This window comes from Vulpes vulpes, chromosome 1, assembly GCF_048418805.1.
Source record: "Vulpes vulpes isolate BD-2025 chromosome 1, VulVul3, whole genome shotgun sequence".
In the NCBI taxonomy this organism is placed as follows: domain Eukaryota; kingdom Metazoa; phylum Chordata; class Mammalia; order Carnivora; family Canidae; genus Vulpes; species Vulpes vulpes.
The window spans coordinates 93,809,109-93,928,737 of NC_132780.1; the positions used below are offsets into that span (position 1 = coordinate 93,809,109).

Consider the following 119,629-nt stretch of genomic DNA (forward strand, 5'->3'; position numbering starts at 1 on the left):
TCCTGACACCTAGTCATAATAAAATAGTAAAGTCAAGTCAAGGTCAAGTTGAAGTGAGAAAAGTCAGGTAAGGAAAATGAAGTATCCATCTACAAAGTAAGGATAGAGATCCTAATTTACTATAATTAAAAAAAATGTAAGTCCCTGGGAATACTAGGTTATCCTGATCAATATATCAAATGATATTTTTATGTGACTATGTACTTATGGATCTGGTTTCTGTGGTAGGGAAGGGCTGATTGAAATAATTAGGAAAATGCAGCTTTTTAGAGCTGGACTTTGCAAACATTAAAAAAATAGAGGAACAGATTCTCATGTGAAATTGGACATAGTTAAAGTGCTGTGGGGCACTAGGGTGGCTCAGTTAAGTGTCTGCCTTCGCTTTGGATCATGATCCCAGGGTCCTGGGATGGAGCCCTACGTCATCGGGCTCCCTGCTCAGCAGTGAGCTTGCTTCTCCCTCTCCCTCTGCCTGCCACTCCTCCTGCTTGTGCTTTCTGTCAAATAAGTAAGATAAATAAAATCTTTTTAAACAATTAATTAATTAAAGTGCTCTATTAAAGTATTAAAGAATACACAGAGAACAATCTTCCTTTTCAGTTATAGGTTGTTGGACTTGGCCAATATTTCCTACAAGCAAAACCATTTTACAGTATATTCACAAATAACTAAAAGAAGACTCCGGGGCAAGAAAATGAGAAATGGTGGGAAGTTAGAACACTTTCTGCAACTGAAGTTAAGAGAAAGCTCTTCCTCCCCATTGGTATACAAAATTAGATACATTGTTTGAAGCATAGAAGAATTATATTCCCAGTTTCACACATACCATTTGAGAATGAGTTAGAACAATATACATAATTTCTATTTTAAAATAATGATAATGGCCAAAGTAAATGAAATCTCTTTTAAGATTTACTAATTTTTCAGGCAAGTTGACATTTCCTCTCCTTATACTCATGTAATAAAGTCTTAAAAACTTATTAGTAATAAAGTCTTAAAAACTTATTAGTCCCTGGTCACCGAGGCTGTGCATGCATGTTGGGGTTACCTTTACCTTTTCTATAAGTTGTACCAAAACATCTACTTCTTTCGTTTGTATCATTCCTTCAAATAAAGTAATTTGGTACCCCCCCAAAAAACAAAACAAAACAAAACAAAAACTTATTAGACAGTATTTTGCCTCGAACTTTAAAAAAAAGTTTCTTCTTTTCATCTGTGGCTAATGTTTTCCTATTATCAAGACTTTACATGCTTCTAACACTCACCCAGCCACATCACAGTATTATTATTATTATTATTATTATTATTATTATTATTATTTGGTTAAAATCTGAGTGACAAGTACCTTGATACAACTGAATCATCCTTCTGCAGGCATGTCCTTGTTACCAGATTGGTTTTCGAGTAGATTTATACATTTTAAAAGTGCATTCATTGAACTAGATTAGTCTTTGCAAGATATGACATTTATTCCAGCACTGGGTAATAGAATTTCATACTTCAGACCTGTAAAGCAAACTGGATAGTAAACTGACATATCGTTAAGTAGTTCCTTTCTTTCTGATTATCAGATTAAACCACCAAAATGAAGCTGAAAGGAGTGTTATCATGAAAGTTTATTGGATTAGGGCCGAGTTTCCACCCTCCTATGATGCCAGGATTTTCCAACAACCAAGCCAAGTTACATCTTGCCTTAATATAAAGAAGAATGCAGAAAAACCCGACAGCTGAGAGGGAAAGTAAAGAAGCAAGGAGAAGTTGATGTTTTCTTGGATTTCTACAGTAAGTCCAAAAAGCATTCCAACGAGAACTGTGTAAAATACAAGAAAAGTTAGAAGTTGCTTCCTATCCTGTAATATTAGGGAAGATGCCACATTGCTCTATAAAAAATCATCATATTAAATTATATTCTCTAATCATTATGCTCTATAAACATATATTAATAACATAATAAAGATCCAAAATGTTACTGTTTGGCCAAATGATAGAAACTTGAATTTAAAGAGTCTTTTTTGAAGGATATAAAGAGTTCATGGACTTTAAAAAAAATCTAAGAATGCCATTATACCACATAGTACGATTGTGTGAACAGTTCCAGACATGTTTTATTAGCTTTTTAGGAAGTAAAATGAAGTACGACTTCCCTCAAACAGCAAAGGATTTAGGTAGGGAGAATGAAATTATTTGACTTGGAATTTGACCAGGATGTCGGAATATTAGCATACCTTCTTCTTGAAGAAGTGTGTAATCTTAAATGAATACAAATGTACAAAAGGCTCAGCTATTATTTATTTTCCAGAAAAGAATTCCTTTTTGCTTGATGGAGAAATAATGTTTAAAAACAAAAGTCTAAATTCTGTAGGTCCTTTGGAAAGGTCTCTCCCTAACCTTTAGGCAGGCTAACCTCACACCTCCCTTTCCATCTATTGTTCCCAACTTCTCTTCTACTTGTTCCTCCTCTACCATAACTCATTAGCATAAATCACAGAAAAATATATGGCCAAAGATTTAACCTATGTCCTTTTCCGACCTAAATTGCAACAGTCTCAAAGTAAATCAGATGCCTGATTTACCTTTAGCACTGGGCATGTCTTAACAGTTGTTATCTACACCCTTCTATGGCACCACATCCATTTTCTGATTTGTTTCCTTTCTCTTCTTGTTACTCTGCCAACTTCTGGTTACCTTTTGGAGCAAGGCCTCAACCCTCACCTTGAAGGTCAATGTTATGCCTGGCTAAATGTGTTTATTCATCTTGTCTTTTATCATTCTATACTTCCTTTTCTGCATAATTCTCTATTTAGAAACCTATTAGTTTCCCAAGGCTGAACTTTTTTTCAATCTCTCTCTCTTTTTGCTGAAAATGTTTTCTTGCCTTTGCTTACTATTTAATTAAAAATAGAATCACAGACCAGAGATTCATGAGCTTTTGCCTTCGTGGATGTATCTTGCAAGAAGTTACTGTGGCCGAGTTCAAAAAGGGTGTTGCCTGTGTTCTCCTCTAGGATTTTGATGGAATCTTGTCTCACATTTAGATCTTTCATCCATTTTGAGTTTATCTTTGTGTATGGTGCAAGAGAGTGGTCTATTTTCATTCTTCTGCATGTGGATGTCCAATTTTCCCAGCACCATTTATTGAAGAGACTGTTTTTCTTCCAATGGATAGTCTTTCCTCCTTTATCGAGTATTAGTTGGCCATAAAGTTCAGGGTCCATTTCTGGGTTCTCTCTTCTGTTCCATTGATCTATGTGTCTGTTTTTGTGCCAGTACCACACTGTCTTGATGACCACAGCTTTGTAGTACAACATGAAATCTGGCAGGAATGGGTGACGGGCACTGAGGGGGGCACTTGACGGGATGAGCACTGGGTGTTATTCTGTATGTTGGTAAATTGAACACCAATAAAAAATAAATTTATTAAAAAAAAACTTTAAGTTGTTCTTATATTCAACTGAAACTTTAAATTGTGGGCAATACAAAATAAATTGATCTGTAACCTATAGGCAGTTCTCAACACAACAGCAGTCATATCTTTCTTTGGTCTCCTTTCTCTAGACCAAATAGCTCCAAGCCATTCAAAAAATATTTTCCAAAACATAGCATTCACCCTCTTACATTTAATCCCTGAGTCTCTTTCAGTCTTCATTGCCTCTGTCTATAATCATCTGATTTCCATGTTTCCCTTTCATCAACTTGCCAGAAAGCATTTATTTCAAAATTAATATTTATTTGGTTGTTTAACATGTTTTTTTTGTATTTGACTAATGTTCAAGTTTGTGCATATTGCCTATAAACAATTTTAGAACAGGGACTATGTTGTTTCTTACATTTCATTTGTATAGCATATATTAAGAGACAGATACGGTTCCTCAACATAATTTATATGTGAAAAGAAAGGAAAAGACAACACAGGCACCTCCCAACCTCAAAAACTAGGCTCCTTTATCCATAAATTAGACCCTTTTCAGGGCACAGTGGGAGTTTTTAGGCCTTGAGTTGCTCTTTCACATTCTCACACATACCAAAATGATAGAAGAGAAATATCAAGGAGATTTGCATGCAATAAATATCTGCTTAGGGAATACTGTATGAAGAAATACTAAAAGTACTCTCAGTGATGGACATTGTGACTGGAATCTAAATACTTTTGGGGAAGATTTTTAGATGTTGGTGGTCAGATTCTTGTAAAGCATTTTAAAGAACAACTTCCATTTTCTTTATAGCAAATATGAATATTAAAAGAAAGAAATTTGAAATTTGGCTTAGAAAAAAGTTAGCTTAAAATTTGAGGATATTTTCAATATCATTTTCCTCTCAAACTTTTTATTGCTCTTTCTTCTTCTTCACTGACTGTCAACAGGCTAGGAGTTACCTCTGCTTACCTAGACATTAAAGCAGATGTATGTACATGAATATTTTCTGAGCATGGGAACAACATTGTCTCACTTTCTGCCTGGTTTAAAACACCTGAAAGAGAACAAGTAACACTTAAGCATCTTACTGAATTGTCTTACTGACAATTTTGTGTTTATTGAATTTTATTAAGACTATCTTGCTGATGTGTTTGGTTGCAGGCTGCTGAATTTCTTGTCCTCTTTTTCATTCACTTATCAAAAAATGACTTAAGGAACAGTTACTTGTGATAAATCTGAGTCAGTTATCTGCACAAACAACATGTAATAACACTATAGTAATATTTTTTTAAATCATGAATGACCCACATTAGACATTTTGTCAAAAGTTTCTTTGTTGAGCTGTGGTTTTTTTTTTTTTAAAGTATAAACCTTTGAATAAAATATTTCTTAAAACTTTTCAGGCAATTACTGTTTTGGGTAACATGTGAAGGAGTGGAAATGACAGAATTTCATAACATACATTTTCCAGTTAAAAAATCGAGGCCTTGTTACACTAGCCTTCCTGAGTAATTTTAGTATGAATTATCAACAGAAGGGAATAAAAAGATCTTTTGTGATTATTCGTGGTATACCTAGGAGGCAGTTTTCAGAATTGTGACGTGACAAAAATAAAAGATATCTCACTTGAAGCAGACTTTCTAAACTTTTATTCTGTGTCATAGAGATGACCATAGTCAACAGTGTTCATCATTAATTTTATTTAACTACCATTAGCATTTCTAAAAAGGTTTATTTATTTATTTAGAAAGAGAGAGCTCACGCATGTGTGAGCCCTTGGTGGGGGGGGGGGATGAAGCAGAAGAGGGGGAGTCTCAAGCAGACTCCACACTGAGTGCAAACCCCTACAAAGGGCTTGATCTCATGCCCCTGAGATCACCATCTGAGCAGAAACCAACAGTCAGATGCTTTAACAACTATGCCACCCAGGTGCCCCAATACCATTAATATTTTTATAAATTAGGAGAGTCCACAGGCATGGAGTTTTTTTTTTTTAACTTGGAGATATTTATTGCTGTCTCTACCTGAAATATTTTTGGGTTGGTAATTAATTATTCTGGCTATCTATTGCTACATAACAAATCACTCCAGAACTCATTGGCTTAAACAAAGACATTTATTTTTGTTCATAAATCTGCAATGAGTGTAGGATTAGAGAGGACAGATTTTCTCTGTTTCATTCAGCATTAGCTGGAGTATTCGGAAATCTGGGAACTGGGATCATCTGAAGCCTCATGGTTGTGGATGCTGGCTGCCTTCTGGAATCTTAGCTAAGGCAAATGATGGAACATTTACACTTGACTTTTTCATATGGCTGTTTGACTTCTTTACAATATGGTGGCTGGGTTCCCTGGGTGAGCATGTCACGAGGATTATGTGGAAGACATATCACCTTTTATGGCTTAGCTTTGAAATCACATAATGTTGCTTCCACTGTAGTCACGGATCCATCAGTTTTAAGCAAGGAAATATAGACCCTCATCTTTCAATGCAGGAGTGCCAGCATCAGATTGTAAGTAAAGCAGGTTAGATGTGGAATACTGATGTGGACATCTTAGGGAAATATAACCTACCACAATGGTAATGGGAAATCATTAGGACTAATTGTTATTCAGTGTTCTACATGAAAAGAACTATAGCTTATTCTATTTACCTAAATGCAACCATGACTACAAGCCTTCTAACGATATCAATGTGATTGTGTATATCTCAACCAAAGTCAAAAGTAACTCTTGCTTATTTAAACCATATCTGAGAATCACAAGTCAGTATATAAGAAAAGTTTGAAAAAATGACTAATCACATTAAATGTCTTCCTTAGGAGCCAAGTCAAGTTACACAAACTTAATCAGTATCAAGGAGCCTCTCTCGGTGTGATTTTTTTTTCAGAACTGCTAACAGATTTTATGGGATTGTCTACAAAATTTGTGGTCCTAAATGCAGGCAACACTGTTGTGTGACTGCTCCATATCCTAATTTTCTTTTTTAAAAAAATATTTTATTTATTTATTCATGAAACACACAGAGAGAGGCAGAGATGTAGGCAGAGGGAGAAACAGGCTCCCCAGAGGAAGCCTGATGCGGAACTCGATCCCAGGACCCCGGGATCACTACCTGAGCCAAAGGCAGATGCTCAGCCACTGAACCTCACAGGCGTCCCTCCATATCCTAATTTTCTAAGATGACCACCACCTCCAGGCCTACATACATATTGAGATGAGGAAGAAAGAAAAGCTTCTCTTCAGTTTTACTCATTTTCCAACTTTCCCCTCTGAAGGAATTCTAAGAGAACTATTTCAAGTAGCTTAAATGGTTTTGATTTATATATTTTACTCTTCTCAAGTTTTCCCAGATTTAGGTTCTTAAACAATACATTGACACTATAGCCCCTCTACTGCCTTTTCAAAGAAAACATAGCATGACAAGACAAGGAAGGGAAATTCCTCAAACAAGTCTCTGTTCTCAATGACTTCTAATGAGAGCCTATTTTACTTTTTCAAACCCTACCTTTTATGTTTATGCTTTTTTATCCTTTAAATTTGATTTGCAAAGTTTCTTTGCTTTGAATTTTCCCTGGGCATTTAAAAATGCTTTGCCCTTTGATTTATTATTAATATTCCGTTGGTGCCTTGGAGCATTTCATATGGTGGATATATCTCTTTCTCATGGCTAAGGAGCTGTGTGTATCTCTATGTTAAATAAAAACAGGTAGCACTCAAGACGATACGCAGAAAGGGACAGTGTATAGATCCTAGGGGAAGTTGTGAGTACACTAACAATGTTGATCCAGCAAGCCTAGGATTCAAACCAGGATGTACAAATCCACATTTCACCTTTTCACTGAAATATCCCCACCCAACTTTCTTCAACCCTTCAATCCAAAAAAATACATTTACCTTGGTCTTGCTTTTTCCAACAACATAACAATCAATCCCCACTTTCCTCCCTTGGTCTTGCTTTTTCCAACAACATAACAATCAATCCCCACTTTCCTCCCTCCTCCTCTCTACTACCTCTGCATTGTTCCTGTGTAAGAAACTACACTTTTAAACTGCAGCTGCTGATTGCTTCTTGAAAGACAGAAATAAAATGGAGGAAGCTGCCATGCTTTTTCAGATTAGTTATCTGTGACTTTTAAAAAATATTTTATTTATTTATTTGAGAGAGTGCACTTGAGGAAGGGGAGAAGCAGACAGGGAGGGAGAGGGACAAGCAGATTCCTCACAGAGCTCAGAGTCTAGAGTAGGGCTCATTCTCATAATTCTGAGATCATGGACCTCAGCAGAATTCAAGACTCAGATCCTTAACAGATTGAGCCACGCAGGCACCACTCTGTGACTTTTTTTCTTAACCAAAGTAGATTCAGCGTGGTGGAGTCTGTACTTTTTTTAATTTGGGGGTACTTCTTTAAGAAAAGAAATATGAAATCATTACAAAATTATTTCACAAAGTATCATTTAGACTGAAAAAGAGAATTGCAAAAAATTATAAATTTATTTTAAAAGCTGACAAATATCACAAATGTAATTAAAATCCATAAAAATAACATAATACATTTAGGAATTAACTGTCTATTACACCTCTATGATACTTTTTCCCACATTTTTGCTTGCCTATAATTTGGTCTCTTCTATCCAGACAGTAATTTTGTAATATTTTCTGTAGAAGGAATAGAAAGATAATTGAATCAGCATAAATTGAAATTTCTTTCTTAGGTTTTTTTCATTGTTAAAGGTCTAGAAAAGTTTCTTTCAGTTTCACAATGCATAGTGGCAGTGTCACATAATGTTACGTGACACGGGTAATGTCACATAGAGTTTAGGACTGACTACAATTTGGGAAAATCTAACTCAAAGTTTTTTTCATGTATTGGCTAAAAGGTTTCAGTGCATTTTGTGACTTCTTGACTAATCTTCAATATCCTTTAACAGATGATGCAATTAATTACCTTGTTGTTGATGTCCTGTTCAGAAAGCAGGGGTGAATGTGAACGAAAGAAATATATTTCACTAAACTCAAGTTGAGCTATCCCCATTCAACTTTCCCTTAGCCAGAACCTAAAAATCCATGTGGCCACATCATTGACACCCAACATGAGAGGAATTATGTTGGAGGGAAAGCTGAAGTGGAAAGACGCTGAGGTCTTCATCATGCATGAATATACGCTTTAGTTTTGAAATTTTGCAGAACTCCATGACTGTGTGAATGAATTCATAGGGCCCCTCCCAAGGCCTCTAGGGGTAGTTCATGGAGGATGGGGCTTCTGAAGCTTCAACTTCTTAGTTTCAATGGTAAACCCACATCTGTTTCTCTTCTGACATTTGTAGATTTTTTTCAGTAAATGTTTTGGAAAGTCTGTTAGGTGCTCAGCATCGTGGAATACAAATATGAATTTATAGTTTGGGTGAGTTCAGATTTCTTAAAAACCTACTTTAAATTTTGATTTGTTGGCATTTTCAGCATGCTTCCAACATGTGTCTTTCAAATGCATTTATGCTTCATGGTAGAATTACACAAGTTTAATTAAAAGCATTCCCCTGTCATAAGGCAGTGAAATACATGTATTAACTATTGAATACAAGTACAAAATAATTTTGTATAAAATGTGTTTAAGTACTAAGTGAATGATCATTGTGGAATGAATTTATATAGGAAGAAAGCCTTGGAGTTGTTCTAAAGGAAGCTACAGGCATGGAATGAAGAAAAGGGTGAGAATGATGGAAAATAAAGAAACAAACAAGATACTACAGAGATAAATTTGTCAAGGCCTTTTACTATGCATTTAGGAAATTGAAGTTCTGGGACGCCTGGCTGGCTCAGTGGTTGAGCTTCAGCCTTCCGCGCAGGGTGTGACCCTGGGATCAAAAATCAAGTCCTGCATCGGGCTCCCTGCAAGGAGCCTGCTTCTCCCTCTGCCTCTCTCCGGGTTTCTCATGAATAAGTAAATTAAAAAAAAAAAAAAAGGAAATTAAAGTCCTGAGAAATCAAGTTACTTGCTCAAGAGCCTATCTACTAGAGAATGAACAACTTTCAGCAGTGTGTTACCATGTGTTTTTAAGTGTCTCTAATGTGGTTTATTAAATCTGAACACTAGCTAAACCAATGACATTGATTGTATAGAAAGCCAGTAGATAGAAGGCAGGTAAATGAGCTACTATTTTTGAAGTATAACTGATACAACATTACAGTTGACCCTTGAACAACATGGGGATTAGGAGTGCTGACACCCCATGCAGTTGAAAATCCATGTACAACTTTTGACTCCCCAAATAGCCTGTTGTTGACTGGAAGCCTTGCTAGTAACATAAACAGTTGATTAACACATCTGTATATTTATACATATTGTATACTGTATGCTTACCATAAAGTAAGCTAGAGAAAAGAAAATGTTATTAAGAAAATCATAAGAAAAATACATTTACAGTGCTGTACTGTATTTATTGAAAAAAAAAAATCCACATTTAAGTGGACCTGTGAAGGTCAAACTTGTGTTGTTTGAGGGTCAATTGTATATTATTTTCAGGTGTACAATATAATTCAAAATTTGTGCATATTGTGAAATGATCACCACAATAATCTAGCTAACATCTGTTACTACACATAGTTACAAAATTTTGTTCTTGTGATGGGAACTTTTAATATCTATTCTTTTAGCAACTTTCAAATATGCAATACGGTATTATTAACTATAGTCACCATGCTACACATTACATCCCCAGGACATTTATTTTATAACTGGAAGTTTGTACATTTGGACCACCTTTACTCATTCTACCCTTCTTTCACTCTACAACCAACAATCTGTTCTCTGTGTCTATGAGCTTGGTTGTTTTTTTATTTTTGTTTTTATTTTAATGATTCTTTTTCTAAGATTTTATTTATTTATTCATGAAAGACAGAGAGAGAGAGAGAGAGAGAGGCAGAGATACAGGCAGAGGGAGAAGCAGGCTCCATGCAGGGAGCTCGACGTGGGACTTGATCCTAGGTCTCCAGGATCATGCCCTGGGCTGAAGGTGGTGCTAAACCACTGAGCCACGGGGACTGCCCATATTTTAATGATTCTATACATAAGTGAGATCGCACAGTATTTAACTTTCTCTGACTTATTTCACTTAGCATAATGCCCTCAAGGTCCATTCATGTTGCCACAAATGGCAAGATTTCATTCTTTTTTGTGGCTGAATAATATTCCATTGTATAGATATACCATTCATTTATTTTATTTTTTTTAAAAGATTTTATTTATTTATTCATGAGAGACACAAAGAGAGAGGCAGAGACATAGGCAGAGGGAGAAGCAGGCTTCATGCAAGGAGCCTGATGTGGGACTTGATCTGGGGACTCCAGGATCACACCCTGGGCTGAAGGCAGATGCCCAACCGCTAAGCCACCCAGGCATCCCTGAACCATTCATTTATTGATGAACACTTAGGTTGCTTCCATGTCATGACTATTGTAAATAATGCTGCAATGAACATGGGACTGCATATATCTATTTGAGTTTGTATTTTCATTTCCTCTAGGTAAACCCCCAGAAGTGGAATTGCTAGTTCATATAGTAATTCCATCTTAAAGGTTTTGAAGAACCTTCATGCTGTTTTCCAATTTACCTTCTTGCCAACAGTGCAACATTTTCAACATTCTCAACAACACTTGTTATGTCTTGTCTTTTTGATAACATCCATTCTAACAGGCGCGAGGTGATACCTCATTGTGCTGTTGATTTGCATTTCCATGCTGATTAGTGGTGCTGAGTGGCTTTTCATGTACCACCTGTATGTTTTGTTTGGAAAAATGTCTATGCATAACCTCTGCCTATTTTTTTTTTATTTTTTTTGGCTATTGAGTTACATGAGTTCTTTATAAATTCTGGATATTATACTACTATCAGATACAGATACCTCCACTTTTTGGAAGTTCTTACTATACCACTTTTCTTACAAAAGACCTGCATTAGTACCTGTTTCATTAACTGAAAGGAATCAGAAGAGAATTTACGTTTTCATGAAAAAAGGTGTAAAGCAAAAATGGTGTTCAGCATTTGTTTTGCAGCAAGCCACTAGAGAGGCAGAGTACATCCCTTGCAGCCAGAGTGGCACCACCAAGCTGCTTCCCCAGGAACTACACTCAGCATCTTAGCACCAAGCTGCCATAGCTTTGAACTATGTGAACATCTGCACTTTATCTTAATTTATTTAGGGCATCCATTAGCAAGATGTGTTCTAAGGTATCAGCAAAGCCTAAGAGAGGTTTTTTGGGGTCTGAAATTTTTCAAAAGTTTTTCTGTGTTAATTAGTGCCATTTTGGCTTATGAAAGCTTTCATAGGAACACTCTCTATCATGGATAGCGGAGGAAAACGGGATATAATTTGCAAATATTTTCTCCAATTTGATAGGTTGCCTTTTAATTTTGTTGGTGGTTTGCTGTGCAGAAGGTTTTCAGTTTGATGTAGTCCCACTCTTAACATTTTTGCTTATGCCGCCTTTCCTTTTGGTGTCAAATCCAAAATCATCACTAAGGCTGATGTCAAGGAGCTTAAGACTATGTTTTCTTTTAGGTAAACAGTTCTTTTAGGCACATATTGCAATGCCTAAAATATGGCAGGTGCTAAATAAACGTTAAATTATTGATGTTTATTTATTGATTAAATAACATAATTATTGATTGAATTATTGAATTGATGTAAATTATTGATTAAAACAATAATTCTATCACATAACAAGAACACATTGAATTGGGAATATACTCTAGAATACTTCCAGCTTTCTTACTCTATGTTCTCATATGTTCTTTCAAGCTCCTCCCATACATAATCTAAATATTATTATAGTAATCTTCACAAAATTTTTCATATGACAAGTTTAGGAGAACAATGAATGTAACACAATTTAAAACCAGAAATCTATATTCAAAAAGGATTTTTCTCTACAACCTGTGTGGAAGCTGTTACATTCAAGATTTCCAGATGGATTGGATAAAGTCAGGAATATTGAGAGCTGTGCTTTGATATTTTAAGATAAGTGGAAGAGGCTGAAAGTCCCTCAAGAAAGCCTCCTAGACACTGTATGGAATCTAATGTTGAAGGTTGGTTAGGGGATGGCGCGGTGTTACCTTGACGGGCTGAGAGCTCTGATGAGGATGAATTTACTGAGTCTCACCTGCTGCAGCAGAGAGCTGAGAAAACACTTGAAAACCAGCTATGCCAAGGAGCCAGAAAGTGTGAAAAGTTCTGATGGACCAAGACCCCTGAAGTAAAGATGGGAAGGCCTTGCAGGGGCCTCACCAGTGGAGGCAATGGTCAAGTTCAGGAATGTCAGTGGTGGATGTCAGCACCAAGGCACAAAACCAGATCATCTCCATCTCCCAATTCCCTGGGGATCAAGATAGTATTCAAGGGCCAGATGGGTTCTGTCCCACTTCAGTGTTAGTTAGTGAGGCCCAAAGAGAATTGCTGGAGTGCTTTTATGTGCCAGAAACTGTTTTAGATGCTTCATGAATGGAGACCTTCAAATCTGTACTATTGTTTAAGGCAGTTCAGTTTTTATTCACCATTTTGCAGCATGGTAACTGAAGAGCCAGAAAATGAGCAATTGGCCCACGATTGCATAGTTAGTAAGTTGTAGAACAAGACTTTTTTTGCCCAGGTGGCTCGCAACATTATAGTAAGCTGCCACTGCCATAGGTATTTCTCCTTCTCTGCTGCGAAGGTGTAGAAACTTCTCACTCCGTGTCACAGGAGGATGAGTGAATATCTAAAATAGCATTTCACTAAAAGAGACCTTAAAATAACAGCCTTATTGATATACAATTAACTTATACAATTCACACAAATAAAGTATATAATTTAAAAAGCAGTTTTGGTATATTTTCAGTTATGTAACCACTACCACATAAATTTTAGAGCATTTCCATCACCCTCTGAAGAACTCCCCTGCCCATTAGCAGCTGCCCCTACTCTGCCTCTTGCTTCCTTAGCCCTAGGCAACCACTAATCTCCTTTCTGTCTCTATAGATTTGCCAAGCTGGCATGTCATAAATGGAATCATGCAACATATGTTTTTTTTTTTTTTGGTGACTGGCTTGTAATATTTTAATAATTTAATAATAATTTAATAATATTCAATGTAATATTTTCAAGATTCATCCATGTCATAGCATACTATCAGTATTCCCTTCCTTTTTATTGTCAAATAATGTTTCATTTTATGGATTTCATTTTATGGATATAGCACATTTGATATATTTATCAGGTAATGGACATTTCAGTTGGTCCTCTCTTTTGACTGTCGTGAATAATGCTGTCATGAACCTTTGTGTACAAATATTTGCGTGAACCTATGTTTCATTTCTTTGGGCTATATGAAAAAGATTCTTACAGTCGAGCAGTTTCTACTCATAGCTTCTCTTTCCATGTTACCCACTCTCTCTCATTCCTTGCAAACAATTTCTTCAGAATCCAGTTGATATTGAGGTCTACAAAGTCAAGAAATTCTTCTGCCTTACAAATATGTCTTACATGTTACAAATTTATTCAACAATCACTCAACAAAATATATTTTATTTATTCCAGCTTTGTACTAGCCACTATTTTGGATGCTGAAGATGCAAGATAAGCTAAAGAGTCCTGCTTTAAGGAATTTATATCTGCTTAGGGAGGTGGAGAAGGTTAGAAGCAAAGATAAACAATAAGAATACTATTAATATGTTTTATAGCTGAGACAAAGAGCACACAGTAGGGGTGCTTATTCTGTTAGAGCCAAGGAAGATGTCACAGAATGTGTGATGTTATCGAGGATTCCCTGAACAACATTCAAGGGGATGAAAACCTAAGGGTATTCTAGGCGGAGGAATAGAATATGTAAATGCCCTAGGGCAGGAAGAGCATGGCTGGACTTGAAACCCTAACAGTAGGAGCTGTGGTCCCGAGTACCTCAGGTAAGGTGGTGGAGTGGCGGCAGGTAGGTGGGAAACCAGGCAGCAGGGAAATCAGAATGGACTCCTATAGCTTTCTAAGGATCTGGGCCTATTTTCTAAATAAGATGGATCCATTGATTTTAAAGTCCAAGATTTTTGAACTGGAGGATTAATTATTACTAGAATATTTAAAACAAAATGAACTTTGGAAAAAGTGAATCTTATAAAGAACTCTGAACTGCATTTATTATTATATTTCATGATAAAGTGCTTGACAGCCAGACAGCTCAGAATTGGTGATTGAAAGAACCTACCTCTGGATAAGGTAGTTTTTCCCAGGTATTATTGTTTTGCTGGCATTCACCGTTTAGTAGTTTATATCAAAAAATAGAATTCTTTGATTTCTATTTTGTTCTTGTAGGGAATTATTCTGCCTTATGAAGTTCATGACCCCATCATTGCCTTTCCAAAGTTTTGATATGTTCTACACTAAGCTCTATAATACCACACAGAAATTGGTGGTACCAACTCTTCTTTGAAGATCTGTTTCAGCTTTTCTTAATACCTTCTTGTTTGCTTAGTTATGCTGTCAATGCTTCTGTCAAACATAGAATCCCTGGATGGCCTCAAGCCCTTTGGGGGCAAAGCTTTGTCCTGATGAAGTACCTGTTCACTGAATCTTGCCAGTTTTCACTCAACTAAATTTATGCCTCAAAAATAAAAGAAGAAAAAAGTGAAAAAAAGAAAAAATAATATGTGACAGAGGTCAAGGGAAATTCCATTAAGGAGGGTGAAAATACCATTGAGTCAGACAGAGGGTTCTAGAGCTAATTTAGAAAGTCAGGAGGAAAATTACATCATCTCTTTATAGATATTACAGATATTTGGTAAGAATAACCAAGATGAATAAATTTATGTTATTAGTGTATAATCACAATTATAGAACTGCAAAGGACCCCAAAGGAATCCTTCTAGATATCAATGTCATTTTATAGTTTGTAGTACAGGCATTTAACTAGAAAATTTTCCTAGGCATTTAACTAGAAAATTCCAGAACTCTTCATATATACTGTGTCTAATGTCACAGTTAACAACTATTCTGCCCCCCCTTTCCTTTCTTAATGATTGTGACCAATTCCCTCATTTCTTTTTAAGAATTATGGATCACAGGGGCACCTGGGTAGCTCCATCAGTTAGGCATCCCACTCTTTTTTTTTAAAAAAATATTTATTTATTTATGAGATATACAGAGAAAGGCAGAAATATAGGCAGAGGGAGAAGCAGGCTCCACACAGGGAGCCTGACGTGGGACTTGATCTCAGGACCCCGGGATCATGACCTGAGCTGAAGGCAGACACTCAACCACTGAGCCACCCACGTGCCCCTAAGTGTCCCACTCTTGATTTCAGCTGGGACAAGCCCTGAGACAGGCTCCATGTAAGATTCTCTCTCTCGCTCCTCCTACCTTCAAGCCCATGCACATTCTCTCTCTCTAAATAAGTAAACAAGTAGGGATCCCTGGGTGGCGCAGAGTTTTAGCGCCTACCTTTGGCCCAGGGCGTGATCCTGGAGACCCGGGATCGAATCCCACGTCGGGCTCCCGGTGCATGGAGCCTGCTTCTCCCTCTGCCTATGTCTCTGCCTCTCTCTCTGTGTGTGACTATCATAAATAAATAAAAATTAAAAAAATAAATAAGTAAACAAATAAAATCCTTTAAAAAAAGAATTATGGACTACAGAAGTCACCATAACTTATTTACCAAAACTCCTGAGAAGTTAAGTAGCTGCCAAGAGTAGTGCTGTTTCAGCAGCAACAAAAATTTTAATTAAAGTCCAAATGGATCAGTAATTGTCCAATTTAGAACAGAAAATGGGAAACAGAATACACTCCAGGAAATATTGATGTATCACTGAGTGAATTCTAACTCAGAAACATAAAAGTTCTTAGTTCTAATTCATATCCCTAAAACAGGACAACATGAGAGCATAAAGGAAACATTTGGAAACTATATTTTTTAATTCTGTATCAAAGGCAATCTTGAGGGGTGCCTGGTGGCTCAGTTGGTTGAGCTCCTGACTTGATTTCAGCTCAGGTCATGATCGCAGGGTCCTGAAATTGAGCTCTGAGTTGGGCTCTGTGCTCAGAGGGGAGTCTACTTGAGACTCTCTCCACCTCTGCCCCTCCCCCCACTCATGCTTGTTCTCTCTTAAATAAATAAATAAATCTTTAAAAAAGATAATCTTGGAAATTCCATGATTTTTCCTCCCATTTTTCTTTTTATTTATTTTTATTTAGGTATAGCTTATATATTACAAGTTGCATAAATCTTAAATATATAGCACAAAACATTTATATATGTATAAAACCTCTTTGCTGTTTTTCAATATTGTATAGTTTCCAACTAAATGGATATATCACAGTGGTATCCCACTGTTCATAAATATTTGGTTTATTTACATTTTCGGACTATTATTTTTTTCATTTTTGAACTATTTTGAGTATAATTACTACAAACATTCTTTTTTTTTTAAAGATTTTATTTATTTATTCATTCATGAGAGACACAGAGAGAGAGCGAGAGAGGCAGAGACACAGGCTGAGGGAGAAGCAGGCTCCATGCAAGAAGCCTGATGTGGGACTCCCTCCCGGGACTCCAGGACCACGCCCTGGGCCGAAGGCAGACACTAAACCTGCTGAGCCACTCAGGGATCCCTACTACAAACATTCTTATACACAAGCACTAATTTTTGTTGAGTCTATACTTAGGAGTAGCATATCTGGGCTCTAGGGCATATATATGTTTAGTTCTTAGTGATACTGTCAAAAGTTTTTCAAAGTGGTTGTACCAATTTGCACATGCACTAGTTACTTATGAGACTTCCAGTTGCTCCACATCCTTGCCAACCCTTACTATTAAGTTCAGTCATTTTGGTAGGTATATATCCATTATGATTTTATTTGCATTTATTTTTGATGATTAATGGTGTTGGAGACCTTTTCAAATGTTCAATGCCCATGTGGTTATTCTTTTTTGTAAAGTACCTATTTGGGAGTTTTACACATTTTTAATTTGGGGTTGGGGTAAATATTTTGAAGGGGGTGCATAGGTTTCTCTTTATGTTCTAAATATGAGTTCTTTGTGAGATACATGTGTTGTAAATATTTCCTCCTAGACTGCAATCTACCTTTTTACTTTCTTAATGTCTTTTGATGAACAGAAGTTCTTAATTTTAATAAAGTTGAATTTATGAGTAGGTTAGTGTTTCCTGCACCCTGACTAAAAATCTTTGTCCAGGAACGCCTGGGTGGCTCAGTGTCTGCCTTTGTTTCAGGGCATGATCCCAGGGTCCTGAGGTCCTGAGATAATAAAATCTTAAATAAAATCTTTAAAAAAATTTGTCCATGTCATGGTCATATAGATATTTTCCTCTTTTTTTCCCTCTAGGATTGTGATCAAACTGTTTATTGACAAGACCATTCTCTCTTGGGATCCTGGGTGGCGCAGCGGTTTAGCGCCTGCCTTTGGCCCAGGGCGCGTTCCTGGAGACCCGGGATGGAATCCCACGTCAGGCTCCCGGTGCATGGAGCCTGCTTCTCCCTCTGCCTGTGTCTCTGCCTCTCTCTCTCTCTCTCTCTGTGACTATCATAAATAAATAAAAATTAAAAAAAAAAAGACCATTCTCTCTCTCATCCTGAGCTACAGTGGTGCTTTAGTCGTAAATTGGATGATCACATGTGTGTGAACCTATTTCTGGACTGTCCATGGTGGTATATTTGCCTATCTTCGTACTATTATTACAGTATCTTCCTTACTATTACCATTAAAGCAAGTCTTAGTGATAGTATAAGTCCTTCACCTTGAGAAGGACATTTTTAAAAAAGATTTATTTATTTATTTATTTATTTATTTATTTATTTATTTATTCATGACACACACACACACACACACACACACACACACACACAGAGGCAGAGACACAGGCAGAAGGAGAAGCAGGCTCCATGCAGGGAGCCTGATGTGGGACTCTATCCCTGGTCTCCAGGATGACACCTTGGGCTGAAGGTGGCGCTAAACCGCTGAGCCACCTGGGCTGCCCACCTTTTTTTTTTTTTTTTTTTTTAATTTATTTTAGATTTAAAAAAAAATTTATTTAAAGATTTATTTATTTTAGAGAGACAGAGCATGAGTGGGAGGTGAAGAAGGAGGAGGAAAGAGAATCTCAAGAAGACTCCATGCTGAGCATGGAGCCCAACTCAGGGCAAGGGGCTTGATCTCATGATCTGATCAGGAACCCAGTCAGATGCTTACCTGATCAGATCATCCAGATGCCCCTAGAAGGACATTCTTTTTTGAGATTGTCTTGAAGATTCCAGAATCTTTGTAGCTCTGCTTAAATTACAGAAACTGATTGTCAATTTCCACCAAAGAACTGCTAGGTTCCAACCAGTGTAATATTGGATATAAATTCACTTGGGGGGATTTGACATCTCTCTCAGTTAACATGACATGGTATATTTCTCCATCTAATGTGATTTTCTTTATTATTCTGAGCAATGTTTTCTAGTTTCAGTTTAGGCTTTCTACATATTTCTTTGTACTTATCATAGGTATTTGATGATATTTTCTATGCTAATGTAATTTATTTTTAATTTTTATTTTTTACTTTGTTCCTATCATATACAAGTACACTTTTTGGAGTGTCTATGGCACTAATAAACTTACTAATTTGAAATAATGTAATTATGTACCTTTACCTTGAAAATTTAAAAATTATTATGTATAATAAAATAAAAATACGTGGAATAATTAGTATTAAATTATCAAAAGTTGTGTAAGACTAGTCACTACATGCTGGCAAGCATTATTTAGGGAAATTAAACATCTTATGTAAGTAGAGAGACATCTGATGTCATGTGTTGAAAGAGTATGTATTTGTAGTAATGTTAATAACAATTTTCCCCAAATTTATCTGTCGATTCAGTAAAATACCAGTCAAACTCTCAGCAGAAATGTTTGTAGTAACTGATTACCTCATTTAAAAACTCATATAGAGGGGACCTCTGGGTGGCTCAGCGGTTGGGCTCCTGTCTTTGACCCAGGGCGTGATCCTAGAGTCCTGGGATCGAGTTCTGGGATCGAGTCCCGCATCGGGCTCCCTGCATGGAGCCTGCTTCTCCCTCTGCCTGTGTCTCTGCCTTTCTCTCTGTCTCTCATGAATAAATAAATAAAATCTTAAAAAAATAAAAAAATAAAAACTCCTACAGAAATGCCAATGACCTAGACTAGTTAAGAAAACTTGGAAAAAGAAGAAGAAAGTTGGAGGATTAACATCACTTCATTGTAAGATTTTTGAAGATCCAATAATCATGACAACATGGTATTGGTGTCAAGCTAGATCAGTTGACTGTAGAATCTAGAAATAGATCACACATATATGGACTACTGACTTTTGACAAAGATGCAGGTGAAATTAAGTGTAAAAAGGACCTTCTTTTCAATAATTGTGCTGGAACAGTTGAATACCTATGTAAAAATGAACTTTGATTCAAACCTTACACCATAAATAAAAATCAGCTGAGAATGGATAAAAAATCTAAATGTAGAACCCCATACTGTTAAACTTTTTTAAAAATTAAGAAGAGATTTCTGTGACTTTGGTTTAGGCAAACATTTCTTGGATACATTATCCATATTTTAAAATAATCTATTATTTGAAAAAAATGAAGAATTGAATCAAACCTAAAAACTTCTGCTATTTAAAAGACACCATTAAGAGATTGAAAAGACCAGTTACACCCTGGGAGAAATATTCACGAATTACATCAGATAAAGTAATTGTATCCAGAATATACAAACAACTTTCTTAAGTAGAAAATGAGAAAACAAACACCTCATTAAAAATAGACAAAAAGAGGGATGCCTGGGTGGGTCAGTGGTTGAGCGTCTGCCTTGGGCTCAGAGTGTGATCCCGGAGTCCAGAGTCTCTAGATGGAGTCCCTCATCAGGCTCCCTGCAGGGAGCCTGCTTCTCCCTCTCCCTATGTCTCTGCCTCTATCTCTGTGTCTCATGAATAAATAAATAAAATCTTTAAAAATGGACAAAAAGATTCAAACAGGCACTTCACCAAAGAGAATATAGAAATGTCAAGCCCAACATCTTCAGACCACAACAAGTAATGGCTAGGATGTGGAGAAAATGGAGCTGCACAGATGGTGGGAACATATAATGTTACAACCACTTGAGAAAACAGTTTGGCAGTTTCTTAAAAAGCTAGAGATAACCCGTCATATCAGCCAGCCATTCTACTCCGAGGTATTTATCTAGGAGAAACCAGTTTTTGTCCATACAAAGAGTTGTACATGGATAATATTAGTAGCCCTATTCATAGTAGCCAAAATTGACAATGACCCAAATAGCTATCAGTAGGTGAGTGGAAAAACAAATTGTCTACCTAGACAATGGAATTCCCCTTTGCAATAAAAAGGACTGAACTATTGATTAAAGCACTTATCCTGATGAATCTCAATATTACTATGCTGAGTGACCTATAAAAGACCTATAAAAAAAGAATACATACTATGTGATCTCCTCTGTATAAAATGTTAGAAACTACAAACTAATAATGACATAGAGGTGATCTGTTGCTGCAGGACCAAGGTGAGGAGGCAGAGAGTGGCAGGGGAGAGGTTATAAAGGTATTGAGGAAACTTTTGGGAATCTGGACATGTTCATTATCTTGTTTGGATAATGGGTTTATTGGTAAATACATATGTCAAAATGTATCAAATTGTATACTTATGTGTAGTTTATTGTTTGTCAAGGATTCCTCAATAAAGGTGTTAAAAGCTTTTCAGTAATGTATTTATGCTACTTTCATTTATAACTTTTTTACGAGTTGATATAAAAATGAATTGTTTGTATAGTTATTTATGGCATTTGTTAAATATACCAAGAGATTGTATCATTTTTAAGAAATTATTTTGAGTGTAGTTGACATACTAGAATTGCATTAGTTTCAAGTGTACAACACAATGATTCAACTTGTATACATTATCCTGTGCTCCCAATAACTGTAGCTACCATTTGTCACCATACAATGCTATTACAATCTAACTATATTCCCTATGCTGTATCATTTATTTTTGTGACCTTTCCATCCATAATTGGAAGCCTGGATGTTCCATTCCGTTTCACCCACTTGCCCATCCTCCATTCCCCTCTGGCACCTATCAGATTGTTCTCCCTATTTACAGGTCTGATTCTGCTTTTTGTTTATTACATTTGCTTTGTTGTTTTTTTTAAGATTCCATATATGAGTGAAATCATGTGGGTATTTGTCTTTCTTAGAGTCTCTATTTTTTTAATTCATTAGTTCATTCAGCAAACATTCAAAGTGCTGCAGGAACAAAAAGCTTTCAAATTAGTTGGGTAGAGAACTAGCGTTTATTGAGTATTGAAGGAGTTCAGAGTCTTTCACCCCCAAAATATGCCACTTTGGCATACTGATTATTTTGAACTGAAGGAACTTCAGAAATAGCAGACCTATTCTTTTTTATCTAAAACAGGCCATAAAATTTCCCGTGAGAATTGATACTGTACAAACTTACTGAATTGACACTGAAATGGATCTGTACAAACTTACTGAAATAGCCTTTATCTTCCACTTGTTATATATCCCCTTGTCCCTACATTTCCTAGTTACTTCCCCACAATTTACTACCCATTGCTCATACCCCATTATCAATTCTTGACAAGTTGATTCTTTGCTTAAAAGGTATAAAAGCTTCCTGTTCTGGTCACATCTTCTGATCTTCATTCTCTTGGGAAAGCTCCCATGTATATGTAAAAATTTGAACTTGTACACTTATCTCCTGTTAATCTCTTTTATGCCAGCTTAACTCTTAGAGTTAGAGACCCAAAGAAGGTAGGGAATTTTTCTTTTCTTACAGAATTTATTACGTAACAACTACTGTTTTTACATCCCTCACTTCATTTATTTTTCACAAAACAGAAGACATATTTATATACCCATTTTACAGATAAATTGAGCCCAAAGAAGTTAACAGAAAGTGTCAGAACTGGCACTGAAATCCAGGTTTGTCTGACTCCAAAGTTATGGTGCTTTCCATCAAACCACAATATAAAAATCACAAGTAAAGTGTTCTGGGAGCAGAGAATAAAATCCCTAACTTTCTGAGAAAGTCAGTGAAGGCTCTGCTACTGAGATGCAGTCATGGCTCTAAAAAATATTTAGTATGTTAAAAAAGGTGTATTGTTGATGAACCAGAGGCAAATTCTGCCTCAGGCAGAAGCAGTATTTTCTTCTTCATTGCTTTGTAGTATCGTTTATGTGGTCAATTTATAACTCATCCACCTCATGCCTCAGTGAGTTACACTGAAGCTTGTATTTGACAATTACAGTGGGCTGGAAGCTGCCATTTGTAGTTTGATAATGCCTAATATTTTAAAGCATCCTCTTAAAAGGATAATTTATTATTTACCACTCTGCGAGTTAGATACTATTACTATCTCCGTTTTACAAAGAAACAGGCTACAACATAAAAATTATCTAAGAGTGTAAAATAAAGAAAACCGTTGAGCTATATAAAATTAGCAACTATTTTTGTGTGTAATTTTGTCTTGGAACTACATTAAACATCAGTAATAGTCAAGAACAATCAAATGTTCTTAGGCAGACACAGTCAAATGCATGTGTAAATTATATTTCAAGTCATTTACAAATATGAACTGCATTTGCATCATTATCTTTTTATTATGTATAACAAATTTGGGTAAGCTTTCAATTCATTTCTAGAATTTGATGTAAAGTATCACCATTTCGAAAACACAGGCTAAAACTGAAATGTAATTTGTTCAGTATAATAATGATGCTGGTTTTCAACATGGCATCATTCACTTCGTATTTTTTCCCCACTTGTGTTCTAAGAAATGAGGGTAGCTAAAGCCAGTACTATGTCTTAAAAAAAGCTGTATTTAATACTGTAAGCATGTTACGCATGCTCCGATGTTCCACGAATGAATGTTCAGTGAATACGCATAGAATTTTTTTTAAAAAAGATTTTATTTATTTGACATAGCGAGCACAAGCAGCAGGAATAGCAGAAGGAGAGGGAGCAGGGAGCCCAACGTGGGCTCCCCCCCAGGACACCAGGATTATAACCCGAGCCCAAGGCAGAGGCTTGACCGACCGGGCCGCTCGGGCGCCCCTTGGTGCTGCTGCTGCTGCTCGTCTGTATCCCCAGGGGCAGGAGCTGTTCGCTAGACCCGGCAACGCAGGACGGAGCAGAGACGTGAAAGCGCAGTGATCTTTTGCAGCCAGGTTCTCCGTTAACCATACATACCCGTGGAACGGGCTTTCCCGTCTCCCCCCAAATCTAGGACTAATTAACTCTTAAACCAAATCTGTGCACGTTTGTGAACGCCTGTTATGTGCCCGCCTCAAAGATGAAAGTTACAGAAGTTTCCTGCTTCTACGGAGCGCACAGGCCGCTTCACTGTCAGAAACCAGATTCTGGAAATAACCTGGGACGCTGACGTAGGCCAAGGGCTCCTGGCTCCAAGCCTTTGCTCTAAATCGACAAACAGGAGACGCTGGGATCCCGCCCCTTTTAACCTTCTGTCAATCAACCTATCTGCGGGCAGGCCCTCGTCCAAAGACGGTCTCCGTGCGCATGTGTGCGCATGTGTGCGCATGCGCCCCGGGGAGGCGAGCCCCGCCCCCAGGGAGCCGCCGTGCAGTGCGCAGAGAAGACGTCGCGCGTGCGCAGGCGCTCAGCGCAGAGGCCTGCCGGAAGCCAAGATGGCGCGCGTGTGTTGTCCGGGTCGCAGTCGGCGCGGTCTCCGTACTTAAGCCGTGTGTTTTGTGAGGAGCTGTGGCGAACGCCCTCTCCGCCGCCATGGCCCGGCATCGGAATGTCCGAGGCTATAACTACGATGAAGGTAAGTGGCAGGGTCATGCCGGGACGTCATTTTCGCGGTTCCAGCTGGGACTCCCGCCCGGTGGCTTGCGCTTGGATCTGTGAGTTTCTGGTGAGTGGTGCCAGGCTGGAGTTCAGAGGAGGCTCGGTTGGAGAAAACAACAGGACATCCGAGTGCCAGCGGATGGCACTGTTTTAAGTCGTGATTTCTGCCCTCTGGTATTGATTTTATTCATTTAGGGCGGGGAGGTACCTCGTCGTATGGGAAAGACATTTAGGAAGGTTGGGATCTCTTGGTATTTATGCACCTAAGCGTTATCATCTCCCCTCCTGTTGCCTCCTCCCAGGTCGGGTGGACAATTGCCTACTTGCAGGTAGTCTCTTCCCACCCCGCTTCCAAAAGTGCCCGTGAAACGATGCTTATTTGTAAAAGACGGATTGACTTCATGCTTACCTTCAGCTCTTGGCTGTAACTTAGACATACATGGTAAATCGTTTGTGTTTGTTCGCGCATACTTAGTGCAGAACCTGACCTGAGCTGAGAACTTATTTTCAGTGAATTTCAAGTTAAATTGGAGACTTAGGAGACGATAAGAAAGATAGGTATTAGAAAGGTCAAGTGAATAAGTGGATTAGCTGATCTTGAGGTGTATGTACTCAGTTCTTGGTTGATAATGCTCAATTAAAATGTATTTTGGAGTGGAGGGGAAAAAAAGCAGTACCAGAAGCAAGGGGGCTCCGGAACATCTTGATTTTTAAAAAATGAAGTAAAAAATGTACATATGAATGTTCTCTAGGAGTTAGAATTAGTTTAGGAGAAGTGCATCATCTCTATGCAATAGGTAATTGGCATCACCAAGTATCATGCAAACTAAAATTATAAACAACAAATGAAGGAGTGCAAAAAGGGAGTAAAGACCTATTGCTTTTTAAAGTGCAGATCGTGTAAGTGTGTTTAATATGTTGGTGGTTGTTATTGGCACTGCCAGACGATTATTCTAGAGCATCAGTATACCCCAACCTTGGCAGGGAGTGGCTAACAACCTGTGCTACATTTGGAGACTGTCATCTACTTGGCCTGGCACATTAGGTTCCTGTTGTTCACTTCACCTTGGTGGCCCTTTTAAGTGTTGCAGTGTGTGTAAGCATGTCTTGTGGATCACTGCTACCTGAGAGATGACTTTAGCCTGAAGGATATTTTTGAGGTTTTGATATAAAAAATATGAATAAGCCTAATTGCAACTTACTCATTTTTTTAAATCAGTACTTATAATTTCCTCAGCCTACATTAATTGGGGACTTAGAGTACTGCTCTAAGCTATGGGGACTGATACTGATAGTAAGATGTTTGAGGGAATCTAAAGGGAGAAATATACAAGTGACAGATGATTCCAGTATGACGTGCTACAGAAAGTACTCCCAAGGTGCAGTGGGAGTTATGTAAGTGAGCCTTATTCAGGGTGGGTTGGAGGAGTTTAGGCAGAATTTCTATGGGAAGGAAAGTCTTCCTAGAGGAGAGGTGCTTGGCCAGTGGGAGAGAGTGCTAAATATCTTACTGGGCAGCCCCAGTTCAGGTTGTCTTTTTTCATGTTTCTTTGGAACAATTGATGACATCATAAACGAGCTGTTCCTATAGCATGGGAGGTTCATTCCCATTTCCTGCTTATAGAAGTTCTGTTCATTTTAAGGATTCAGTTTCTTTTTTTTCTCAGTTGATATTTCCCCTTTCTATTATTTTCGAATAATAATTTGAAAATTCTCAAAAGTAATGTGATGTTATTAGAGAGATTATGTGCTTTAAACCTATTGGTTCCTCTTTTTAACTTTCACTTTGTTCTCTGTAATTTGGATAGTACTTTAGTACTTTACATGACTGTCTTTAGCTAATACTAAATTAGCTTCTAATTTAAAAGTATGACTTAGTCCATACTTCATTGTTATTTTTACTCTATTGTTCATTTCCTCCAGTAGCTGGTACAATGCTTTATGTGCAGTAAATACTATGGAATTTTGTTGAGGAAAAGAGCCTCTTTACAAAGATATTAGGAATGAATTCTCTTCATCTTTTTATACTGTAGTACTGTCAGGGTCAATTTCAGTTGAAAAGCTGACTTAGTAAAAATGTTTCTTGTCATATGAATATCTAAAAATAATATTTTGTAAATGGCTCCCCATTTATTTGCTAATATATTGTTTACTTGGGATTGTGATCCGATAATTTATTGATTCATACATTTTTTTTTTGTAAAAGATTTATTTATTTATGATCGAGAGAGAGAGAGAGAGAGGCAGAGACTCAGGAGGAGGGAGAAGCAGGCTCCATGCACCGGGAGCCCGACGTGGGATTCGATCCCGGGTCTCCAGGATCGCACCCCGGGCCAAAGGCAGGCGCCAAACCGCTGAGCCACCCAGGGATCCCCGATTCATACATGTTTTTATCCAGTAGTAAAATTTATCTAATTTCTCTTTGCCATAAATATTTGGTCTCAGCCCTTGCACATGCTGTTCCTGCTATATGAATACCCTCAGAAACTATCCTTTGGAATTTGTTTAACTACTATATTCCAGAGAATCTTTCCCTAGCCACCCCACTCCCTGTTCTATTTTTGATGTTCATATGTGTAATCCCAAATCACTGTTTCTCATGTCTCAAATACTTGTCATATAATTTTGTAATTGCTTGCATTCGTGTCTATGTTTCCTGTTAGATTTTAGATTCATAGAAATCTTGGAATGCACCTGTCATTCAGTGTTGTCCCTCAGATACATCTAGTAATCCCTGGCATAATCTATTTATCAAATGAATAGATACATTTATGTAAATATATTTATCTTTCTTGTGCATTTTCATTTTAAATGGTCTCATTAATTTATACTACAATGAGAACTAATTTGGTTCCAGTCATGGCTGGTAGTTGGCTAAGACAGAGCCTTTCCCTGAAGGACCTTATAGTCTCATGGAATGAAGCAGATATAGTGCTTCGAAGACAATCAATTGGAGAAGTGTGCTAGAGAGTAAAAGTGGCAGCGGGGCTTGTCTCTTTACCAGAGTGGTCAGGGAAGACGTATGCAAATAGATGACTTAGAGTTGGAACCTTAATGAGGAAAATAAAAACAGCCTTAGGAAAATATGGGCAAACTACATATTCCAGTCAGTAGGAAAAAAGTCCAGCTAGCATGATCAGAGAGCGTAAGAGAATTTAGGATAAGATGTTTTCTTTTCTTTTTTTTTAAATTTATTCATGGGGATCCCTGGGTGGCGCAGCGGTTTGGCTCCTGCCTTTGGCCCAGGGCGCGATCCTGGAGACCCGGGATCGAATCCCACGTCGGGCTCCCGGTGCGTGGAGCCTAATTCTCCCTCTGCCTATGTCTCTGCCTCTCTCTCTCTCTATTTCTCTCTCTCTCTCTCTCGTGTGACTATCATAAAAAAAAAAATTATTCATGAGAGACACAGAGGCAGAGACATAGGCAGAGAGAGAAGCAGGCTCCTTATGGGAGCCTGATTCAGGACTCCATCCCAGGACCTCAGGATCACGACCTGAGCAAAGACAGACGCTCATCCACTGAGCCACCCAGGTGCCCCGATAAGATGGTTTTTGTAGAAATTAACTAGTTCAACATGAAGAAAAACTTTTCATGATCTGATCGTATATCCTGTACTAGTCCGTTGTATGGGAAATAAATGCTTTGGTCACAGAAGGCACTTGATGAAAAAAATGAATGGAAGACATATTTCAGATTTTAATACTGGAGAGAGGATTCAAGTTTGTGGTCTTTGGACTATCCTTTTTTGATCACATGCAATAAAAACTTGGAACAATTTTAATAAAACCCAACTAGCTTAAAAACTGAAGAACTACATATGCCTTGATGAATATAGAAAGTCAGTAAGTACCTACTTTGTGGGTAAAGTTTTTAGAATTTTTTGGAAAAGTAGACATTCCAAGTTTCCTTTAATTTTGAGGTACAATTTAATTTAGTTTGGAGAGAAGTTAGATGCTTTCTTGTTAATAGCTAAGAATATAAAAAGAACTTGTGAAGAATTTATCTCTTGTGTTTTTATTTTAGATTTTGAAGATGATGATCTCTATGGCCAGTCTGTCGAGGATGATTATTGTATTTCGCCATCAACAGGTGACTTCTAAAAAATACTTTGATTTCCATTATTTGGATGTTAAAAAATGTTAAGTATTATTGTCATTCTAGGATTAGTTCCATATAGTCTTATGTGTTACATAAGACTATAATACTATGTAACACTTAAAAAGATATTGTTTTTAACTCTTAAAGGTATATAAAATCATTTCTTTATCCATGAATAGAATTATAAAGTTTTGATTTCATAATTTAGCTTAAAACAATTTGAAGAAATCTTTGAAAACTATGTTTTTTCCAATATTCTTTGTAATGTTTTTTCCAGTATTCTTTGTGACATGCAGTTAATCTAAATTGTACCGAAATGGTAATTTAGTCAATAACAAAATCTAGGACTTCTGAAGGCCAGTAGCAATTAATGTTATATACTCAGGAAATCTCTTGAATTTTGGAAACATTGAGATGTTATGCATAGACTTCCCTTCATACAGTACTTCAGTTTATCTACCATTAAACAGCTTGTTAAATGAATCAAATATGTGTGGTTCAGTTCTCTGGAGCCAGAGTGATTTTAGAGTTCACATTCCTATAGGATTCTGCACCAGAGCCGCATCTCCTGTCTTACCTGCAGAAAGAGTTCTTCTTTGCCACCATATAAAGAAAACATGAACATTCGTATCTTCTTTTCAGCATAGAGTGTTTGACCAGACCATTTCTATAATTTTCCTAATAATATATTTGTCTTCAAACTTCAGCCTACTCTAGAAATAGTTGCTTAAAATGCCCTGCTGGATTTTACTATGCCACGAAGGGGTAAAATTAAATTCAGTTAGGTATAATAGAAATATAATTCACAAAACTCATTTTCTCCAAGTTTACAGGCTTAATATAATTAACATTTGTATTGAAATCCACCTTGTCTTTAGTACTATATTGTTTATGGAGCTGTCCTATAGACCTGTGCCTGCTTTAATCTCACTTTTAGTCTCTGAAGACCAAATATGTCCCTTCTGACTTTACAGAATTCCCTTTAGTATATGTGCTCCCGAAGCGAGCACAAATTCCTTTTTCTTTATACAGCATAGGTGTTCCACAAGTTGTCTTAGCACCTCTTCTGTTCCTGCCATTGCTTATCCTGTGACTTGTTCCTCTGAAATGCATCTAGCTCTTCATTGGTAGTCTCATCATTTAGCCGTAGTAATCAAGGCCTTTCCTTTCTTGCTCTAGTGTTACACTGTTACCAGTCAGGATCCTGTTAGGAGATAGAAATTGCACCGGTTATCAAGGAGGTGGTAACTTCAGGAAGCATACCTAGTTCTAGAGGAGCATATGGGTGAGGTTAGACCCTTGGAGGACTGGGACTTAAACCTGTGATAAGACGGTTATGCTTTGCCTCTGAAGTTCAGAAGAGGGACCGGTGAATGGGGACTCAGACTTCTGAGGACGGGGACACTGCATGGCTGGTACTGGTATTGGTGAAAGGACCCCGTGAAGCTGGGATTCAGCCTTTTGAAGAGGGAATACTAGCTGATTGGCTGGTCATGGTGTCTGAAGGATGTGGCTAGGGACACATGGAAGCTGGTTCTGGGAGTTTTGGACAAGCTCCTCATTGGTACTAATTGCTGTTCTTGCAGCGTGCAGTATTGCAGGGTCAAAGGGGGCTACTCAAGAAGCAAATAGGAAAGGAGCATGTGCCTTCCTCTCCTGCCCTCCCCCCCCCAAGATTTTATGTATTTATTTGTGAGAAACATAGAGAGAGAGGCAGAGACATAGGAAGAGGAAGGAGAAGCAGGCTCTAGGTAGAGAGCCTGATGCAGGACCCTATCCAGGGACTCTGGGATCACACCCTGAGCCAAAGGCAGATGCTCAACCACTGAGACACCCAGGCGTCCCCCTCCCCTGGCCTTCTGGTCTCCTTTTAGCATCTCCCCATTGGCTGATCCTAAAAGGGAGCCAGCTGTCGAAGAAATGAATTTCCTAGAGACTACAACCCCAGCATCACAAGACAGAATAAAGAAGGCTGGGTTTGAACATGAGAGATGGCTTAATAAGCATTCCTTATGTAGGGGTTCAAGGCCACATTTTGTAGGGATGAAGAATAAAAGAAATTTCATTTTTTCTAAGGAACCTCCCAGACACTTGCCATTTGCAGTTGTTAAAACAAAAACAAACAACTTCGTGGGTTAACCCTTTTGGGCTCTTGTAATAATCCTGTCACAGTTGACTAGATGATAAAGTGATAGCTGGTAGCATTAACTTCATCACTCATATTGTAAGCTTCAGTAAAAAGCGTGGTATGTTCATGAAATTAGATAATGTGGGTGTGATAATTAGATTGGAGTTAAAAAAAAATCTCTTCTACATAGTAGAGACTGGATTGAAGGTGGTACACGAGTGAATATACATAGATTAGTTTGGAGATTATTATACTAATCTAGAGACGGGGATATTTGAGGACAGTGTTCTCAAAATGTGGCCCATATACCATTAACGTCCCTTCAGAATTTATTAGCAAAATAATTCTTGGCCCTGTTCCAGAGTTAGAAACTTGGAGTGGGGCACAGCTTCTGTTTTAACAAGCCCTCTATGGTATGTTGATGATTGCTTTGAGAATCATTTGTTTAGGACAAAGGTGGTAGCATTAGATTTGGAGATAGATTAGAGAGATAATTATAGGAGTTGAGGTCTACAGGATTTGGAAGTTGTTTGAATCTGGCTTGCACAAGGGTGGGAACCTTTTCAGAGGGAGAGACTACTGAAAGACATCTTAATCTTGCAGCTCAGCACATTGATTTATCTAGGCTTATCTGGATAAATCATGCTCATTAATCTTGGGTTAGGAATCGATGGTACACCAGGTCAGACATTCTATGGGTGATTTTCTGAGATTTACATTCATGGCCTCCCTTTCTTGAGCTCAGAGTTTATCCTTGTGTCTGTCATAGCTCTTCATGTGTGTCTTGTGGGTGGCTCATATTCAGTACAGTTTTATTCTTTGTACACTCCAAGAAATCGATGACATTATTGAAGTAGGAGATAAATGGTTAAATGGTTTTGAGTTTTTTCTGTGACAAACTGTATTTTTAACGAAAACACGTGGTTTTGGATTTTTAAGTTTTCAAAGCATGTATAAAATAGTGATATTAGATCAGAAATGTTTCCTCTTTAGTGGTATAGTTTCCAAGTGATTTTCAGTAAAAAATGAATAGTTTTAGAACAATCTTCTCTGTTCTTTTTTTTTTTTAAGATTTATTTTTATTTATTTATGAGAAAGAGAGAGAGAGGCAGAGACACAGGCAGAGGGAGAAACAGGCTCCATGCCGGGAGCCCGGGACTCCAGGATCGCGCCCTGGGCCAAAGGCAGGCGCGAAACCGCTGAGCCACCCAGGGATCCCCTCTCTCTGTTCTTAAAGAAACAGCCAAAGTCATTGAAAAGATCATATTCATGGTCCTAATGAATTCTGATAATTGAGTGATTTTATCAGTGTATTAATTTTTTCTAAAATTCATCAGCACATATATTTTTTTGAACTCTGCTAAGCACAGTTTTTGTGATGGAAAGGTGATTTCTAAATGTTACTTTTTTCCCTTTGGAAAAATTGACTTTGATATTGAATATTGAACATATGTCAAAGAATTGGGGATGGCAAAAAGAACACATATATTACTTTATTTGGACAGATACGGGTTTTGTTTTGCCTACTATAATTAGAAGTGTTGAAAGATAAATTGAGGCATATTAAAATTTTTAATTTATTTGAATTCAAATGTTAGTTTGAGTCAGGCGGCTCCAAACTGGAAGTGGTTAGGAGTGTTCCACTGGAATGGAGCTGGGGCAAGATGTTTTTTTTTTTTTTAATATTTTATTTATTCATGAGAGACACAGAGAAAGAGGCAGACACATAGGAGAAGCAGGCTCCTCTCAGGAGCCTGATGTGGGACTTAATGGGACTCTGGGACCATGCCCTGAGTCCAAGGCAGAAGCTCAACCACTGAGCCACCCAGGTGCCCCTGGGATAAGGTTTTTATAGAAACGACAGGAAACAGGACAGCCCCGGGGGCTCAGCGGCTTAGCGCTGCCTTTAGCTGGGGGCATGATCCTGGAGACCCGGGATCAAGTCCCACGTCAGGCTCCCTGCATGAAGCCTGCTTCTCCCTTTGCCTCTCTCTCTCTCTCTCTCTCTCTCTGTCTCTAATAAATAAATAAAATCTTAAAAAAAAGGAAATAAAGCAGAGAAGTTATTTGATTGGTTCTAGTTTAAGGGTTGCATTATTTAGGAAAGCCTAGTTGGCTTTTTTTGATTGTTCTTAATCCTGAGGCATTTACAGGAATTGACTCTGGCCTCATTTTCCTTTTTTTTTGGCCTCATTTTCCATTTGTTATCAAGGCATTGGAGGCACCTTGGTCAAAAGGCCTCCAATGATTACTTAAATGGTAGTGATCCTTATTCAGTTCATTCCAATTCAGAATTTTTATTGAGCATCAGTTAACGTGTAAGGAAAACCCTACTCTAATAAATTTATAAATTAGTATAAGGTAGCATGTTAAAAGTCCTCTTCAGATATGCCACAGCAGTATGGTGGGGGAATATATATATATTGAGTGGGGGAAGCCATAGTCCTGTATGAAGGAGTCTGGGAAGGTACTTTGGAAGAGGGGGGATTGGACTGGTAATCTGGGAGGAAGACTGGCATCCTGGACAGAGGAAGACAGTAGTGCTTGAGCAGTGGCCTTTATGTGAGGCTCATTTGAGAACACTCACACTATAATGCAGTTGCAGTAGGAATGAGGACTGGGAAAGGAAGGGGAAAGACTTGGGAGGTGGTTTTTAATTGTAGGTGTGTTTTTTCTGCTTGTTGGAGGAATGTGAGTCAAGGGGCAGTATTTTCCTAAGGAAGCTGATGACTGCACAGAGTGGACCACAGCAGGGACTTGGAGGGCAGTGTTTCTGGATCTTCACTGCTGATGTTGGTCAGCTGGGAGTCATTTAAAAATATAGATTCCCTGCCCCATTTCCAGTATCACTGAATCAGAACCTCCAGAGGAAGAAGCCCAGATAGCTGTGTCATTAATGAGTACCTCTTATGTGATTTTTATTTTAAGGTTTTTAGAAAACATTTGGGGCAGTTGTAGGACTTAGATTTTGAATTCTTTGAACTTTTATGTTTGTTAAAATGCCTTAAGTTTTAAAAGTCACCGTGGGTGTCCTGGTTTTTCAGAAAGCATTTCCATTAAAGTTTGTGAATTAATTTAGAAAAGAATAGCATTTTATATCTATCCTTTTTTCTTCGTTGCTTTTTTATTGCTCTTTTATTGTATTTGTTGCCTTTTTGGTTCTCATTTCACCTTCAAAGATTTGCACTGTTTTTCCCCCACTAGTAGTTACTTACCCTGGGGAATTTGTCTACCCTCCATCCTGACCCACTTCCCAGCAAATCCAGCCAACACTGCCTCTAAAATAGTGGCAGCAGTATAGGTTTCTGAGTTGGATTTGTGTGTGGATTGGTGGTAAGGAACCCCCATCCCCCCAGAAAAAAATAGCTCCTCTGAGGTTGAGCAGCAGCCTGAATAGTGACAACTTTCTTTTCCTTATCAATATATCCTAAGTGAAAATTGCTGAGAAATATTATCTGATTTTTTTTCCTCAAAAATTAATTTTTGATTTTTTCTTGGGGTTTTCCTCACAGGTGAAAGCTATGAGAGGAAGTTGAGGAAAGTATACTTGTTACTCTTAGGCTAAACTGAGTAGTTTATTTTAGCTAGGAAAAGAATTTGTAAATCAGGCACAAAGTGGCCCAGTTTACATTTTTTAGTACTATGTTTTAAGGTATCACAGAATGTAAGGGATATCGTTATTTTACGTACCACTTAAAGTAAATCTGTCAATCTAAGTATTACATAATGTTGAGGTGCCATTTGATTGTAAGACAAGTCCTCATTCTGGGATTTTAACATGAAAATAGTGGTAATCTTAGAGTCTATAAATAAGATGTCTCTTCTGTTTAGCCATGCTGACTTTATATAATAGTGTTATATTCTCCTTGAACTAGAGGGGGATATATAGGAAGATATATATACAATATAGTATGTGTATCCTTGAAAGACCTTATGGTCTTCAAAACTGTACACTGAAAATAACAACATCTGGGTAAAAAATAGGATCATGACAGATCACTCAACCTGTAAAGTATTAGCAAGAACAGTAATTATCTTAATAAAAATGCTTACACATTTAAGAAGATAGCTTAACTTCCTAATAAATATTCCAGTAAATATAGGACTTTAAAAAATATATTAAAAAGCTTAATGAGAAAGAGTTGAACTAACGAGTGATGTTGCAAAGGCAAAATGCTCACAGATATTGGAGTGGAAGGCACTAAGCATGCACAAAGCAAGACACACATCCTCCAACCTGAGCCAAGAGAGGAAGCATTGTGGATCTCTCGGGCAGTGCAGTACCATTATGGTAACAGTGTAATATTCTGTGGTGGGCGTTATTTTGTACCTGCTGCTATTAGGTGATGATGCCAAACATTGAAGTGTTGGGGGGAAAATATCATAAACCAAAGCAACTTGAATGTTGTTACACCCTCATTCTCTTTATCATTTAGTGTGAGTAGGTAAGTAAGCATGCCTGATAGCAGAATAGATTGAATTCTCTCGGCTGTTGTTGATCTCTCTTATTGGTTCTCCTTGCCAGAGATGTCTTCCGCTTCCTCAGGTTTTCTGATGCTTTTACCTCATCTTTTCATAACTGTGCCAATCTTCAGTGATTACTTAATCTGTGCTTCTGTGGCACTTGTACTACTTTTTTGGCTTTTATTTAAAAGAATTTATTTATTTATTTATTTATTTATTTATTTATTGTTTATTTATTTATTTGAGAAAGAGAGTGTGCGTGCACAAGCAGGGGGGAAGGGGAGAGGGAGAAGCAGGCTCCCTTCTCTCAGGCTCAATTCCAGGACCATGGGATCATGACCTGAGAGAAGGCAGATGCTTAACCAACTGAGCCACCCAGGCGCCCCTCATTTGGCTTTTAAAATACATCATTACATTTTTCTTCTTTGCCTTTCCTATGCATCTATCTCTAAGGCCATCATTGGTTTATTCTATGAATAGAGAAGCGCTTATGCTACAGCCTTCTGGGTGTTACATATAAACCATAGTATTATCTAATATCTGTATGTGCATTATTTATATGCAGTAGCTATAAACCTTGAATTGTAATTGGTTTCCCTTTCTTTCATAGATTATGCCTTAAAAACATGAACAGAAGTTAAATATGTGAACAGTAAACAGTAGACTTGAGTGCTATTCATGCTCTCTTCTAGAAAGCTACATAATATAAAATCCCTAGTAACAACTTGCCTGTAGAATACTGTAATAAAATTTCAATCTTTCTTGTTCTTTAATTTTCTTTCTCCACAGTTGAGCACAATCTCTAGGAATTGAGTGCATTTAGCGTCCAGCTGAGGTGAAAGAGTCACACTTTGGGCGTGGTGTCCATTTTCTCCTTTGCTTGCTTGTATTTTGTTTATGATATTCAGGCATATATTGGCACTTCAATATTTTGTCTGTCCTCCTTTTAATGAAATATACAATACCAGATATATATTGGGTGATGACACTCAGTGCTATAGATTGGCACAGACTGATCTCTGAAAGTCAAAGTTAGGTATGTGACACTAGCATACAGTGTAGACAGTGTTTAAAAGTAGGAGTTGTTCAAAAGTTAAGGCCTGTGATTTTGGTCAACTGTTGGGTTCAGATAAAATTAGCAGTTCTTGGAAAATGAAAATTAAATTGTTTTTAGTATTTTCTTAATTTATGCAAATAAGAATGTTTGGTTTGTGGTTTGAAATATTTGTTCCAAAGAAGAGAACATTTTGTGTGAAGATGGAGTAATAGGCAGGGATGAGGAGTTGGAAACACAATGTTTGAAAACTGGAGATTTTGAAGATAGGAAGAACGAAGGATGATGATAGCAAGAGGCCAGTTGAGCAGTTGCTAAGGACATCTGGGCAGGATTTAGGGTTTGGTATGTTTTGTCTTCGTTTGTTTTTGTTTTTATCCATTTATAGAATGTAGGTAAATAGCCATAGGTGGTAGGTCAGAATATTTAATTTTTATTTTAATTTTTATGGGGAAAAAAAGAAAACTTAATGGGAAGTGGCTGTGCTACAGCATTCTTCCATCATTTTCTCTTCTAGCTGCTCAGTTTATTTACTCTCAGCGCGACAAACCTTCCCTTGTTGAGCCTGTAGAAGAATACGATTACGAAGGCCTGAAAGAGTCCTCCAGTTCTCTTTTGAACCATCAGCTGAGTGGAATTGATCAAGGTATAGTAAAAAGTAGTTTATCTGTACTTCATGTCAGAAATGATTGATAATTAATATACTAGAATTTACCAGATTTATTGTAATTGTTCATAGTAGTGATTGTGGGTAGGAATGGTACAAATGTCTCTTGTATACTCAAGGGAAATTTACATTTTATTTTATTTCATTTATTTATTTTTAAAGATTTGTTTTTTCATGAGAGACAGGGAGAGAGAGAGAGAGAGAGAGAGAGAGAGAGGCAGAGGGAAAAGCAGGCTCCCTATGAGGAGTCTGATGTGGGACTTGATCCCAGGACTCCGGGACCATGCCCTGAGCCAAAGGCAGATGCTCAACCACTGAGCCACGCGGGCATCCCAGATATTTACATTTTATTAAGTATATTTTGTGTGTAGTGTATGGCTAATTGTATGGTTGAAAAATTGGTTGTGTGGCTATTATTTAGTAACTGGAATTTTTGACTGAGATCTTTATTTCATCTCCTTAGGAGAGAAACTTCAGTGATTTGTTTTCTCTCAGCAATATTCATTATTTCATGAGCTCTAATCGGGAAAGATAGGTATATTGTGGATAAAAATATCATTATAAATAATTTTTGCCAAGAAAAGAGGAAAGTTGAACATCCTAAATATAGTTTCAGATCTTTTGTTGTTGTTTTGAAGATTGAGGGTTCTTTCATGGCACTATTTAGTATGGCTTTTAATTATTTTCTGTTCTAGCTCGTCTTTATTCATGCCTTGATCACATGAGAGAGGTACTTGGAGATGCTGTGCCAGATGACACTTTGATTGATGCAGTTCTGAAGAACAAGTTTGATGTGCAGAAGGCTCTGGCAGTGGTTCTGGAACAAGAGACAATGCAGAATTGGAAGGTCAAGAGTGAGGGAGAAATATCTTCAGGGAAGATAGCAAAAGGTATGTTTTAGAACTTGTTCTCTTTTAGTTTTACAGTTAATGCTTTAAAAGAGGCTTTGATTTGATTTGGCTGTTTAGAAAAATGGGCAGAAAATTGTGCATGTTAAAATAATCCTGATTATCATCACTTGATTTTCCCATTTGTGAACTTTTAAGCTGAGTGCTGTGTTCTCTTCCTTTTGTGAAAGCTTGTTTTTTGATTATTTCTCTGCTCTTTTTGGTAACTTGCAGAATATAGGGGAAATAAAGTCAGATAAAAACAAGAGGACATTTATTGCTTCTTGTCAGTAGCTTAGGGAGCTTTTTGATTGTTGTTTTTTTTTGTTATTTTTTTACTCTAATGGGTTAGGAGATGGAAATTAATAGCCAGTTTATTACAAAAATGCCATTATATTTTCAGCATTTATAGTAAATGTATTAGTTTTATTTAAATATCATAAGTATCATAATTACACTACTTTTGCATTTCAAAGCCAAATCTTTAATTTTAAATTTATAGAATTTGGGGTTAAATTTCAAATTTAATTGACATAAGAAGGGAACTGAGGTATCTTTATAGTAATTGGTATGGTATCTGTCAGTAGGAGCATGGTTATTTATCAAATGGGTTATTTCCTGTAACCTGAGGACTGGATTTTTTTTACCACAACAAAGTTGTATGCAGTCTTTTACCATGAAATAAGGGTGGTGTTTTATTTTTCTATTTAAATTTTAAAAGTTTTGAAAAAAATATAAATAAGAGTTTTGGTGGGGAAGCACTTGTAACTGACCGTATGAAAATGAATCTATAATATTTTATCTTTACTAATAATAGTTTATCTCAGAAATTACAGAATATTATTTGTTTTTAATACATTAAAAATACAGGAGAAGATGAACTAGTTCTTTTTGTTGGTTTTTTAGACATTTTGAATTTGAGACAATCCTGACGATAATTTCAATATGTTAAAACCTTACATTATAAAATTTGTGAAAATTAGAATATTGACTGACTTGGTACTTATATTTGTATATATCAGTGAACAAAGTATGAAGGTCACTTTAAAAAAGCTAAGGTGGTAAAAGGAAGGTAAAATTCCTTTATTAATTGTTTTTTTTAGAGTGTTCACTTTTTATTAAGTAATGATCAAATATTTGATCACTTTATTCATGTTATAGTCAAAAGAAACATTTAGTAATTAAATGCCTCATTTCATGTTTCCTTTTGGTTGCTGTGACTGTCTTCTGCATATGTCAACCTATTCATCTGAAAATTAATGGCTTTTGTAAGGTAAGGAGTCTTATTATCTTCCTCTCAAGTCTCAGATGATCATGTTCAAAGCTCTTGTCCTCAATCCACAAACCACTTGGATTGTAGTAGCAAACCCTTTGATTTTTCTGGCTCATTGGCAAAATCTGGATTATATCATAATTCCTCAGTTGTACCAAGTCACTATTTACTCCATAAAAAAAAGAAACTTGACAGACCTAAAAGTGAAAAGAAACTAGAATCATGTAAGTTAACAAAAGAGCTGTCACTAGCTGACCTAATTGATGATATGCCAAGAGATTCTTGTAAAAGTCAACCATCAGTCAAATTATCGTCCACAGATGGCCTGGAAAGTCTATTTTCAAAGAATCTAGGTGCTAATATGTTAAGACCTCATGAATCTGAATATGTTTCCAAAGATGATTCTTCATTCAAAGAAATACCAGATTTAAAATCCTTATTGATAAAGAACATAACATCTAATAACTCTTTTTGTATTCAAAATAATTCCCTACCTGATTTGCAAAACATTCCAGTACAAAACAGCATAGGAAATTTAAATAATCCTTTGCTCTTAACTAGCTCATTGGAAAATATGGCTCATGATCATTTAAATGCTAGTGAAATGACTGAAGTTGGAAGTGTTTCTTCAGTTGAACAAAGTGCCAAAAATTACCTTTTAAAAAATGACAGTTTGCAGTTTTCCCAGTCTGAAAGTCCATCCCTAGCTGAACTGTTTCAGGAACACAAAGAAAATAATCCAAGCCAGTGCTTTACGTTATCTGATCTTTGTAGCCAGTCATCTGCTAGTTTTACAGATCTAAGTTTAGAATCCTTTCCCCTGTCGCAGCTAGGAAACCGATATCCATCATCAACTGGAATATCAGAATTAACAGGATCTCTGTCATCTCTGGCATTTTGTAAAGCTTCTCCTACAAGAGACCTTGAGGATTTGTCACTTTCTGATTTGATCGCAGAAACAATTGAAATAGACAACTCTCAGATTAAGAAGGATTCCTTTAATCTCACTTTATCTGAAATGAGGTCACCTGGAATAGATTCAAATATTGATCTTAGTGTCCTTATAAAAACCCCTAATTTTGGTCCAAAACATGCGGTAGACCAATCAGTTGCTCCAACATCAGGAACAAAAGTTTTAAGTTCAAAGTTAGGGAAAAATTTCAATTTTGCTAAGGATAACAAGAAAACCAATAAAGGCCCTTTGACTAGGAAACCACCTTTTTCTCTCTCTTGGACCAAGGCCCTTGCTGCTAGACCTTCAGCTTTTGCTTCAACACTGTGTCTTCGTTATCCAATGAAAAGCTGCAGACGACGCACCCTTGACCTATATAAGACTTTTCTTTATAGTAGACAAGTTCAAGACATAAAGGACAAAGAAATAGGTCCTCTTATAGCAATAACACCATTTGACTTCAAATCAGCATCTCCTGATGACATTGTAAAAGCTAGTCAAAAGAAAGCTTTCACTAGAGAATAGTAACAAAAGGAAAACTTGATCACTGTTGTAGAGCTTTTGTTTTAAATAATTTAAAATCTTTATAGGGTTACTTTATATTATGGGATTCAATTTGTGATTTTTATATTAAAATTGTCTTAAGTCAGTTGATAGCTTCAGTTGATATGTATTTTTGCACTGAATTTTTTTTTTTTACTGTATCTTTTAGTGATAATTGGCTTTATTTAAGTTGATAGCTTAAAATGGGTGTATGTTTACAGAGTGCGTATGGAAACTTGATATGAAATCAAACCTTTCAGATGTTTTTGTTTGAAGCATTCAACTTTATAAGTTTTTACAATGAGACATTTTCTTTTTAAAGTATTTTTGTGCTTTGCTCTTAAATGAAAATGCCACTTGGGATTATTATAGTTTAGTGATGAAGATTTCTCCTGTGATTTGTGGCATAGCATAGGTGAGATGTAATTCTATTTTAAAATATTAGTGATATCATTCCCATTCATTATTTTTCTGTAGGTGGGTACTTAAAAGTTTTCTAATAGAAAATTTTAAAATTCCTGACTTTTAAGAATACTGTGGAGATTGTTGAAATACACTTTTGATGATAATAAAATGAAACTCCTTTAGGGGGCCATGTACATACTGAAGTTGGATTAATACATAAATTATTTTTATACATTTTAAAAACCCTTTGTCCTAAATGCATACTTTAAAATAAATATATAGAAAGTCTTCTCAAGTATGGTTGCATGTTGTTTGAATAGATAGATTTATCGGATCTCTCACCCTTTTTTTTTACTGGAAATAATGAAATGTGGAGTTTTCCTCTTTGAAACTGATAGCTGTATGCGCTACATTGACAAAATTTCAGCAATGGTAGACCAAATAAGAGCTCTTCTGGTCATTTGAAACAAGTATGTAATTTATCCCTTAAAGCAGTGGTCCTCTACTAACAGAATCACTGGGGGAGTTTTTTCAAAACACAGATACTGTGGCTTCACTCTAGACATGATCAATCAGTCTCTGAGGGATGACATTTGGGATTGTGTATTTTTAAAATAGTCCCCAGGTGATTTTGGTGTGCTACTTTCACTTGAGAGCCACTGCTCTAGGGCAAGGAATGAGTAGAATGAGAGGAATTACTAATGCTAACAATGTGAATTTATACTTCATAGTTTCTAGTAATCAGGAATACTAAGGAAAACTGCCCATTAGGAATGATAGTCTTTTGCATAAGAGGATGCTGATACTGTATTATTAGTGTTCCTTTTTATTATTATTATTATTAGTATTTCTTGCAGGAAAAAAATAGTATCTAAAATGTTACTTCTTAATGAAATTCAAATAGCTGACCTTTTCCCAATAAGGTAGTATTTTTCTCTGACAGCTACTTCTCTATGCTTTTGATAATTTTTTTGTTTTGTTTTGTATTTCTCGTTTCAGTTTATTCTCAGAATGACATTCCAATATTTTTAGCTGTGTTTGATTTTTTTATATCCAGTGTTTTGGTGGGAACACTTAAGCTAGAATTAATGTCGTTGTTCTTGACCAAACGCTTTTTTTGTGATGTCTTCAGGTTTTGTTTTTAATTGCGTGCTTCAATGCACAGTGTACTGATGCTTAGGAGATCATACAAATCATGTTATATTTTATGGTCAGTTTTAGAATTTGAATTAGTATATGACTCTTCAACTGGATTTATTTATGGGCAGTCTCCAACTTAGAAGTGAATTGTATTCTATGAGTTTGTTTGGAACTGACAATAATTGCAGATAGATGAAATGTTACGCAAGTGATCTGCTTGCACATGAATCCACAAATACATATTTAACCCATACTGAAGTTGAACAGTGGTACTATTATTTTTTACCTTTTATAACAGATTTTCAAGTGGAAATAGAATACTTTTAAGCCATATAGTAGATCTTGTAGAGTGAACTAGGTCTCCTTTTGTTGACTTATTAGGATTATAACTACCACTTATAAGATTATTTCTTTAGGAGGAAAATCTGTATTGCAGAATGATAGGGAAGGCAATAATTTTTAAATAGGAAAGAGGGAACTCTTTCCCTTGTCATGGCTACTAGTCTGTCAGGTACATACATGATATGGCCTTGTTGACTAATGAAGTGTCACAGTCTCTTAGATTCAGAGAGTGGAACCAAGAAGGCTGCTTGCCCCTCCCACCTTTGGCCTTTGACCGTTGATAAAGAGACCAGTGCCTGTTATGGATATACTGCCAATGATGATTGTTTGCACTAAGTGCATATTCTGCATTGACTACTAGTTTTTGATTGACTTTTGTGTGTCTTGGTAGCTAAGGTATGCTAAGAGTTTTGGCTTATTTTCTAATTCCAGTATCAGTTTTGTGATGCAAGGCCATGTTTATTTGCATTATGATCAGGTACATTAATATTTTTCTTTAGGAATATAAATGATATTATAATAATATTCTAAGTGATACAAAGTACAAGACATTTAAAATTACTATTTTTGCTCACTTTTTTTTTGGTCTTTAAGTGATCTAATGTCCACGGATGTTTTGTCCTTTTGTATTCTAAAGTCTTTGGTTGTCTCCTTAGGTTATAGTTCTTCCTTCCATTAATTGCTCAGAACTAGGGTACATGACCCTTTGCTTAACTTTTCTTTCTTTTTTTGTTTTACCTTTTTCCTACTTCCAGTTTAATAACTAGCATTCTAACCTCTTTTCCTCCTTTTGGCTTTGAATCCTTCTTTCTTGAACTTTTCTTTGACCCTTTTTCCTTCTCATATAAGTAGTAATAAATATTCCCAGTGTGTTACATGTCATGGTTAGTATTCAATGGCAGGTCATGCAACTGATTGTCACACCAGAGGTAAAACTAGTACAGTGCTTTTCTTTGTATGTAAAAGGAAGCACGTTAAGATAAACACAGTTAAGAGAAAAGTAATGGGTTCTTACACAATTATTTACCTTTTAAGTTGACCCAAAATTTATATATGGACCAGTACAAATAAACAAGTACACAGTTATACACTGAGGAAGAACTATGTATCAGTAAGTGTTTTGTGTTCCTATAAGTATATATTTGGTTATAGAGTCATTCTTGTAGTAACCTAAAATTGTTTTTTGTTACCTATATAAACAAAGAGAATGTTGACCAGATAGGGAATAGTTGATAGTATTCCTTACAAGTTTTCTTGTAGGCTTAGTATATGCAGCTGTACATTGTATTTTTAATTTTTAGGATGTAAAATACTTGTCATTTTGAGTGTGTATATACATTTTTGTAAAAGCTACATTGAAATAAATTATAATTCTGAGATTCTCTTAAACCAAATAAGAAAACGTCACAGTTTATCCATAGGGATTTTTTTTTAGATAAACTTGATCCTTCAGGACCGAATTTTAATAATTTATACTGAAGGTACCTGTTTTTTATGTTTCTGTAAACAAATTAGAAAAAAAAAAAAGAACTATCTAGCTGTAAAGAATTTCTTCTAAGATATTTGTCACTCAGAATTCTGGCTTTCCAAAAGACAAAATTTTATATATGTTTACCATGGAGGACTTAACATACCCTGCTCATGGGGGGACCATTTTAAACAGCAAAATTAACAACTAAAATCAGCGTGAAAAATGTGACACTAACTAGATCATGAAAAGGGTAATTGTTTATGGTGTGAGAGCTGAAACACAAAGGCAGAATATCACCTTTTGACCTCAGGGCAGAATGCATGTTGGGGGACTCAAATTTTTTGCTTCTCTGCACTTGTCTGGGAATGATTGCAAATGCAATCATGCAAATTTACTACATGCAAATTGCAAATGTAAGGATTTTGGGGTTACTAATAAATTTTAATGAATAAGTGAATTTGCATATATGGAAACCATGAGTAATAAGGATGGATTATACATTTTTTGACCCACTGTTCTCCATCCTTCTTGATACTTTACCTCCTAAAGGCCATTAGTTTGGGGCCGAATTACTGGAACTTTACTTCTTGGTTTATTTCTCCCAAAACACTTTACACATTACAGCCAGAGTAACTTTTTCAAATTTAGCTCTAATTTTCTGTCGTCTGTAGAAACATTTTAAATTATTTTATAATTTAATTATAAATATTTATAGATAATATATATAAATATAAATAATATATTTATTCCTTTTAGGAACTGGTTTCTGTTCATGTGCAACCCTTCTCCCAATCCACCCAAGAACAAACCTACCTGAGTTGTTTCTGCTTCCTTTTGGCGCTTTGCCCCTACCACCACTCCCGTTTCTCCCCCTGCTGATCTTGTTTCAGATTGTAGTTTATATATCACTCCCAGTCCTGGGGTAGGGGAACCTTCATATGCATCCTAGTTCACTGTATTTCTTTTATTACCATTCCATGTAAAATTACAACCTCCCTCCTCGACACATACAGCCATTTCCCCCTGCAACGCTGTTTTATTGTTCTTCATAGCATTTAACATCATCTGACATTGTGTGTAACAGTTATTTTGTTGTTACCTGTCTCTCTACTGATCCCCAAGCCCCCCCCCCCCGCCCCCGTGCATTCTCCATGAGTGCAGGGATTTTATGTGTTTACTGCTGTCTCCTCAGAATATGTCTCGCTCATAAATGTAGGAAAGGGTTTAAAGTAGAAGATGAGTCTCACTCTTACTAGAGTCCCACATTCTTATTCTCTACAGGAAGCTGTAAATAAATATGTAAACAAATCGCTTTTGTATTATTCTTCTAGAAACTTTACTGGCCTGGCATATTACATATGTGAACCTACATGTATATCTTTAGACAAATGGGAAGATATATAACACTTCTATATTTGTGTCATTTACCAAGGCATTTTGCAGATCTTTCCTTACCATATACATAGAGATCAATCTCATTCTTTTCAAAGCTGTGTAGAATTCCATAATAGGATTGTACATTAAATAGCCCTTGTCGATAATCATTTTAAGTGTTTTCAGCTGCTGTTACTAATGACCCCAAAGTGAACATTCTACATTTTTACACGATGAATTTCTAAGCCAAAAAATAAGTACTTTAAATTTTTGATAGATACTACCTATTGTCTTTAACAGAGGTTGTACTTATTTTTTTCTTAAAAGTTTGTGTTTCTTTCCAGATTCTTATAGATATAGTTATTACTCATTTTTGGTATTACACCAACCTGATAATTAGAAATTTTTTTTTTCATTTATTTGTGTCTTTAATAGAGTGAAGCTAACTGCTTTCTCATATATTTAAATCTATTTGTATTTCTTTTTTTTTTTTTGGAGCTATCCATTCTCAATCTTTGCCCATTTTTCTGCTGGTTATCTTTCAAATACTTGTGATTCCCAACTTGTTTTTATAAGACAAAATTTAATTTTAATACATTCAAATGTAGCAATCTTTTAAAGGTTTTTGTTGGAAAGTTCTGTTTGGTTACAAGTTACAAAAAATTATTCATTTTTTTCTAATATTTGACAGATTTTTCTTTTTCTTTCTTTCTTTTTTTTTTTTTTTAAACACCTTTGAATCTTTGATCCAGCTGCCATTTCCAAGATGGAAATCCAGTTTCTTCCCCATCTTTTGTCTTTCCAACAGCTGGATTTGTAATGGTACCTTTTGTTGAATTACATATCCCTTTTCTTTTTTAACCTAATATGAACTGCTGTCTTTGACATGCACTAAGGTCTTCTCTATGTCTTAATTTTGGGACTCTGTATTGTTCCCTTTCTTTGTCTTGTTTTGTGCCAGTACCAAATTTTTAATTACTGTAGCAATTATTACACAATTTTAATTATGTTTGGTAGGATATCTTATTTTTTTCTTTCCTTTTTCATAATTTTTTGTGAGTTATCTCACTTGGAAACAGCTTGTCAAATTTTCTGAAAATCCAGTTATAATTTTAATTGAGATATTTAATGTTAGAATCTTTTTGGAGAAAATAGTCTGTCTTTATAGATGGCAAAAGACTTTAAACATTACATTATTAAACATTAAATTTTAATAGATTTTCTAGTACACTTGTAATATTGAAACCATCCTAGTTAGTCATGGTAGCTTGTTCTTTTAATATGATGGATTTTATTCACTAATATTTTATTCAGGATTATGCTTGCTAGTCATAAGTTTAACTTACAGTTGTGTGTATGTGTGTTCATTTGGGTTTTGGATTTCTTTTTATGATGGTTTTCTAGAGAATTTAGAGTTTTTCTTTATCCTTGAGTAATTTAAAGAGCATTGAAATTATTCCTTTCATCAGAGGATTTATCTTTCTCAATATTCTAGGGTCATTTTGAATGTTTTGTTTTTCTTAGAAAACCGTCTTCATTCAGACTGACAAATGTATTTGTTTAGCATTATAGCAAACATTGTCTTTTTTTAAAAAAAATTCTTTTATATGCAGTTACATCTCCATTCTTATTTATTTATTTTTGGTAGTTTTATTTATTTAAGTAGTCTCTACACCCCACATAGGGCCCAAATTTACGTCCTCAAGATTCAGTTGCATGCTTTTCCGACTGAGCCAGCCAGGTATCCCAATCTCTATTCTTATTCTTATTATAAATCTTGTTTTCTCCCTTCTATTTTCTTCTCCCCCTCTGCCAGTTTTTTTTTTCATGTGGTTTCTTTTAATTATCTTTGTTTTAGTCCCCAAAGATTGGCTCCTAGATTAAAAATTCACTCTATTAGTATGTTTTCATTGGTTTGCGAGTTTATCTCTTTATTACCTAATCTGTTTTCCATTCTTTTTCCTACCTTTGTGAATGAAACTTAAATGCATTTTTATTTCTTTACCTTAGAAGTTAATTTTAATTTATGAGATCGTGAACACAGAAAAATTCAGAAAATAATATAACAGTCACTCATGGATTCACAGATCTCTCTCTCTCTGTTTTAAGAAATACATTATTAGATAGGAGCCCTAGCTCCACCCTTTCCTCAGACCTCCCTACTACCTTGTAGTAGGTATGCATTGTTAACATTCTGTCTCTTTTTCTGTAGTTATTTTTTTCCTGTGGATACTGCATTTACTATGGCTCATAGGTTCTTTTAGAATTATTGTTACTTTCTGGGTTCTTTTAGAGTTACTGTTATTTTCTGGATAATTCATAGTTTTGATTTTGATTTCCTTTTTAAACCAAGAACCTGAAAGAATTTTAAAATCTCCAGGTTATTGTGGGAGTTTGTTATTTTTATTATGATTACTGGTTTCATTGTTACCAAAGAATGTGGTCTGTGCCCTTACTTACTGAAATTTATTGAGGTTTTTCTTTGAGTCTCAGTGTAGTTTTAGAATGGTTTCATAGGCACTTGTCAAGAGTATGAATTCTGTCTGAAGAATACAAAATGTGATATGTTTCTATTGGTTACTTTTTTGGGTTACATTTTATTTTATTTTTTTAAAAAATATTTATTTATTTGGGAGAGAGAGCAGGAATGGTGGGAAGGGGCAGAGGGAGATGTAAAGGGAGAACCAGATACCTCACCAAGCAGGGAGCCCTAGGAGAGGCTCCATCTCAGTATCCTGAGGTCAGGACCTGAGCCAAAGGCAGACACTTAACTAACTGAACCACCCAGGCGCCCCTTGTTGGTTACTTTTTAAATTGTTACGGGTTTGGTATTCTTACTTAAATTCTGTTTCCTTAATTGTTGGTTATAGGCTGAGAGAGGTAAGTTAAAATATAATAATAGTCTTGCATTTTATTTCATCTTACTACTTACAGGTTTTACCTTTTGTTTGGTAAAGATATATGATCTTTCTGTGGATTTATAGTTTTCTTTAAAGTTCCTCTATGGAAAAAAAAAAAAAAAGTTCCTCTATGATTTGTTTTATGCTTTTTGACTTAAATTCAATTAAATTCAATTTGCTCAATGCCATGCTTGCTGCTCTAAGTTTTATTTGTCCATCCTTTTGCTTTCATTGTTTTAAATCACTTTGGTTTACTTGTGCCTCCTGTAGATGTGTATAATTGTGTTTGTCAGCAGCTGTTTTAATAGATTAGTTTTTTTCATTTTTTGGGAATGATAGGATAGATAGAATGCCTTCTGTGATAGGCAGTGTATATTTTGACTTGGGATGTACTCTTTGATAACTTGAAGATTTGTCCTATCATTGTAACATAACACACTTTAACTTTTTAAAGTAAAATTTAATTTGCCAGCCCTAAAAGGTATGTGTTGATCTCATTATGAAAGTTAAGAAATTAATTTATATTTCACCTTCTATTCTCATAAATTTTGTTGATATTTAAAATTCTTATTTATACCTTTTATACTATCTTTAAATGTCTGTTAACTGTATTGTTAACTTTAAACAATTATTTAAGGAGTCCTGGATTTAAAAGTTCATCTCAGCAAAGTTACACTTTCTCATATTTGCCCCTTTTTCTCTTTCAGTTCTGTATTTTTAGTCATATTATATATTGCCAAGATTTATAGTATTTTTGTTTTATTCTATATTCAAAGCTTCCTTAGTTTCAAACCAACCATAATTATTTTAAAATAGATTTCTCATGATTAAGTTCCTATTTTTGTCTCCTATGACTTTGACATTGGGTTTAACAGCTCACCTTCCCTTCCTTGCAAAAATATATGTATGTGAAATATTTCCCAAATTTTTGAATATTTGAAAGTGATTCTGTGGCCTATATTTGCATGACAAATTGACAAATGATGGTTTTGGGTCCCTCTTTCTTTTGTGGAGGGCTTTTTAGACATTGCTGCACCATTTTCAAGTACTGTATGTTGCTAGCTAGTCTGATTCTGCTGCTTTTAGTTTGGCTTTTATTTCTCTAGTATTTTCCCTCCCTCTGTATTTCTGAGTTCTGCATGCTTGCTTTCCAACTTTTTCTCCTGTTGTTTTTATCATCTTCTCCCCATCCCGAAACATGTGTCTGGGTGGGGAGGTGGGGGTATGGGATATTTCAAAACTAGATATTTTTCCTTAGAGTACTTTATCAGATTAAACTACCCCTTTTTCAAATGTAAAGCTAGACTGATTTGATAGACTCATGAATAAGACAGACCTTGTACCAAAGATTTAAATGCTTAGGTGTAATGATTGCATTATCTGTATCACCCTGACTTGATCATGACAAAGCACTGATCAGCGTAGAGGGAAATCTGTTTCTTATTTAGAGAAATTTTCAATGTTTCTGTACTTTTAGAATTTTGGAACAAGAACTTAAACCTGTGTGAAAATTAGCCTTTTATTATGGTGTAATAAATTAGAACTTTGATGTCTAAAATAATGCATTAAATGTCGATGTGTCTCCTTAATTCAGATAACATTTTAGTTCATTTTATTAACATACATCATATAGAAAATCAATAGCAAATATAAATAAGCTTCAAATGAGTTATTGTCTAATTTTGTCATACATTCATGTGGGTAGACTGCGAAAAGAGCATATATTTAGGGAGTAAAATCTTGGGACAATTTTCTGGTTTTTGATAGGGTTTTCCTTGTTACCTTAGATCTACCAAGGGAGAAAACACTCTCCAAAACCGAGTAACAGACTCCTTTTTTTTTTTTAACAGAACGTCCAAATTGAAATACACATAGTATTGTTTGAAAGGAAAATTCATGGCAGAAAAATCTTATTTATCTTTAGAGTTGTATAATTAATCAACCTAACTTGGAAGAAAAATAGCTTTCTACACAATGGATATTTTTGTGAGAGGTGAGGTTTAACTGTTTGATGGCTAATGAGGCTTTTTCTAACATTGGGTTTATTTTGGTTCTTTTAGAAAAATAGTTGACCTAAAAAATGTAAACATTAAGAAAAATAATTGGTCTGCAAATCTGGTAAAGGAATTGTATGTAATTTAAATTTAACATTTATTTTATAGTTCCTAAGATGAATATTTCCATTGCCTTGCAAATAAAGTAGCCAATAATTATGCAAATTAATTAGATCATGAAAATAATTGTTTAAAAAGTGTTGGAGGCTTTGGAAAAATATATTTCAATAGTGTACTTTACAGTTGAGCTACTGTTTTTGATAAGGTTGGTCTTTAGTAATACTGGCTTGTCCATACTGTTTAGAATATTCATTTTCCTTTCCCTTTGAACTTCATCTTGTTTTCCCTTCATTTGGAAAATAAACCCTAGTTTTACATAGTGAGGTTGTATTATCTAGCTTCGCTTTGCTTTGCTAGTTTTGCAGTGTTAATACTCTATTAAAACAGTCTTTATAGAGTGTAGCTGTATTCTGTTGTTTGAATGCCTATAAAATATTATTTATACCCAGTGATTTTCATATTCTTGAGTGTTAATGGTAGGTTTTTCACTAGAGAGTGTGCAAGGAATTAAAAGATAAAATTAGGCTTGTAAATGTGCTTGCCACAGGATCATTTTTTTCTACTTCTTTATTGTGCTGTATTTGTCTCTTCAACATGACCTGACTAAATGGAAGAGAAAGGGACATAGATTTTTAGGAGATGTAGTTTCCTCTTTCTTCTCAGGTAGAGTATATTGTGAGATTTTTATTCTCGTCCTGAAAACAGATCCCAGTTTTAATTTGAAAAATCTGTATTACAAAGAAAACTTATTGATGTGAGATGTTATGAACACTTTTATATGAACTTTTAGTAATGTGCTTAAAATGCATTTTTCATTTTACTTTTTTGTAAGGAGTTTAAAATTGGCATATTTAATTTACAGTATTTCTGATGCTGCCTTTAAAATATCTTTTTCTTGAAAGATTGTTTTCATTAGTTTATCACTAAGTAATTTCATTTAAGCATGTACAGAAGAATTTTATACTTGTACAGAAAACTTCAGAATTAATTGACTTTCTGCTTTAAAAGTATGTGGGCTTTTGAAAGGAAGTGGTTTATTTCACTGAAGAAACTCATCTGGTTCAGAATGTTTTCAGATAGGTCTTAAGATTCTCTTTGAAAAAAAATTCTCTTTGTATGTACACCTACACTGGAAAAACTTAAACACTAATTGCTTAATTTAAAAATAATTTGCTTTAGACTCTCAAAACAGCTTATCTTCTTGATAGAGCCAGTACCATATAAGAATTGCATGGATGCTAAATACAGAGTTTTCTCTTAGGCCTAATTACCTTTTTTTTTTTTTTTTTTTTAAACCATAGAAATCATAATCCAATTCCAGGTATATATTTTCATGTTTCATTCCTAAGCAATTATAATTTTTTTAGTATATTTTTGAGTGCTTAATGTATGTATTTACTAAACATTGCTAAGTACTTCAGCAAGGAGTTGAATGGAAGCAAATGACAAAATTCTTTTTAGCTAGTATTTAATTTTCATGTCACTTTTTATCAGAAAAGCATGTGATAGCCACTGAAGACAAATCTAGGTCACAGATTCTCCCATGGAGCTTTATAGTAGCATGGGTATTCTGCTCATCAGGAGAATCTGTGAGTTAGGTAGAAAAAAACTGAGGCTCAAATAAAATAAATAATTTGACATAATTTCACATGGATATTGAGAGGCAAATTTTAACTCTGAGTTCTTTTGAACTCCAGTCCCTTTTTCGTGGTTACATGGTACTTGCAATAAACTTTTATATTGTAATAATTTAACCTTGTTTGGTGTTTGTTGATAATTATCTTAAGGATATAATTAAATCTCTTGTTAGGGAAACGAGTTTTACCATTAGTGAGATATTCCAAAATTACTTTTAAGAATTATTTTCTGCTAGTATGACTTAATTAAGAGACGTGACATTCATGTATAGAGAATTGGTATCAATTTCTAAATCCTTGCAAATGAGCAGTCCTAAGAAGTGAAGCCCTTTTCTCACGTATTTAATTTTAAATCACTTTGTGGTCTTCCATTTTTTTGAGCAATGATTCTGTTTGATTTAAAATCTTGAAAAAATTTTTTACAGTTGCTAGCTTGGTGCCATTTTAAGGTAAAAGCTTAAATAAATAACAGTGTTTATTGAGTAAAACTAAAACATTCAAATGACCCAATGAAAGAAAAAACATGTCCCTAATCCCATTTTCCAGAATTTAGAGTTATTAGCATTTAAAAAAAATTATTTATTTATTCATAGAGCCAGAGAGAGAGTGGCAAAGACATAGGCAGAAGGAGAAGCAGGCCCCCTGTGGGGAGCCCAATAAGAGATTCAATCCCAGGGTCCTTGAGCCAAAGGCAGGTGCTCAACTGCTGAGCTACCCAGGTGTCCCTAGAGTTATTAGCATTTTTATGCATTTAAGTGATAACAGTAGGCAATATTAATGAACACTTACAGGCAAATATTGTACTAAACTTTTTATCTCTTTTAATATTCACAATAATTATATAGAGCAGGGATTATTTTTATCCTAGTTTTATAGCTGAAGGTTCTAAAGCTAAAAAATGACTAAACGTCTTGCCCTAGGCCACCAAACTAATAGTACATGATGAAACCAACACTCAGAGTAAGATGCTGCTGATACAGATGTCCTGTTTTATATATTGGTTACTTCTTTCTAGATATAAAGAATATTAGTTTATTTTTAAATGGGATCACACATCACTTTTTAAATACATTTTAACTTAATCATGCACTATATACTTAAGTTTTAAAAAATCTGTTCAATTTTGTTTTTGTGGTAAAATATATATAACATATTAACTTTTTTATATGCAATTCCATATTTATTGCAGCATTATCCACAATAGCCAAGATGTGGCGGCAACTAAGTTAACCATTTTTTTTTAAAGATTTTATTTATTTATTCCTGACAGACAGAGAGAGAGAGGCAGAAACGCAGGCAGAGGGAGAGGGAGAGAAGCAGGCTCCATGCAGGGAGCCAGACGCAGGACTCGATCCTGGGTCTCCAGGATCACACCCCAGGCCAAAGGTGGCGCCAAAGCGCTGGGCCACCAGAGCTACCTAAGTTAACCATTTTCAAGTGTACAGTTCAGTAGTGCTAAGTATATTCACAGTGTTTTACAACCAATCTTCAGAACTTTTTCATTAGCTCTTCATTTTCCCCTCTGCCTGCCTCTAGCAACATAGTCAACAAATAAGTCTAGCAACATAGACTTATTTGTATGCCAGCATAATTTAGGTTTTCATAGTATTCTGTTACTTAATTACTTGCTCTAGAAACTTCAATTTTTCTATTTATTATTACAAAAACTTCTTCAGAGATATTTTGGACATTTGTTTTTTTGATAATGTTGTAAAAGATATTTATAGAGTAGCATTGGATAGAATAGCTGGTTAAAAAGATACGGGCATTTTTAATGCTTTTGCTATATATTGTGAAGTTTACCTTTCATAATGATTGTACTGATTTACTACTTGTATTTAGTTTTTAATCATAATAGCATAATGTTATTTTATAAAGGATAATTATTTTTCACTGATGGATTATATATTTGCATCAAAGTTTTCTTTCATTAATAGAGTGGATAAAAGTCAAAGGTGGTGACTTTTTAATGCCATTTCTGGGAGGCTTGCTCTGATGATGGCCACCTGTGTATGTGTGCCTGAAAATTTTGTCTGTGCTGCATTATGCATGCCGTTACATAGGTTGGCATTGTATAAAATACCACTTATTCTTGAGAAACAGTACCTAACTTAGAAGTTTCTATGAGGAGTAAAGTAACCCATGTGGTGCTGTTGGCACAGTGTGTGGCACGTGGGAAATGCTCAGGAAGTGATAATTGACTTAATTCAAAGAAATAAAGTGCTCTTTTACTAGCAACTAAGGAACAAGTGCAGTTAAAAGGTGATTATATTCAAGTCTAATGCATTGGGGTGCTTAAATAAATGACTTTTGCTGACATTTTTGGAAAAATCAGTTAATTAATGTATAGCATATTAGTTTCAGAAGTAGAGTTTAGGTAGGGATTCATCAGTTGCATGTAATACCCAGTGTTCATTACATCAAGTGCCCTCCAGCAACTGACTTTTTTAGGCAGGAATTTTTCATTAATGTTTTATTAAAATACTATAATTTCATTTTCCTTGTAATACATTGTCAATTAGAGTATTTCCAACTCTTTTTGGTGATTTTATAATATTCCATGATGTGTCTGTACTACAATTTATTAAAGATTTACCATATAAAAGGACATTCATTTTATTTCTACTATTTGTTTCTATGATCGACGCTGTTTGTAGAACATCTGCGAACTTATCTTTACAAAACAAGGCTTTTGATTTTATGAGATCTCCTATTAGTGGGATTGCTGTGTTGAAAGGTATATTGTTTGCTTTAAATAGGTATGGCCATTGCTTTACGAAAGTTATTATGGTTCATGCCTTTTCCAGCAATAGGTATTAGTTCTTTTCTTGATTTTTGGACAGCCTGACAAGTGAGAAGTTAATGTATCACTGTTACTTTAATTTGCATTTCTGTGATCATTAATGAAGTCAAGTATGTTCATATATTCATTTGCCATGTGAACTTGTTCTGTGGATTACTAATTGTATCTTTTGCCCATTTTTAATTAGGTTGTCCTTTTCTTATTTGAAGTCTTTATGTTATGGATACTAATTTTTAAAAAATTATTATTGAAGAATAGTTGACATACAATGTTGTATTAGTTTCAAGTGTATAACATAATGATTCAACTATACATTACTCCGGGCTCGCCACAGTAAGTGTAATCAACATCTGTCACCATATGACATTATTACTGACTTTATTCCCTGTGCTGTACTTTTCACCTCGATGGCTATGTATTTTATAACTGGAAGTTTGTATCTCTTAATCTCCTTCTTCTATCTTCCCCACCCACCTCTCCTCTGGCAGTCTGTATTTAAGAGGTTTTTTTGTTCATTTGTTTTTTTAGAGGTTTTTTTTCATTTGTTTTTTAGATTCCACATATAAGTGAAATCATGTGGTATTTGTCTTTTCTCTGACTTAGTTCACTTAGTATAACATTCTCTAGGTCTATCCATGTTGTTGCAGATAGCAAAATTTCATTTATTATGGTTAATATTCCATTGCGTGTGTATATGTGGTGGGTGTGTTTCACATCTTTAGCCATTCATCTATTGATGGATACTTGGGTTGTTTCCTTGTCTTGGCTATCATAAATAATGCTGCAATAAACATTGTGGTGCACAAATCTTTTCAAATTAATGTATTTATTTCCTTTGAGGAAATACCCAGTAGTAGAATTGCTGTATCATATGGTATTTCTACTTTTAACTTTTTGAGGAGCCTCCGTACTGTTTTCTGCAGTGATTGTACCAGTTTTTACATTCCCAACTGTGCACAAGGGTTCCCTTTTCTTCACATCCTTGCCAGCGGTTGTTATGTCTTGTCTTTTTTTTTTTTTTTTTTTTTTTTTAAAATTTTTTTTTTTTTTTAATTTTTATTTATTTACGATAGTCACAGAGAGATAGAGAGAGAGGCAGAGACATAGGCAGAGGGAGAAGCAGGCTCCATGCACCGGGAGCCCGACGTGGGATTCGATCCCGGGTCTCCAGGATCGCGCCCTGGGCCAAAGGCAGGCGCCAAACCGCTGCGCCACCCAGGGATCCCTGTCTTGTCTTTTAAATGCTAGCCATTCTGACAGGTGTGAGGTGATGCCTGGTTGTGTTTTTGATTTGCATTTCCCTGATCATGAGTGACATTGAGCATCTTTTCATGTGTCTGTTGGCTTTTTGTATGTCTTCTTTGGAAAAATGTCTATACACATCTTCTGCCTTTTTTAAAATCAGATTTTTTTTGGTGCTATGTGAGTTCTTTTTATATTTTGGATAGTAGCTCCTTATGGGTTATCATCATTTGTAAATACCTTCTCCCATTCAGTAAGTTGCCTTTTCATTTTGTTAATGGTTTCCTTCACTGTTACTTTGGTGTAGTCCCCACTGTTTTTGTTTCCCTTGCCTAAGTAGCCATTTCCAGAAATATGTGGCTAAGGCCAGTGTCGGAGAAAATTTTTTTTTTAGTGCTATGCATTGTAAGTAATTTTCTCAGTCTTTATTTTTATTTATTTTTATTTGTGATCTCTTTTTCTATAAAATTTTTTTAAAAAAATTTGAAAACTTTATGTCACTATATCTGTCTTTTTAACTTACTGGGTTCTAGTCTTGGATTTTAAAAAATACCTCCAAAAACCTCAATCTGTAGGTTATATTCTAAATTTTCTTTTGAGAGAATTATGTGAATGTTTTTGACTTTTTTTTATGTCTGACTTCTGATTCTTCTAAAGTTTATTTTTGTGCATATGTAAAGAAGGGTAAACTTTATTTTCTTCTAGATTTCCAGTACATCAGCTAAGACTTTCTTTAAAATGGCAATACTAATATTATCTACTTCAAATGTAGTTTGATTTATTTAACCTAGCTTCTACCATATAATCTCTTAAAACAGTGCTGGTTTCCCTTATCTTCTTCCCTTTATTAATTGCTTTAAAATTTATTGTATTTGCTATCAGGAAGTTATTTCTGTATATGGGTAATGTATGTTCCATTTGAATCACTTATTAGCTGTGTGCCTTCAGCAAATTACTTAATGTTGTGTGTCACAAGTTCCTCATTTGTAAAAGTAGGATAATAGTTCTTATTTTTTAGGATAGTTACAATGTTAAATGAAGTCCTGTATTAAACCATTATAGCATTTCTTGGCACATATTAGGAAACTCATTAAATTTAGTTATTCTACATTGTTGAAGAGGTGTTTCTCAAATATACATTCATGCCTAAATTTAAGACATGATGTATTAACAAGATTTGTTAGGGAGGGTCTTAAGGGTAGATAATCCCAGGAATAGGAATATAGATGAGATTTATCAGGGAGAGTTTAGAATAAATGAAACAGAAGGTCTAAGAAAGAAGGGTAAGAGACACTGATATATATGTTTTTTGAAATATATAATTTCATTTTATAAAAGAAAGAGGCTTTGTTCCTAAGTCTGGTCTAACAATTTTTTTTATCACAACAATATTAACAAAATGTAAATGGCTTTTTTGAAAGGAAAATTATTAGTAATGTAGTATTGTCTTTATTCCTTATCTCTTAAAGTAGCAAGAATTTTTGTTGCTGCGGAATGGTTAAAGTACTGTAATTTAAATTTGCTACATATATTAGATTTTAAATTTGTGGATACTGCTTGAAGGTATAATTTAATGTAATATACAGGTTGAAACCTGTTCATCTAAAGATTTTAATTTTTAAAGGCTGGCTCAGCAATATTTATATTAAAATCTGATCCCAGTGAATATTTTGGGGTAAAATGCTTTCTTCTGTGTGAAGCAGGTAGTGGTGCATGGTGGATTTGATGAGGCAAATTTTGCTATATGAAGGATGTTTTAAAGTGAAAAAATAATTCATACTGAATAAATCACAGTTAGTGCAGCTAAAATATTGAAGGAAGTGGTTTATTCTCTGTAACCTAGCTGGTGTACTTTTTGAATGTACATCTAGTAACTAGAATTTAAATATGTAGTCAGATTCACTGAAATGAAATCATTTATATTTGAAGTAGTTGTTTTTCACTGAAAGTTTAACAATGGTTTCTTTGAAATCTTGAAAATCTTATTTTTGTGTGTGAGTACCTGTATGTACTCTGGTGTATTTGAAACATTTTTAGGGACAATAATGATTGATGGCAAAAAGTATACTTACCTGGAACTCCCCCCTCCTTTTCTTTCTAAGCAATCTTAAATGCTTTTTAAACTCAAGATGTTTTAATCCAAATGACTTTATATTGTAAATTTGTCTTACCTTAAGGGTCTGTTATAAATTTATTTTTAATGTTTCTATCTTAACCTTATAAATACAAAGAATTATTTTCTCCTTTTGAAGTCTTTCAAATCACCTATTCATCTCCTATTTTCCTCAGTATCAAAATAATATATCCTTAATTTAGGAAAAGGAAAGAAGTCACTTATGATTTTCTTACCCAAAGACAATAGTTGTATGTTTGGCCACATTTAAAAAAAGTTTTTCCTATGCATATTTACCCTTTATTTTATTAAAGTTTTTAACACAATTATTATACATACAATTTTGTATTCTCTATATTCTTTCTTTACATTTTATATCTGTGCACACACATTTTTAAATGTAGAATCAATTTTTTTACATCCCAGTTTGATTCAGAGAATACTTGAAAAACATTGATTAAAAAATTATGAAAAGCATTTTTAATTTAAAACAAAAACTAGTGTTCTATGTTAGTATTTTTACATCTTTTAGGTAATATTCAGATTTGAAATTACTTAATACCATCAGGCAACCAAGCCTATGCTTTGAACATGTCCCTTGTAATATTTCTCATGTTTAGTTATGGATTTTACATGGAAAAAATCAAACATATCTTGCATGTTTTTATTGGATTTAAGAATATTATTTCCTAGATAGCAGTTTTCATTAACTAGTACCCTATTTGATGTACCTGATAGTATTAAAATGTTAAAAACTTTCACAGTTGGGGTTATTTAAAGATTAATGATACATATTTGGGGGAGAGATTCTCACTGAATAGGCTAGCTAGTTATTTTTAAAAATAGGATTATGAAAAAAAAATAAAAAAAAATAAAAATAGGATTATGAGGGCAGGAACCTTAAAAGGTCATCTGAACTAATTTCCTGACTTGAGGCAGATCTTCAAACATCTTTTTAGTTATGAACCTGAAACCAGTCAACAAGAGGTAGGTGGTTATAACTTGCAAAGAATGTCAGTCTGGATTGGTCAAATTGTATAACTTACATAAACTTCACTCCTTCATCTCTAAAATTATTTTTATATCAGATAAGTTATTCTGAGTTATTTTTCTATCTCAGGGCATCTGAGAGAAACAACACTTTGTCAGCATCAGTATCTTCCAGTGACAAAGATTTTCCATGGAAGAGGGGCGAGGATGGCCTTGTTCTTTCCATCCACCTCCTCTTCCCAGGCTGAGAATCACTGGCTTAGAGAATATATTAGTTTTTCCATATGCAAAATTATATAATCTTAAGCATTTAAGTGCCTAGTATGTATGTACCAGACATTGGACTGGATATTGTGGAAAACATCAAAAAGTATCCTTCTGGAGCTCATAGGTTAGTTGGAGAGGTAAGACACATACTTTATATTGATATTTTACAGTATAATCGGAAAATAATATATTCTATATGAGAATATTCAATAAGGATTTTTTAAAAAGATTTTATTTATTTATTCATGGGAGATACAGAGAGAAAGAGAGGCAGAGATACAGACAGAGGGAGAAGCAGGCTCCATGCAGGGAACCCGATGTGGGACTCGATCCCGGGTCTCCAGGGTCGCGTCCTGGGCCGAAGGCAGCACTAAACCATTGAGCCACCCAGGCTGCCCTACAATAAGGATTTTTGACTTCAAGTCATATCATTTTGGTCTGGAGTTATCATTGGTAAGAATTTGGGAATATCATGTGTGACCTAAAATTGATAGCCTTTAGCTTGGATATATGCTTTAGAGGCTAAATGTCACTTTCCCCTCCTAAAATCAGCATCAGCAAGAGGTTAAGGGGTTAGTATGTGTGTATTTGTTATTAGGGGAAGACTAGCCTATCCTTCCAGTTTCCCATTGAAAATTAAAATCATATCAAACAGAAACTTCTTTGGTAAGCAGAGAATGATTTGGCTACTAAGATTAACCAAACAGATTCTTGGGAGATTTTGAAACGCAAACATTAAAGGAAATCAGAATTACTGATTTTAACAACTGACCAGAAGCATCTGAGTAGATACTAATGATTAGCCTCACTAGAATCACAAAATCATCTTGACAAAGCATTAACAGTTCAGATAGAGACAGTTGACTAAGTAGTTTTTGTATACATTTACCTTCAAAATAAACCTAGTTCAATAACCTTGGGAGAATCACATGAAGTCTGGAGGAGGTGTAACCACAACCAAAGGGGGAAAAGAGAACCTGCCTTGGAAGCAGCCTGGAGAAAAGAAGCACAATTTCCACTAATTAGGCATGTGATCTTTAGAATAATCTACTTAAATTTTCATGTGTAAAAAAGAGGGACTGGACCACATGATTTCTAAGAATATAGCCCACAAAATTGCATGACTCCATGAATCTAAATTCCATGTAGGGATTCTACAAGGAATACAAATACTTTCTGCCTGCCCCTTTATTAGTCTGAGTTCCTCTATTGCCTGCCTTCTCAACCTTCCCTTTCTTTTCCCAGGTCATAAGTTGCTTCATGTTTTGTAATGGGGCTCTCCTTTCTTCTGCTCTGCAAACATGATTATCCAGGTTTCTATCCAATTTCTCTATGCCTTAAAAGAATCTCAGGCCTAGTGTGTTCTGTATTCTTAACTAATTTAGAGTCCTAGGGATTAAGACCTCAATTTTTTGTCTCCTTAACAATTCATCATCACAATGTACGAATGTATATTCCTCTCCTGCCTGTTTACTCTCACTTGTTCTGTATGCTATGGTACGTGCTCAGCTGTAATCATAGCATTTGTCTCTGCAAAATTCTCATCATTTCCTTGTCTGTATTTCAGTCCTGTCTGTCTGCATGTCCATCACATTTAGAATGAAAGCTAGTTGAAACAGAGAGACTGTTACTCATCTTTGTGTCCTCAGTGCCAAGAACATGTTACAATTTAACTTGCAAAACTCTAAAGACCTGAGATAGTATCTAAGCAGTGTTTTAAAAAAATAACTTGGTGGCAATCCCTGTCTATTTAGGAGGAGAAGCAGTCTCTGTGTGGACTGCTGTAATTTTGCACTTGATGAAAGAACCAATCAAGAGAAGCAAAACCCTGACTAGCAGATTTCTCCTAGTTCTCAAGAATGTGTTTTCTATTTGGTAATGACACAACCATCTGCTTTTTCTTCTTTGCTGGAAAATTTGGAAACTGTTATTTCTCTCACCTGCCTACATACATACAGGCATCAACTAGTCCTAATTTTACCCTATAACAGCTTGGATATCCCTTTCTTTGTCACCATCATCCTCATCTTACTCAGTGCATAGAATTTCTTACAACAGTCTTCTAACTGTTCTCCCTCCAGTCTTGTCTTAATACATTTTCTGTGCTGTGGTGAGAGTAAGTTTTAAAAGCTCTGATATTTTACTTCAGTGCTTTAATTCTGTGTGGATCTTATATTTCAAAAATTATGGCCTATATGTTATACATGGCCATAAGTGTGTTACCTCTTTTTCTGTTCTTATGTCTTACCCACTTAACCTCTTCCCCTATGTTCCAGCCATGCTGATCTACAGGTAGTCATATTGTTTCAGGCATTGTGTCTTGTGTCCCAGTCCTTTTTTCTTTATTTTGTCCTCCAAGATTCATTAGCAATATTTTAAAGGAAACCTCGCCTAATTCTTTTAGTGTGTGTGGGTTGGTACCTTTCCTATGCACTCACTGTGCCTGCGTTATCACAGTTCACGTGGCAATATGTGTGTTATCTCAAGTAGACTTCTGTTTCTTGAGGATAGGAATCATGTATTATTTCATCTGTTTATCCTAGTATCTAGCACAGTGTTACACTGTTGGCATTTTTCTCCTCCCCATCATGAATTAATATGTGATTGCCAGAGAGTAATTTGTGTCTGGATTCCGTGGTGTCAAATGAGGAAAAGGAAGTTGGTATTTTGGTGATAGCAGAGACTCACAGACTGCTGCTTTCTGACATTACTGTGAAGTACTGAGTACTTAATATATGTCAGGCGTTGTTCTAAGCCCTGTAAAGGGCTGTGTTGATGTGTTTAAATCTTATAACATCCCTATCAGGTAGATTCTCTTACTGTTATTTTATAGATGAGGAACCTAGGCACAGAAAGAAGTTAAATAACTATAACTCACCTGAAGTCACATAGTAGCAGAGCCTGGATTCCACCTGGGTTATCTTGCAGCAGAGTCCCATGTCTTACCTACTTTACCAAACTCTGAGTAGTAAATTGGAGGATTTTGACATGGAGTGGTTATGGGAGTTCTCCTGTGGGAACATGAGAGTGCACATGTATCTCTAGGTACTTTATTCTGTTGCCAGTTACACAGTGGAGAAGTGTTTGTACTTCATAGGCTCTCAATAAATCTTTGTAGTAAGAATCTAAGAGTCTTTGATCATACTGTGCTAAAGTTGGCCTCTGTGATTCATGCATTATCAAGAAGCCTTGGCTTCCTTGTATTGATAGTTTTCATGAAATTAATGGCATTTATATGAACATGAAAATAGCATGCTTTGGCCATGGATGTGAGAAAACGAGTTGTGTATGCCCAGAAAATTCCAGTCTGCTTATGGGAGTAGTAGGGAAGACTACTAAGTTAGTCTTATACAGTAAATCAGCCGTGAGATCCCAAGGGCCTGTTCTAAGTAGATAGGGAAGGAAAGAAAAGGACAAATTTGAGAATTAAAAAAAAAATTTTTTTTTTAAGATTTTATTTATTTATTCATGAGAGACACGCAGAGGGAGAAGCAGGCTCCTCATGGAGAGCTGATGGTGGGACTCCATCCTGGGACTCCAGGATCATGCCCTGAGCCAGAGGCAGACTCGACCACTGAGCCACCCAGGCGTCCTGAGAAATGTTTATGAGGAAAAAGTAAATAGAATTAGTATTAATTGGATATAGAGGTTTTGAGAAAAGAGGGAATCAGAAGTCAACAACTATGGGGTTTCAAGCTTGACTGGACAAGAAAAGGCAGTTGATCATTTTATGGGCAAGAGGATGAGTTAGGAGATGATCTATACATTTGAGGTGGTGATTATAGGGTATATATTTATATATATATAGAATATGTATTTAGTGCTTTATCTAATAACTATAAAGCAGTGCTTAACCGGAAGTGATTTGAGGCCACAAGGGGACACTTGTCTGTATCTATAGACACTTTGGGGATGCTGCTAAACATCCTGTGATGGGGAGGCCAGCTCCTGAAACAGAGAAAATCCTGTCCAAAATATTAGTAGTACCAAGGCTGAGAAATCCTGCTGTAGAGAATGTGAGGCCTGCAGGATAGATTTTACCATGACATTGTTCAAAGAAGTCACATTGATAATTCCCTTTTAGTTTTCACCCTTATTCCTTTAGAAATATGTCAGAGCATTGAAAGAGCTACCAGGAAATGATTTCTTTTGTTCAATTCAGCAATCAGCAAACATGTATAAATGATGTACAAAATATAGAATATTTACATTGCAGAAAATAGAGAAATAACAAAATTTTCAGCCGTCGCTGTCAAGGAGCTTCAGAGTCTAAACAAGGGGATTGCTTAACACAAAAGACAAACTGTGTCGAGTGTTACTTTCAGCTTGGTAGAGCATTCTGAAATATAATTGTCATTGAATGATTGGGTAAACTTTTTATTTCCAAACAGAACTTTTCAGTGATACATGATATTCAGGATCATTGATGGATTTTGGGGTGTGATATGCTGATTCTAAGTGTTACTGTCAAGTAGGATTTTACTTTATTAACTTATAAGAAAAATCAAGAGCATCTCTGAAGAATAGTACAGAAAGAAGTTTTTAGTGTTTTGAAGTGTTTTAATTTGAACACATTTCACTTAAACATTTTTTTTTTAACTATTTATTTGAGAGAGAGAGAGCACAAGCTAGGAGTAGGGCAGAGAGAGATGGTGAAACAGACTCTGCACAGAGCATGGAGCCCAAAGCAGACTGGATCCCAGGACTCTGAGATCATGACTTGAGCCTAAGTCAAATGCTTAACCCACTGAGCCACTCAGGCGTCCCTTCACTTAAACATTTTTAATTATAAAAATAATACAGTTGTATCACAGAAGTATATAAATTTTGAGATGAAAGTTACTTCCTTTTAAATATCACTCTTTAGATGTAATTACTTTTAAAAGTTCACTTCTATTCTTGTGGACGTTTTAATGTCATGAGTATAGTGATATAGCGTCTTTGCTATATAATATTGCATGTGCTTTTTCCACTTAATGTGCATGGTTTCCTTTTCGTGCATATAGGTTTAGTATGAAGCCAACTATTCCATTGTTTGGGTGCATCATAATTTGTTTGACCATCATCTTACTGATGTACACCCACCATTTTTCTGCCATTATAGACAGCACCACAGTAAACAGTCTTGTTCATACAGTGTTGTACAGTAATGTTAATATTTTTGCAGAACACATTACCAGAAGTATAATGTACTTAGTAGACTTCTTTATTCTATCACATTTTTCCCTGCCACAAGTACACCAGCCTGTGCTGTTGTCAGCAGTGTCTGTTAGCACTCTTTTCCCTTGGCAACTCTAGATGCTAATAAAAAAGCAGAAATATTTCTACGTATTCCTCTCCCTCTGTCCTCCCTCTTCCACCACTTCCCTTTTTTAGTCCTCTATCCTAAGTCCCTCTCCCATTCCTGTTCCCCCTTTCCTTTGCCACACCTTTCTTTGACTTACGTATATTGACCTGGTTGGTTTTTTTATTGTTCACTTTTTTATTTCTGAGTTGTTTTCTCTTGTTGGTTTGTATGAGCTCCTTTATTATATATATTAACCTTGTGTATATTTCCTTATATACTTTATGTTCTCTTGTGGTATCTTTAATCAGAGAGAAATTTTATTTTATTTATTTTTTTTATTATTATTATTTTTTAATCAGAGAGAAATTTTAAAATTTTATATAAAACTTCTCAGTCTTGAAGATTATAAATAGATTTTTCTGTATTTTTTATTCATATCTTTGATCAACAAGGAATTTACATATGATACATAGACGTATGATAGAACCTTTCTTTCAAATGAATGGCTAATATTCCTAATACAACATTGAATGACCCATCCTTTTCCCATTGATTTGAAATATCACTTTGCATATAGTGAATTTCTATTTGTAACTATGTGTGTATGTGTGTATACACATACATATATATATATATATATACACTTACATATTTTTCTGTATACTCAAATGTTATTCTTATTAAGCATATTCCTATTAATTGGTTCATTTGCAGATGCTGTATTCTAATTCATCAAGCTATTCCCCATTTTAATTTATTCAAGCTTTATAGGAGGTCTTGATATCTAGTAGTTCAAGTCCCCTATTATTATTCTTAATTTAAAAATTTTATTGGTCATTCTCTCACATTTACTCTTCCAGATGAACTTCAGCATCAACTTGGCTTGTTTGTCCCCAAAATAGTCCCTTTGGATTTTGTACTACTGGATCATTCTTTTTGTTGTTGTTATGTACTCTTGAAACTTACTTGCATGACACTTAAGCAAATTAAAAAAAAAAAAAAAAAAAGAAAGAACTGGGCTCAATCTAAAGGTAAGGTACACTTTTGTGTAACTGTCTGTTTATAACTAGGCCCAGTCTTTTTTCAGAATTTTTGCCTGGTTGACCCTTAAGTATGCTTTTTTTTTTTTCTCAAGTTGTTTTTGCCTCCCCTTTCTTTACCAGGGTTATGTCAAATCTTATTTGTTAAGACTTTTCTAATTAGGCACATACTTTGAATTCTCTTTCTTATTGTTTCTATAACTCGTCTCTACCACTATTATAATTATCTCAGGGTAGTGTATAAGCCCATTGAGAATAGCCACCATGCGATTCATATTTTTTTAAACCCAGTAATATCACAGGCCAAGGTTGTATAGCCTTTCTCAAATCAACCTATTTGGCCCTCCATTCTCCTAAAGTAGATATAATTATACCTACTCTGCAAGGTTGTTATGAAGGCAAAAGAGCACGTAAGCACCTAACAGGAGAGCATATGAGAGTGCCCATAGTAGGACCAGATGGGCTTCTAGAATTAAGGTCTCTAAACATTAGGAGATGGCTCATATTAAGTCCAAGTAAAGGTAGAGAGTAAATTGAGGTTATTGTCCAAAGAGATCAAAGATAACTTGGAAAAGCAGTACAGATCATTTCATGTTTTGAAAATGTAAAACTCTTAGGGATTAATCATTAAACTCTATTTACTGTTTGTTGTGGGGAGAGCACTGTGTCATGTGCTGTGGACTATGAATATATGTATGTATAAGACCATTTCTATCCTCCCAAGAGGTGGTAGTCTAATATTGAGTGTGCTTTAAAGACCAAAGAAATAAATCAGAGGCAGGTAAATCATGTGGATATGCCAAGTGTATGTTTTCAGTAAATTCAGCAAGAGTATGATAGTTGTGTAGTGCTGGAGAAATTGAGCTTTGTATCCTTTAAAAAGGCATTCACATTAAAAAAGATCTTCAGGACAAGAGACCTAGATAATTTTTTTTTTAAAGATTTTATTTATTTATTCATGAGAGACACAGAGAGGCAGAGACATAGGCAGAAGGAAAAGCAGGCTCCATGCAGGGAGCCCAACTTGGGATTCCATCCAGGTCCTCAGGATCACGCCCTAGGCTGCGCTAAACCACTGAGCCACCCAGGCTGCCCAAGACCTAGATCATTTTGTATTTAAGAGAAAACTTAGACACCGCTATTTAGATCTTAGTTGAGAAAAAAAGCAGTGGAGCCCTGGAGGAGAGCAGCCCATTAAAGAATAACTGCAGGGACAAAAGATGACTGGAGTAGGAGAAAGGTGAATTGGATAGGTAGGGTGAGATGATTAAGTGTGGGTCCTGCCATTTACTGTGAAGTCACTTAATTTCCTTATGTCTTTTTGTGGTCTATAAAACAAGCAGGTTAGGCTTGATCAACTGGGTAAGCTGTTCTTTCCATCCGATTGAAAAATCAAAATGATTGATTCTCCTCCGTCCTCCTAAAGACTGAACACTAGTCACTAATATGTGATTCTTCAGAATGCATATCTTTTTGGTGACAGGGTTTTTACATGACTTGAGGGAGGACATTGATTATTTTCCCTTCAAATAGCACATTTACTTTTACCTCCTAATGGGCTATTTGATTTAAAATCATTTTAGTGGTTTGGGAGTCATAGACGTCTACTAAACTAGAAGTCATTTGTTTCATTGTAACAGACAGTCCCCCTCTTATGATTCTACTTAGATTTTTTTGACTTTGCAATAGTGCTGGAGTGATAATGCATTCAGCAGAAACCATACCTTGAATTTTGATCTTTACCTGGGTGATAATGTACAATCCTTCCTCATGATGCTGGGCAGTGTGACAGGGAGTTGCAACTTCCAATCAGTCATCTGATCATGGGGTGTCAACAACCAATATGCTTACAGCTATTCTGTACCCATACAACCATTCTGTTTTTCATTTCCGGTACAGTATTCAATAAATTATATGAGTTGCTCAAAACTTTATTAAAAAAATAGGCTTTGTCTTAGATGCATTTTCCCAACTGTAGGCTAATGTAAGTGTTCTGAGCATATTGTAAAGTAGGCTAGGCTAAGCTGTGGGGTCCTATTAGGTTAGGTATATTAAATTCATTTTCGGCTTACGATATTTTCAGCTTATGATGGGTTTATTGGGATGTAACCTGTTGTAAGTTGAGGAAGATCTGTAGATGAGAAAACTGAAGCTAGTGAAATTAAGGGAACTGCTTTAAGCTGTAAGGTAGGTAGTAGCTACATAGTGGCAGAGCAGGAACCAGAATCCACACTTCTTTTTTCTGTGAAAATACCCCTTCTGTGCTGACATTTCTTGTTTTGACTTTCTGAAAATTCAGTGCTCACTTTTTTGAGGTTGTTATGTAGTGAATGAATTTCTAGTTGGTTGGGGAAGATGGGAGAAAACAGTAAACATTTTATACTTTTATGTGATGAATTCAAACACTCATATGTATCTCTTAGTGATTCATTACTGGTTATTTTAGTTATTAGTTTATTTCTAACCTATCAGATTTTTGCCTGCCATCAGGGTGATGGTAATTATGAGAGGAACTTCATAATGTGGTTGGATAAGTGGAAGTGTATCACATTGCTATTGACAATAGCTCAGTGGAAAGTTTACTGAATGTATCTTTTTTCTTTGACTTTGGATAACATCAGATTGAAATGAGCATATTTCCAAAATAGCCCAAGTCAAGCTTACCTCTCAAGGGGAGAATTATTGAACCCTTTGAAATAGTATGCAAAATTTTGTGTGTATGGTAGGTGCATTTTTCTGGCAAGCGTGCCCCATTGTTTTCATGAGCTTTTCTAAAGGAGTGTGTGACCCAAATAAAAAGATTTGAGAACTATTGCTTTAAGAGGCTATATTCAGATCTATAATACTAGACTTATTTTACTATGAAAAAAAAAGGACTTTCACTTAACTGAATTTTTGAAATACTACATCTTGTGTTTGATGTCTTCTAGATAAGAATCACTAGAAATGAAAGTAATATATATTTATTGCATCTGCTAGAAATACTGTAGAATCATTTTGTGATTTTTTAAAAAAGATTTTATTTAGAGACACAGAGATAGAGGCAGAGACATAGGCAGAGGGAGGTGGCTTGATCCCAAGACCCTGGGATCATGCCCTGAGCCGAAGGCAGATGCTCAACCATTGAGTCATGCAGGCATCCCTCATATTGTGATTTTTGTGCTTTAGACCTTCTGTGTCATTTTATGACCCACCTACTTTAAAAAAAAATCAAAATTACGGTTTTTCAGTGTACTAAATGTAGGAAGTGGGAATTAGTCTTGGATAGCCCAGATTGAGACATTTCTGTGCTTAATGGGTCTTCTCTCCACAGATGTCCAAATCCACCATGCCTCTTTTCCTTGTCTTAGGATGTCCTCCCCACTTACATACACTGCCACCACCACCACCACCACCACCACCACCATCATCTTCATCAGTGCTGTGTGTTCCCCTTTTTTATCCCTTTCTCATCCCTCTCTCATCTCTACTTTTGCCATAACTCTGGAACTGCTTTTTTCATAAAAATTAAACCCCCCTGTAATTCTCAATCTGTTTTCTTAGTGGTTTTTCCAATCCTTGCCTTACTCCACTTATACTCCCTCCAGTCTTGGAGTCTGAAAAGTCAGCTTTGTTCTCTTTGCTGCCTTTTCCAACATCATTATTCATCCATCCTTTTTTTTCCTCTGAAATCTCTGCTCCTTTGAAATTCCTGTCTTTTGTCTAAACCATCTGTTTGTTGGTCCTCACTGCTATTATTTACTGAACAACCTCAAGTCCACTCTTCCTTGTTCATTGAATACTGGCAGTTGGCTTACAGTGTTCTTCTTCATCCTCAGCTCTTGATGCATCAATGTGGAAAAACACCAACAGATGCTGCACCTGGACTTGAATTGCTTGACAACTTGATTTCCAGGGACCATCACCTTCTCAGCAATTCACTATAATCCTCCCTCCTCCGGAATCATGAATTCACAGTCCTGTTCTGACCACCAACACCTAGTTGTGCTTCTCATAGCATGACCTTTCCTTGACCTATGGACCTCTCTTCCTTATCCCATTGCATCAGTGCTTTTCCTTTGTCATTTTATTTGTTTAATCCCACTTAGCATTCATGATTTATAATTTGAGTAACTTTTCCTCCCATTTTGCCAGTACCTTTAACTGCCTTATTTCTCTGCTTTCTCCTTGCACCGGTTGGGTAGAAACATAATCCTGAATGAAGCAGTTAATGTCTTCCGTGTACCTGTTCCTAAATGGGTGAATGTTGCTAGAAAAAGTCACAAAAAAAGGCAGATTGATTCCCTTATAAAGGTATTACCACAGATCTTTTCAAAAAGGTGTTTTTATTTGAGTATAGTTGACCCACAATGTTATATTATTTTCAAAAGTTATTATCACTAATTTTAGGTGGGCCTTCAATACTGTCTGACAGTTCTCCTTTGTGCAACAATTATTGAAAACTATTTGTTTCACCAGCCTGTTTTTACTTTCCTTGTTTACCCTCAGTCTCACCAGGCTCCTTGTTATGGAGAAAATAGAAGCTAACCATTAGAAATTTTCATCATCTAGCTCTTCATACAAACCTTCCCCCTATTACAGCAAAAAGAGCGTTTTGCCTGCTTTAGTTTAGATCAGCCTGACCTTCATATCTCAGCCCTTTCTGCCTTCTCAGGAATTCTAAAATATCTAATGTGACCTTTTCTCTTCCTAATATTCTTAACCAGTCCCTCTCAATTCTGTCTTTTCTATCAGCTGACCCTTTTGCTACCATTCTACCATAGCCCTCCTCCCTTTCCAGCCAAACTTCTTAAGTTTTCAAGTTAAGATATGTGTAAATGACATATCTATAATCACTCATCTAAAGCCCTTGGGACCAGATTTGACTCAGAAATCAGAAGTTTTGGGATTTAGAAAAACATTAACCATGTACGTCCTACTTGTCTATGGTGTGATAACCTCATTGGGATGGGGGAAAGCACCCTATAAACATCACATTGTGACTTCCGAGCTTGAAATGGATGGCTTGTCACTTTACCTGGGATAAATAAGGGCTATAAATAGCCTTCATGTCAGTCCAGGTCAGGTTTTGCTTCCAAATTGAAATAAAACAAAAACCTTAATTTTCCAGAGCTTTCAGGTGTTAGAATTATGGATTAGAGATTATGGCCATGTACTGCCTCTGTTTCACTTTTTTTTTTTTTTTTTTAACCCATTCTGGCTTCTTGTTTCACTTCCCCAGACTGGTGATGCCAGCTCCATCAAATACTCTTCCCTTGGCTTCTTGGCACCCCCTCTCCCCACCCCCCTACCTTGGACCTCCTCAGGCTCAGCATCCTCCATCTTATGATTTAAGGCTGGATTTGTTTCAAGGCCCTGTCCTAGGACCACTTCTGTTCTTATTCTATATTCACTTGCTTTGTGATTTCACTTATGTCTGTGCCTTCAACTACTAATTATGTGCTGATGAATCACAAATAAAACACTCCAGCCCTCACTTCTCCTTGAGCTTGACTCTGTCCTCTCCTCTCTCTCTTTTTTCCTCCTATCACTTGCCACCATTTTGGTGGCTTCCAATTTTGTCAGAACAAATGTTAGATCTTTGACATGGTCTAAAGGGCCATGCACAGCCTGGCCACTGCCCCCACTTCAGCTACATTAAGTTAGCTCTGTTCCTTTTCCCTTCCACTTTTACTTCCTCTGAAGTCCCACACCGCCTCCCACTACACACTACTCTCTGTTCACAGTGCTCTTCCTTTCTGTGGAGGTCATTCCTACTCATTTTTGCATCATTGCTTAACTCTTAACTTTCTGTGGAAGCTCTAATTTGTGTGCCCTGTCACCAAATCTTATGACGCTATGTACATATTCTAACACTAATAAGAATTTTATTTATTTTTCAAAGATTTTATTTATTTATACATGAGAGACATAGAGGAAGAGAGAGAGGCAGAGACACAGGCAGAAGGAGAAGCAGACTCCATGCAGGGAGCCTGATGTGGGACTCAATCCCGGGACTCCAGCATCATGCCCTCGGCTGAAGGCAGACACTTAACTGCTGAGCCACCCAGGTGTCCCAAGAATTTTATTTTTGATTAGTTAGTGCACTTCCTCCATGAGATGTAAGCTCCTCAGCACAAGAATTATGTTTGGTTTTGTTTACTGTTAGATCTCCAGCATAGTGCTTGGCATATAATAGGCAAATAGTAAACGTTTTGTATGCATTATATACATTAATTTATTTTTTTCTAATTTAAAAAGTAACATATATATATATTTACCAGTGTAGCATGTGCAGTTTCCATTTCTAAGTGGACCCAATCCTGATGGTAATATTACTGAAAATTATAAAGATACTCTCTAAAGAATTCCATGAATTACAGGTATATTTTTTGAAGGATCAAATGCATAAACATCTTTGGTCTAGCTCATAATTGATCTTGTTCTTAATTCACTTTTTCTAAGTTGATTCCCCCCATATTCTTGTTAGATATCAAGTATCTTACTAAACCTAGGATTGTATGCAAGTAAAATATATGCAGTGTCCAGCACAGTTCAGCAGATGCTTACCTTGTTCATCAGTTTATAGATATCACGAGATTAAAAATAGCTTAGCCATCTGCTAACTGACCAAACAATTTTAGTAGTGTGAAAGGGCGTGGTGGGGGAGAGGGATCTAGGGCCTAGGTATTCTGTCAGAGTGAGGCTCTGCAGAAACCACCTTGTGACCTCTTAATACTGAAACTTAAGAGTCAGTTCAAAATTAGGAAGAGATTTGGTGGAAGTTAAGCATAGCAGAGTCCCAATAGTAGGGGGTTTCCCAGAATATAGAGTGACAAAAGAATTTCAGCATTTTAATGTTCACTGAATGTTTTTAGAGAAAAGAATATGTATAAAGATATAAATTCTATAAAACTTAATTACCATGCTATATATTTATGTACTATATAATGTGTAGCAAATGTTTCTAGCAATCAGCTTCAATTAGCCTTTTATATTTTGCTCTCTAATTAGGAAAATCAATAGATTCTCAGTCATCTCGAAGTGAATCTGAAATTGTGCCCAAAGTTGCCAAAATGACTGTGTCTGGAAAGAAGCAAACTATGGGATTCGAAGTGCCTGGGTAAGTTTTTAAGCCTTCCCCCACTTTTTTTGGAAATTGGTATTGTCTTCCACTCGACTGTCAGAAAAGAGAACCTATTTTAATAAATTTTGCTATGTTGGTGATGTTAAAGTATCATGGGCCATCAGTGCGACATGATACAAAGAAAAGGGGATGATAAATTAGGCTTGATACCAAGTAATGCATGTTACTTAATCTATCTCACTGTCAGTTTTCTCATATGAATTAAATAATTTAGCAAAAACCCTCTATTTTGTGTAATCTAGCGCTCTGAGCTAGGTAATCCTTGTACCACTAGATGGCGTAGGTAAGCAGTGTTTGGGAATTAAATGTGGTTGGTGAATCGTAATCATTAATTAAAAGTTCTTTTTCTAACTGTACTCTTTAAACTCTTTAAGATTTTCAGGTTGAATGAAATGGATCACTAGAACAAGGCATAAAATACAAAATGAAACATATCTAGAATTTCAAATATGCCGAGAAATGATAGATCCCTACATTAGTAGCATTCATTTATTCTTATCACAATCTTGAGGATTTTCCCAGGAGTTTTTGTAGGCAAAGGAAGTTGGTTGCTTGAGGCTTAACAGCACAGTTTAAAAACATTAACTTTAAACTGCTTTAAAAATTTTCAGATTGGGGATCCCTGGGTGGCGCAGCGGTTTGGCGCCTGCCTTTGGCCCAGGGCGCGATCCTGGAGACCCGGGATCGAATCCCATGTCGGGCTCCCGGTGCATGGAGCCTGCTTCTCCCTCTGCCTGTGTCTCTGCCTCTCTCTCTTTCTCTCTGTATGACTATCATAAATTAAAAAAAAAAAAAAAATTAAAAATTTTCAGATTGTATAATCATTTCTTAAATTAGTTACTTATAGATTGCATGTATTTTGTCTGTCATTTAGAAAGATAATCATTATTATCAAATACAAACAAAAAATAGAGGATTTTTTTAAAAATTCAAGAAATTTAAACCAAGCAGCTTTATTTTTTTTCTCCCTTACAACATTGTTTTATCTATTAAATTTCATGAGTCTTGGTTGTGAAGAATCTTAATGATCACTTAGTTTAATTTTTTTATTTTATAAAAGCAACACTACTAGATTCCAATTCAGTGAAGGAAAGAACTCCATAATCAGGACATAGTAGGTATTCAGTGTATGTTGAATGGATGAATGAAATTTTAGTGAGTGACATTTAATGAATTAAAATGAATGGCATTTTAATTTGGGTAACTTTAGCCCATTAAAATAATTTTGAGTCTGATTTATTTACCAAAAGCTTAATGTAGTCTTTTCTCTCTGAATTGGGGTTGGATTGTCAGAATCATAAATTCCTTTATTATTCTTAGATTATTTCTATTGAGAGGAAATAACCAAATAAATATACAATTCCTTATTCTAAGGATTTTATAATCTTATTGCAAAAGGTTTTGAAAGTCTTAGAAAGCAACATGCAAATAAGCCCAAATTAATGTATAATGTTAGAAGTAAATCATAGTTGTCTATGGGAATAACTATAAAAGATAATAGATAATAAATGATCAAGAGGGACGCCTGGGTGACTCAGTGGTTAAGCATTTCAGCTCTGGGTTTGATGGTGGGGCCCAGGAATTGAGTCCTGCATCAGGCTCCCTGCGAGGAGCCTGCTTCTCTCTCTGCCTATGTCTCTGCCTTTCTCTCTGTGTTTCTCATGAATGAATGGGTAAAATCTTTGGGGAAAAAAAAATGATCAAGAAAAAAAAAATAGTTCCAAGTAAGTAATTCTTGACAACCTAACTCTATACTTCACAAGTATAATGCAAGCCTTTCAGAATCTTACAAGACTATATGCTTCATGAGGACAGGAACCATTAATTTTAATCAATGTATTTGTTTCATAGAACAGTTGTTTAAACATTTATTGATCAAAGTTATTGGGGAAATATTTTTATCTTAAAAATAAACTTGGAAATATGTGTAAAGGTGAAAAAAACAGCCTGTGAGTCAATATTTTGATATAGCTCTAGAAAAGAACTCATTAGAACATTAGAGGTCTGTAGGTATATAAGTCAGGATAATCAGAAATGTATAATAATATTGCTCAAGGACCAAGCTATATTTGTGTCAAATACTTATATAGGGTTTTTTAGGAAGGTTATGTATACTAGGATAATACTTAAGCTGTTATTCTGGTTTGATCTTGGAAAAGCACAGAGAAACGTAATGAAACACTTCTGAGTCAAGATTTCAGCATTGTAAATACCTACATAGTGTGATTCCCAGTGGCAGCTCCTTAAAAAAGGGTAATGCACTACTAAGAAGAAATTAAAACAGCAAGGTTTTTCTCCACTAATATTTAAAGATAATAAATGCTTCTCTAGAAAAAGCTTATTTAAGTATAAATGATTAGAACCTTGCATAGAGAACAGATACTCTTAAATCTAAATTATTAGCTTCCCCGTCTTATTTAAATAACTCAACAAGAAAAATTAAGCCTCTAGATTCATGTAGAAATATTTCCACTTTTGGAAAGATGACTTAGGAAAAAAACTAGAGTAGTTATTTTATAATAATAGATAAGTTTACAAAATTATATCAGCACCTGAAAAAAACATTCAACCAACTTAGTCTTTTTTTTTTGCTTGCTTGCTTGCTTTCTTTCTTTTTTTTTTTTAGATTTAATTTATTTATTAATGAGAGACCAAGAGAGGCAGAGACATAGGCAGAAGGAGAAGCAGGCTACCTATAGGGAGCTTGAAGTGGGATTGGATCCCAGGACCCAGGGAGCCAAAGGTAGATGCTCAACCACTGAGCCACCCAAATGTCCCTAGTCTTTTTTTCATGTCAGTCAGTAATTATAGCCTTTCTAAGCCTCATCTTAGACATTTTTCAAAACCTTAAAATACTGAATTTTATTTTGTAATATGTATAAGTTTTTACTAAGCACAGACTTACATATGATGCTTTTATAATTACTTTAGTTATTTCTTTCCAACACTATACAGTTTAGTGAACTAATTTATGTTTTACCTAGAAATTACTTGAATGTTTTCATGAAACCAAGAGAAAGGCAACCCTTTTGTGTTACTGAATTGCAAAAGAAATGATCAAGTCAGACCCAAGCCCTTCCAATGCTGGGCCGGCTGAGCTTCAGGTCTCTATCCACTCTGTCAACCATAGTTGTTCTTTCCTTTTTTTTTTTTTTTAAAGACTTATTTATTCATTAGAGAGAGAGGGAGAGACACAGGCAGAGAGAGAAGCAGGCTCCTCGCAGGGAGCCTGATGTGGGACTGGATCCCCAGACCCGAGGTCACGCCCTGAGCTGAATCAACCACTGAGCCACCCAGGCGTCCCAACCATAGTTGTCCTGCTTGTATCTCTTCTCCATACTGGAGTTAAATGCTTTCCTTTGAAGAAAAGCTTCTATAACTAAAAACAGATTTGAAACCAGAAATTGTGATTTCTCCCAGGTCTGATCAGAACCAGAGCCCTAGTTATTTTGGTTGAACACTTTTATGAGAATTTGTAGAGATTTGTTTGTTTGTTTGTTTGTTTTGACTTGCTTAAATGCAGATTTGTCATGTTTTGGTTTTAGAACTAGCTGTGGTCATTCAAATATTTGCAAATTACAGTCTAAGATTTCACTTAATTTAGCCTTTAGAATCCTTCAAAAGAACTGGAACCTTCTTCACACACTTAAGTTTGTTCCCTGTGGTTCTAGATGAAGCTAATCTAAGTGGTGTTAACGAATGAATGCCAAAATTGTTAGTAGAGATTTGCAAAAGCAAGAGAAAAGGGGAGAGTGGATATGAGGTCTTTAATGAAGTTGCAAATATAACTAATTTGACCCTTTCCTGAGGCCTAGGATGAAGGGTCTGAGTTGAGACATAAAAATGCCCCAAGAGGGGAAAAAGGAGTCTGCATTTTGTTATAGTAGACAAGAGGAAAATAATGTACTGTTCTCATATAAACTGCTTTTTGTATGTAATTCTTTGCCAGTCTCAAATGGAGTTGGATAGAATTGGTTTCATTCTTAATAACTTGTAATTTAACCTGTTATTTGTCCAAATTCTGTTTATCTGTATCACTGAAAGGAATGTAAGGTATATTGTAGTCTGATTGATTAGATCACATCACTGCTAGCCATCCATAGGATAGCACTGATACAGTTTCTGTAGGTAATGGTCAAAGAGCTTAATGAAGTAAGGTCAGAGAGAATAAGTTATACTAGATGGTCTTGTTTCTACTTTATGTATTGAGTCCCTCACTACATTATAAGCTTTTGGGATTAGTAGATAAATTTCTCATCTGCATCTTCTTTTCTTCTCAACATCAATGTCTAGTATAAGTTGTAATTTTTAGAAAATCAAGTATTTGTTTAGTTAATGAATTAAAAATTTCTTTGCTGAAAGTATTGAGAAAATGTAGACAGATAAGATATCTATCTCCCTTAAGGATAGTGTTTGAGCAAAAAAGATTAAAGTCTCTGTGCTGTTGGAAGAATGAGTTTGGGATAAAATTTTTTTTAAAAAAATACTACTTTACCTCTGGGAACACTTTTAGTGCCAAGTTTTGTTTTGTTTTTTAAAGATTTATTTATTTATGATAGACAGAGAGAGAGAAAGAGAGAGAGAGAGAGAGAGAGGCAGAGACACAGGAGGAGGGAGAAGCAGGCTCCATGCCGGGAGCCTGACTGGAGCCTGACGTGGGACTCAATCCCTGGACTCCAGGATCGCGCCCTGGGCTGAAGGCGGCGCTAAACCGCTGAGCCACCCAGGGATCCCTTTTAGTGCCAAGTTTTACAAAATCTCTTCTTTATGCCATGTTTTGATAGGATCATATGGCTAAGGCTATGGCCTTGAATTCAGTTATTTTATGGGATATTTTCTTCTTATCTCAGCATTTGGTAGACTGTTTTTCTCCTGGGATCTTCTAAGTCTGTATTTGTGTGGTTTGTGTCTAGCTACTTAAAATTTCCACCTTAATAGGCTAGCCACTTAGCAGAGATCATTTTTGGTCTGCAAGTGTAAGGAATTAGGAGAGACAATTTCTCTGCCCTTCTGACATTAACAAGAGGATGTCAGTTGAGTTGGTTTAAACACTTTTTTCCTATCTCTGCTTTCTATAGAGTAACTGAAGAAAATGGTCATAGTTTCCACACACTTCAAAAAGGACATCTTAGTGAAGAAACCAGCATTGCTTCTTCTGATGTTCTTGACACTGTTTCTAAATCAGTTCTCCCATCCCACACCATTCAAACATCAGAAGAGCAGAATTCACCATCAGTACCGGTGAAGAAATCTGGCAAGCTGAGGCAGCAAATAGATGTCAAAGCGGAACTGGAGAAGCGGCAAGGAGGGAAGCAGCTCCTCAACTTGGTGGTCATCGGTAATGCCCTTTAGTCCTCTGGATGGTCACTCACCTCTGCTTTAGCCTAGCAACCTCCTAGTGGCAGCGTGGACACTCGTTCCCACTCTTGAGTTTCTGTGTGGGTGTAAATGGACACAAGCAAGGAGGCATTGCATCATGATGCTTTCTAGTCACTTTGGGGGGAATGATGCCAAGTTATCAAGGAGTTATTAGACTTGTGGCATTTTCATTTTGTGAATATTTTGAAAATGCCATATCTTACTGACAGTTTTAATTTCCAAAAGTCAAGGAAACTTACCCCCTCTCTAAAATATCTCTAAAAGAGATACTCTTTTTTTTTCTCCATTTACTTTAACTATCTTTTGATAAAAATTGGTATTTATTACCCGAAACACTGACACGAATTATTGGATTACATATGCATGCAATGCCTCGATGTGAACAACGTCTGGAAAATGTACCTAGTATTAATCCTGAATCAATTTTCCTTAGGTCATGTTGATGCTGGGAAAAGTACTCTGATGGGCCATATGCTTTATCTTCTGGGTAATGTAAACAAAAGAACTATGCATAAGTATGAACAAGAGTCTAAAAAGGCTGGCAAAGCTTCGTTTGCATATGCATGGGTCTTGGATGAGACTGGCGAAGAAAGGGAAAGGTAGTCACTATATTTCAAAATTTTCAGTTTGCAATGATATATAATCTTTTAAATAAGTATGTAATATGTGTTGAATATATATGAAACATGCCATGAAATATTTTAGAAACTTCTTTTAGAGGCAAGCTTTCAATTATTGGGGAAATATTTTTATTATAGTTTCCATTGAATCTGTATACATTTACTATTCCAAATTCTATGAGAATAGTTGAATGTTTATCAAAAAAAAAAAAAATTAAAACACGCACACAGTAAAAGGCAGTAAAAACCCTTTGTTAATTATTCTGTGGGAGAAGTTTCAGTTGTCCCTTCCCGAAATATGTCAAATTGACTTGATTTTGAATTAAAATTACGAATGAGACTAAATTTTATAGAAGGTAACTTTTTGCAGTGAACTCTTTTCTGTCTGGAATTAAAATGACCAGTAAATTTAAATTATCACACTTAATTCATTTTTTATACTTTCTGTAGGATGTTTTTATAAGATAGAGTCAACAAACAAGTAATTAAACCTACCTCCTACCATGGAGATTTAATCTAGTCTGTTGCTCCTGTATCTATTACTGTGCCCAGTGCTAACTCTGCAGGAGAGAACAGCTACTCATAGACCTCTGGCCAAAGTATTTCTTTTGAAGTCTTTTTAGAGTGATCATATGTGTCATGTTAGAATTGTCAGGGATCAGAGAGCCAATGGCACCTTTGTCAGGAAAGAACGAAGGCACCTAAATAAGTGAATTGGCAGGTGTATCAACTGTGTCAAAATAATAATTAAGGACTCAGAAGTCCTCTGAAAGTCCTAAATCAACAAAGGAAGTATTCTGTGTTCCTTATCTTCCTTCTGAGTATGATTAGAGAATATATTTGGATTTTCATACTTTAAAAAAGGTGTGTATTTACTTTCTTGGAGTCTTGAATAGTCTACATTAAAATATATAAGGTAATCTCAATAAAGGGGGTCACAGTATTCCTCAGCTCTTGTGATAAACAGAATTGTATATCAGGGTAGGGTTTTTTTTTTCTTTCTTTTTGTAGGTGTCTTATTTATTCTTTATAGCATCACATGCTTGTTTTCCAACCCAGTAAGGAAAATTAGTTGGTGGCAAATTTTTGGAAAATGAATATTGGAAAACAGTGGAATTTTGTATGATGTCAATGTTAGAAGAACAAATAATTTTCACCTATCAGCTTACCGAACAGATTATTAAAATACATGGCTCCTTAGTTACATTTGTGTCATCTGTTAAATAGGTAAAGAGATTGAGAATGTATAATTTAAGTTAGAATGACTTGTTTGAATTTACTTAATATGTGAGTTGAGCTGGCAGGTTAGCTAATTATTTAATTTCTGGAATAGTCAATAATTTTAGTGGGGTTTTTATTCTTTTTGATACTATATCTACTGGTTGGCTGTTATATTTTTGCTGCTAGTAGTTTTCTATTGCTCAGAATGATGCAATTTCAGAATATATTTTGGTTCTGTAGATAGCAGATGCTTCTAGTTACATAATAAGAATTTTAACTCACCAGTAATAGTATTTCAGTAGTATTTCAAAAATACAGTGTGTTATATCCTACCATATTAAACATTTATAAATTGTTCTGCTCATATGTTGAACAGAAATTAGTATAATGAGGGATATTTATATCCCTAGGGTTGCAAATGCAGACCAGACCTGGCTCCAAAGAGTGTTTTTTGGTCAAAGCAGTCTATGGAGAAGCTCAGAATGAGTCTTGGTTCATCAGTATTCTAGCCAATTATTTGAGGATTATTAGAATTAAACATCATTTTCACCAGGTCAAATGGCCCATGGTTTCAGATTAAGTTAGAATGACTTGAGCAAGGAGACCCATGTGTTATTTCATTGCTCTGCTAGGGTATTATCAGAACAGTTGGTAGTAAAAGGGAGTGCCCATTCATTACTCTGGACTGTTTGGGGCAAGCCAGGATGAATGATTACCCAGTTTATTGCCCACCCAATTTCCTTTTCCTGATGTCTAGAAAGACTCAGTACCTTTGTAGACCCTCCCTGGGCTTTCTTATAATCCAAACCTACATTTTTTTTGGCTAAGAAGAGGCACTGTGTTGGTCTTCAAGAAGGACGAAACGGGATGTAAAACAAACTGTTGTTTAGTTCTCTCGACTTTTAAAAGTTTTGGTATCTCCTTTGATATTTTCTTTTTTCTAAATGTGGAACATTCTGACCTACCTTACAAATGAAAGTTTAGAAGTTTATTTTTATCATTAGTGAAGTATCTACATATGAAGATGAGGAAAACTGCCTCCATCCACTTTACCTTCTCTCATGGGCAGTATTTTCTGTTTTCTCTTCCAGAGGTGTCTCCATATATTTTTTTGTTCGTAGTCTACATAGCCTCTTACCCCCAAAAAAGGAAATGGGAAACATCCAGCATTTTTGTTAAGCTCTTGCTGTGTCCAAAATCTTATTTTAAAGGCATACACATGTAATTCTGTTAATTGCAGAAATTCTAGCTCCCAAGTGATAGCTTAATTAGTCAAAACAGTAGACTGTGTAATAAAATTCCCATTATTTCTTAAGAATTCACTGTCAATCAGGTGTACAATTTAAATGACTTAATCCATGGCACTGATTATTTCTATAGTATTTTCTAACCATTTTATGTTTTCTTTAAGGGGAGTAACAATGGATGTTGGTATGACAAAGTTTGAGACCACAACCAAAGTTATTACATTAATGGATGCTCCAGGCCATAAGGATTTCATTCCAAATATGATTACAGGAGCAGCCCAGGTACCAGATTATTTCCTGAATTATAGTACACTGATTGTACATATAATTTCCTGATGCTGTGCTTATAATTCTGGGATTGTAACTTTTAAAGTATTTTGAAATTAAAAAATTTAACTTTTGAAAAAAAAGATTGTATTTTTATGATCTCATTGGTACTATATAAAACCTTTTCTAATTATTATATAGATGCAAATTTATAAAAGCTATGAATTTCTTATAATAAAAATAATGGTAAAGTTCATGATAAAGTATAGCTTTATATTTCTTATTAATAAGTTGGAGTGAATATTTCAGTATCTGCCTTTTTACTGTATTTATATCCAAGGCCTTTATCTTTTAAAAGTGCTGATTTATGCAGAAGTAGTGAAGCTTGGGAGTTTTGCCCTTGGGGTTTACTTTCTTTATAGGATTAAAAAAACACTTGCAATTTATAGAATTACATGATTCTTAAGGATACTGAAATCAAAGATAATAACTTTAAAATAATTAAAGCAATGAAAGAAAATAGCACTGCACCCAGAGGACATGGATTTTTTAAAAATAAAAGATGATGAATAAAAGATTATTGGAAAATATAAAGAGTTCAAAAGTTTGCCTGTGTCAATTATTGGCAAAAAGTGTGACTTGGGCAGCTGGGGTGGCTTAGCGGTTTAGTGCTTGCCTTCGGCCCAGGGCATGATTCTGGAGACCCGGGATCGAGTCCCACATCAGGCTCCCTGCGTGGAGCCTGCTTCTCCCTCTGCCTGTGTCTCTGCCTCTTTCTCTCTGGATCTCTCATGAATAAATAAATTAAAAAAAAAAACTTAAAAAAAAATGTGACTTAAGCAATTGGCTGTTTTCTGAGTTCTTAACATCTATTTAAAAGGAATGTTAATATAAACATTTGTCAACCTAAAAAGGATATACAAATAAATTAGACTATATTAAAGATAAATGACAAAATATTCTATTTTAGGAAGTTGATATATAATTTATTATATATCAGAATATTAATTTAAGGTCCATGGACTGAACAATTAATGAAGATTGAAAAACAATAATAATCACTCTTGGTTGAGTGCCACATATGGGCTAGACACTCTGTTAGGTGTTTTGTATGCATTTAGTTTAATCCTTATGATGAAGGTGCATATTATCCCTATTTTATTTTACTTTTTTTTTTAAAGATTTTATTTTAAGTAATCTCTACATCTACAGTGGGTCTTGAACCTACAACCCTGAAACCAAGAATTGCATGTTCTGTCTACTGAGCCATCCAGGTGCCCCATTCCTATTTTAAGTTAGTGTACTTCTCATTGAATTTACCAAAGAACACAATATATTTTTCTCTTTGTTTCTGTGGTGTATGTGTGTGTGCGTGTATTTTCATTTGATAAATTTACTTGGCCTGCTGTGTGCCGAGTGCTATGGTAGACAGTGTAGGGATATGATAACTAAGAAGCACATTTTGATAGTTTAATGGGAGAGGCAAACATCGAAATAAGCAGTTACAGTGAAATGTCTTTGAATCCTAGAATCTCCGAATCCAGAATAATCATAAAGATCGTTTACTCTAAACTCCTAATGGAATTAGGATAGGAAAGGATTTCAGTAATTATCTAATTGAATTCTGTTATATGACAAATGAAGAAAATAGGCTCAAAATATTAGAGAGCTTAGTGTACAAAGTACTAGGGTAGGCTGTTAGGGTTACAAAGAAGAGTGCAGGGTATGCTGCTTCTCCTCAAGGAAATCATATAAAACATGTAAAGAGGAAAGGCTAACACAAATGTACAAGAAGAGTATACACAGTATACATTGGGAAAGATATCTGGTAGTGCCGAAAAGTCTTCCTTGATAATATGTAGGCATTTGAGCTCCCAAAGACAAGCTGCTGCATGAAAGAATAGAGAAATTGCCCTGAAATTTTTTGGAGATGGTAATGAGAAAGAGAATTAGGAAGAGTACTTACTGCCTTAGATATCTTAATGCCAATCCAATGAATTTCAAATTTTAACCTAAAGAAATAAATACAATTTGATAGTTATTAGCAAAACCTGAATGGAAGGAGATTTACAGTTATTGAGTCTAGGATTTGGAAGGTCAGGCCTGGGTGCTTTTTTCTATAAACTACACTTACTTATTCAGGTGTACAATATTATTATTCCACATTTCCATAAAACACCTGTTACTCCTCACAACCAAGTGCACTTCTTTTTTTAAGTATTTATTTAAATTCCAGTTAATTAACATGCAGTGTAATATTAGTTTCAGGTGTACAATTTAACGATTCAGCACTTCGGTACAAGTCAATGATACCCAGCAAAATTAAACAATTTGTCTGAAGTGTGAGACCTGTTAGTACATAAGAGAGTCAGCTTTCAAATGGATTGCTCCAACTTGTGCTCTTAACGAAGAATTCTTGTTCAAAGAACTAGATCTCATTGAAGAAATTAGGGTTCAACGTTTTAAGTCATGAAGGAATGGGACTGAATGCTGAACTTAAGAGGAGAAGAAAGGCAGGAATATTTGGGTAAGGATAAATGGAAAAAGAACAGAAATCATAGTGTAAATTGCCCCCACCAAAGTATGTGGATGATGCTTCTAATTTAAATTATAAAGTTCTGTTCAGAGCAAAGTATCTGATAAATACTTACTTTATGACCATTTTATTTCTCATAATGGTGAAGATTATATGGCAGCGTATGTGAAATTCTTTAAAAATTGGATAGCATGAACATAAAATGTCATTGAGGAAACCACAAAGAGGAAAGCTATTATGGACTCTGTTCAAACCAAAAGGCCAGAGCGCTTCACGTGGATGGAATGTAAGAGAGCAATTGTCCAGTACTGGTCTGAGGTGGCACAGGAGGGCACTGTTAGAGTTAGTCATTATAACCTGGATTAGAGAAAACCACATTTCTATTAGAACAGGCAGGCCTGCAGGGCAAAAACCACAGAAGGGAAAAAGAATGCTCCTTTAAAGAACGTCCTGACACTGTATCACCAGAAATACTTGAGAATGAAAGTAGAGGGAAACCTATGATTGCACTAACAGTTCTCTGCAGATTTTCAAAGACTGCATCCACATAATGCAAATGAAGTCACACAAAGTAGTATCAATATGGGCACCTGGGTGGCTCAGTTGGCTAATGTTCGCCTTTGGCTCAGGTCGTGATCTGGGGGTGCCAGGATCAAGCTCCTCATCTGGCTTCCTGCTCAGTGGGGAGTCTGCTTCTCCCCCTGCTCGTGCTCTCTCTCTGTTGTCTTAATAAATAAATAAAATCTTTAAAAAAAAAAAAGCGTCAACACCAAAGAATAGTGCGAACCCATAAAACTAGTGTCAATAAGCTTAAATAGGAAAAGGCACTAGAGCTAAGGTTAGTTTTTTTCCTTCTTTTTTTGTGTGTAAATGGAGTGTGAGAGGTAAAATGTCTTTCACCTGATTCTCAAAATGCTTCAGAAAGGTTACCAAAATTCGTTAAGTCAGGGTTCTGTTTCTCTGCAGTAGAGGGTGAATGAATGTCCTTTTTTTTATTTTGGATAACTCATTTATTCAAAGTTTTTCATCATTATAAATAGTACTCTGATAAACATTTTTGTTGACTTATCATTTTCTAGGATAAATTCCAGGAAGTGGAAGTAATAGGAAGCAAAATATGTATAATTTTAAGGCTCCTGAAACTCACTGTTGAAAATGCCCTCCAGAAAGCTTCCTTAAACAGGTGGTGCATAAGAATGCCCATCTCACTGCACTCTTACCTGTAGTAAATCATTCTTTTAAGTGTTGCTTATGTAACTTCTAGGAGTGGGAGAAGTAAGGAATATGTTCATGTATTTTTAATGTCCTTTTCTTTGGATTTCTAATGAATTTGAATTTTTTTCATGTTTCTTGGCCATTTGTATTTCTTTAGCAAATTGTTTGCTTGTACCCTTTAACTATTTTTCTACAGAGCTGTGTCTTTCTTCCCTGTTTTAGTAAAGTTCATAATAAGTTGATAACTTTTCCAAATATCTCTCCCTGTTTACTTATGTTTTAACTGTGTTTATGTTTTTCCTCCTTTGCCTAGATATTTTAATTGTTATAAAATCAAATATGGGAATTAAATTCTTTATGTCATTATTTTTGGCTACATGCTAGTATTTTTTTTATCCATCTGTGTAAGTCTTTTGATTTGTCTTGGGGTTCAGTGTCAGGTTAGAGTCTGCCTTTAAAATCTGACCACAACTGGGACCCCTTGGTGCTCAGCAGTTGAGCATCTGCCTTTCAGCTCAGGGCGTGATCCCTGCCCTGGGATTGAGTCCCACTTTGGGCTCCCTGCCTGGAGCCTGCTTCTCCCATTGCCTGTGTCTCTGCCTCTCTCTGTGTGTCTCTCATGAGTAAATAAATAAAATAAAATCTTTATAAAAATAATTGACCACAATTAATCCACTAATCTAGCCTTTGAATTCAAATTAAAATGCTGTGATATTATTTCTAGTTTTGATTATTTCTTCTTTCTCAGGCGGATGTAGCCATTTTAGTTGTAGACGCCAGCAGGGGAGAGTTTGAAGCTGGATTTGAGACTGGGGGACAGACTCGAGAACACGGCCTCTTGGTTCGTTCTCTTGGAGTAACACAGCTTGCAGTTGCAGTCAATAAGATGGATCAGGTATTTGAAGGCGAATGAACATTCATTTCATTTCAGATGTTAGTTAAGATGCTATTCTGCTTTATCGATGACCTCAGACATGACTAGTGTATATCTTATTAGTCTAGTGGTCATATTTAAAAGAGATAATTCATGACCCTCATATTAAATAAATGAGATACAAGTAAATTTTAAGCAAAAATGTATTCTGACTTTCAACATTAATTTTAAAATCTTAAAATTGCTTTTAGTTGTAAAATAATACTCAATTTATGTTAGTATAAAGAAACTTGAAATAACCAATATAGTTTGGAAATATATCCAATTCCCCTAACCCCCAACGAAATCTTTTAACTTTTTGTTTTGTGTATCCACCTGGTTTATTTTTATAGATGAAAATATTGTTCTTCATAACATTGTGTTATGATCTGTTCTGTTCGCTCCTTTTTAAAAAAATTGGTAATGTTCTTGTTCATGTTTCTAAGTAATTAACTTTTGTATGAACAGATTGTTTTTATAGCTTTATTCTAGTCCATTTTAAAGATATATGTAACTTATTCAAGTAATCCCCTACTTCTGAATATTTCTAGGTGTGTGTGTGTGTGTGTGTGTGTGTGTGTGTGTGTGTGTGTGTATTTGGACATAGTTTATTCTGTGGAAATTTCTGGGTCGAAGGGCATATGCATTTTTAGACTTGCTATATATATGATCAAAATTCCTTCAAGAAAAGTTCTAGTTATTTACTCTCAGCATATATGGTATATGCACTTTCCCACTTAATCAACACTGCTGTTCTTAAATGGTTATTTTCCAATTTGACATTCAGAACATGTTTCTTTTTTTGTTAACCTACTTTTCAATGAATCTCAATATTTCAATATACTTTGTATATTTATTAACCATTTATGTTTTTAATTTTTTTTAATAAATTTATTTTTTATTGGTGTTCAATTTACCAACATACAGAATAACACCCAGTGCTCACCCTGTCAAGTGCCCCCCCCAGTGCCCGTCACCCATTCAGCCCCACCTCCCGCCCTCCTCCCCCTCCACCACCCCTAGTTCGTTTCCCAGAGTTAGGAGTTTTTATGTTCTGTCTCCCTTTCTGATATTTCCCACACATTTCTTCTCCCTTCCCTTATATTCCATTTCACTATTATTTATATTCCCCAAATGAATGAGAACATGTAATGTTTGTCCTTCTCCAACTGACTTACTTCACTCAGCATAATACCCTCCAGTTCCATCCATGTTGAAGCAAATGGTGGGTATTTGTCATTTCTAATGGCTGAGTAATATTCCATTGTATACATAGACCACATCTTCTTTATCCATTCATATTTCGATGGACACTGAGGCTCCTTCCACAGTTTGGCTGTTGTGGCCATTACTGCTAGAAACATCGGGGTGCAGGTGTCCGGCGTTTCATTGCATCTGTATCTTTGGGGTAAATCCCCAACAGTGCAATTGCTGGGTCGTAGGGCAGGTCTATTTTTAACTCTTTGAGGAACCTCCACACAGTTTTCCAGAGTGGCTGTAGCAGTTCACATTCCCACCAACAGTGTAGGAGCGTTCCTTTTCTCCGCATCCTCTCCAACATTTGTGGTTTCCTGCCTTGTTAATTTTCCCCATTCTCACTGGTGTCAGGTGGTATCTCATTGTGGTTTTGATTTGTATTTCCCTGATGGCAAGTGATGCAGAGCATTTTCTCATGTGCCTGTTGGCCATGTCTATGTCTTCCTCTGTGAGATTTCTCTTCATGTCTTTTGCCCATTTCATGATTGGTTTGTTTGTTTCTTTGGTGTTGGGTTTAATAAGTTCTTTATAGATCTTGGAAACTAGCCCTTTATCTGACACGTCATTTGCAAATATCTTCTCCCATTCTGTAGGTTGTCTTTTAGTTTTGTTGACTGTATCCTTTGCTGTGCAAAAGCTTCTTATCTTGATGAAGTCCCAATAGTTCATTTTTGCTTTTGTTTCTTTTGCCTTCGTGGATGTATCTTGCAAGAAGTTACTGTGGCTGAGTTCAAAAAGGGTGTTGCCTGTGTTCTCCTCTAGGATTTTGATGGAATCTTGTCTCACATTTAGATCTTTCATCCATTTTGAGTTTATCTTTGTGTATGGTGAAAGAGAGTGGTCTAGTTTCATTCTTCTGCATGTGGATGTCCAATTTTCCCAGCACCATTTATTGAAGAGACTGTCTTTCTTCCAATGGATGGTCTTTCCTCCTTTATCGAATATTAGATGACCATACATTTCAGGGTCCACTTCTGGGTTCTCTATTCTGTTCCATTGATCTATGTGTCTGTTTTTGTGCCAGTACCACACTGTCTTGATGACCACAGCTTTGTAGTACAACCTGAAATCTGGCATTGTGATGCCCCCAGATATGGTTTTCTTTTTTAAAATTCCCCTGGCTATTCGGGGTCTTTTCTGATTCCACATAAATCTTAAAATAATTTGTCCTAACTCTCTGAAGAAAGTCCATGGTATTTTGATTGGGATTGCATTAAACGTGTAAATTGCCCTGGGTAACATTGACATTTTCACAATATTAATTCTGCCAATCCATGAGCATGAAATATTTTTCCATCTCTTTGTGTCTTCCTCAATTTCTTTCAGAAGTGTTCTATAGTTTTTAGGGTATAGATCCTTTACCTCTTTGGTTAGGTTTATTCCTAGGTATCTTATGCTTTGGGGTGCAATTGTCAATGGGACTGACTCCTTAATTTCTCTTTCTTCAGTCTCATTGTTAGTGTATAGAAATGCCACTGATTTCTGGGCATTGATTTTGTATCCTGCCACACTGCCATATTGCTGTATGAGTTCTAGCAATCTTGGGGTGGAGGCTTTTGGGTTTTCTATGTAGAGTATCATGTCATTGGCGAAGAGGGAGAGTTTGACTTCTTCTTTGCCGATTTGAATGCCTTTAATGTCTTTTTGTTGTCTGATTGCTGAGGCTAGGACTTCCAGTACTATGTTGAATAGCAGTGGTGAGAGTGGACATCCCTGTCTTGTTCCTGATCTTAGGGGAAAGGCTCCCAGTGCTTCCCCATTGAGAATGATATTTGCTGTGGGCTTTCATAGATGGCTTTTAAGATGTTGAGGAATGTTCCCTCTATCCCTACACTCTGAAGAGTTTTGATCAGGAATGGATGCTGTATTTTGTCAAATGCTTTCTCTGCATCTAATGAGAGGATCATATGGTTCTTGGTTTTTCTCTTGCTGATATGATGAATCACATTGATTGTTTTACGAGTGTTGAACCAGCCTTGTGTCCGGGGATAAATCCTACTTGGTCATGGTGAATAATTTTCTTAATGTACTGTTGGATCCTATTGGCTAGTATCTTGTTGAGAATTTTTGCATCCATGTTCATCAGAGATATTGGTCTCTAATTCTCCTTTTTGGTGGGGTGTTTGTCTGGTTTTGGAATTAAGGTGATGCTGGCCTCATAGAACGAATTTGGAAGTACTCCATCTCTTTCTATCTTTCTAAACAGCTTTAGTAGAATAGGTATGGTTTCTTCTTTAAACGTTTGATAGAATTCCCCTGGGAATCCATCTGGCCTTGGACTTCTTTGTCTTGGGAGGTTATTGATGACTGCTTCAATTTCCTCCCTGGTTATTGGCCTGTTTAGGTTTTCTATTTTTTCCTGTTCCAGTTTTGGTAGTTTGTGTAATTTTGGAATTATTTACATAAGCTACTCGAGTTTGAAACATACCAATTTTTAAGTATAATTACTGAAGATATTAATCCTTTATCTTGTCTTAGATCTTTTCCCCAATTTGTTATTTTACTTTTCATTTTGTGTGTTTTTGACATATATTCAAATTTAAAAAAGTATTTCCTTTTGATTCTTTCTTTATCCTTAGGTATTTTCTTATCCTGGGATCAGATACTTACCTACATTTTTTTCGATATACTTCTTTTACAGTATCATTATTACACATACCTTTTATTTTTCCCTAATATTTTAGTATGAAAAATTTCAAATAAAAGGAATAGAAAAAAGAATAGTAGAAATAATTTTACAATAAATACCGTATTATACCCACTACTTAAGATTCTCCGACATACTTATTCACGTCTTAGTCTGTCTGCCCCATGTCCATCCATTAATCCATTTTATTTTGACAAGAATTTCCAAGTAAGTTATATGTTGTTATACTTACCCCTAAATACTACAGCATGCAGAGTTCATATCACATATACATTTTTAGTCTATTTGGCTTGGCGGGGGCGTATCAATATTTTTATTTTACTTTAGTAGTTGGTCTGAGCACAATTTAATAATTTTATTCACTCTGTCTCCTTAAATTTGAAGTGACTGATAGCATATACAAAAAGTTCTATGTGTATTGGAGTTTGTTTCTAGGCTTTCTGTTGTAGGAAAATTTATTTTTAGATCATATTAATAGTAAGATCTGATATTCCAAATTTGAATTTTAATAGATTTCATATTTAATATATTTTATAGTCTTCATTTTTTAATGTTTTATTGCAGAAATTTATATTTTATATGTAGCATGGTCTGAAGCATAGTTTTAAAAATTGAATCTTTATCAGGTTAATTGGCAACAAGAAAGGTTTCAAGAGATTACTGGAAAACTTGGGCACTTTCTTAAGCAAGCAGGCTTTAAGGTAAGATAATTTTAAATTTATTTAGTTACTTTGATTTTAAATTTAGTTACTTTATTTAGTTACTTTAAGTCTCATCTTACTGATATAGGAGAAAATACTAATACAGATAGTTTGGTGTCCTTGTTTTTATTTCTGCCTGTTATCATGTATATCCTACGTTCTTCTCCTTACTTCAACAAGGAAAATTGCACGTTTTATAAATTGGCTTGAATTTAACATAAATAAAAGACTTTTCTTCAGCTATTAAATTAGGTGGATAGGTTTACCGAGGTCACAGAGGAATGGATACTATACATCCACTACAGTAGAAACTAGTAGAGAGGAATTTCTCTAGCAAAATGTGAATGAAATATGTCTATGTTACCAGGTAAAAATGCTTGAGTGTTTTGGAACAAATTTGTAAGTTTTCCACAAAATCAAATTAGTTGAAAACTGTTGGATTAGATAACTTCAAGGCTGTAGTTCTATGATTTCTATGTACTTTTTTCAAAGTACATAGTTGCTTTTGCAAACTTGGTGCAGCATGGTAATAGCCTTTTAACTTTTTGAAAGCAATGTTGTATTAAGTTTCGTATATTCAATCTTTTTTAATAGGAAAGTGATGTGGCTTTTATCCCTACAAGTGGTCTCAGTGGTGAAAATCTAATCACAAGATCTCAATCAGGTGAACTCACAAAATGGTATAAAGGACTATGTTTATTAGAACAAATTGGTAAGTCTACTGCCATACTGATTTTAATGCATTATAAGCTTGATGTTGTTATTTAAAGTTCTTGATGTGAGACAGGTGATGTGTATGAAAAAGCATAGAGTTTATAGTCAGAAAAGCTAGTATAGTAGTTTTGAAATCGCCTGCAATATTATTATTTTTTAATATTTTATTTATATATTCATGAAAGGCAGAGAGAGAGGCAGAGATATAGGCAAAGGGAGAAGCAGGCTCCCCTGGGGAACCCCATGTGGGACTCGATCCCAGGACCCAGGGATCACAACCTGAGCAGAAGGCAGAAGCTCAACCACTGAGCCACCCAGGTGTCCCTCACCTGCAGTATTTTTTTTTTCACCTGCAATATTTAAACTAATACTCCATTTTCTTTTAGTTAATGAGGTGCATGTGTATCCTGCCTAACCCATAGACTATTGTTGACATTAAATGAGATTATGTATATGGAAACATTTTATAAACTACAGAGTTATATGAGTGAGAGTCAATTTACTATTTGTAATTAAAAAAGAAAATTATTTTCTAGGAGACATGGGACTATAATGGGATGATTGGACCTTAGTCAAAAATTACTTTTACATTAAACCTTGGTTTTTGCCATTTTTCCAGATTCCTTCAAGCCTCCTCAGAGATCTATTGATAAGCCTTTTAGATTATGTGTATCTGATGTTTTCAAAGGTAAGTGCTACTTCTATAGTGCTTTTTCAGTCTGGCCCCTGCTTTTCATTTTCTCTTTTCTCAGATAAAATTATTATACTGTCTTCATATTCTCCCTTCCCATGCCAATGTAAGGATCGTTGCCAAAGTAATCTTGAAATGCATAGTTTTAGTTACTTAACTCCCCTGCCCAGAAAAATCTTCAGTTTACTTCCATTTACTTCATTTCCGCTGCTCATACTCATCCTCCAGGTATAGAACACACCTTTTCCTTTCTCTTCTTGGCCTCCTGTTTTGTTTTTGTTTTTTTGTTTTCCCTCTCTTTAGATCTCTTTGGTTTTTGTATCCTTCAGCCAAATGGATTGTTACAATTTCTTAACCACATAGAGTCTTTGTTGCCATTCTGGCTAGCCAGTGTTTTGCTCTTCTTTTTCTTTCCTTGCCCTTTTCTAGGAGTCTGGGTCTGGGTCCGTTTGGGAGATAGATACCATACATAGGTAAAAAGAGAAATTTAATATAAAGAAATATTAATATGATAAAAGAGTGGCTGTAAGATAAGAGGAAACTGTCTGGTACTGGAGGGCTGAGGAAGAGTATGCAAAGAAAGAAAAACTACTTAGACGGCCATGTTGGGGAAGGTGTATAAAATACCTGAGCGTACATCCAATTTAATGCATACAAGACCCTGTTTAGAAAACTATAATATAGAAATGGAATCTAAATAGATAGATAGATAAATAAATAAATAAATAAATAAATAAATAAATAAATATATAACATAAATGTTGAAATAATTAGATATCAGTGGTCTCCCAATCCCCCGTTATCCCAGAGCAGGCAGTGCAGAGTGGATTTGGAACTGAGCAGCAATAAATTGGTAACTGATGGCCTCACCCACACATGTACTCTAAGGTGCCCTCTTTGTTCTCTGTCCTCTGTCATTGCATTGTTCATGCAGTATTGTAATTGTTTCTGTGCTTTTTATTTAACTTAGATTTTGAAATCCTTAAAGGCAAGTACTGTCTCCTCTATGTCTTTGTCTGCAGGATCTAGCTCAGTGCCTGACCCATAATATATGCTTAATAAATGTTTAATAAATGGATGAGTGAAGGTGCTTCCCAGAAAATCTTTCAATGAAATTGAAATGAATTATTATTATTATTATTATTATTATTATTATTATTACTGGCTTCCCAATTCTAGTAGAAGAAATATGGTAATGCTTTTTAAAATGCCTGTTATCTATTTAAAATACAAAATACAAAGGATTAACAATAGTTGCTGACTCTGCTTTTTCACCTTCTGTTCTCTCTCTTCAGACGCTTCCTGGCTTCTGCTTATAGAAGTGTTACCAAATGACTCTTTGGTTGCCAAAGTGAAAACACATTTTTCAGTTCTATCTTATTTCCACCTTACTTGAATTTGGCATTACTTCTGAGGCTGGCGGCCATATCCGTCTTGAAACTTTTCTCCCTTGGTTTCTGTGACCCACTTTCTCCTGCTATCCTATTTCTCTGACTTCTCTGTATCTTCTTTTTCTGTTCTGTTGCTTCAGTCTTTTTCTTAGTCTACATGGTGTTTTCAGACAGACATCCATGGCTCATCTACCTCCTGTGTCTTGATGCTTCCCAGATTTCCTTTTTTTTTTTTTTTTTTTTTTTTTGCTTCCCAGATTTCCAACTCAGGTGTCTTTTCACTCTCTGTGCTATTGCTGGACATCTCCACAGAAAGTGTGCTCCTAGGGTTCCATTCTCATGGAATTTGATGTGACTGGTGCCCCCTGAAATGCATCTTCTCTCACCTGTATGCCTTGTAGACACTTCAAGTTTACCGAGGCTAAATGGATTTTGTTGTTTAATTTCCTATCTCACATTTAATGCCACTGTCATCATAGACTTCTTCCTTTTGCCATTATCCATCATCTACCTTATTCCCAAACTCTTGCGTTTACTTCCTATCTGCAGTGTGTACATTTCCCCCATCAACCTCTCCTCCTTTCTGACACAAAAATACCATCGCGTCACTTCTCTGTTTACAGTTCTTCACTGGCTTCCTGTTCTTTAACTGAGGATGGAATTCCAGCCTTGAGCATGATTTATGAGGCCCCTTTATCGTTTGTCTCTTGCCTGTCCCTGTTGCCTCATGTCTTGCCTTTTCCTCCTTATTGCACATGGTCCCATAAACATTTCACATAAAAGACACATGGGTCTTAGCGTATGTCACATGTGATTATGACTGTATGCCTGTGCACAGTCTCCTGGATCAGCAGTGTTTCCTCCTTCCCCCTACCCTTTTATACAGCCACATGCTAAATTCCTGTTCTTTCTCCTTCTGAGTGCCCAGCTAGTACAGTCATTCCCTCTCATGGATTCTTTGGAGTACCTTCTTCTGTTCTCATTGTACATTCTAAATAAATTTGTCTCTGGACAGTGTAATCATTTTTGTCTTTCTCTTCACTAGAGTAAACCCTTTATGGGTAGTGGCTTACATTTTCATCTTTTTATCCCTAGTGGTTACATGGCTTGGTATGGAGTAAATGCTCAGTAATTATTCAAAAAAAGAATGAATCTCACTTTTTGTAACATGAAAGTTTTTATTTGTAAGAAAGTCTAGAGTAGAATGTGGGATGCCATATTTAGTAGATATGTTAAAAATTCTGAAATGATCTTTGCTTAATGTTCATTGCACTGCTAGTTTTATGTAACTCCCAGGTGTAGCCAACAGCAATCATCAGGTAACATTGCTATGTGAATTGTAAGATTTGGGCATGTTTTGCAGATCAAGGATCTGGATTTTGTGTAACTGGTAAAATTGAAGCTGGTTATATCCAGACTGGTGACCGACTACTAGCAATGCCTCCTAACGAAACTTGTACTGCAAAAGGTATTCCTTTGCGAGATTCTTTTGCTAAAAACCTTCAAGTTGAGACAGCAGATTTTTAAAAGTAGTTTAGTTATTAACTCCTGAGTGAATAACCTCTTAGTGAAATTGTAACTGACTGTCAAAATGATACTAACTGTTGAAGATAAAAATGTGAAAACATTAAACGATTTTTTCTGTTGTGACTATGTGTATATAAATGTACATAGAACATTCAAACTGTGGTGGCATTTCTTCTTTTTTTTTCTGACACTAATTCAAAAAGCCTGGTTAGGATTTAACCAGATGTATAGACACCTGACAGATACATTTAAAATAGTATTCAGTAGCAGAAATTAAATCTAACCCCATCCTGGCACTAAACAGTCAGTAACAAAGCAGACTGCTTGCTACTGTGTTGTTTTAAAACGTTTATTTCAGAATTACTATAAGGTAACAGCTTTGATCGTGTTTATACCAAAAAAAAATTTTTTTGCACTAAGACCTAAGAAAATAAGATGCAAATGCAAAGAATCCTAATGTTGAAAAGAGAAATTGAGCTAATGTGCCAGTTACTGCTTTCCCACATGTAATATATGACCTTTCATAATGAACAATAACATTTCTATCTTTGAATCCTTTGCTCTTACAAGTGTATGTGTTATTCTTTCTGAATTCTGCTTGAAAGTTTATAATTCTGTATTTATCTTAATCTAGCTTCCAGCTAAGCCTCCAACTTCAACATAAAACTGATGATATAAACTGTTTTATACTATAGTAGTAATATAATAATTTATAGCAATTTTAAGCTAAAATATAGTGGGAATGTTAAAAAATTTTAGATTTCAGTGCTTTTCCTCTATCTCTCTTTTTTTTAAAGATTTATTTATTTATTTTGGAGAGGATGATTGGGAGGGGCAGAAGGAGAGGGAGAGAGAATCCCAAACAGATTCCCCGCTGAGCCTGGAGCCCAGCACAGGTCTCTGTCTCAGGACCCTGTGATCACAACCTGAGCTGAAATCAAGAGTCAAGTACTTAACGACTGAGCCACTCAGACACCTTTCCTCTGTTACACTTATTTATAGTTTATATGCAGAGTTGTACCTGACTGGTTTATAAATTTGAATGTACATTTTGTTTGAATTATTTTGCTTACTTTAAAAGTTGATTTCTTAAAGATTATAAGAAATTAATATCTTTTTAGGTAACAATTTAAAGAATAAGGGAATGAAAGCCAAAGTTACTTCCATTTTAGTTTTTTCTTTCTGCTTGCCTAGGGATTGTGAAAATTCTGTTTAGATAAAGAGTAATGCACACATTTAAAAAAAAGATTTATTGATTTATTTATTTTAGAGAGAGAGCACAAGAGCATGAGTGAAGGATAGAGGGAGAGAGAATTTCAAGCAGACTCCTCACTGAGCGCAGAGCCCAAGGCTCGATCTCACAACCCTGAGATCATAACCTGAGCCGAAACCAAGAGTCAGACGCTCAACCCACTGAGCCACCAGGCACCCCAATAATGCATGCTTTTTATACAAGAATCATTTTCCATCAACCTATTGTTTGCAAGTTCAAATCTCTGCTTTTGTTTTTTAAAGTGATCAAGAACTACAACACTTTTGACATACTAATTTCTTTGTTAATGAGGTCTTTTGAGAACAGGAATTTTTAAAATAATTGATAGGCATGAATTAAAACCATGATCCTAAAATTATCATAGACTTTACAGATTGGCTCTTTTGTGACCTCCAAAATCATACTTTACCTCTGAAAGTACCACATTCTTTCTCTCTCTCCTTCCTGTCCCTTACCCATCAGGAAAACTCTAACCATTTATCTTTAGTCTTAAGGAGAAGCTGTATCAGAAGCACCTGAGATCATACTCCACTCCTTGACGGCCACTCTTGTAACCCAGATTTGGAGGTTCTCAGTCCTTAATTTCTAACTCTTGCTTTTGCTTAATTTACTTGATTGTTCAATGCACCCTTCTATCTCAACAATTCTGTCATTAACCAGTAGTATCCTAAAAGAGAGAAAGGACTAAATCTGCTACCAATAAATGGAAATTCTAAATTAAGTTTTCATTTTATTAATGTATCAGGTTTATGGACTGTTAAAAAAGAACTTCTTTGTGTGATGTCTGTCTAAGGAAGAGGGTCCTTAAGAAGGTGAATATTATATATAGGACAGTCTAACATATTTAAAGAGGGAAAATCAGATTATAGATTTCCCCTAAAAATTTTATATTGCTCGTTGAACATCTAGTATGAAAACTCTTCAGAATCCTAAGCTAAAGGCAATCTCTGTTAAATGTAAGTAGCTAGCCTCTGTCTTCAGTTCCACATTTCATAACAAAAATCAGATGTGGTCACTTTAAGTTTACATTTTAAAACTAAATTTCATTAGTTGAAAATTTAACAAATACTTCTTGATATCATAATTGTTAACATTTTTTGGAATCAAGAACCTCTGATGCCTTGATGAAAGTTATGGCCCTCCTAGGATTAGTGCAAATGTGTACATAAATAAAATTTTACATAAAACTGTAGATTGTCTCAGAGCTCTTCAGAGTTCTCCCTGAACTCATAAAAAGTCTGAAAGAAACTTATTTAAGAGTTTCTTAAGAGCATGCTACATGAGAAAAATAAGTATTTTGAGAAAGATAAGGATGAATTATAGTTTACTAAAATCATGTCAGTTAAGAACTGTTTCTCAGTGGTCAGCCCATGCATGTACTGTCTTCATCAAAACGTTCAAGTTCTGGCAGCCTGGGTGGCTCAGCAGCTTAGCACCGCCGTCAGCCTAGGGCGTGACCCTGGAGACCTGGGATCAAGTCCCGCATTGGGCTCCCTGCAAGGAGCCTGCTTCTCCCTCTGCCTCTGTCTCTCTCTCTCTCTTTATCTCTGTATCTCCCATGAATAAATAAATAAAATCTTTAAAAAACAAAAAACAATAAAACAAAACTTCAAGTTCTAGTGGAAAGAAACTTATCCCATCAATTGCCTCTCAGAATCAGGAAATATGAGATACCTTTTAAAAGCTTTTGAATAAGGTAGCTGAGTAGTACCCTTTGTAATTGTTCTCCAGGATTATCTCTAGGTAATAAAAGTATATAGCAACACCTGAGATTATTTTTAAATTAAATTTCCTGCACTTTTCATATAACCAGTTATCATTGTGTATCTCTCTCTCTCTGGAAAGTATTTCTTTTGAGCCAGGAGTAGTGAAGGGGCCTGTCAAGAGCACAATCTGAGCAGTGATGCCCAAAGGATTACTCAGAGAACTCAGGTGATTGTTTAGATGGTTGTCTAATTAAAAGCAGAGTTCAAGAGAATAAAATATAAGTGGGCACCTTCTTTAGTCCCCTATTTTATGTTATCAAGTCATTTGAGCTGCATTATTATGCATGCAGTTATAAGAGAACTGTTTGGGGTATGTTTAATGAATATATAGGTTTTATAAATGAGTTTTAAAATCTTTATTAATTAAGCAGAAATAGGCCTTTTTTTGACAAATACAAGTCACTTTATGTTTAGGGTAGTGTTCTAGAAGAGTCAAGTCTAGAGGAAGTGTGTTTTCCTCAACGCTCACAGTTACACTTCTCATTCTCAATCCATTCATATTGAAAATGATGAGTAGTGACTGATGAGGCATAAATCAGCCAAGCTCTCTTGGTTATGGTTTGATATTGAGGTGTGTCACTGTATGCTTTGGTTTTTACTCATTTCCAGGAATCACTCTGCATGATGAACCGGTCGACTGGGCGGCAGCAGGTGATCATGTTAGTCTTACGTTAGTTGGGATGGATATCATCAAGATCAAGTGAGTGAGAAAATGAGTTTAAGTGACCATTGTTTTGGATATGGGACCTCAAAACATAGGTTATGCTATTCACCTGCTAAACTGAAAGAAGGAGTATTAATTTCAGATTTCATTTGGCCAAACATAAGCACTTGTAGATGTGTAAGAATGATGAACAAAACCTACTTAAAACTGAAATTAATATATAACAGCATATGTACTTGTCATGTTCTTTGAATGAAAACTATTAGGTATGAAAATGTTACAATGTTAATAATGGTTATAAAGCTATGCTTTAGCCCAAAGGGGTATTTAGAAAAAGTTCCCAACTTACTTGATTGTTTCACTTTGTAAATGATTTTAGAGGTATTCCTATTGGATGTATATTTATTTATCCTTCAACTACCTTCTTTTTTTTATTTTGTCTCATTACAGTGTTGGCTGCATATTTTGTGGCCCCAAAGAGCCCATTAAATCTTGCACTCGTTTCAGAGCTCGAATCCTCATCTTTAATATTGAAATTCCTATTACTAAAGGATTTCCTGTAAGTTTCAAAATGTTTGTTATTGTAACTTCAAAGTTAACTTCGAAGTAACTTCATCCTAAAAAGTAGTAACTTATTTTATAAGCAAGAATGCTACAGTTATTTTCAACTAACATCTTAATACTCTAATCCAGAAAAATATATTAGATTTTGAAAGTCATTTTTATTTTTTTATTTTGGTCCTTGAACCTGGAGGTTTTTTTCAAAGAGGAATTAAGAAGAAATATTATAAATAGGATATAAACTAATGATAATAGTAAAATTCATCTAGGGAAAATGGTAGATATTTTTTACTGTGTTCTAGAGGTTATTTGACTAATATTAGATTGTGTTTTTCTATTCTTGTTTTAACATGCTTATTCATATTTTATTATTGTAAGAGTAATACATTATTACATGAAACTTTGGAAAACACAAAAGATAAGGATAGGCTATAATTGCATAATACATAACTATCTCTACACTTTACATTTTAATGATTTTTTTTTATGTGTATATGTTGTCCACCCATCAGTATTTATGGGCATATTCTAGGGATGCTTGCCATAGGATTAACTAATTTAAGAACTGAAGCAGCACGTTCAAACTTAACAAGCTGTGATGTTCGTTTGGTAGGTTATCATTTCCCAGCATCATTTGAACATTTATGGAAAGGAGGGGGATTTTATACTATAATGTTACTTAGCCAGAAGACATATTACTAGTGAATTGTATGAGTTCCTTCTTTTATGTGTAATTTTTTTTCAGATATTTGGGGGTCATGCTCTGTTTATAGATTGATACTTTGCTTTTGCCACTTAACAGATAAAGTTTTTACCATTAGGCTTTTTTTTTTTTTTTTATCAGCTTATATAGTACAGATTTGTATGATAATCAAAAGTATTTCTCAGTGGAATTAAATGCCTTGCCTTTGAAAATACGAACAGATTGTTTTTACCATTTGATACATCTTGAAATAATAATAAGACAGTAGTTGACCTTTAAACTTAATTTGGTTAGTGATAAGGTTTTTGAGGTTGGAAATAAATTTATTTAGCTCATTTAAATTCATTTTATACTTAATATACCTTTATTTGAGATAACCATGTGCTTTTTTTTTTTTTTAAGGATTTTATTTATTCATGAAAGACAGAGAGAGAGAGAGAGAGAGGCAGACACATAGGCAGAGGGAGAAGCAGGCTCCATGCAGGGAGCCTGACATGGGACTCCATCCCAGATCTCCGGAATCAGGCCCTGGGCCAAAGGTGGCGCTAAACCCGCTGAGCCATCCGGGCTGCCCAACCATGTGCTTTGATTAGAGTTCTTTGTAATTATTTCTATGTAAATTTGATCAGATAAAAATTATAAGATACTGTTTTTAAGTATTTTAGTTTTATGAACATATTCCATTTCTCTCATATGCTAAACAAAGGAGTAAAGTTTCTCTCCAAAAAAAAAAAATTTACAGTTGAAAACATTTAATTTTTAAATATTTAGAATTTATGTTTGATAGGCAAGAAACTACAGCTTATTTGCTATGAATGAATGATACTCGTTCTTAGAAAGCAGTATGTCCAATGGGGAGAAGATAGAGAGGTTGGTTACTGTATGTTTTTACTCATGCAGCAGTAATTTTTTGCCATTGGAGAGGCAGAGAGGTCAAGAGGTCAGTAGTTACTTTCAGTAGTAATACTGTCTTCCTGTCTACTGTAGTTTCTTAAAAATAAGTATGAATTGAAAGTTTGTCAGTGCTGTTTTATGAGATTCCACCTGTGTATATTGATTCATGAATACCCAGACGAAATTTGTTTCAGAAAAAAACAGTCAGGTTTTGTCACTTAATCTACCTCTTGTGGGAAGAAACCTTCAGTGTTTGTTTTGTTTTGTTTTAAAACCAAGAAAAGGCTTCCTAAGCAATTAAAATTTACTATTTAGGGAATAATTTCTTAATGCTACATAAATAAGTTTGTGTCTCTTGGTTTATATGGTAAACTCTATTTAAGAAGAAAAAGTAGGAGAATGGGTTATATTTTAACTAAATTCATACTTTTTATTGTGGTAGAATATTTCATAACATAAAATTTACCATTTTAATCATTTTTAAATGTACAGTTCAGTGGCATTTAGTACACTTACATCATTCATTGTATGGCCATCTGTACTATCCCATCTCGCCGAATTTTTCCTCATCCCCTTACTGAAACTCTGGACTCATTAAATAATAACTCCTTATTATTCTTTCCCTTTTTCCCCTGGTAACCGGTATTCTGCTTTCTCTATGAATTTGCCTATTCCAGATGCCTCATATAAGTGGAATCATACAATTTATCCTTTTGCGTCAGACTTTCACTTATTTCACTTATTTATTTATTTATTCATTTATTATATATATTATATATTATATATTAATTATTCATTTATTTTACTTATTTCACTTATTATTATTTCACTTATTTCACTTAGCATAGCATAATGTTTTCAGAGTTCATCAATGTTGTAACATGTTTCAGACTTTCATTTCTTTTTGAGATTGAATGCTATTCCATTGTATGTATATGCATATGTATTGTTTATCCATTCATCTGTTGATGGTCGTTTGCATTGTTTCCATCTTTCAGCAATTGAACATTGGCATACAAGTATCTGTTTGAGCCCCTGCTTTCAGTTCTTTTGGGCGTATACCGAGGAGTGGAATTGCTGGATCCTATGATCATTCTATGTTTAACCTTTTGAGGAATCACCAAACTATTTTCTTTTTTTTTTTTTTTTAAGATTTTATTTATTTATTCATGAGGGAGAGAGAGAGAGAGAAAAAAAAAAAAAGCAGAAACACAGACAGAGGGAGAATCAGGGTCCATGCAAGGAGCCTGACATGGGACTCAATCCCAGGTCTCCAAGGGCTGAAGGCGGTGCTAAACTGCTGAGTCATCTGGGCTGCACACCAAACTGTTTTCCATAGCTGCACCATTTTACATTCCTGCCAGCTGTACACAAGGATTCTAATCTCTCCACTTTGTCATCAACCCTTGTTAATGTGTGTGCGTATCGGGGGTGGTGTGTGGTATTTGTTGTTTGTTTATAATAGGCAAACTAATGGGTATGAAGTGGTATCTCGTGCTTTTGATTTGTACTTCCCTATTGGCTAGTGATGCTGAGTATCTTTTTACTTCTTTATATATTTTAGGTATTAATCCCTTGTTGGATACATGATTTGCAGATATATTCTTCATTCTGTGGTTTGTCCTTTTGATCTTTTAATAGTACTGTTTGATACATGAAAGTGTATTTATTTATTTATTTATTTTTAAAGATTTTATTTATTTGGGATCCCTGGGTGGCGCAGCGGTTTGGTGCCTGCCTTTGGCCCAGGGCGCGATCCTGGAGACCCGGGATCGAATCCCACGTTGGGCTCCCGGTGCATGGAGCCTGCTTCTCCCTCTGCCTATGTCTCTGCCTCTCTCTCTCTCTCTCTCTGTGTGACTATCATAAATAAATAAAAATTAAAAAGAAAAGATTTTATTTATTTATTCATAAGAGATACAGAGAGCGAGAGTGAGAGGCAGAGGGAGAAGCAGCTCTATGCAGGGAGCCTGATGTGGGACTCGATCCCAGGTCTCCAAGATCAGGCCCTGGGCTGAAGGTGGCGCTAAGCCGCTGAGCCACCTGGGCTGCCCATGATGCACAAAAGTTTTAAATTTTGATGAGGTCCCCTTTAGCTTTGTTTCATTGCTTATACTTTTGATGTCATATATAAGAAATCATTGCCAGCTTCAACATCAAGGAAATTTCTCCCTCTATTTTCTTCTACGAGTTTCATAGTTTTAGTTCTTTTGTTTGGTTCTTTGATCCATTTTGAATTAATTTTTGTACATGGATAAAGTAAGGCTTTATCTTAATTCTTTTGCATGTAGATATTCCATTTTTGCCAACACCATTTGTTGTAAAGACTATCCTGTTTCTATTTGAATGGTCTTGGCATCCTTGTTGCAAACTTATAGACCATATAAGCATTGATGATGGGTTACTCAGAGGTGTAAGGAAAATAATAATTTGGCTTATTTTGCTACCTAACAGATGATGTAGCTCCTTGTAGTTTATAAGACACTAGATAATTTTATTTTCACAACTGCACATGAATTACAGTGCTAACCCTTATTTGCAACTCTTCAAGCTAGTGTGTTTCAGAATGCAGAAATATTCAGATTATAGAAAGATGATGTGATGCATGCATTTTACATAAAACCCTTAACAAAGAACAGGGCAACATCCTGTAATTAAACATAGTAATCATTCTCTACCACAACTTATTAATATTAATGCTAAGTAAAATAAGTAAGGACTGGAAATTGCCTTACTTCAAATGCTGTTTACTACTTAAATGAGTTTATAGCAGAATTAGGAAAAAATTAGGTTTTCAGTCTTTCAGATTTTGGAATTACAGATAAGATTGTGGACTTATGTTAGTGTTGTCTGCACTTTAAGAATGAGGAATTGGAGACTTGGGAGTGGTGACTATCTAAATAATAAGTGATTAAACCAGGACTCATTCTCAGCACTTTTCACTTTGAAGTGCAGTACTTTCTTTTTCTTTTACATTATGCTTCAGACTGCTTTGAATTATAGATGACTTTGATTATATAGAATATGAGTTAAATGTTAACGTATAATTATTTTCCACTTATTGGCATATAGATTTTTTTCACTTATGTGTTCCATAAGGGTTTTTTTAAAATTTTTTTTATTTTTTTATTTTTTTGTTTTTGAAGGTGGTGTGGAGATAAAAAAACAAATTAAACTTACCCCCATACTGCCACAACCTGTTCTTCATCCACCTCATTGGATGGAACCCACCACATATAGTTTCTTCCTAGTTAGAAGAAACTTAACTAGGTTCATATGCCTCTACTTTTTCAAATTTGGTAAGCCATGGTTGGAGACCAGTACCAATTTCATAGTCACACCTGAGCCAAGTAAGGTGATTTCTGCTTGTTTACCTGTTTGTTGCAAAAGAAATGTTTCTTAGATATGTAGACCCATATTTATGTTATTCATTGGTGCTCTTTGACCCCTGAATCCATTGGATGCACAAATGTGTCTTTACCACACATTATGGAAGGCTTTTTTTCCCCCTAAGAATTGGTCATTAAATTTTTCTAGAATGTTTCTAGTTTATAATGGTCAAATGCCATTGATTAAAACAAAACAAAACAAAACAAAAAAAACAAACAAAAAATAAAACCTCCAAAAAACTCAAAACTAATTTACCTTTGCAGAGAAATGGAAGTCCAGTTGTGCCTTAAAAAAAGAAACACCGTATGACTGATTTCCTCCATGTGTTTTAGGTGTTCTTATTCCTTTATTCTTATATTTATTTCACAAATATTTACTGAGTGCTGATTAAATATCTGGCACTGGTGTACATAGTTCCTAGTCTCAGTGAGTTTATATTTACATGGGAGGACAGGCACTTAAAACAGCAGTTACAGTAAAGATGAGATGTTATGTTGTGGGATTATGGAACACAGAGGAAGGCATCTAGCTCAGACTAGGGGTTCAGGCTTCTTGCAAGAAGTGATGCTTTTCTCTGAGAGAGGTGGTACAGTAGGATGAGTGAGTTAGCCAGCTGAAGCTGATGTGTTCCAGCCAAAGGCATGATAGATGTGAAAACCTGAAAGTTAGAAAGGGCTTGGTTCATGTAGGGAGTGGAAGCTCAGTGAGTCTGGAGTGGAGAAGGTGAGAGAAGATGGAGAGACGCTAGGCTGGAGAAATAAGTGAGGGTCAGGTTGAGAAGACCTTCGGTGCCTTCTGTGGTTTTAAAAAGCAAAGATGTACCATTAAATTTGTCTTTTAGAAAATCAGTCTGGTAGACGTAATGAAGAATGGATGAGAGAGGGACAAGCGTGGCAGAGACAGACCAGGAGTGTGCGTTTTAACTCTCATGAGAGAGGATGGTCCTGGATTGAGGACAGCATTGTCCTGGAGAAAGGAGGAGACAGAATTAACAAAGTACTCCCTGAGAGACTCTGTTTTTAGAAAGTTACAGAGTCCAGGATTTTGCATCCATAAGTCCCCCTTATATTTCTCTTTTCTGAATGTGCGAACTATTTCAGCCAGGAAGGTTCATCTTAGAAGTGTCAGTGTTTCTTCAGGCATGAGATGGTACTTCTAAGCAGTTAAACCTTAGCTTTGTTGCGTCCTTAGTGTCTGGTCTTCCCACTATACCCCACTGTAGACAGGTTGCACACTTGGTGCTAATTGTTTGAATGAGGATAGCCAGCCTAATGCTAACTCCAGTTGACCTCAGCATAAAGCTCACCTCTGAAACATCACTGTGGCCACAGTAAGTTACTTAACCTTTTTGATATTCAACTTCCTTACATGTAAAACATGAACATAATAGCTAATATCCAAGGTCATCAATTAACTGAATGTTTACCATGTGCTAGGCACCACTTCAAAATAACATTGATTTTCCTTGGTGATAAGGAACCTGAGGCTGCAGGTGTTTAGGGGAAAAGGGCTTTTAAAGAACTTGGCCCAGATCATACACCTGGAAAATGTAGAATCAGGCCTGACTTCAAAGCCTGTCTAAATTCCCACGTAATATTTTATTCTCATTATCCAACAATGAATACATTAAATACTGGCAAATCTCACATGCTCCCCCTTCCCTCATTTTTATGATGAAACAGTTCACATCTGTTGAGCATCTACTGTACTGGGCACTATCCCTGATCCTCTTCAGTTCTCTACATGATCCTGTAAGGAAGGTTGCGTGATCTGCTAAGGTTCAGATAGTAAGGTGGTGGAGGAGAAATTTGAACTGGCTCCTGTGACCTGTTTCCCTTAGTAAGTTAGGGAACACCCTGATCACAGTGCTGGGTTTAGAGGAAGCAGCTGGAGACCCGGGAAGGTTCAGGCAGGAGTGCTGGGTATAATAATATGACAAGATGTGACTGTCAGAACAAAAGCCACAGATGTACGGTAAAGTGTTTTTTGATGTGACAAGTTTTTGTTTTAGGTGCTGTTACACTACCAGACTGTCAGTGAACCTGCTGTTATTAAACGATTGATTAGTGTCTTAAACAAAAGCACAGGTGAAGTGACAAAGAAGAAGCCAAAGTGAGTATTTTAATGCACAAATAGTGAACACAAGCAATTTAGTAGGTTTTTTTTACTGATTAATTCATTTTTATAGTGTTTCTCTTTGTGATAAGTGAAATCTGTTTTTACTTGCTTCAGAAATCTTTGTTTTCTTCTCAAAGACTAGATTAAAAGAAACAAAAAGCTTATTTAAGCTCCTATCTAGGTATGAATGGTAGATATAATTTCTATTTTGAATGTTGGCAGTGGGGTGTGAATTGTGTATAAAAATGTAAGTATAAATTTACATATATGTGTCAAGTTCTAGATACTAATGTTGTAAAAGTAATGGGCACTAAAACAATCAGTTCTGCATTTTAGAGAATGAATTTGAATTAGACCAAGCCACTAGTCCCAAATTCCAGCTGAGTGTTCTTGTCACTTCCTTAATAAGAATCATTCTCTATGCTAAGAACACTCCAGGAAGAAAGTGAATTATATACTCTATGGCATGTTTTTTTCCCCACCCAGAAATTATTTCTGTTTAGAATCCACTTGGAGCTTTAAGCTGAGGCAATCACCACCATGTTGTTTCCCTCTGATTACCATTAATATACAGGCTTAGTGGACAGTTTCCTTTGGCTGGGACAAGGTTGGGATTTTTCAAAGGACGTGCTTCCTGAGAACTTAAGTTTCTTACCTAATTCAATAAAGGCTAACCATAGTTTGGCTTGGCTGCTTCAGCTTTGGGGTTTTCCTCACGTCAACCCTATGGGGAATCCCACCCCAAATCCCCCCCTTTTTCAGTCTTTGGGTGTTCCTCCTCATTTGTACCTGTGTAAGAGGCCAGAGGTGGTTAGTGGGTTAATAGGTTGGCTCTGAGTGGAAGAGAGAGTCTTCACACTGCTCTGAACCCATTCATGTCTGTTTCTCCCATTAGTTAGGAAGAAAGGGCTGCTTAATCTCTCAAAGATAATTCTTTAATAGTTCTTTTTATTTTATTTTTAAGATAAATTTTTAAAACTTATTGAAAATGATTGGCAATGTTCTATTGGTTTCAGGTGTGCAGCATGGTGATTTGACAGTTATGTGCATTTTTCAGTGCTCACCACAGTATGTGTAGTCATTGATAGTTCTTCATTCTTAACTTGAGTCCTTAGCTTCTGGCATGGCTTTAGTATCTGCCATCATGTTCTGAGAAATATAACTATATAATAAATATAATGGCTAAAATTTCTTGGGGACCACTATTTCCTAGGCTCTATTTTCACATGGTTTATATTCTCAGCAATTATATGAAGCTGCACTATTTCCTTCACTTTTCAGATAAGGAAACTAAGGTTTAGAGAGGTGATATAACATATTCAGGTTCACAGAGCTAGCAAGGGGCAGAGTCAGGGTTTTAACCTAGTCAGTTGGTTCACATAAATTATATTATTTTTGGCAGGAGCCAGGTTGTTTGACCCACCCAAGTGACTTGGAGAATTCTCAATCTAAAAATTGACTTACCTAATCCTGAATTTTCCCCTCCCTGCTTCTGCTACAAAGTCCTTGCTCTATGATGCTAGGTTTTAATATATTCTCATATTAATTTTCCTTGGCCCTTTATTTGTAGCTTCTCTCTTATTTTGCACCAACACCATTTGGTCTTTCTTGTTCATTTCCACTTCAGGTATATTGTAGACTCGATTGCTTTATATGGAATGGAATTGCGCTTTTTGGAAACAAAATTAAGTGCAAATAATGAATATATTAGATGATCTCCTTTCTTAGGAATAGGATTTTGGATTGAAATTGTCCAAAACCAATATTTGGAAATTTTGGAATTCTTTTTTAGAAACTTGGTTAGCTTATTCTAATTTGTCTGTCTCTGAACTTATCTTTCAGAAGGAGGGTTTGCTATCTTCTGTCTTTCTAGAGCACATCAAAATTAAATTAGACAACCTTTTCAAAGTGCCCCCTTTTGGTCTCTACTCTTTCAGTAAGTTTGGGTGAGCCCAGGTACAAGGATTTTGTACAATCAGGCTCATGCCTCCCTCCCATTTTCTACAAACACCATATTGTGGAAAAATCGTATGTGATTTTATTCTGAACCCCTGTTAAAGACGCACTATTCATTCCTGTGTGAGAAAAGAGAGGGAAAGGAGGGAAAGAGAGATTAAGAGTAGTCTGTTGGCACTAGGAGATTGTCCTCTTCATAGATAACTTCCCAGCATTAATCCACCAGTTAGAATTTTACATTGTATTCCTCTTTTACAATGAAAATTCTTTACTTTATTGAGTCTTTCAATTGCATGAGGAATGAAAGGGAAGGCTTTGGTAGAGGGTCCTTGAGCATTTTAGAGTATAGGGTCCTTCAAGAGTTGTATTTGGAAGACTGGTTTAGAAATATATAAAATATATATTTGTCTATTTATTCATATATATATATGTGTGTGTGTGTGTGTGTATATATATATATATATAATGAACCAGCTAATATTTATTATATCTAGAATTATTCCTCTCATTTCTTTCAACTAACCCAGAAAATTCAGGCACATATTTTCAGTTTTAAAAACTTCTTTCTTCTTAAGTTTTTGAAAGTTGATTTGTGAATGTGAAATCTTTATTTTTCAGTTTATTGCCTTTCTTTACCTGTATGGGATATCCCTGTTCCTCACCCACTTTTTACTTGACAGATTATTGACCAAAGGCCAGAATGCCTTGGTGGAGCTGCAGACACAAAGGCCAGTTGCTCTGGAGCTGTACAAAGACTTCAAAGAGCTGGGGAGGTTCATGCTGCGCTACAGTGGTTCTACGATTGCGGCAGGCGTGGTCACGGAGGTATTGCAAAGGGGGTGGTCGCTTCTTTGTCTACATGTCTTTACCTATTTTGTAAGAATGATTGCTGAGCATTTATGGCTTAAGGGGAGCACAGTTAGGATATTAGAATAAGATTTTTAAATTTATAGTAAAATTAATTTTTAAAAGATGGCAAGAAAATGTTTGGTTTTAGAACTTTTCATAGTGAGGCTTCCAAACTCTTCTTCATGCATAATGTTTCTCAAAATTAAAGTAAGTTTATTGAAAAAGAGATTTGTAAGTAGGCAACCCAGATTAAGAGAATGCAGACTTTAAGAGTCAAATGAATTGGGGGAAGTGATTTCTGTTAATAGGATGGCCCTCATTGCTTTTTTTTTTTCCTTAAAGAACTGGTTCTGAGTGCATTTGAAGTGATTCATTCAGAAGGTTCAATTAATGTTTCTGAAAGGGACCTATTGTATCATGTAAGGTGCAGTTGAATTTTGGAGAAAATACCCAGAGGTGAATCAGCACTTCAGTGATTTAAACGTTCTTTCACATAATCATGAGTAATATAAATCTTAGAAATACTGTATTTTTAAAGGGGGCTTTGTTACTTCATATGATTGTTTTCTGCATAAAAATTATTCAGTTCATTTAATAGGATGTCTACTTTGAATGTGGGGTTTTATGTTGCATCAAAATTCAGTTATACGTGCATCCTACAAAAGGCTTTAGAGTTCAGCTGCCCACGTTTGTTTCTGCCCCTCTGGTTCATAGCAGCACAAGCACATTTTCTCCTTCAGTTCATTTACCTGTAGAAACAGGGTAGTATAACCAACCTCCCAGAGATATGAGTGAAAGGCTCTCACAAAGCATGTGGCATAGTCATTGGCATTCCGCAAGTGTTACCTAATGCACTATCATCAACATCACAATCTGCCAAAGCATTCTTTCTAAAAGAGCATTCTAGAAGATACAGTTTCTTATAGAAAATAATGGAGAAATTGTAGCAAATCTCAGAAATAGCATGACTGGAGAAGGGGAAATGTTGCATGAAAAAAGAGAAGTTTCATCTTGATATAATGATTATATTGTTGCCATTTTCCTTTTGCTATTGTTCTTTAAATGCAATTGATTAAATTATAGCACTTTTTTTTTCTTTTACAGATAAAAGAATGATGAGTCAGAATTTCTACCATGTTTCCAAATGCAATGAAATAGCTAAGCTTTGTTTTTAAAGGAACAATGTGTTCAGTTAAAGGAACAATGTGTAATTGGTATTTTTTTTAAATGAGAACCTTAAAACAATATAATCAACTGCAAAGAAGTATTAATCATCGCTCCTGCAAAAATTTCAAGGTGCCAAATGACAAAGAAAGGCTAATATTGCACTTTCATTTAAAAAAAAAAAAAGATTTTCCCTTGAAATGTTAGTGAATGGATTTACTTTATTGAGGTTTATGGGAACTATCTGAAATATGTATTAGAAGACATCATGAAATGAACTCTACTTCCAGCCAAACCTCAAAATATTTACAGTGTTCTCTTGATTTTCAACTCTACCGCACACATTTTAAGGAAAAATAACCAAACTGGGTTGTTTAGGCAGTTAATATTCAACCTGAGCAAATTTTTTTTTTTAGTTAACTCTAAGAAAAGATTTGCTGAAAGTTATAGAAAAGGTATTTTATGTTGAACATAAGAATATTCTTCTTCCAACAAGTGAACTTTTGAAAGCTTAGTTTGGAATTAGTGGAAACTGTCCCTTTGATAACCAACATATTATTTAAGGTGTAAAGTGAGCTAATAAAGTGTCTTAGTTTGAGCATACCTGCAGACTGTGTTTTGTTTCTTAGATTCTGTTTATGAGATTCTCTACCACATCTTTATCTTGCATATTTTATAGACTGCAAGTCCCCTGTGAGTAAAAGTCATGTTTTTCTTTGAAGTTTTAACAGCAAATTCCAACGTATATTTAGTTGAGTATTTGTTGAGTGGCTTCCTGAGCATAAGTTGCTTTAGAGGAGAATTTGTGCTCAGCTGAGCCTTAGACTCTGATCTGATGGATTATATGATAAGCTTTTTTTATTGGGAAATGGTGTGACTTGTATGTTGATGACTTACCATATACATCGGCATTTCTTTTATTCTGTGGAAGAATAACATCCATATGCTAAAATGCACAAAGCATAAATTCTTGGTGAATGATCACACAGTGAACACACCCATATGATACATTTTTTTCCTGAAAAGTATTTGAATAGTTGTTACTTCAGAGTTTACTTGCTAAGGTAAGAAGGTGTCTTATTTATGTATTATGCTAATCAGGAATTTAACTGGTAAATCTGACACAATTAAAAGTGACTTAAGCAAAAAAGAAGACTAGCAGTAGACTTGCTTTGACTCCACCCAGATCGAGCAGCTCCCAGTGTTAGCAAAGACTCATTTATGCTCTGCCTTCTCCTGTGTGGGTTTTGCCCTCAGACTCCATACAGAACCCCCTATAATCCCATACCTGGGACCCTTGGGTGGCTCAGGGGTTGAGCGTCTGCCTTTGCCTCAGGGCGTAATCCTGGAGTCCTAGGATCAAGTCCCACGTCAGGCTCCCTGCATGGAGCCTGCTTCCTCCTCTGCCTGTGTCTCTGCCCCTCTTTCTGTGTGTGTCTCTCATGAATAAAATAAAATTAAAAAAAAAAATCCCACACCTAGATCTTCAAAGCCTTCATCAGGGCCAAAGGCAGGTTTAAAGAGCATGTGTTTTCCAGAATTTCTAGAAACATCTCATCATTGACTATAACTGCATTTAATTTCTTTGCTTGGGGCATCCTTGTATTTGAGTATGAAATTAATCACCCACAGCACATAGCTGAGATTCATGGGAGGGTTGGAAGGAAATTCAGGGTGCTTTCAGGAGAGGGAAATGAATTCAGACCTGGTAGGACCAAGGACAAGAACAGGAAGCATCTTCTGCTGTGTTAGAAAAGGCCATGATGGGGAATTCCTGGGTTGCTTAGCAGTTTGGCACCTGCCTTTGGCCCAGGGCGCGATCCTGGAGTCCCAGGATTGAGTCCCACGTCGGGCTCCCAGCATGGAGCCTGCTTCTCCCTCCTCCTGTGTCTCTGCCTCTCTGTCTCTCTGTCTATCATAAATTAAATTAAAATAAATAAATAAATAAATAAATAAATAAATAAATAAATAAAAATCTTTAATAAAAAAAAGAAAAGGACATGATGGAATTAACTGTAAAGATGAATTTATTCTTATTTAAAACAAATGGTAGTAGAAGTAGTAGAAATGAGTTTATTTCTTCCTTCTTAAATTGTGATCAAATGCAGTCTTTTTATTTACATTATGTTTACAGCTGATTGTTGCTTTAGGGAATGGTCACATTAAGGGGACCACCTGTGGGACACATGTGCCGACAGTGGAAAGTTGGGGTTAAGAGACAAGACATACAGCAAGCATGCCCAAGGTTGGCTTTGGTGGAAATCCTCCCTCTGAAACTTCTATGAATACTAGTAATAGTATATTCATTGGGGTTACTTTGCTTCCCATACTGTGTTTCTTATTCCTGTGTGTGGTTTTACTGTTTCTTCACAAGAGTGGCTTTGTTCTCTGATCTCAACTCTGTGAGTCTCCACTGCTCAATTGGCCTCTGGAGTAACTAGGCTTAAAAAACATAGATCCATGTTTTGGTTTGTTACTGTTTTTTCACATGTTCATTATTTATGACAGTATTGGAGCCTCTCTGTGATCTTTTTATTTTGTGATGTAACAAGATTTTTCAAAATATATATATATTAGCTTTTTAAAAATGATGTGAAAATACAAAATTATTTAAATGTCCCCAGCAACATTCCTGATCTGTAGGAGTTCATCAAGATTGTGCAGCTGAAACACACCACACACACACACACACACACACACACACACACCTTCCAGAAGATGACCCAATAAAAATTACTGGGTCATCACTTTTCTAGTTTTCCTCGAAAATGTTTATAGAGATAGATGATTGGAAAAACATTCCTTTCTTCCTCAACATGCACCTGCCATACTTTAGGCACAGGAGAGAGCTCTGGAGTGCAGATCTTCATTGGGCTGACAGCTCAGCCGGGCGCGGCGGGGGTGGGGTGGGGTGGGGGTGGGGGGTGCTCTAGGTACCACATACTACAAAGGCGAAGTAACAGTATGAAAGCATCCAGCAAGAATGTACCCTAAGGACAACACAGGTCTAAGTAAGGAGGGGGAGCCATTAATGCTGAAGTCAAATTTTACTTACACAAAAGATTCTTATGAGTCAAAGTAATTCAGCCTGTAAATCACAATCTCCCTCCCACCAATTTAGAAATTAGTGGAGGTAGAGAGAGAGACACACATTTTGCTTTGGCAAAATCATCCAAGAGGGCAGTCTTCAAAACAGCAACATTTAAAATCCCACCAACAGTGAAAACCATTCTTTAGAACTTATCCACCTCCAGTAAGAAGAGCCACATCAATGAGAATCTTAACATTAGGACCAGAGCTGGCACAAGCCAGCAGAATCACACACTGAGGTGAGGGACAGATGCAAGTGGCAGGATGAGCCCAATGGTAACCCTTGTTTGAGCTATTGAAAGCCTTTCTGTATCAAAGGGCTTATGAAAAGTATAATGGATGTATAATTAACAATCCGTTTCTTTGAAAATGCCAAACCTAGTCAAGATTAAAAAAAAAAAAAAACAGGATTGAGATGAGGTAGAAGACTACATGATAAAGATTAATTGGAATAGGAAGTGTAACATGAGGTTCAGCTCTTGTGTATCATCATCACTTTCTCAGGGAACCTTGGACTCTGCTTCCAGTAACAGAAGCTGGGTTACTGTGGCTTTCATAAGACCTAGTTCCTCTCCTTGGAATACGTTCATGGCTGGAATTCCATATTTACTTATGTAATTCACTATTTTTTTTTCCTACTGAAATTAACTCTCAAGAGGAAAGAGACCTTTTCTGTTTATTATTTAATTATTGGTATAGACCCTAGCACATACAAGTGTTAAATGACTGAAATAATTCACACTGGTGGTAGCAATATGAATGATTTTAATTTCCTTAGGTCTATGTTGTCTGAAAATCACAAGCTTTTATTTCTATTTGAATGCTTTGTGTGCAGGGGCTATTTTTATAGTGAAGGAAAAAGAAAACTTACAGAAGCAAACTTTAGCACTGCTTCTGTCTGTTAAGCCACAGCCCTGCTTTGGAGTCTTTCCTGTGCTGAGGTGAGCCTGGGAGATTCATATGTGCTTGTATCTCAGAATCAGGACAAGAAGGCACCTGGCTGCCAGGGATTCCTGGCTGAGGGAACTTGATGCATTTGAGCTTGCCAACATTGGGCTTGGATAAAATTCTTCTAAAGATGACTATGAAACACAGTAACAGGCCTGCAGAAAAATCAGAAGTATGTGTAGGGTTCTGAGCAGGTGGAGGCAAAAACCTTTCTGGTGTGTTTGTAGGTAACAAAAGTTTTCTTTAACTGCCTCATGGTATCTGTGAGATGAAGATTGGTGGGTTGAGAAGACAATCAGGATAGGTTAGAAGAGATGGCATGGGAACCTAATCATAATAGCAACATCCAAATACCAAAGCCTGTAAAATAGATACTAATTACAGAAAGGGAATTGATGATCTAGAAGTTGTCCTTGGAAACCACCCCTAGAGTATAGAGTACATGTATAGATGAAAGCGATAAACAGACCCCAAGGTCGCACATGAAGGGAGTATACCGTTTTTATGCAAAATATTACAAAGGGATTACAACCACATTTTTCCTGTTAAAACTTTTACATTTCTAAAATTAAAAATCTTGGGAACAAAGCAAAGCTCCCAAAAAAGTCGTCTTCAGAGAAATTAAATAGTAACCCCAGTCTTTTCTGTAGCATTAAATTTCAAAAGTCAAAGCAACACAGGAGCTGAACATATAAAACTTCAAGTTAGAGAGATTGCAACCCACTAACTCATTATTCAGGGGTGTGGTGTTTACAGGTGAGGGTAAGTTGTCCTTGTGGAAGAGGGGTGAAGGAAGTGGGGAGGCAGGATGTAAAATATTCAGATCATGGAGGTAGTTCAGAACTTTATCAGGGAGGTCATGATAGAATATTCTGCGGCAAGGATGTGTTGGTGCCCATCATTTGTGGATGTCATTGGTCAAAGATCACCAGGGCACAGCTAGTCAGAATTATTTCCATTGATCCTTGCTGTAGCAACAGAGACCACACACCATAGAGGATGATGAGGTCCTTCTCAGAAGGCAGGTTTAAGGGGGGGCTTGTCAAAGTATTTGGCACATGTAAGTAGGTAATTCTGAGGAGAGCTCAAGTGAGCAAGGATTTCTTGTGGATTGGGTGCTGTCAGGGAAGAATTCTGCATCTGGGGAACCCAATTTTATCTAAGATGTAGGGGTGATGCAAGAAGGTAAGGTGGTGGCAGTCACTCCAGTTAAATACAAGAGGGGGGTGCTTAATCATTCTTAAGATTTGCAGAGTACTTGGGTTTTTGCTCCGTGTGATTAGCGGATCTCACTTCATTGGGATCACAGAGTGACCTTGTGTGATGTCAGAGAATTAGGAATTGTTAATGTTTGATAGAAGAACACCATGGCCTACATGTGAGGGCCAGGCTGGCTTTTAGCTCCCAGAAGCAACTTTTCCTCACATGGAAATCACTTAAATAAGTAGAAATAATAGTGCAAAACAACATAAGTAGGTCAATTAAATTATACCGAAATATAGGGACACCAAATAGCTTGTGGCCTTTGTAATATCAATTCAGTACCCCATTACCTGACTTAATTTTGTGATTCTCAGAGCAGTGTTCTCCTGCTGGGGAAGGTGCACACTTTCACTTTGCCAGGCTCCTGTGTTCCCCCCACTGGTCTCATGATATGACGCTACAGTGGAGAGACCTGAGCTCCCTGAAAGGCTGGAAAAGCAGGAGGGAGAAGAACAAAGGCTCAGGAAAGAGTTGTCTGCTGGTCGAGGTTCTTGTGGAGACAGAGGGAGGTGGAGTCCTGAATAGGAACTTTCTCTGCCTGGCATCACTTACTTCCTGTCTGCCTGTTAACGTCCTCCCCATCCTTCCTTACCATCTCCAAGTTCCATCCTCTGGTCCCTTTATTGAAAGGGGAGCTCTCCATCCCCTGCCTGGGTTTCTGCTGAGCATAATGCATACGTCTGGGATGCCCACATCCTATTACACTGTGGCTTGTTTAGCGCTGTCTCCCCTGGTTGAAGGTGACTTCCCCTAGCCCCAAGTACCCAGATGTCTCCCTATGGCTTCTGGCAAATACTACACACTGTAGTACTTCCTGGTACTGCAGCTACCTGGGTAATTCAGAGCTCCAAAAACACTTGAGAGCTCTCTATATCAGGGAATACCTATCCTTTTGAAAAGGAGTAACTTTTGTCTATGAGGTGAAAACACCTTATCCTCATCTGAAATATTCTAGAATATTCTAGAATATTTTAGAATATTGATATGCTCCATATGCCATGTTTATAATTTTTGTCCATTGAGCTGACAGTCTTGAGTCTTGTATTCTCACTGTGCAGGACCTGGCACTGATCATCCGCTGGGCTGCAGCGGGGGCAGATCTGGTCACTGCTAATGGGAATACACTTGAATGCTCCTCCAGGGGCATGATTCGAATGGCTCAGCGCTCAGCAGAACACACACTCAAGAGCAGGGGAACCAGTCCAGGGGATTCAGGAGCAGGTCACATCCAGGGGCACAGTGATGCATGTGGAACTGCAAGGGAGTGGGATCTCTATTCCTAGGCCTGGATATAGGATTTTAAGTCTTAAGGGAAGCCTGGCAAGAGATGACTGGTCCCACTTTTTGAGGGAAAGGCATGAAGGCAGGTTAGGGCTTGGGTTGAAGTGAGGCCGGATGCCGTGTCCTCAGGAAGCTCTGGTCCCAGAGTTAGGTATGTGGTTGACCTGCACGCAGGGATCAATGGTTATAGTCTGAGCAGAAAGGGGCTGGTAGGACGGAGGGAGAAGGCAGCGAAGGGCCATTGCATCACGCCAAAATGCACCAGGTCAAGTTGGACAGCAAGTGGTGCAAAGACACAACTGTGAGTAGTACCCATGTGCCCATGTCTGCTAGAGGCTGGGCCTCTTTCTGTGTGGGGAAGTTCTGAGAAGCACTAAGCACTTTTTAGAAGTACTGAGTCCAGTTTTTCACATTATTCTGCTATTATGTGGCAGAAAATTCCATCCCTGCGGTGTCCTTGGAAAGTCCCTTTCTTTATAAAGCTCTCCCTTAGGTAGTCCTCTAGTTGGACTCTTTGGGATTATTATGAACCACACAAAAAGAAAAAAAATCTGATTAATCGATCCATGTTAGTCTCCGTTGCTTCTGGCACATAATCAGGTTTTTGTTGTTGTTGTTGCTTTTTTTTTTTTCTCAATAGCTCGGGTGAGAGAAATTTCAGTTGAATGGGTGAGGGAATGGGAGGGTGATGCATATTTTCAAGTAGGAAGTGCTTGGGTGGGCTTCTAGAAGGTTCAGAAGGAGCAAAGAAGGGGCACCTGGGTGGCCCAGTCGGTTAAGCGTCTCCCTTAAGCTGCGATGGTGATCCCAGAGTCCTGGGACTGAGCCCTGTGTCAGGCTCCCTGCTCAGTGGGGGGGCTGCTTCTCCTCCTCTCTCTGCCTCTCCCCCCACTCATGCTCACGCGTGCTCTCTCTTTCTCTCTCTTAAATAAATGAGTAAAATCTTAAAAAAATGAGCAAAGAAGACACTAGAAGCTGAGAGTGGGAGAATCAGAGACACAGGCTAGGAAAAGTGTGTCCATCTGGCCTGGGTAACCCCCCACACCTGCCCCTAGTCTCTCTGCCCTAGGCTCCTTGCTACTTCATTGTGTGGGGCCAGTGCTGGGGTCTGCAAACCATGTTGCTTACGGTTCTTGGCTCTTGCCAGCTGGCTTTCGCTAACTAGGCCTGGGAGGAAGGGGAGGGAGAAGATGCTACCTTCTGTCTCCAGTCCCTGTCAGCATGTCTGCAGCCAGGGCCAACAGCTCCCACCGCAGCCTTCCCGGCCCACGGCTCTGCCAGCTGCAGCCACACTGCAGGTCAGCCGCATCCCCTGCTACCCGCCTCTCCCTCCTGTCCCCAGCCTCAGCCGTGGTGGCCTCTCTTCCATGGTACTACATGTTACTATTGTCCGGGTACCTCAACAGGACTGGCTCCTCTCTCAGCCCTCTAACACAGTGTAACCGTTTCCTCCTATTACATTTGGAAACGCCTACATAGTTTCTGTGTTCTGGAACAGACCCTGGCTGTATGTAGTATTTGTCCATGTATATATATTCCTATTTATGTGTAACCAGGTATCCAACAGACACACATCAAAATGACCCAAAATCATTAACACAGATAAAGGAAAAATAAAAGGAAATGTTAAGAATTTTAGGCTGAGGAAAAAAAAAAAATTTGTCTTTAAACTTGTTCCCAGCTTCTTACTGGGTAGGGAGAAGGAGTCTCAAGAATTTAGCGGATTAAATTAATAAATTTAATTAATTTAAATAAAATGAGTTAAAATTCCAAATTTTCTGCAGAGCCTTTGAGCTGCAAAGGAGAAAAGACCAGGGGGGCTGGTCCTTTGTTCAGCAGACCATCATAGGGCAGTTTTAGATTTGCAGGAAGGCCTCAAGTTTAGTTTGCACAGGGAATGGAGAGCCTCTTGCTTTGCATCCGTAATCAGCAAGAATTTTGGCGATTACTTAGAGAAAGACCTTTTTTTTTTTTTTTTTTTTTTTTTGAGAAAGACCAATTAAGGCAGGAGCAGAGAGGGCCTGAGGACATGTGTAGCCTGCAAATATGCCAAATGACCAATGAATTTAAAATATTGGTATCTCACATTTCACTAAATTTTAACTACAAAATTGCATATTGATACAGGTTCATCATACATATTCAAGAAATATAAAACTATATGGAGCAAAAAGAGGAAGAAACCCTCACCCCCTGCCCATCCCCCTCAAGCAGGCATCCAAGGAGATCCTATTGCATATATTATACACTAGCTTTGTTTTTTTACTTAACAGTACATCCTTTCAGTGGCTAAATAACATTCCTTGTTCTGGGTGACACAACTCATTATAATCATTGCCAGTTGGTTGGCATTTCTATTTTCTATTTTGAAATTACTATAAAAACGATGCCCTGTTCCTTACCTACTTGTACCTGAGCAAGAAATTCTATGGGAGAGATTTGGGGAAAGGGAATTACTAGCCTCGAGGTGGGCACACTTAAAACACTGACACTGCCAGATTGTCCTCACCAGTGTCTGTGGAGGAGGAGAGTGCGTGCTTTTCCGCATCCTCGCACAGGGCAGGCATTACAGGCCTTTTAAAGTGTCTTCTAGTCTGGCTGGGGAACCGGGGCACCTCTTTGTATTTCACATTCCCTTGATTAACAGTGAGGCAGAGTACAAAGGTACTTTCATTAGCCAACTGCATCCCTTTTGCTATGAATTGCTTTTTTATAGCCTTTGCTTATTTTTTTAATTGGATTGTTCATTTCCC

The 119,629-nt window shown here is 36.0% G+C and overlaps 1 protein-coding gene across 6 annotated transcripts; it reads left to right on the forward strand.

Moving 5' to 3' along the window:
• Positions 1–23,414: 23,414 nt before the first annotated feature.
• On the forward strand, positions 23,415–110,897 carry HBS1L (HBS1 like translational GTPase). Of its 6 annotated transcripts, XM_072720444.1 has the most exons (20): positions 24,069–24,290; positions 28,337–28,402; positions 36,575–36,703; positions 37,420–37,614; positions 38,890–39,108; positions 65,325–65,495; positions 72,498–72,606; positions 77,709–77,968; positions 78,443–78,608; positions 81,262–81,379; positions 85,864–86,010; positions 90,559–90,633; positions 91,228–91,345; positions 91,967–92,035; positions 94,793–94,897; positions 98,605–98,695; positions 99,110–99,218; positions 106,219–106,319; positions 108,962–109,106; positions 110,235–110,897. In XM_072720444.1, exons 1-20 carry the CDS (start codon positions 24,248–24,250, stop codon positions 110,244–110,246), a joined length of 2,448 nt encoding a protein of 815 aa, XP_072576545.1. In that variant the 5' UTR covers positions 24,069–24,247; the 3' UTR covers positions 110,247–110,897. The 6 variants fall into 6 exon arrangements, with proteins under 6 accessions (XP_025853653.1, XP_072576571.1, XP_072576545.1 ...); XM_072720478.1 differs by lacking the exon at positions 65,325–65,495 and having other exon boundaries at positions 24,074–24,290; XM_072720455.1 differs by lacking the exon at positions 38,890–39,108 and having other exon boundaries at positions 24,086–24,290.
• Positions 110,898–119,629: the final 8,732 nt, after the last annotated feature.

Coding starts and splice junctions, on each gene's coding strand:
- HBS1L (XM_072720444.1), top strand. CDS start 24,248: ATGGCCCGGCATCGGAATGTCCGAGGCTATAACTACGATGAAG. Junction 28,403..36,574: donor TTGTATTTCGCCATCAACAG/GTGACTTCTAAA, acceptor TTTCTCTTCTAG/CTGCTCAGTTTATTTACTCT. Junction 106,320..108,961: donor GTGACAAAGAAGAAGCCAAA/GTGAGTATTTTA, acceptor TTTACTTGACAG/ATTATTGACCAAAGGCCAGA.